At 46.2% G+C, this 144179-nt stretch overlaps 1 protein-coding gene and 1 non-coding gene across 2 annotated transcripts; one reads left to right on the top strand and one right to left on the bottom strand.

The window, feature by feature from the left end:
- Window positions 1-30250: 30250 nt before the first annotated feature.
- Fndc1 (fibronectin type III domain containing 1) lies at window positions 30251-112626 on the bottom strand. The gene is made up of 23 exons (XM_051164091.1): window positions 112320-112626; window positions 93144-93338; window positions 89586-89672; window positions 88893-88961; window positions 77419-77625; window positions 73836-73934; window positions 72808-72925; window positions 69977-70164; window positions 68970-69077; window positions 65960-66148; window positions 61435-63897; window positions 59398-59498; window positions 57168-57279; window positions 55392-55841; window positions 48477-48545; window positions 46171-46314; window positions 43393-43623; window positions 40968-41076; window positions 37008-37087; window positions 34479-34508; window positions 33207-33368; window positions 32195-32317; window positions 30251-30837 (listed from the first exon to the last, which is right to left on the bottom strand). Exons 1-23 carry the CDS (start codon window positions 112420-112422, stop codon window positions 30722-30724), a joined length of 5553 nt encoding a protein of 1850 aa, XP_051020048.1. The 5' UTR covers window positions 112423-112626; the 3' UTR covers window positions 30251-30721.
- Window positions 112627-125763: 13137 nt separating this feature from the next.
- On the top strand, window positions 125764-125870 carry LOC127205430 (U6 spliceosomal RNA). The gene has a single exon (XR_007832641.1). It is a non-coding gene; the product is annotated as a U6 spliceosomal RNA (small nuclear RNA).
- The last annotated feature ends 18309 nt before the right edge of the window (window positions 125871-144179 follow it).

Here is a 144179-nt window from a genome sequence, read left to right as displayed (position 1 = left end):
TTAGGACCTGGAAGAAGGAAGCTTTTGCTCCTTGCCTGTTTCCCCTCGCCTTGCTAGCAAGTCCATTCCGTCACAGGTGTCAGAGCCTACTTCTTTGGGATTCCAGTGTCTACTAAAGGCCAGCTGAGACATCCAGCCTTGTGAACTGAGCAGCTGCTAGATTTTAGGACTTTCCGTTCATAGCCAGCCATTATTGGATTAGCTCGACTGCAGCCTGTAGAGCATTCCAATAAACCTCGTATATATAACATCGTATGTAATATTTTATACAACATATTATATATTATTACTATATTATATACTATAGCATAAATGTAATGTTATATATGTTATTTGTATATTATATATGGAGAGACTCATTCTCTCAATTCTATTACTCTGGAAACTGACTAGTACACCAGGTGACTAGCTTACGTTAGGTTGACAAAATAACTAGCCATCACAACATGCTTGTTTGGAGAAGGCAGAGCTAGATCAGTTGATGCAGGAAGCTGGCATCAGATGGGGGCTCCTTGGTTTTGAGCCACACTAGAAATGTGGCCGCACAGAACAAGGCCTTGGCAAGGTGGCTGGAGCTGGGACATAGGCCTGTGCTGAGCCAAGCATGGCTGGGCCCTGGAGCTCACAGGAAGGCTGTGGTCACACTCATGTAAGGGACCCTGCCCGGATCCCAGAAAAAAGGGTTGAAAGAGAAGCTACACCAAGCCTGGAACTACTTGGCTGCCTTCAAAGTCAGAGGGCTTTCTCGCACAATACCCACAGCGCCAGGGGCAGCACCTGCCACCACGAACATGCTGAGCGCTTTAAGCCTGTCCTGTGCCGGGAAGCTATTCTAGCTTGCATTCTGAAATAAATGCCTTACCAATTTTTCCAGAGGAAGTCTAGACATGAGATGTTCAAAAGCCTCAGCCCCATTTACCCTAGCTCCTTTCCAAGGCCCATGCCTTTATGTGCCCGGGCTCAGAGTGCCTCTTCTGTGTTGGGGGAGAGCAGGGGACTGTGGTCTCACAATCCCTTTCAAGGGCATGTCTCCTGTGACTTCAACACCTCCCTCTAGGATACACCTCTTGAAGGGTCTGTCCTTCCAACCCTGTATGCCAACCTGTAACACATGGATGTGTGTGGTGGTGGTGGTGGGGCATTTATGGTAAAATCCAATCTAATAGGGGAAAGGGTGAAATCTGCATTGGCAACGTTGCCTATGTATAGTCTCCAGATAGGAAAAATAAAACACTGAGCCCGGTGGCTTTAGGAAGTATAAAACCTGAATTTCCTGCTGGTTTTCTTTCATCCCTGTTCAAGTAAAACTGTGTCCTGTAATTCTGTTCAGCCCCCAGAGGGTCAGCTTTGTGGCTGAAGAAGAGAGGGTAGTTTCTCTCTGCAACAAGCCCTGGGGGTATCAGGTAACAGATGACTGGAAAGGCCAGTGGGGAATATCTGTCAGGAGTGGTAGGCTACCATCAGGAAGACCAAGCATCCACCAGAGTCCAGGAAGTTGGAAATGAGGAGAGTCCACGCTGAGGGAGGTGACAAGAAGCAGGAAGATGAGGCTCTGAACTGTTGCCTGCCAATGGTGCGGACTTCCACCGTCACGCACTCCAATTTCCTTTGTTGTTGGAGTTAGACATGTAAACACACGGTCTCCAAGGCTAGCTCTACCACTTGGAACATTTGTTTGATTTAACACGGCACCAGGACCCAACCATATTCCAACTGGGCCTTCCACAGAGCATGACACACACACACCACCGACCTAGACCATTTCTCCAAAATCCTGACATTAAAGAGAAGATCAAACAGGGAGCTGGACCTCAGGGCAGTCCTTGCATGTGGACAGGAACATTCTCCCAGGAGGAAAACACTTTCTGTGACCCTGCTGTTTGACGATATCCAAGATAACTTCCCTTCTGTGTGTGTTTGTTTTGCTAAGAACACGGGCACTGCTATGACGGTGGCCTTGAAGGGGATGCCAATCCATCAACTGAGCCATTTCTACATACACAACGAGCTTGGGGTTCAGGAACAGATGTTCCTGGTTTTCAGAAAGAGAGGGAGCTGTGCTTTGGAAGTGTTTTTATGCTTTATCTTTAAGCATCAAAAGGAAGCATGTGAGTCCGAACACTAAGGTAGTCACAAAGCATTTTGTAAAAATTATCTGTGAACCGGTGAGATGGGTCAATGTGTAAAGGCACCTGTCACCAAGCCTGATGACCCAAGTTTAATCTCTGGGACCCACAGTACGGCAAGAGAGGACTGATCCCACCAAGTTGCACCCTGACCCCCCAAATGATGTAGCATGTGTGCCCCCACAGCAATAAATAAATGTAATAAACCATGGTAAGAAGAGTCTGCTTGGGATAAAGGTATTGGTTACTTTTCTGTTGCCGTGTTAAAAACCCGTGACCATGACACCTTGTAGAAGGAGGGATTTATTTGGACTTTCCATTCTGGAGGGACACAAGTCCATCTTGGCAGGGCAGAGGCACAGCAGTAGTTTGTGGGCATGGTAGCAAAAGCAGGAAGTTGAGAGCTCACATCTTGACCTCAAGCATGAAGCAGAGAGTGGAACTGGCAGGAGGCTTTAACCTCAAAGCGCACTCCCAGTACTCTCTCTAGCATGGCTGTGTCACTTAACCCTCCCCAAACAGAGACACTAACTGGTGACCAAGTGTTCAAATTCCTGAGACTATGTGGGACATTTCTCATTCAAACAAGCACAGGTAGCTTCTTTAAAATTGTACTGGACTTCTAGAAGAGTCCAGCTTGCAACACCTGGGCTATCTGTGGCTGTGGCTGTGTGTTTGGTGGTTCTTACTGGTGACTGTGGCTACACTGTGCTAGAATCTTCTCAAGCAATTTCAGTTACACTTTCTCATTGCTCAGCAATCACAATTACTCCTTCCATCCCACTTTAGCTCCTTAATATCTGCTAGTCAGACAAAATCTGAGAGAAACAATGAAATACAAAGGTAGCCTTGCTTTGGTTCTTGGCTCCAAGGGTTATGGCTCATGATAGGGTGGCTCATTTCTTCCTGTGCTCCATCAAGAGCATCACCTTGGTAGAAACTATGGCTAAGGTTGGCACCTCATAGTAGCCTGGAAACAGGATAGAATCCTTATGCTTGCAGCCTCCTCATCCATCCCTGTTGTCCTATTTGGGGGCCTCAGCCTATTGGATGGTACCACCCACATTCAAGTCTTTCTCCCTCCTTGATTGGCTCTCAGAATGACTTCAGATATTCCCCATAAGTGTGCTCTACTAAGCCAACAGATGTTACCCAATCCAATAAGTTGATGATCAAGGTTAACCTCAAACCCGTTGTGTATGTAGAAATGGCTCAATTGATGGATTGACATCCTCTTCAAGGCCACCATCATAGCAGTGCCAGTGTTCTTAGCAAAACAAACAAATAAAGAAACAAACAAAAACCAAACTTGGTACTGACCTAAAGCTTATCATAATTATCTCCCCTAATTCAACAAGCATAGATGGATATGCTATTAGGCAGAAGTACATTCTGAGATGACTCCTAACCTGTCCTTGCTACCAATTTGGTATTCATTCTTTTGAACACATTTGAGACAACTGTATGTGGGTGGGTGGCAGGAGAAAGTATAGATCAACATAAAACAAAAAGATCTGATATATCACCCCAAAGTCACCTTTGGAATGGAGCATGAACACATCAAGAATCTGTGTGCTTTCAAAGACAGTTGGACAAGGGTGACCCAGTTTGAGATTTGGTTTTCCATATATATATGGGAAAGAGCTATAAGAAAGACCCCCACATGTTTTAAAATGAGAACTAAAAAGAATGGGCAACTTGATTTAAAGATGTGAGGTGAAAGCTTTACTGTGATTCTACTGTGATTGTAGGGATGCACTACCCATGTGTCTACATTCCCCACAGTCTTGAGATCCATGGAGCAATTTCAACAGCAACACTATTGACTTGTGTCTTGCTCATTCCAACAGTGTGGTAGCAGTTAACCTTCTGATTGCCATGGCAAATAGCTTAGAAAACATCCTAAGGAAGGAAGAGCTTATTTTGGTTCACAGTTTGAAAGGATACAGCCCATTGTGGAGGGGAAGCTGTGGTGAGGAACTTGAGATGGTTGGTCACCCTGTATCTGCAGAGGGGAGAGGGAGAGGAAGGAGGAGGAGGAAGGGGGGGGGAGAATGTCTGTGTTTACCTCCCTGTATCCTTTTCATACAAACTAGCATCCAAGCCCAAAGAATGGTCCATGATTAGTGTACATCTTCCTACCTCAATTAATCCAATCTAGAACTTTCTTTACAGGTGTGTTCAGGGGTTCATTTCCATGATGATCCTAAATTTTATCAGGTTGACAGTATTAGGCGTCATAGGCATCTATGCACATTTTGGAAGTACTGTGTGCAGTATTATAGGCATCTATGCACATTTTGGAAGTACTGTGTGCAGTACTCATTGCCCGTGTGGATCTGCGGGCCCCTTTCTTGTTTTCAGTCAAAGAACCATTGCCCAGTGTTTGTAGGAACAGGACTACCATATATCATATCAGTGCTGTCACAAGTCAAGCCTGGGGTGAATTTACCTTTTCTAGAATTACTGGCCAACTTGGTTGAGTTGAAGCTTAAGAGAAAGACTCTGAAATGAAGGCTTTTACTTTTATTACGTCATCTTGGTTGGTGTTGATCTGGTAACACCCTACCCCAAATTCTCAGATATCAAGCAACAAGAAATCAGGTTTTCTTTGACTGCTAATAGCTAACAAGTAGGGTTTCAGAGCAAGTGAAAACATCAGTTGTGTTTCCAGGAGAAACTTATTTTCCCCCAATATTGTCCCTTTTACAGACCATGCCATTGATATAGACCATGTGAATTTCTACTATAATATGGCTTTGGTCAATTAAAAATATTTTTCAAAATTAAAACTTTTATGAATAAGGCAGCTATGAACATGGTTGAGCATATTTCCCTGTTGTGTGGTAGAGCATTTTCTGGGTATATTACAAGGAGTGGAATAGCTGGGTCTTGAGGAAGCCCTATTCCCATTTTTCGGAGAAAGTGCCAGATAGATTTCCAAAGTGGTTGTACTAGTTTGCATTCCCACCAGCAATGAAGGAGTGCTCCTCTCTCCCCACATCCTCGCCAGCATGTGGTGTCGCTTGAGTTTTTGATCTTAGCCATTCTGATGGGTGTAAGATGGAATCTCAGTGTCATTTTGATTTGCATTTCTCTGATGACTAACGATGCTGAGCATTTCTTTAAGTGTTTCTCAGCCATTTGATATTCCTCTATTGAGAATTGTCTGTTTAGTCCTGAGCCCCATTTCTCAATTGGGTTATTGGTTTGGTGGTCTTTAATTTCTTGAGTTCTTTATATATTTTGGATATTAGACCTTTGTCAGATGAAGGGTTGGTGAAGATCTTTTCCCAGTCTGTAGGCTGTTGCTTTCTTCTGTTGACAGTGTCTCCTGCCTTACAGAAGCTTCTCAGCCTCATTAGGTCCCATTTATTAATTGTTGACCTTAAGGTCTGGGCTGTTGGTGTTCTGTTCAGGAAGTTGTCTCCTGTGCCAATGTGTTCCACGCTCTTCCCCACTTTTTCCTCTAACCGATTTATAAAATCCTTCTTGTATTTCAGCACCATTCCAATACAAAAACATTTTGCAGGAATCTGAACATAGGAGTTTACAAAGACATAACAACACACCCATAATGGAGGGGTAATTGTATCATGCCCAGGGCTGAGGCTGATGGAAGCTTCTGGAAGCTTGCTCCTGAGAGTTTGACACAGTTTGGAAGAGCAGTAGCCTAGAGCACAGAATGATGATAAGCCATATGGCTGGATAAAGACACATATTCTAGAGGCCCGCTCTTCCACTAATGATCTGAGATGCCTTGTAAATCAGGTCCCTTCTGTGAGCCGTGAGTTCCTATTGTGTTTAGTTAGGACTGGCTATGTGGCCTTTAGCCTTTCCTATACACTATAACATTGTGTGTGAGTGGGATGATGCTGTGAAGTTAGCATTTAAAAAGATCCTAGCGTCTGGAATCTTCCCACAGTTTAGACATCACTCCCAAAGGCTCAGAGCTTCCATCCAGGTTCACGCTGTCTTCCAGAGACTTGAAGGGAACCCCCTCTCCTCTTCCCTCACTTTAGAGTACCTTTCCATGTGTTCTGAGTTCCAAGTCCTGGTTGTAAAGGAGACAGGAATTAGTGTGAGAGTCAAGAGTTGCTCCACTCAGCACTGAGCATGGGCAGAGCATGAAGTACAGGGTTCTGCCTGCTCTCTGCATCCTTAGCCCCTGCAGGACTCAAGGGCGGGTACCCTTTCTTTATGCCTCTGCTGAGGCTCCTTCCCAGGATTTGCTATGACTTGATCCTCAGTTGACTGTGACACAATGGCTATCAGCTGTGCCTGACTCCACCTAGACACCACAGCACATACCCACAAACAAACACCGGGACACCCAGTCACTCACGTGCACAAGGCTGACAGCAGGCAGGCATAGCCCCTTGATGACTCTTGACTCACCTGTCACACCAGTGACTTCTGTCCTCTCCCTGAATGCTCATTATGCATTTCAGACCATGTTGCCAGCACCTTCAGGGACCCAAGGATTCAAGAATTCCTGTAGGGATAGATCTCAGACAAGAGTCATCTTGGTTCATGCAGTGTCATCATGGAAATGACAAAAAAGTACCCGGTGTGCAGATTTGATTACAAGAGTGTTCTATCTATGTGGGAAAGCAAGGAAAATGTTTTCTGACAGTTTAACCCTAGAACCAGAACTCTGGAGCATTATGTGAGCCAGGTCCACAGGCACATCTTCCCAGGGCATCACCAGGCTGTGAGAGCAGCCCGAGACCCTCCTGTGCTGGCCCCCACCCCAGCTCTCTGGCTCTCTTTTTCTTCCCAGAACACGAGCAGTAGGCTAAACACTTTTAGCTAATTGTTAAGAATAGTTGGGCAACAGTTTAAAAGATAACAGGCCAGCGTTTCCTCATCATGGGACACAGCTTCCAGCCTTACATAAGCATCCTTTCATCTCAGGCTTATGGCCAGGCTCCAGGGGCAAGCACGTCACCACAGCAGGGGATAAGTGTTTCCTCTCTCAGGGAAGTCTCTAGGAGCACTCCTATGTAAACACTTTGAGCCCCGCCCCCTGTGGTCCTAAGTGGCTGGCTGATCCTGCCCTTAGATGGATTTGTTTTCTTCTCAACTGACCCGGGGCAGGAGTGGCCTCTGCTTGTCCTCTATTCTGTAGGTATATCCAGTGATGCGGGGCTGTCAAGGCCTGGCATGTCCCATGGTTGTCACAGCCCCTTCTCCAGTTCACCTTGCTGGCAGTCAGCAGAGAGGCAGCCTTCTGTTCTTGTTTTTTGCCATGCCACAGCCATCCAGCAGATCGCCAGAGAGTCCAGCAAGCCCAGTAATGGAAACTCAGCTGACGAGTGGAAGGCTTCCAATACAAATTTCCCTTTTCTCGCCACAATTTTATAGGACTTTGCAAAAGTGCGCATCAGCACTTCGGCAAAAGCGAGCTGTACTCTGACAAGAACCACCAGCCTTGTCGCAGGCTGTAAGTTCTCGTGTTGTTTCTAATGGTTTGATCATTTAACCAAGCACATTATGTCCTTGTAACCCTATCTCATGCCATAGAAGGAGGTTAGAACACCAGGGTTTCAGGAAAATCTGTTTGCCACATCAACCGAGTTTTAAGGAACTCTTGGTGCATTTTATCCTGTGTTCTCAAATACTGACCCTTGTTAACATCAAATCCCTGGCTGGCCGAGCTTCCTCTTAAGTGACAGGATTGGAGTAAGAAAATATTAGTGTCCAAGTGACAGGCCTGCATAAAATTAGGGCAAAGTGTTCTTCTGGATCCCCTGGGTGATTCATGGGCTCTCGGGCACCTCAGGCTTCTTTTGACAATGGCAGAATTTTAACCTCCCTGTACCGCTCAGGTCAAACCTCAGAGCTCTCAGGGGCGAACTGATTTTCTTCCCTTGGTCTTAAGCCTTCAAGGTGAGTCAGGCATGGTGAATCTAGAATGCACTTTAGAGTTGACACTGAGAATGACTCTAGTTGACATCTTCTCAAGTACATGCCCGGCAGGACCTTGACCAGAGAGACTGCCTTGATCTCAAGGTGTGACTGATCTTCTGCGATGGGGCCTCTTTGTGGGCAAGGCTGATATGTAATTATCTTTGTGGTTACCTCAAAGAGTGGGTTTTGTAACTGAGTAGAAGCACACACTAAAGACTATACAACCCCCCCCCCAAATTCCCAAAGGCCTCAGGGGCTGCAGCATTCCACGCCTTGGCCTTGGGCCACATAGCTGCCCCTCTTGGAAGGACACAGCCATTCCCACTGTGGCCTCAACTGCCAGAGCAATACCTTCTCTTCCTTCAAGCCTTCCCTGGGCTCCTTTCCTTCCCTGTGCCCTCTGGAAGTCCACCTCATCAGAACTGCTTGTCTGTGCCACAGAGGCACTAGGACATCTTGGGAAGTCTGACACCGGAACTCACAACATTTGATTGTACTTAGATGTTCACGTGTGGATTCCATTTCTCAGTCTCCAGAACTGCTGATATTCTGGGCTAGGGGTTTCCCTGCTGGGGACGTTGTCCTAGGCGTGCAAGGTAGTTAACAGCACTCCAGACCTCTGTTAGCTACATACCCTTTGCTTGTACTTCCCCAGAAATGACAGCTGGAGTGGCTGTCAGATGTTCCCAGGGGACAGGTTCGTCCTAGTAGAGAATCATTTCATGGTCTCAAAGCTCAAGGGGACAAATGGAAAGCTGTGTTTTTCCTTATGTTTGGGACACAGTCCCTGCTCTTCGGTGGGTATTCTGGAAGCAGTTCTTGAGCTGGAACCATTGAGTGGAATCAATGGTTACATGTCGAGTATCTTTTGGACAAATGCTAACTGTTCTCTTCCTGCTCTCTGGAATTCAGCCACGGGTAGTGATGGTGTCACTGATGGTGTAGCCCTGTAGATGTCTGTGGAGCAAAGCATGGCTGACTGTAAACTCAGGTTGACCTCTGGGATTGCTCATGCTCAGTGAAGCTTGTGAAAATTCTGGAGATGGGTTTGCTTCAGATCTGGTCACCTGACTCATGATCCTTCTTACTTGCCAACTTCACTTACTGGAGCTTGCTGTGTCTCAGCCCCCTGATCTCTCAGATAGTCTAAAAGAAACAAGGGCTCTTTTTCCGTCATACACCTCAACCACCAGGGCTGCTTGCTATGTCATTTCCATTGCTTCTTGATTACATTATCTGTGGACAGCATAGCAAAGAGGTGAGCTGAAAGGACCTGTTCTGACCAATGACTGAACCTAATGCTCAGGATAGGCTTAGTGAGTAGCACACCATCATGAGTGGTACTTAGTGGGCCATGGCCAACTTGTAAAATTGTTGTCACACCAAGGATTCTTTGGTAGGCATTATCTCCTTTGAGACCCACAGTACTATAAGAAACACATCTTGCATTTCAGATGGGTAATGTCCATCCTCAGTGACATCAGTGGCCCACTGGGGTTGGCAAAATGATTCCTGCTAAGGACAGTGAGCCTTGACAAAACTCTCGGTAGTCGACAGGCTCCTCCTGCACATTGCAAAGTCCGTTCCTGTTCCTCTGCCTCCTCCACTCCTTTCAATCACCATGGTGATGTGTATCCCATAGTATGATGGCTGATCCTGGCAGCCAGCTTGGGAAGAGGAGTTGAGGAGCTGCCTCTGTCAGATTGGCCTGTGGGCATGTAGAGTGACATTTTCTTGATTGCTGACTGATATGGGTGGTCCAGCACACTCTGGGTGGTGCCACCCCTGGGAAGGTGGTCTTGGGATATATATACAAGAAAGTCAGCTAAATGTGAGCCTGGGAACAAGACAGCAAGCAGCATCACCGCTATGGTCTGTGCTGCAGTTCTTCCCTCGAGGTTCCTACCTTGAAAGCCTGTACCAACTTCCCTCAGTGATAGACTGTGACCCTTAAGCCAAATAAATCCTTTCCTCCCCAAGTTGGTTTTGGTCACGGTGTTTATCACGGCAACAAGAAAGAAACCAGTACACACAATAAGGACTGTGCTGTTTGCTGCAAATAAGGACTGTCACCTTCAGTGGCCATGTTGACCACATATGTATCCATCCATTCACCTGTCTGTCCGTTCAGTCATTCAGCAGACACTACTCAATTCCGTCACGTTGATCATCTGTGCAAAGACCTGGCATCAGATGGCAAGTGAGAAAGCCACTGTCCCAGCTTGCAGCTTTGGTTTTAGCAGGGGCGGAGGGGGAGGGGAAGGAAGGAAGACAGATGAACAATCGTGGGAATAAATGAAATCAGTAAGTAGTTCACCCTATACCATCAAGGCAGGGACGGACTCACAGAGAAGCAGGGCTCACGTGAAACTTCAGGACAAGCAGGGCCCTGGGAGTAGGAGCAGGAAGGAACACATGCTGGTCTCCAGGACCCTCTTGGAGTCTCTCTAGTAGTCAGTCTCTGAGGTGGCTCAGGAAAGGATGTTTCTTATATGCAGGCTCTAAAAGTCTTCCATCGCACAAGACTCAGGGAGGGCACGCCCATGCCTGCCTAGTGGCTGGATATAGCCATTTAGGGCACAGGTCTATAAGCCAGGCAGATGTGAATGGTGACTGTGGAATCAGGCAAGAAAATGCAAATGCTTCGGGACTCCCCGTCCAGGACTCCCGCTCCAGAGCCCAGGGGTCTGTGCATTCTGGCTCTGGTTCACTTTTCCCATTTTAAAGACTGTTCCGCCATAAAGAAACTTTAGTACTTCTGTTCATCAGCTGTGGTGTGGGTTAAAGTTGCTGATAATGGCTTCCAGAGTTGCTGGATCTTGGCTAAGTCTATTTAGTTAGAAGAGCTTTTTGCTTCTTCCCAGTGAAGCCTAGATCACCCACAGCTGCTCCAGCATCTTCAACACTCTTGAGCTCAGAAAACTCATTATGAAAACTGATCACAGAATGGACTTTCCAGAGTCCCCTTTAGTTGCTCAGGAGTGAGCCATCCCAAAGCAGATATGTGCTAGGTGATTTCACCTGGCCTTTTACCTTTATATCGCACCCGCATGCCTGAACCCCTGAGCTGTCGGGTGAGGACGCAGCCCAGCACACGTGGCTCCAGACCCAATACGATGCCCAGCTTTTCTATGATTAAAAAAAAAAAAAAAAAACTGCCCCATCTTTATAGGCAGCAGCTTGAAATATGTGTTAGCTGAACGGTAAGCTTCATGAGCTGGATGCTTCACTGAACTACAGGTCCCTGGGAACCGGTCTCACGGCAGCACCAATAAACCCTGGCCTTGAAAAGCTTGTAATGTGTTACGGAGCTGGTGTCGGAAGAAACTGTCAAAACACTAAAAACAGACTGAAGTTAAAAATCTGGCCTCGGGACCCATCAGAAGTTTATCCATTCTTCATTGCATATACACAGAGGTGACCTCACACGGTCCCGTGCTCGTGAGAACAAAGTAATGGGAAAATGGTGACGCGGGCTGCCCAAGCGTTCCGAAACAAAGAGGGTGGGAAGGGAGCGGCCTTCGCTTCTGTCTTTGAAATTCCCTTGAGAGAAGTCATTTCCAGTATGTGTTGTCATTACTTTATTTGATTTCTGCTGCACTGGGCTTGGAACCCAGGGCTTCCTCCACACCAAGACCCAGCTCTGAGCTGCACCCTGCCCTAGGGTCTTGTCTTAGCAGAGCCCAGCACTGAGTTGGGAATGTGTGTTTGCTCAGCTGGGAGAGGTCAACAAGTCTCTCACCTTGGGAGTTTCCAGATTTGATCCTTTGGTCATAAATGATGTCTGGTAGGTACTCCAGCAGTTTCCACAAGACTGAGGTAGGCGTCCAGGGTGAGACTCCAACCATCAAACTCAAACAAAACCATTGTGTTTTCATCTGTTATTGATATCAGTGTGTTGATTTGGGGCATTGTGGGGAAAGTGTTATTAAAATGTTACTCTCCCTGTCCTCACGATGAAGTTCAAATTCCCAATGAAACTGGTGGTTGACCAAGACCACATCCTTAGTTAGTAGCAGAATAGTGAAATCTTGCTCTTCTGGGTCTCTTTATTTTACAGATTTATCTAAACTTCAGATTTCAGGACTTTCTGATTAAGCTCCCAGATGCTTTTTCACAGTACTACATGAATTCATGATAAGAGTTGACTGGGAAAAAAAAGATTCACTGAAAGTTCACGTGGCTTCAGTTCACTCTCAACTAAGAGATCTTGTAATTACCAAGCTACTTTAGTTTCCTAAGCCAAGGCCCACAGGCACAGACCCAAACAGAGTTCTTCAACTTGGAAGCCCTCTGAGAAGTTATGCAATCTAACCCAGAGGTGGATCTGAGGCTTAGTTAAGCATGGTGATCCTGATCGATTGGTAGTGACTGGGGAAAAAGATTCCAGGGCCACCCTGGCCACATAGATCATATAGAATTGGTTAGTAATGTCTGCCATGGTGTGGGAGGGGATTATGGTGTGGCAGCCTCACCCTCATCCCTGGCTTTTCTGAAATACTACATTTGGCTCACAAATTACCTTAGAATTGCTCTGGTTTTTTTCCCAATCAGGCTGCTAGTTTTCAAAGTTAGGGATCATGCCTGAAATTCCTAGCAGATTGCTATATACAAATCTAGGTTCTAACAACTATTAATGGTATAATAGCTTATAGCTGAGTTGAAGTAAACCAAATGAACGTAATTATGTTGACTTAAACAAGAACATTCAAGTAAATACTCAGCAGAGAATGCATGCCTGCTCAGAAGCCAAAATTATTTTCACCAATACTTTAAAATAAAAATTTATTCCAGATTGAATCTGAGACTATTTTCCAAAAGCTTACTCTTAGAATTAAGACACAGTTTCCAAAACAACTTTTTGTCTGTAGAATATGGAAGCATACAGCACAGAACTAAATTAAGTCTTAGAACAGATTAGATTTTACTCTTGTGCTGTTGGCAGCTACTGACTTATCAGACATCATGAAGAATGGGAGTAAAGATGGCGGGAAATCGGTGTTCCAATGTTTCTGGAAGGAGATTAGCAATGGGAATAAGCAGGGCATGGTGGCAAACAAGTGTAACCCCAGCATGTGGGAGGCAGAGGCAGGAGGATTGCTGTGAGTTCTAGGCCAGCCTGGTCTACAAAGTGAGTCCAGGACAGCAAAGGCTATGCAGAGAAAGCCTATCTCCAAAAACAAAAACAGGAGGGAGAGAGAGAGAGAGAGAGAGAGAGAGAGAGAGAGAGAGAGAGAGAGAGAGAAAGAAAGAGAGAGAGAGAGAGAGAGGAAGAAGAAGAAGAAGAAGAAGAAGAAGAAGAAGAAGAAGAAGGAGGAGGAGGAGGAGGAGGAGGAGGAGGAGGGGGAGGAGGGGGAGGAGAGGAAAGAAAAGGGAATGAATAGAATTACAGACAGGAAGCAGATCCATGGGTAAAACTGCTTCATAATGCTCTGTTTAATAGCTATACTTGTACTCGAGATTTATTGTTTCCATTTTAAGTGTGTGTGTGTGTGTGTGTGTGTGTGTGTGTGTGTGTGTGTGTGTGAAGTGCTGGGAGAAGCCAGAAGACCCTACCAGAAGACCTGACCCTACCAGCAGGTGTGAACCCCTCTTCTTGGGTGCTGGGAACTGAAGATCGGTCCTCTGCAAGAGCCGTGTGAGTTCTTGACTTCTGAGCCATGTCTCCAATCCCAGTTATGGTACATTTTTGGAAAAACTAGCTTTCCTATTTTTAGAATTTTTCTCATAGCCGTGCTTCTAGGTTCCTGTTCTCAGTACCAAGTGGAGAAGGCCAGAGGGGGCGTGGTGTGAGGGGAGGGCAGAGCCTGGCTGGCTGGCTGAAGAACCAGCCCTTTCCCAAATGCAGGAAGAGGGGATGAGGAGTTGGTTTTCCTCTTCTCCAACATGGATGTCAAGGAAAGATCTCGGGAAAGAATTATTTGTACGTAGTGCCTGTGACTCTCACTCATGAAGGAAACATGAAGGAAAACAGGCCTATCTTTTAACGTCATGCCTCTGCTCTGTGGTGGCACAAAGACAGCCTTGGATATTTAGATTCTTCCTCTGTCTCTGGACTCGTGGCAAGATTGTACCTGGCCGTCCACTGTCCCAGTGCACCGTGCTCGTGGGAGGGAGGCTGGGGAAACCTGACTCGGCGTGGTCTGTCCAGTGAATGTGTGCATGCTTTTTCTCTTCTCGCCCCATCGTGTCAGTCAGTATTGCTTCACCATGTGCGCTTTGACCTGAATTCAAAGACAGCATTCTGCAAACTAAGCTGTGCTTCTAAAACCATGAAGGAAGGCAGCATTCAACCTGCCTACTGAGGCAAAAACATAAAGTCATAGTTTGCTTCCTAACACTGTGGTGGACGCCTTAACCTGAACCAACTTCAGAGGCAAGGGGTCTGTTGAGTCTTCTACTTCCCGGGTTGCCATCCATCAATGAGGGAAGTCAGGGCAGGAACTAAAGCATGGAGCATGCTGTCCCCTGCCTTGCTCACCCTGGATTGTTTCTTATGCAACACCAAACCACCAGCATTGGGGTGTCACTGCCCACAGTGGCCTGGTCTCTCTCGAACATCAAGAAAATGTTCCCACAGAGTTGCCTACAGGTCAGTCTGATAAAGGTATCTCCTCAGTTGAGGTGCCCTCTTCTCAGATGACCCTAGCTTATATCAAGTTGGTCAAATAAACAGTAACAGCAACGAAAAACCCTAATCATCATATCTAGTAAAACTGGATGCCAAATCATCTGTGTAGTAAGTATAAGTGATTAGCGGGGTGACCCCTTGAGCGCCACCTTCCTCCCTGGGTAAATCAGAAAATTGGAATCTTCCACTTGTCCAGCCAACCAGTGCTAGTTCCCACTGAGTCTCAGACCCTGGCTGGGAACAGGAATTCAGGCTGACCATGGAGTGAGGCCTTCAGACACCAGGCAGATGAAATCTAATAGCAAAACACGCTGAGTACAATGAAAAAGCTCAAAGATTATGGGGAAGCCAAGGTTCTTTTTGATTCCCATGCGCTATGACTTTATAATGGTTTTGTCGCTGTCTCCCACTCTGAGGTCACGGAATCCTGACAGGATAGGGAGCTGTGGGCAGATATTGAGGGGCCCCGAGTTCTTCCTAGGTTCTACCAAGGTGTGTTTGTAAGCACCTTGCTCAGCTCCTTTCCTAAAGCCTTCCTGGAAACTAAGACTCTGCTGAACTTAAACGATTTTCCTTAGCAAGAACCCAGCTTTCTCACACACTCTTTGCCGTTAACTTCCTCCTCAGCGGCAGCAAAGCTTTCAAACTGCATCCTGAGCTCCCTGTCACCGTTGTCTCTCTACCTGTCAGCTGCTTGTTGTCACCACCTGCCCACGAGTTCCGCCCCCCACTTAGCCTATTGCTTGGCCTTCTCTTCTTCAGAGATGCTTCTGGTTCTGAGAAATGAACTTCAAGTGATAAACATTTAAACACAACAACAACAACAACAACAACCTTACAAGACCTCAAGTACCATGTAGGCTAGTTGTACTAGTATTTGTGTTAATATTCCTGTGATGTTTGCTGAACCTAAATGTAGTGGTTTGAATGAGAATGACCCCCATAGGCTCATGTATTTGAACACGTGATCTCCAATTAGCAGGAACTGTTTGGGAAGGATTAGGAGGTGTGGCCTTGGTGGAGGAGGTGTGTCACTGGGAGGTGGGCTTTATGCCATTCCTAGTTTCTCTCTCACTGCCTCCTACTTGTGGCTAAAGATTTGAGCTCTCAGCTATTGATCCAGCACCATGCCTGCCTGTCTGCTGCTGTGGTCCCTGCCATGATATTCATGGGCTCTCCCCCTCTAGACTGAAGCCCAGTAAACTCTGTTCTGTACATTGCCATGGTCATGGTGTTTTACCACAGCCATAGAGCAGTAACTGAGACAATACGTGCTCTGTGTTCAGGACTCCAAACAAACAGGAGACAGCAAGCACAGCCACAGTTCCTCCAGCTCCAGTGTTGAGCAGAGCCCCTCTAGCTAGCTCCATGCCAAGTTTCTGAGGTAATTAGTGCCTGCGTAAATCATTGTCAGCCTGCAGGACTACAAACTTTGGCCAGATTCTCCAAATCAGTCAAAGCAAACATGAAGAAACAAGCTCTGTTCTGCTCAGATTTTATTGTGAAATACAAGTCTCATGCTTTCTAAAAGGAGTTTCTGAAAAAAAACAAACAATTGTTTGTCATTTGGTTTGTTAAGAACAAAATTGAACTCAAGACTTGGACGTTTAGTCTCTTCTGAGTCACTTCCTAGGGGTGTTTCAGCGTTTCCCAAGTAATATTAATACTAGATGAAGCACAGTGTTGGTAGCCAGATTTGAGAAGTTCTCAAGTCAAAATAAAAGTTATAAGCGGAGGGAGTACGGTGAGTAGGAAGACAGTGTTCCGCTTCAAGCAGCCATGAACACTGGGCTCTACAAACACATACGGACTTTATAAATCCAGATATTCGTGTGGCCCGGGGACAGAACACTCAAGGACACAGCCTAAAAGCACTAAAACCCTCTGCCCACCAAGTCTGTCCCCTCAGCGTCCTGACCCTGATCCTTAGTCCACTGACCACTGGGTCCTAGTCGTCCAGGCCTCCTTCCTCAGTCAGCCCCCCCACCCCCACCTATGTCACCTCTCTTACAGAACTGTGGTAAGCAACGTCTAAGAGATGGGCAGTCATGTGAATTCTCTCACTGCTCATGTGTTCTCTAAGAGTTTTATCTGGAGTCTTTCGGGTTTAAGTTGCAGTCCACGGGACTTATACACAGCAGCTACTGGGAACTCAGCTAATCGCGGCGTTGTGGTGAGCTGTCTCAGGATAGGCTGGGCTCAGGGGCTCAGCTTCTGCTCCCTGGAGCCTGCTTCCCTTCACACAATGAGCTATGCTTTACTATGTGTAAACTTAGGTTTCTTCCAGTTACTGGGAGATGACTGAAAGGAGTATCAGGTGCATATCCTTCAGCTACACCTGGGTGGAGGGAGAGGCTCGGTGCTCACTGGCAGCCCTGCAATTATTGGCATCCTGAGTCCTAAATGGGCAGATTCTGTCATGTGCCAGGCTCTTTCCACACATCTGCTCCTGGATCCAAGTGAAGGATGCTGATGGTTCTCTTTGGAAAGCTCTGCCTAAACGAGAGAAGTGGATTCTGGATGAGCTTAAGCATCAGGCATCAGCCAAGATGAGCTAATGAGTTTGTGGTACCAAAGAACTGCTAAGCAACAGGAGAACCACAACAGAACATACACTTCTGCTCCAGACAGACACAGACACACACACCACACACATACACACACAAACATACCATACACACTACACACACACCACACACACCATACTCACCACACACACACACCACACACACACATACCACACACATCACACTCACCACACACATCTACAACACACACAACACACATACATACCACACACAACACACACACAACACTCACCACACACACACACCACACTCACCACACACACACACAACACACTCACCACACACATATACAACACACACACACACACCACACACCACACACAACACACAACCCTACACATATAACACACACAACACACTTCCCAAACATACACAATGCACTCACCACACACACCCCACACTCACCACACATACATCACACACACACACCACACACACCCCACAGCCCCCACACCACCACACCACACACACACCATACACACACCACACATACATACCACATATAATACACACACACACACACACACACACACACACACACACACACACCTGATAGCAGTTATGTTCTTTGAGGCTATCTAGAAGCCAGGACACTGCTGGACCTATGACAGCAGTTACCCAAAATCCCACAGCAGGAAAGGGGGGCGCTGGGTTCCCTCAGTGGACAGAAGCTGATAGCACACCTGACTTCTGATGACAGCGAATCAGAACATTGTGCATGTTACCACTGTGTCCACTCATTGATGGAGATGGTAGTGTTTGTCACAGAGGAGAGCTCTGGACACCATGGGCCTTCCTGCAAAGGTCACATGGGCCATCCCCACCCTGTGGGCAGATATATGTCATCATTTACAGCTGTAAACCCAACCTCAAGAGGATGACAGCATCTCAGAGACAAAGACTCCTGTTTTCCTCATCACCTGCAGCCTCCAACATCTAAAAAGAGTCTCACGGTTGTCAGATTTCAATTTTTCTTCCTTCCAAAAGAGAAAGACAGGAGCTGGTGGGAGTTTTGTCTCTCCTCACGATGCCTGGGTCTGGAAGGGCGGGCGTGCTGTCAGAGCTCCTGTTGATATGTCTTGGCACCTGATCAGCAGGGCAGGCATGCAGGATGATGTGGGGGCATTTTTGTAATTTGGTGTGTTTAATGAGTGTACCTCTCATCTCCTGGTAAATATTAAAAATGGACACTTCAATTACATTTTGAATTTGGTAACAGGTTTTGTTTCTTAATTAGCAGTAACCAGAGACTGACCTCTTTAAAATTCCTTTTTAAAACAGGCCTTTCCGCATTCTTGCCTACTGTTCAGACTACGCACAGTGGTACAGGAGTAATCATGGTGGCTCGGTCTACAAGTTCTTCAGCGACTTTTACAAATACCTGTAAGCAAGCACCACTGCTTGGACATGCCAAACACGGCAACCGTGGTGCTCTGACCTCACTGCGTGCTGCTTCATGTGCTAAAAGGTTGTGTAAGCAGTGCTCGCTCAGGAAGGGGTATGCCCTCGGAAGCCAAAGACAACCTATGGGGCTTTTCCACAGAGACGCCGAGAAAGGTTTGTCATTTCTATCTTAAATACATACATTTTATTTCAGAAAATAGGTCAAAATTTTAAGAAATTGTATAATGTGACAGAGTTTAAAGAGTTTGCATGAGTGACATCTGTCATATGCTTGGAAATCTTAGCCGGTATAGGTGGCCTTTCAGGGGAAATGGGTGGGTCGTATTTGTTTTTATAGGTTATCATAGCCAAAACTCGGGATTGAGAACTCTGTGTATGGATCGCTTGTAAGCAGAGGACCATTCTTGATGGCCAAAATGGCCAAATATTAGTGAGATTAGAATTTCTGACTGAATTCCTGTTATTCCCTCTTTCAAAAAAGTGTGACTTTGGTCATTCTGTTCTGTTAGGACAGAGCCTCTCTCTGAGTGACCGTAGTTGGCCTTGAAGTCACTACGTAGCTCCAGCTGGCCTCCAATTCATGGCAATTTTCCTGCCTCTGCTTCCCAAATGCTAGGATAATAAGCATGGGCAGTTATATCCATCCAGCCCTCCGCCCCGTCCCCGCCGCCAAGTACACACACCAAGAAATGGCTGCAATGACAGAACCTAAGTCAACTGACAGCAGATGGCTGTCACTGTAGTTTCAGATTTCCACTGACATATGGATGACATTCAACATGGAGGAACAGATGAGCACAAACACGCCGAGGTTTAGTGTATGCAAGCATGTGAGCAAAGCTTCTGTGTGATTAATGAGCCTGTAACAGTGTCAGGATGTCTGCTGCTGTGGTGCACGAGAGATGGGAGGCCAAATGTACTTGCAAGCAGATGTGTGAGTAGACTTCAGAGCCTAGAAATCCAAAAATCCGTTCATCAAACGGAAAATCTGCAGCTAGTGGGAATGCTTTCCACATACAAAACATCCTCCTAAAGGCTCTGTAGGGTTCCTCTTGAGCTGCCTGGTGCTCCTGGGGAGCCCTCATGGGTTCAACATATCATGGCAGAGCAGAGGTTTCAGTACGTTGCTCTGATCCCCTGGAGCTGGAGTTACAGATGCCCATGGGCTGCCATGTGGGTGCTAGACATCGAACCTTGGTCCTTTAGAAGACCATCTAGTGCTCTTAACCTCTGGGCCACCTGTCTGGTCCCACTAAGCCAGTGGTTCTCAACCTTCCTGGTGCTGCGACCCTTTAATATAATTCCTCACGTTTTATCAAGGTATTTTTTCACGCCAATTGCAATGAAACCAGGACTGACATTGGTGTCAAGGCAGTGGGGGCCACTGCTCTGATAATTCTGGCCTTTTGGATTTGGAATGTCGGGCTGGAAAAGCCACTGGGTGTTAGAAGCTGTTCTTGCAGGAGCTGGGAAGACAGCCACACAGCTGGGTTAAGGCTCTCTACCTATTGTCTCCACTGGCCACTTCTACCGTGCTCCGCTCCGCTCTGTTGTCATTCTCTCCGGAACTGTGTCGCCTAGCCTAGTTAGGCTAAGGTTGAGTCCTAGTCCTCCTTTGCCCACAGGCAATGGCTCGAATTTTATACCAGTTTCCCAAACCGTCGCTGTGCTGATTGGATTCTGTCTTGTGCAAGTAAAGCTTGGCAGTGAACCTGGAATTTTGTTGTATGACACGATTTCTAGGGAGATGTGAACAAGTCTACCACCCCAAACAGGGAACTGATGACAGACCAAAGTAATGACAACCATCAGAGTGCATCTTGGTCAACCAATGAGTTTATGCAGGCAAACACTCACACACATAAAATAAAAACAAACCATAAGTTTAAAAATATGAAACCTTATCCTCTGTCTGCTCATATGCATATTGGCCATCCAAATGTCATTAGTGAATGACATTTTTTTAAAAACATTTTAGGGCCCAGAGATATGTCTCAGTGGTACAAGGCACTGGCTGCTCTTCCAGAGGGCCTGGGTTCAATTCCCAGCACCCACAGGACAGCTCATAGCCTTCTCTAACTTCCGTCTTATGGGAGTCAGCACCACCTTTTGGCCTCATGGTCACTGCATGAATGTGGCATGCTAGGCAAAACAACACCCCCATACACACAAAAAATAGTTTGAAAATATTTTACCAGCCAGGCATGGTGGCTCATGCCTGTAATTCCAACACTGAGGGAGGCAGAAGGTGGCATATCTCTGTGAGGATTTATATATATATATATATATATATATATATATATATATGTATTACTCACTTACTTTAACTGGCTGTATGTTTTCTTATTGAGTTGAGCAAATGTTTAACATGGTATGAAAATACACTTTTTGGCTAGACATATAATTATCACATGTTTTCTCCCAGTACATGGCTTGGTTTTATTTTTTATTTTTTCTTAATGGCATCTTCTATACAGCAGGATCCTATGCATGGGTATTTATAGCAGTTTTATTCATAATTAAAAAGAGCAAATTCCTGGATTTTGGAACAACATGTAGAACGTGTCTGTATGATTTATCTCCTACAGTGTCACAAAAAACATGAATTATAGAAAATAGGTTGGTGGCTGGAGGCCAAGAAGTAGATAAAAGGAATTAGTTCGGGAGCCAGAGTCGCTTAGTTGTGAGTTGTGGTTACGTGACTTCATGCATTTGTCAAAACTTAGAGAAATGTGCACTAAAGAAGACGCATTTGTGGTGCATAAGTTTCCAAACAGTATATAAAAATATCTGTGCTTAGAGGGACTGTGGCACTTGGTAAGCACTCTTGCAGTGGACTGTTATTAATATATGGACAGATATATGAATAATATTCTCCTTGTCATTTTTCACCTGTGAACCAGGGCACAAACCGTTTTCAACTCAATTATAATCAAGCCCAGAAATAGCTCAACTGTAGATAAAGCAAAACCAAGAAAGCCCTCTAGACTGGCTAACAAGTTTTGTGCCTCTCAGACCACAACTTGTTTCCCATTAACTATAGCATTCCCAGTGGTTAAACAGCATTTTCTGGAAAGGAGCCAAGGAGCCACAGTCACCAAATAAATATTTCCTTCATGATAAGGCAGCGCCCAACACATTGTAAGCGGAATCCAGAGAGTGTCAAACAGCTGGGATTCCCACAGAATTAGAGCATGAGATTGTAGTTCACAAACAATATTTTAAATCTAACATTTCGTCCTCGTTTTCCATTCAGTTATGAAAAAAAAAAAAAAAAAAAAAAAGGAAGCTTTTCCAGCTGTAGTTCAGTTTGTCAAACAGAGTGACTGTGGACTGTGCTGGCTTGGGTGTGTTTATCACTGCAGCTCCCAGGACCCACGGCACTTCCAGTGTTTGCCGAGTTAAGGTAGGTTGGATGAATGCTAAACAAGATGGAGGCCTGACAAATTTTAGATTTCAAGGCATTGGTGGGTCAGTGTCACCTTACAGGTGACCTTAGGGCTAGGGAGACCTGTGCCCTGGGAAAGGGCTGTTGTTGTCACTGTACCCTAGAGACAGACACCCTCACCTTCATTCCCCAGTGAACGTCACGTGTCACACTCTGGACAACAGGGAAGGGCTTATGGGAAACTTAGGACATCCAGCCTTGGATCCCCTACCTGATCCCTCTAGATTTGAGCTCTCCCAAACTTCCCAGGAGTTGATAGTGGGTGGTCTTGTTAGGGTGGATGGGTGGAATGCAAGCCAGGCTTACCTAGGGCCAAGTAGGCGCCTGGGGTGGGTGACATGCTTTGGCATTCAGTCTGGGGCAAGGAGGAGTGGGAGGAGCCTGCAGGAGAAGTGGGAGGAGCCTGCAGGAGAAGTGGAAGGAGCCTGCAGAGAATGTGCACGCTGTTACCTTGCTCTCTCAGACCGGGGAGGAGCTGCAAAGGAAGTCTGAAGTTTATTCTTTGCTTCTGAGGGCTTGATCATTTTAGTTACTCAGATATACGAACAACAGGAAAAAGAAAATGCAGGTGTCATTATGTGCGAGTACAGGAGCCACATGCATTCATCCTGAGAGGGGGAGGGGACAATGGCTGAACCTTACTTACAGCTCAGAAGCGGGCCAGTTTCTGAGAAAGGGAGGCCACCCAGGAAGGGGAAGATGCAATCTTGAGGAGCAAGTGGTCTTCTAGGCAACAGCTACCGTGGCCACTTCTGTCTGGGCTGGCACCCTCCTGCGGCAGGCTGTGTCCTAGGTGGAAAGTAGAACATTGGGTGAACACGGCCTTCTTCTGCTGTTTAGTGAAGGGACAGCCTTTCAGGGCCCTCCCTGTGACTGTAGGACTCTGCCGCTTCAGTGAGTGACCAACTGTAAATGTGCAAAATGCAATTCTAACTCACATGGACATGGGTGTCTTTTCTCCTAAACTTGATTAAATTATTTAAGGGAAACAAACACACAGTTAGACATAAACTGAGTAGATAACGTAGGCTGAACAAATACTTGATAAATTTAACTAAATAAGAACTGGGTTCTGCAGGAAGTAAAAAAAAAAAAAGTCAAAATGACATTTTAATTCACATTATCTGTTAACCTCTTTAACTCATAGTATGCTTTATCCTTTATTCTGACCATGGGGTCCTGGGGGTGGGGTGGGAAGAAGATTCATTTCTGTCAAAGGTCAAAACAAAGAGCCATTTGCATGCAGAGGTGGTAAATGAGCTTTAACTTGGCCCCTGCTATTACCTAAGATAACTGCCCTAAAGTCAGGGTTGGTGATGAGGCTGAAGCCAAATGCAGATTCAGAGGGAGAACAGGATCGATTGATTAGTGATGCCTGTCCCAAGTCAGGGAAAGATGAGCAGAGGCCCATGTGCTGGTGCTAAGAATCTATCTCCGCCTAACCCATCAGTGCTTGATGGTAATCTATTCTATTCTATTCTATTCTCTCCTCTCCTCCCCTCCCTACCCCTCCACTCCCCTCTCTTCTCCTATTTGTTTGCCTAGTAACAGAATGTTGTTTCCTTCGGTGCCAGAAGTCTCTGTCTTGGGAGCATCTCAGATAGAGAAAGGCAGAACTTTGAATACATAGTGCACTAGCAGGAAGCTGACCTGTCATGCCATTAGGTATTTGGCAATGTGTCTCAACCTTCCTTCTCCGGCTCCTCTATGAAGTGGACCCATCAGAGCCCTTTAGAGAAGCCTGTGGTTCTTAACACATCCAAAGTCAAGACCTTTTACGATGAGAACCCTCACTACCTTATTTCATTTCTCATTCACTGCCAGAGTTGAATGTCCATCCCAGAGAGGCCAGACATTGTCTTCCGTGCCCTGGTCAGGCTGAGGCTGTTAGTTTATGCCAAGGGATGCCTAGTCAGAGCCTCATTCTGCACCTCAGAGCCTGGATCTGAGACACCTGGGCAGGCAACTAAGGACAGCTGAGTTTCCTGAGGTCTGACGGGCATGGCATCTAGGGAAGGCACAGTGTGCCCTAAGGGTGATTGGAAATGGTGGCCATTCAGGTAGTAGACACCCAAGAGAAGCTGGTTTCTAAGAGAAAACTGAGCATGCGTACATGGGACAGGAGTAGAAGTTATTTGTCATGCCTCGCCCAACCAGCAGGAAAGACGCAACCACCAAGTTCTTCTCCAAGCCATTTATTCTAAGCAACTACCCCGAACCGCCCCCGACACACACTTGTATATCATACTGGCATCCAATCAGCTCACGCCACGTCTTGCATCCTCATAGGCTCAAAAAGCGGAAGCTACTGCAGGCAGTGGGCTATGTCCAAATAAGGATTTGTTTGTTATCCACGGAGGCAGCTCTGGCGACTTGCCAGGCGCCATCCTAGGGTGCGGCCCTCAGGGGCTCTCCACAGTTATTCAAGCAGTAATCCCAGAACAGTCCCAGGAGACCCAGTAGCACACTGCACAGCAACTCCTGTGCTGAGACCGTGGCTCTCATGTGAGTCATTTACTCACCCTTGCTGACAATGAGTTCTGTTTTCCTACAGCACCCTAAGCTCAGCCTAATCTGAGACTGGGGCGTGATCTAGGATCTGAGTGAAATGTTTGGAAAAATACTTTAAGTAAATCATGCAGGCAAAGCCTTTGAAAATGCCCATTTTATTTATTTATGTGTATGGCTGTGTGCCTGTGTGAGTTTATGTGCATCAGACCTGTGCAGGTACCTGCAGCAGCCAGAAGAGGGCATCAGATCCTCTATAATTGAAGTTATGGGCAGTTCTGAAATGACAGATATGGGTGCTGAGAATAGAACCCAGTCTCCACAAAACAGTTACTTTTTGATGTTGTTTTGGTTTGGTTTTCTTGGTTTTTGGTTTCTCAGGACAGGGTTTTTCTGTGTAGCCTTGGTTGTCTTGGACTCACTTTGTAGACCAGGCTGGCCTTGAACTCACAGAGAGCTGCCTGCCTCTGCCTCCCAAGTGCTGGGATTAAAGGCGTGTGCCACCATGCCTGGCTATATACTATTTTTGTTTTTGTTTGTTTGTTTGTTTGTTTTTTGTTTTTCAAGGCAAGGTTTCTCTGTATAGCCTTGACTGTCCTGTACCCACTTTGTAGACCAGGCTGAGTCTGAATACATAATGATCTGCCTGCCTCTGCCTCCCAAGTGCTGGGATTAAAGGTGTGGGACATCACACCCAGCTTTGTTTTGTTTTGTTTTAAGACAGAGTTTCTCTGTGTAGCCCAGACTGTCCAGGAACTTGCTCTATAAAAGAATGGCCTCGAATTCACAGCTGTCTGCCTGCCTCTGCCTCCCAAGCGCTGGGATTAAAAGCATGTGCCGCCACCACCCAGGAACAGTTACATCTTAAGGAAATGGTTGGAGGCACTGTGGTACAAGTCTGGGAGCTAGAGAGTTACTTCCTGGTTAAACACACTGGCTGCCCTTGCAGAGGACCCAGGTTCAGTTCCTAGCACCCATATGGCAACTGACAACTATCTGTAATTCTAGTTCCAGAGGATCCCATGCCCTCCAAAGACACAGACCTATATTCAAGCAAAAATCCCATACACATAAAATGAACTAAATATAATAATGAAAATATGAGAGGGTCTTTTTTTTTTCATGCCTGAGGCTGACTGTCAGTGGGGTTGTTCTCCATGATGAGAGAGGCTAACCTACCCTCACTCCATTCTCTTCCCATTCTCAGATTCCCTGCCCTACCACCAGCTGACCCAGATATGTGGCTTGAATAGGTCAAAAGGGAAAAAATCAGTCAAAACTCATTTGGAAAATGCTGGAAACTATGTCTTAAGTAAATAGCTATGTGAAATGTGCATGAATCTGCCTAAAGGGCACAATAGTTCCCACCGTCACAGCACAACAGTTCCCACTGTCACAACACAACAGCTCCCACTGTCACAGCACAACAGTTCCCACCATCACAGCACAACAGTTCCCACCATCACAGCACAGCAGTTCCCACCATCACAGCACAGCAGTTCTGTCACAGCACAACAGTTCCCACCATCACAGCACAGCAGTTCCCACCATCACAGCACAGCAGTTCTGTCACAGCACAACAGTTCCCACCATCACAGCACAGCAGTTCTGTCACAGCACAACAGTTCCCACCATCACAGCACAGCAGTTCCCACCATCACAGCACAACAGTTCCCACCATCACAGCACAACAGTTCCCACCATCACAGCACAGCAGTTCCCACCATCACAACAGTTCCCACTGTCACAACACAACATAACCATCACAACACAAGCAAAAAGCCTTCCAAGCAGGAAGTACAGGAACCCAGGACCTAGCCACAAAACACAGAACCCAGGGCACAGGGAGATGGTAGGCAGAAAATAAACATGTTTTAAGACAAAAGACACAAATATATGAAATAATAAATGCTAGCGTATGTGTGTTAATATATATGTATATATGTATGTGTGTGTGTGTTGTTGTCGTTTTTGTTCTTATGTGGTTCTTGTTTGTGTGAGTTTTTAGTGTTTAAAATCTAGATGAGCATATGCCGCTTTTAAATTAGGATTTTAAACACTGAAAACTCATGACTATACAGACTTTTCCTCAAAGGGCCTCACACACATTTGTGGTCTATGTGCCAGGATATGGCTTTTGCTTTCCTCATTTGCACTGTTCATAGCGCTTTACTTGTGTGCACAGACCATTCTGGGTTTACAGGCCCCAAACAGCAGGAAGGGCCTCAAGCCCAGGGATCAGCTTGCTTTTTAAGTTTCACCATTTCACAAAGACATTCACTCATTCATGGTTGGGCTCTTCTAGAATTCGTTGTCACTCCGAGCCAGTTTTCTTTCTCTGTAACGCCCATCTACTCTGACTTCAGGAGTTGCTAAGCTTTCTTTACTCACGTGTGAGTTTCTGAGGAGGTGGAGCATCTGGTGGAAGTCATGACAATGTGGTCTCATGTTTTCATGTCTCCCTCCATCTTCAGTGTTACCTTGCTGTCAGTGGCCTTTCTAAAGTGTTGCATCCAGAATTTGTACTCCTAAAACTCCAAGATGACTGCCAGAGACTTGTTTGATGTGTTACGTAGTTGAATTCGAACGGACTGTTGCTGAGAGCCCTACCCATGGTGGTTTCGGTTTTGTTACCAACTTGACGGGAACAGGGAAGAGGAGCAGTGACACGCTAAGGCATAGTCTGCAGTGGGGCTCCTGTGGAAGCTGGCATGTCAGTCAGCGTGGAAGATTCCCCCCTCAGTGTGGGAGGGTGCCGTACAGTCAAGAAAAGCACAGAGGAAAGGCAGCATGTTTGGAGCTCTTGGAGCTGGGACATGCTCTTCAGCAAAGACAACTCTGGGCCATGAGCTCTGGATGCCATTGGCTCAGCCAGGCTCTCAGGCTGCTGGTCTTGCTCTGGGAATGACAGCCTTGATGTCTTTAGTTCTAGGCCCTTCCGCCCTAAACCCAGTTGAAATGCCAGCACACCAGGCTCTCCAGCTTTCATTTTTCATAGCCATGTGAGCCAGATAGACAGATAGACAAATAGACAGATGATAGATATCCATCTGTCTTATCTACCTACCTACCTTTTAAAAACGTGTGTGTGTATTTTTGTGTGTGTATGTTCATGTGTGTGCCAGTCTCCAAGGAGGCCAGAAAAGATGTCATATCCACTACTGGGTCTGGAGTTATAGGAGGTTGTGAGCCACCAGTTGTGGGTTTTGGGAACCAAACTTTGGTCCTCTGTAAGAGCAGCAAGTGCTCTTCACTGCTGAGCCATTTCTCCAGCCTGCCTGCCTGTCCATCTGTTGCCTGTCTCGTGGCTAGGTCACCCTGGAGATCACTCCTGACTGCCTCCACTGTACTTCTTGTCCAGTTGCTTTGGTTTTGGTCTTAGCTGCTTACCTTCTGAGGGCTGTGGTCACTGATGTCTAAAACTGCAAATGTTTGCTTTTAGTGAGCTTCATTTTCCTAGAACACAGTACCACCAAAGGATTTCAGAAAGGACTGGGGGCGGGGGGGGCGGGGAGTTGCCTGCGTGAAACTAAGTAAGTTTTACTGTTTCTATAAAGTGAGAATGAGCTCTCTGAGATCCCTGGGTCCTCTGACACATGCACAGTGTAACTCACATAGAAGAGGACGCTTATGCTGCTGATACTAAAGCCTGATTCCAAGCTCTTCTGAGGAAGGCCATTGCCAAGGGCTCTCCTCCTGGGTGTGTTGGTAGTGCCAAGGCAAAAAGAAAAGCTCAAACACAACAGGACACCAACAATAAGCACAAAGCGTGCTTCCCTGTCAGACACCACACACAGAGGCTCTCAATCCCTGCCAGATACCACACCAGATACCACACACAGAGGCTCTCAGTCCCTGTCTGGTTCTCAGCATCACGCCTTCTAGTGAGAACAGAGGAGCATGCCAGCTCCTCCATGGAGACAGCACTGCAGATTATATGCTCTCTGAAGATGTCTTCTGGGTTACCTCGGTCTGGTGTTGTAAAGTACATGTGGATGCTGACTTGTGTGGAAACCAAGGCATCTTCTCCAACAGTCTCCTTTTTATGTGGGACAGCCTTCCAAAACTACTCAAAGAGTCCTACCTAGTTTGCAAACTAAAAATTGGACAAACAATTTGTCTCTCTAAAGCAGGTGTGTACAGCCTTTTGGCATTATGGTGCGATTCTGTCGTCCACAAAGTTTACACTTTGAGAACTATACACCAGACCTACAAAATATCCCAAAACTTTCATGTTATATGCAACTGCACAATTTGGAGGGCATTTATACCTCCTTATCAACATGCATCCTACTGGCTACAGGCTGCTTTGAGGAGTTCTAGCACTTTCCTGGGCTGGTTTGGTTTGGTTTGTGTTTTTTGCTGTTGCCCCCGTGCAGAGGTCATGGTGGGATGTGAGAAAGGTACCTGATGTCACAGACTGGTCTTAAAGTTGTACAAAGACAGCTGTGCCCTTGTAAAGTTTTACCTTCAGAACTTCCAGACGCACAAAGTTTCACCTCAGCACAATGCGGGACTGAAAACCACCAGCCCTACACTCCTACACCGAGCTCCGCCCTTTGGTGGTTTGTGTCAGGAATGGCCCTCAGACCACATCATCTGTATCTCAGCGCCTCTGATACTGACACTTGCATGCAAGAAGACAAGCCCGCCATTCACAGGGCTGTCAGGGCCAGATAGGAGGACAGACCCTTTATAACAGTGGAAACACAGGGTCCCTCTTGTGTTATAGTCAGGGAGGAAGATGCTTCTATTTCAAGATGTTGAGACAGGGAAGAAAGGAAAAGTGAAAACATAAAGACATGACTTCAAAATCACTTTGAACCTAAAATATCCATTCATCTGGAAGCATGTTAGATACAGAGGCTGGTGAGAACTCAGTGCGGAAAGCACTTGCTGTAGAGGCATGGGACCTGACTTTGGTACCCAGAACTCACACAAGAGGCTGAGGCGGGTGGAACATCCTTGCAATCCCAGCACCGGGCGGGGGGGGGGGGGAAGGGGGAGGCAGAGACACAAAGACCCCTGGGGTCACTGGCCAGCCAGCCTGGACTGATCTGCAGACCCCAGATCTCAGTGAGAGACCTTGTCTCAAGCTCTTGTTTAAGGGGGATAGGTCCGGGAGGAGCTGCTCTCTACCTCTGCAGATATGTCTACATGCCCACACACACACAAGCATGTATACAATCCCCCCACTTCTCTCCCCACCCCCCATCTATCTGTCTGTCTGTCTGACTCTCTCCATGCTTCAACAAAGGTAATGAAGTCATCTCCATGAGAGAGAAGCCTGGAGGAAAGCATTTGATTTGCTGGTAATGCTGTTACTCACCAGTGTGTTCATCATGGCCTGAGGCCAGCAGCCTACCCTTTATAACTGAAGCTCTATTCTGCAGAGAACTATCCCCTGGTCATCTGAGAAAGATATTAACAAACAGAACCTTTGTGCACAAAGTCTTAGACACACTTCATCTAAAGAACAAATACACATTTAGCAGGTTTAATCAATATTCTTGATGGGTGTAGATATGTATATGCATATATACACACACACACACATATCAAAATTGAGAATTTACAAATAAGATTTGAGGCACTTAACCCAGGGGTGGCTAAGTCTTCAGGATAAATCTCAGAGTATGTTTTCTCTGGTACTTTTGGTGATTCAATTCTACTTCACACAAAGAGGGGTGAAGCTGAAACTCAGCTGATTTGAAGATGAGAAGAGCAGAAAGCATTCTGTGAAGCAAGCACAACACACCAGTGCTGCTCCCCAGAGATCCCGCAGAGTCCAAATTTTGTGCCGGAAGAGTCTGGAAATCACACTGGATGTGCTCCAGGGTTGCCGTCTCTGGAATGTGTGATTACGGATAAACAACACACAGAGAAGTGAAGTTCCAGCAAAACTGAATTGCACTTATAGTCCAGACCAAGAAATGTGGCCAATTTCTGACTGAAGAGGACCAGATGCCCTGCGTCCACCCTGTGGCCTCCTGATCCGCTGGGGCAGCGGGCTTGGAACACCGTCTCTCTTTTGCCCACAGTCCCTAGTGCAAGGTAGTCAAACAGGCTGGGATGGGGAACTCGCAGCAGGCCGGTCCTGTGGTCACCACTTTCCTGGGATGGAAACGCCACACTCGTACCAGCCCACATAGTAGTAGGGGGTTCCAAAACCAATGTGGCCAAAGCTGACAGGCTCCTGGCGGTACTGGCGATAGTAGCCTGGGAAGGCAGTGGGAAAGAGAAGGAAAGAAGATGGGTCAAAGTCACTGACAGGAAACCTCTCACCCTGCAGCCTACTTCCACACATTTCCGGCTGTAACTTGTCAGATGAGAAGCACCACACAAAAATCTTCCCTGTGGCTTAAATTTTGCTTCATCCATTGAGGGTTTGAACTCCCCACCTCCCCAGATTCTACAGCCATGGGAAGCAGTCCTCTATAATAAATCTAAATAGACAGATAAATACCATCGGTTCTTTATTCTAGATGAAAGGCTCTACATATGCTTATCTTGCTGCCTATGTTATTTTAATTCTTTGAAAATCGGTAAGTGGTTGTGTTAGGTTTCTGTCATCTTGAGACCAGCCAGGGTCATCTGAGAGGAGGAAACTTCAATTGAGAAAATGCCTCCATCAGACTGTAGGTGTAAGCCTGTGGGCATTTTCTTTATTAATGATTGATGTGTGAGGGCCCAGCTCATTGTAGGGGGTGCTACCCTGAGAAGGTGGTCCTGGGTATAGAATAAAGCAAACTGAGCAATAAGCAGAACTCCACAGCGGCCACTGTTTCCATTTGCGCCTCCTGGTTCCTGCCTCCAGGTTCCCACCCTCCTTAAGCTCCTGCTGTGGTTTTTCTCGATGATAGTCCATGGTGAGGAAGCATAAGCCTAATGAGCCCTTTCATCCCCACACTGCTTTTCAGCTGCTGTTGGTTTGCATGGAATTCTGGGATCATCAGTGACACACCACAGCTGCTCTGTTCCTGCCTCATGTTATCATCAAAGAGCTGGTGCCCTGGCCCTGAAGCCTCTCCTGGTGAGTTTCATGTTTACCCTTTGGTCAAGCTGGGCCCCCTGGAAGGATTCCGCTGTGCGCTGTTCATGTTCATCCACATCGTAAGACTCAACTCATAATGCCTGTCCCGACAACCTTCCTTAACAGCCTTGAGTGTCTGCTCCCCTTGAATTCATATGGTCACAGTGAACCCAATTCCTTGACAAGAGGACAGCCACGTGGTGTGTATGACCTGTTGTTATTTACATGTCATAGCTCCATGTTATTGACCTTTCACACAGTTGTTTTCTCTTTCTGGCGACAGAGCTTGTTTCTGAGAGTAGGGGCCAGGTCTTATATCCCCCTTGTATTTCCAGTTTCCCAAGACACACCCCAAGGCCAACAAGTGGTGGAAGTACTTTAATTCCTTGATTTCTTATTTTTCCACCCTATCTGATCCAAAGTCCTTTCAACATTGATATCTAACCTATAAGGCAAAGGCAGAACAACCATACATTTTCTCATTATAGCATTTTTTTTCTCCCATTCACCCCCAGTATAAAATAGCAGCTTTGTCCTTCTTACCTTGAATGGTGGGGAGGGCTTCTATGTAAGACTGAGGGCCTGTTCTCCCATCCAGGTGTGAATCCACAAACTGACAATGGTCTTCGCCCCTTCCCCAGCTGTCTCCAATGCTGTAGAATGTGTCTGCATGAGGAGGTATCACAGGTCAGTGACTACAAAAGGGTGGCACTGTAAGGCTGGCTTACGATCTAGAACAAGCTTTGGAGACTGTTTAAAATGGAAGCATTACTTAAATCATGTGTTCCGTTAGTTTCCATGCCCTAACGTATGTTTAGTAGCGGGACTTTGGGCAACACAGGCAGCTCTGATGTGTAAATGGTGGACCTTTTAATCCTCAGCTTTCGAGAGAGGATGAGGAAAAACACAACAGAGAAAAGATTAGAAGTCAGGCAGGTCTGTATAAATAAAAGAACCCATTTCCACACATAGCAGCAGGCACGTGGAGCTGTCCGTGGTGCTGAAGCTCAACTGGCAGATAGACAGCGCTGTGTTTCCTACACTGGGGTCCTAAAGATAATTGTGCAATCTCTCCTAGAGATTTTGAAGGGAGAGAAAATGGGTGGAGGAAACAGGAAGAGTTAGGTGGAAAGACATGAAGATGGAGAGAGGGAGGGAGGGAGGAGGAGGGAGGGAAGGAAGGAGAGAGGAAGAGAAGGAGAAGGAGGGAGGGAGGAAGAGAGGGAGAGGGAAGGGGGGAGGGAGAGAGAGACTAAGACTATCTAATGATGAGGTGAGGCAGGTAAATCTCCAGAGTTGGGGGAGAGTGTGAGGGAAGACTTGGCTTTGACAAATCCTTTTTTAAGCAAGAAAAAAAAAATAACTGTTCAGGTCAGCGGATCCTGGATTTCATCCTTAAAATGCAGGAGATACATATTACATATCTAGTAATCCTGGAGCAGTCTACAAAACTGGTCTGTGTTAAAACCCACACGGCTCCAGGCCTTAGTAGACACGTCCCGAGGCAACTGCCTCAGGCAGAAGTTTACCGCAGCAACCCACGTCTAAGACCTACCTTTGAGGTTGTCACTGAGGTAGATCTTATACCTTAGTGAATTACAAAGAACGACCCCCACGAATTTTTTGTACCACGTCCGCTTCACGTACTGCCGACCGTGGCAGTCGGTGTGGCCAGGGTCATGCTTGAAAGCAAATGGGATCCAGATGGGTTCGCCACCTTGACAACACAGAACACACACTCTATCAGGAAACGGGACATGTCCACAGGGTCTTCCTCCCTCACTGGGCTTCCCTGAGCAAATGCGCATGCATTTTGTATCCCGCTCCCCCCTTCTAATACTAGAATACAACTGGGGCACTATGGGTTGGATCTGAAAGTGTCCCTTAAAAGCTCGGTCTGCTTCTGATAGGCTGTGGAGAGAGTAATGAATCAGGATGGGCTGAACCCCATCATGGGTTAACCCAATGATAACCTCATCCCTGGATGAAGGAGGGGCCTCATGAAAGAAACAGATAACTGGAGAATGGCTTTGAAGAGGTCTCCCCTCCTCCCTTGCATCTGCCTGCCTGTCATGAAGAACAGCTTTGCTCCTCATGTCATTCACCCATAATGTTACACCTTACCTCAGACCCAGGATCAAGGGAGCCTCGTGACCACGCTCTTAAACCTCCAGATCCATAAACTAAACCATCCTCTCTTGGTTTCCTCAGACTTTTGTCATGGCAACTAAAAGCTAACTACCATATCTGAAAGGCTGGGTGCTTTTTACTTTAGAGGATTTAAGATCTTGCCATTTTAGCAAGGGATTCTTAAAGCTCATGAGCCATGGAAGCCTCAAGGAGCAGCAGCTGTATTGGTATCTTTGACCCCTGGGACACAGTGTCACAGTGCTTCAAGTCACCCAGCCTGCTCTTTTGGTCAATCCTAATTCCTGTCTTGAACTTGAAGCAAAGAGCTTGCTCAGTTGATTGGGGGTGGGGGAAGCAGGAGGTAAAATGTCTTTGTACACTTGCTGCATTTTGACATCTTCACTTTAAAATGCTCATGGGGACCGTGTAAACAAAGTACCTATTTTATAGGTATTAGCTCTTCTCAGCATACTATCTCAAGGAGGCCAACATCTGTCATCCTATTAAAGCATTTTCAAGTCATTCCCTTCCACAAAAGAGAATGGAGGGTGGGTGAATCAAAGTTGTCAGAAGGAAATACATATGTAAAGTGTGCCGCCATCTCTATTTGTGAGTTGTCATGGTTATCACAGACCTCACATTCCCATCTCATTCACGTTCACAGCCAGAGTCAGAACCCTCAGCATGAGAAACTCACCTGGTGGCCTCACAACAAGCAGAGGATTGTCTGTGGATGAAAAAGAAATCATTGAGTTTGTAAGATACATTGCAGTTGAATGCTGAAATTCTGACTGTAATTAAAAGAGCTAACCAAACTGGAATAGAGAAAAAAAATAAGGTTTATTTATCAGATATCAAAGCATTCCATAAGCTTCACTCTGTGAGCATTTTCTTTTGGAAATACTCTCTGGTCAACTTTGTCATTGTTGACACAGAAACTGTTAGTTTCTGGGAGTGATGTTTTGAAATTGTGTGCTACAAAAGCAATTCAATACTTAGGCTGGTGAGATGGCTCAGTGAGTGAGAACCTGTGTTTTGCCCCTCGGATCTGTGTGGTAAAAGCAGAGAACCAGCTTCTGACAGCTGACCTCTGACCTCCACATGCACACTGTGGCATATGTGCGTGCGCACACACATTCTCTCTCACACTCACGTTGTGGTATGCACATACACCCACATCCATAGAGATACTCTCTCACATGCACACACACATGGCACACACATACTCTCACATTCACATTGTGGCATACACACTCACACACACACAGTGGCAGGCACATACACATATTTTCATTCTCTCTCACACATATGCACATTCAAAATAAAATAAATCATGTAAAAACTTTATTTAAAAACCAATGCTCTTGTTTTTAAATTTCCTATTTGGGAAAGTCTGATGAAGTCTTAAACTGCTTGGCACAATATCACACATTTTCTCATTCTTTAGTGTTCACCCAAGAGAAGTTAAAATGCAAATCCAAACATCTGCATAAAGAAACTTACGCCATCTTTGTAATTACCAGACAGTAGAAAAAATTACAGTTGCGTGAGCAGATTGTGGCATAGCTGTACAAGGAAATACAGACCAGAGATTAAAGAGAAACGAAGGAGCCAGGCTTTGGTGGCACACACCTGTAACCCCAGCACTCAGAGAGGCAGAGGCAGGCAGATCGCTGTGAGTTCGAGGCCAGCCAGGTCTACAAAGTGGGTTTCAGGATAGCCGAGGCTACACAGAGAAGCCCTGCCTCAACAAAACAAAAACAAAATCTGATTATTTGGAGAGAAGCCAGCCAAAGGAGTATACACTCTAGGGCACTTATGTCAAATCCTAGATGAGAACTTGGTGGGAGAAAGCAGAGGGGTGTAGGACGGCAGGAGGCAGCTGCTGGAGGTGACGGACACACTGTCTGGACAGCTGCCAGGGCTAAATATGGCTCAAAGTCTATGGTGTTTCATATTTTAAAAATATTTATACTTTAACTGCAAAAATCACTTCAGAGGATATGACACTTGTTTTTAAAAGAAATTTTGCTTCAGAAAAATATTTTCCAGGTGGTGTTGGGGCTCAAAACCAGGCCCTCCGCTATGCTGGGCCAGCTCTCTGCCCACTGAGCTATTTCGCCAACACACTGACTTTCATAAATGCTGCTCGTGGACTAAATACCCAACACTTTTTCCTCTCTGCCACTCATCTTCTCCGTATCTTAATTTTTGCAGCACTGGGGAATAGTCACAGGGCTTCAGTTCGTGCTAGGCAAGCATGGCCATTGAGCTTTCTCAGCTCAGAAAGCTGCTTTTTCAGGGTGCACAACCTATTAAATTTTAACATATATAAAACCATGGAGCTTTCCCTCTGCATTTAGGATAGTCTATCACCCTGAATCTCTTGTGCTTTGTATAGATAGCTCATTCTGGCATTATCTGCTCTGTGTGATGTCAGTTTAAGAGGAAAAGCTAACGGTGTTCTGGAAAACTCCAGAGCAGGAAGGAAATGACCCTCTCACAGGGGCCACCCAAGACCGTGGGAAAACACATGTATTTGCATGACAATTCATAGTAGTAGCAAGGTTGCAGTTATAAAGTGGAGACAAACGGAATGTTACGGCTGGGGTCACCACAGCATGAGGAGCTGTATAAAGGGCCCCAAGCATGGTTAGGAAGGCTGAGACTGCTGCAGAGGACGTTAATCTTGAAGTACTTAGTGCAGGCATCTCTGCTTCTTCATAAAAGAAACCATAGATGGAGACTTGGCTACCTGGAGAAGCATCCGCCTCCCAGATCATGTAAAGTAGATGTTTTGGAATAAAAAATGTTGCTTTTAAACTTTAAAATTAAGATCAGGCACGGTTACTCATGCCTATAATCCCAGCATTCATCACCTGCGGCCACGCTGGGCTACTCTTACCTCAGTAAAACAAAAACCAACCATCCAACCAACAAGAAACAAAGAAAGCTTTGAAACTACCTTACGCTAACAAATCAACCCTGTTTTTGGATTGAAAATAAAGTTTGTTTTTCTTTTCATTAGAATTTGACTTCAGTTACTGCCTGACCTAGCAGGGGTGGGGAGAGGGTTGGTTTTATAAGGAGAATCCTGAACAGAAAAGACTCTTTTTTTTTTTTTTTTTTTTTTTTTGGCCTTAATCCCCACTTTGCCAGTAGCTGTCATTATGATCTTTATTTCATTTCTTTCAAAAAGGCAAAACAAAGATGAATGTGCTGGTACCTGATTCTGTAACAAATGAGACGGAAGAGCTGACTGGCCCATAGCCATGAGGGTTCTTGGCTTGCACTTTGAAGTAATATCTGAAGAGGAAAGAAAACATCGTTTAAAAGAGGCATTGATTTGACCTCTGAGTCATAAGACAGATTCATAGATTCACAACCATACAAGCATGTTTCTATAGTAAGCTTGGAGTTGTGTTTATCTTTTTACAAACACACAAGGGGGGGCAGGGTGGGGCGGGGAGAGGAGGAGAGGGAGGGAGCTGGCTAACATGTTTTTCCTGAATTTTCCTCTTTTTTGACGATTTCCTGAAATGGTGTAATCAATACAGCACAGGCACATGACTGATGGGAATGGAGTAGAAACAAGAGGCTGACAGCTGCTCAGAGTGCTTCTCCTGGGGCATCCAGGCAGGCACTGGGTGACCCTCCCAGCCCATCCTTTAAAAACCTGCTTAAGACTCAGATGCCAGTATAAGTTCCAGGAGAGAAGAGCTGGGACAACAAATCACACAGTAGAACTCAAATGCTAACTTAGTCAACATATTGGACTCCGTGGTGGATTCAATAAAAATGTGGCTTGTGACTGGCAGGAGAGGACGGCTGGAGACTAACTTTTTCAGTGGAACTCCTCACAAGATAGCCATGCCCTGAGCTGTGACACCTCCAGGAAAGAAAAGCATGTCCAGCAAGAGGAAGTATGGGGGGGGTGGACCTGAGGAGAGGGGCTTTGCTGCAGGGCCATACTGTGTCCAGGAAACAGAGAATGTTCTGGAAAGCATGGTGTTTGAGTCACTCTTTCATCAAGAAGAAAATGGAGTCTCCAAGCATTTTATTTTGTCAGCACTGATGCTCGGAGAAGAACTAGGACCAGCCCATCAGTTGGGACCACTGTTGTTAAATCTTGTGACCTCCTCATCCTGAGGCTCCATGTATCACAAGGCCCTTCCAGAACCCATGAACAGTGACTCTCTGAACCTTAAAAATAGCGTCTTCCTCTAGCTTTTGGCCAGAAGGGCTGCCTTGCTTAACTACTTCAAAATTCTTCATCTGCTTGAGTCAACTATAGATGCAAGTACTGCTTAAAAGTACTAATAGGTTTTAAAGAGGGGCTGTTCACATTCGGACGGTGGCCACAAGCCACAGGTAATGACCTCAGCTAGGCTACCTCTGGCCTGGCCTCACTGCATGCAGGAGGCATCCTCGTGGGGTCTTTAACACATAAAGAAGAAAAAAGCCACTTGGTAAAATCTGAAATCATCCACATAATATGACTACTGATCCTTTTCATTTCAATTACTTTAAACAAACAAAAGGATATGCACAATTAATGCATTTCCAAATCTGAGCTGGCCCAGCAGCGTGTATCTCTGGATTATTCATACTCTCACTTAATGGCTGTGAAGTAATTTAAGGCAAAAATCCCACAGGCAGTTCTGACAGGGGGGTTGATGCACACCAATGATTCTAGCTGAATTTTGCAAACTCTTTTTTTTTTTTTTTTTTAAAGAGAAGCCATGTAAAGATTCAGAGCACACAGGACACACGTGCTACGTAGTTCCCCACGTTCCTGGTGGAATGGGCCTGAGACTCCAATCTCAACCTTTTACTGTAAAATTAGATTTTAAAATATGCAGACCCCTAAGGAGTGATGGTGGGGCCTTTGTTTAGTGAATAAAGTAGAATATGCTTGTTTTAGTTAAAAAGAAAAACACAGGACATGTGACATAAGCCACCAAGATTTAGACTCTGGGACCTCTTTTAAGCAGAGCAATTTCTTTTCTCTCCTCAAAGACCCCCAGAGAGGCACGGCGGGTACTTGAACATTCACAGCAGCTCAGGAAGTCTCTCAATAGTCAAGAAGTGAAAAATAAATGAAGGGTTTCTGCTCATTGCATCCATATTTTTCTGGCTGTTTGTAGCTGCTGTTCCCATGGGTCCTGGGGAAATCTGACCAGAGAAGCCCCCATGCTACCTCCTTTCTGCATACTCCACCCAAAGAGCCAAAAGCCTATGTTTGACAGGAGGAGGCACAAGAGTCTGGATGCAGGGGCAGATGGAGCAGGGGGCAGCAGATGGAGCAGGGGGCAGCGGATGGAGCAGGGGGCAGCGCCTCCTCACCCTTGTTCTCCTTCTCTTCTGAGTCTTTCCATCTTTCCAGAACATTTCAAGCTTTGGGGCTTCCTCCTCCTGGAGCAATTTTGCCTCAACCCCCATGCCCCGACCTTGCCTACCTGTCCTCTGGTTTGACTGCTCCGTATGCCTTGCTCCTAACTTTCTCAGAGTCTAACCTGAGCAGCCCAGGCTTGTAATGACAAGACTCACCCCATTTTGTTCTCTCCCCAAACTTCCTCATGCAGTCTACATCTGCATTGCTTTCCCTTTTAGACACCTGCCTCCCTCACCACATCAGCACTGTACACTTTATGAGGGCTGCATCCAGCTCACCTCCATGCCCTAAACCCTGGCCCAAAATACACGGGAAGAATTGCCTGAATGAAGTCTGGACCCAGAGCCTTCGTTGTAGAACAAGTACACATCCACCTTTAACCACCACCGCCTAAGAGTCAAAAGGGCAGAAATCCAATATGGCAGCAGCAGTTGTGGAAACACTGGGCACAGACGGGCGGGGCAGGGAGAGGTCAGGAGACTAAGATTCAACTTTTGTTGCTCGTGGTTATGTGATGAGCCCACCGGAAGGCATCGTCCTGCTTTTTGGTACATTTGGGGGCTGCGCTGTGGAAGTAATTGCTGCACGTGGTGCAGAAAGATGTTGTTTCTTCTGATTCTGCTGCTTTTGTTTCCTCTATTCAGCTTTCATAGCTATTAGAAAGGAACTTTCCCCAGTCCCTGATTTATTGCTTCTTTTCCTTTGCCAAATCCTGCAATTCATAACAGTTTACGGAAGCTTGGTTCCAGTGAGCCTTAAATGGCACATTAAAATGTCACAGGGAGTACTCCCAGCTTTGGGGAAGTCTCCTGGTAGCCTGGCTCTGGCCAGATTTTTGTGCCTTCTAGCACATCTGTTTACTGAGTCATTTGTTCCAGCCTTTTCTGTGCTCCCCGGCCTGGGGAAGCCTCTTTAAGCTCTTCACCGCAAGAGCCGCTGGCTCCTTACAGAAGCATGGTGATATGGCTACCTGGACAACCTCAGGAGGCAGTTCTGAGCTATTCGTGGAGCCTACAGGCCCATTGACATTGTGAAACCAGCTATAGGGAAAGCACCTGAAGCACAGGCATTTAATATGCTACAAACCAGGGGTTCTCCCACCTGTATCCCACGCCCAGCTGCCCAGTCGTTTACCAGCACACCAATGCCTGGCCACTCAGTGCCTTACCCATGTTCATCCAGTGAGAGTCATACCTCCCAAACCAGGTAGTCGAACTGAAGAATGCACAGCCAGACACTCTCATGTGAACCCATGTGGCCAATTTCTCACTAAGTGCCATAAACTCAGGCTTCCGGAACAGGGCTCTCTCTCTCAGCCATCCATTCTTCATGTAAAGGTTACAATCATAACCTTTACAAATGCATGCAACACACCTTTCTAGAATGCTCCAAACATCTGCATCCCAAAGGTTAAGTGTCAGTGCATATGTTTGTCTTATATACTGTCCCATGTATGTCACATAGCAAGATTGTACTATTGAATGTCACTACATTAGTGACTAAAACTAACCAACCCTCTTCCAACAGGTAGAAAAACCTTCCTGCCCTTAACGGAAGGTACTGCTTAGGAAAAGAAGGAACAAGCATGATTGTCAAGTAACAACTGCAATTCACGCAGTAGCTTTTCTTAAGCAAGAGACATGGTGCATTGTAAGCCTTCATTGTATCCCATGAACTAAACCAAGAGTTTAAGGAAATGGTGGGAAGGTGGGAAGCCTTCACTCAATCCTTTGTTCTGACTCACAGCTCACAGGTCTGGCTCTTTGTTTGTAAGTGACCGCCATGTCATACCTTGTGTTTGGCTTCAGGTTCTCAATGGGCAAATGGGTCACTGACGACGTCTGAGTTGACCATTTATTCCTGATGAAGTCCTCATAAGAGGCGCTGTAGACCAAGTATCCTGGAAACAGGAAAGGGAAGAACCTGGTGAGCATCAAGGAACCTGACCTAGTCTGCTTTTTGGTTGCTTCAGTAAACACTGGGACCAAAAGCAGCTTAGGAGAGGAAAGGACTTGCTTCATCTTACACTTCTGGTCACAGTCCATCATTAAAGGAAGCCAGGGAAGAAACCCACGCAGGAACTTGAAGCAGAAACCATAGAAGAATGCTGCTTCCTGGCTTGCTCCTCTCACTTCCTGATAGGAACTGTACCACTCACAGTAGACTGGGCTCCTCCACATCAATTAGTAATCAGGAAAGCCTGATTCTATGGGCTGACTCTATGGGCCAATCAGATAGCAGCAATGCACCAGTTAAGACTCCCTCAGATAATTCTGGGCCGTGTCAAGATGACAGCTGAAGCTAACTAAGGAAAAACCAAATCAGGAAGAGCAGTGATCGGGAGGGGCGGTGTATGCGGACAGCCCCATGAGGTACAGCTCCAGAGAACCCCACGGAGAGCAAGCTCCGCTGTGAGATGGGGTGGCTCACGTCAGTATCTTCTGGTGAATCCAGGTGGGGACAGCACACTCAGTGAACTTCTGGTGTTCTGCTCGCTCCCTTCTTTCTCTACCACCCTCATCCCTGGCCTCACTTGGCTCATCAGGGCTATCTGCGTCTAATCTTGACTTCATGGAGAAGAAAGAAGTAGGAGGAAAACAAACATATTTAATGAGCCAGACTCAGACAAATGTTCTGTTTTCCTAGCATATGTGGAATATAGGTAGGTGGCAGATAGATGATAGACAGACAATAGATAGATGACTGATATGTGATAGATAAATGATGATAGATAGATGATAGGTAGATAGATCATATATATGACATGAAAGCAGAAGATGGAAAGGGAGAAGGGTGTGGGGTGAGTATGGTCAAAGTGCACAATACATTGGAATGAAATTGTGAGTTTGAAACCCATCACTTTGTACAATGAATACATAAATACGAATTTAAAAAATAGACAACGCCCACATTTCCTGGTAAAGATATAGAGTTGTAGGCATGGTGGCAAATGCCTTTAATCCCAGAACTCGAGAGGCAGGCGGATCTCTGAGATTTTGAGGCCCGCCTGGTCTACAAAGGGAGTTCAGGACAGCCAAGGCTACCACACAGAGAAACCGTGTCTCAAAACACAAACAAACAAACTTAAAAGAAAGATACACAGTTGTCCTTTACGTGAGGAATATTGGCTGGTGACTCCCAGACATGCAGATGTGACTGAAAGGCTCACAGTGACCCTCGCGCATTTATCAAGCGTCACCTATGACTGGCAGTTGCTGTCCTTGACTTAGTTGTTAAAGGGCAGCAGTTACATGACGGATCTGAAACCAAACAGCTTAAAATGAGATGTGTGCTATACTTTGTCCTCTGTGCTCACCTTTTTGCCTTTAAAACTTGTCAATTACAGCAATGGGGTGATGGCTCAGCGGGTAAGAGCACTTGTTGCACAAGTACCTGACGGCAATTTCTCAGACATACGCAAAGAGCCAAGTGCAGGCCTTCCTATAACCCTATTGCTGGGGCGGGGACACAGACAAAGAAGGCTGCTGGAATTTCTGGCCCCCAACCTAGCTTCATGTTCGGTTCTTGTGTCAAGGGAATAAGTGATAGAGCAGGACATTTGCTGTCCTCCTCTGGCTTTCCTGTGTGCATGGAGACATGAACCTACACACATATACACACACACCTCACACATGTACACACACACCTCACACATGTACACACACACCTCACACATGTACACACACACCTCACATAAGCATCACACACACACTGGGGGGGGGTGGAGGCCATTCATAAAGTCACATTTGAAGGAGAGAGAAACATGTTTTTTGTTTAGATAACAAGTGTGGGATGAGAAAAGACTTGTGAGAGAGCAGGTGATGTTTATCCCCTTAGAGACATAGTTAACAATTCAATAGAAACATTTTCACCATCCTCTCCCACAGGACTCATCTGACAAGCAGTTGCCTGGATGTTTGCAAGGTGAAATAGTAGATTGAGGATTTAATGATATTTATTTTTCACACGAGGAAACAAGTCCCAGCAAGGTGATGCATTATTAGCTCAAGGTCATACAAACCCATCTCGGATCATAATTCAAGACTCTGACTCCCATCCAGTGTTCTTTAACTACCCATAAGGCTCCTGAAGTTACCAATGATCCCCATGCCACAGAAAAAGATGTCCCCCTTATCCGTCTTTCCTGTTGCTTGTGGATCCACCTGTTTACCCTCTCACAGACCCATGGGAACTCTCAGCATTACCTAGGACCCACCTGTTACCACATCTCCGGGGATGGCTTTATTCCAGTCCACAATGACAAAAGAGTGGCAGCCTTCCATGGCAACCACAGTGATGTTTCGGGGAACGTGCTGAGGCGGCAGGTCATTCTTCGTCAGGTCGTTTGGAATGAGTTCATCCAGGCTTTCCACTTGGAAGTGATCCAGAGCGTCAGTCAGGGAGCACGGTGCCAATGGGTCTTTACTGAGGTATGTCACGTAAGGCGCTGGAAAACAGAGATGCCCAGTTGGACTATTTTTTTTTTTTTTTCTGTTTTGGAAGCAGAGTCATAGCATGTGCTCCTTGGGATCAGACCCACGATGTAGCCTCTTCCTGCCAAGACTCCAGAGATGCCTGATGCTGATGCAAGAGCTCATCACCGAGGCTGAGGAGATAGATCATGGGATAAAGTACACGCTACACCAGAGTAAGGACCTAATTTCAACCCCATCACCCATGTAACAGTGGAGCAGGCATGGCCACCACCCACAATCCCTATACTTGGTTGGATTCTTGTGGTAAGCTACCCGGCTAGACTAAAATAACTGGCAAGCTCGGGGCTCAACAGATGACCCTGCCTTAGCAAATAAAGAGAAGAGTGAGCAAGACAGACACCCAACACCAGTGTCTGGCCTCTACACACATGTGCCCACACACATGAAAGTATGCATACGTACACACGTGCACATGACACACACATACATAAGCAAAGGGGAAGAACACATCCCTGCCACACACTAATGGATCCAGGTGCATATAGTTTCCAATCTGATGGTTGCAAAAGGTCTCGTTGCCCCATCAGCGTTGATGACTATAACCCTCAAAGGGATTTAGAAAGGCCCTCTGACTACAGTTTGATGTAATACAAATCTCCAGCATTCTTCCATTCCTATGCCCTCAGATTTGGAAAACTGTGAGTCAGTTAGCTGGCATCCCTGCATCACATTTCATCCCCTCAGCCAGCTTGAGGTCAGAGAAACAGACAGCAGCCTCAAGCTTTTCCCATAAGTGACCTCCTGAAGAGCTTTGTCAACCTCACAATCCTCTCTGAAGTTTGGACCTGAAGTCAAGCGGCCCTCTGCAACAGTGTTGCTCAGTTTCTTACATTCATTTTCATGTAGAAGCCCTTCCTCCCTGCCCGTCCACCCCCCCCCCCCCCCACTGCACCCCTGGCCACGTGATTTCAGTGGCTACAAGAGGCTGGAAATATGCGAGTCCTGGTCTGGTTCCCGGTTACAGTTAGAATGTGTAGGCTCTCCGCTCCCAGCCTGCAGCTCCTTTGATCGCATTCCATTCTAAAAGAAGTTAGGAACACCAAGGAATTGAAATTAAGGCTTTACACACCCAAGCCCCTCAAGTCCTCTCAACTGAAATGGCTAGAGAGCTCTAAAGGCTTTAGAAGCAGTCTGTGGAAGGGCTAGTGAAACCAACTGAATGGTATCATTATGACATGAACGGCAGCAGCACTGGCACCAAGGGCCCCACACCTCTTTCCCTTTCTGTTGTGCAGCAGCCTGGAGGGATGTGAGAGTTTGGTGGACTCCCCCAGGCTGCTGAACACCACGGCAAACACTGGAGGGCCTTGCTCTTTAACTGGTATGGTGAGCCGCCCAGTCACTGCATCTTGGCTGGCAGGACGTCTTCTCTGCTCGTTGGCAAAGCCATTTGTTTTGGAAATAGAAAGTATGATGTTAATTTTAAGCCGCTGCTTGTCTGCACTTGGTGACATATCAATCTACCGCCTCACTAATGCAGTTCATCAAGGGTATGGGGAAAGATGTCTTGGGACAGGAGGAGGAGAACACAGGTCAAATCCGTGGAATTTTCTATTGAACTTGTTTTCACTGCTGAGAAAGAAGATGGGGTGGGGATGGGGGTGGGGAGACGAATTTCTAGATACCAATTCTTTGAGGCTAGTGGAGTTGGAGAAGCCGTACCAAAACAACAACAACAAAAAAATAAAAATAAAAAAATAAAAACAGCTTTGGTTCTGCGACACTGTCATGGCGAGCGACGGTATTCGCAAAGATGCACTGTTCATGAGCAATTTAAGCTCCACCCATCAAACTTGTCTTTAAAAAAAAAACTGGCCACAGGCCTGGGAAGATGGCTCAGTGGGTAAGAACATTAGCTCTACAAGCATGAGGACTTGAGTTCGGATCCCCAGCACCCACAAGAAAAGCTGCATAGCTGTGTACTGCAGTCCACGTATTGGAGGCTGGAGACCAACAGACCTTACGATCTCCCCAGCCAGGCAGCCTAACTGAAAACAGGGAGCTTCTGATTCAGTGAGAGATACCACCTCAAGGGAACAAAGTTCAAGAGATAGAAGAAGACACTGGCTGGCTAAGGCCTCTGGGTGCACACGTGTGGGCATGTGTACTGGCACACTCCTATGTACACATTGCTGAAGTCCCTAGTCTTCCTTTCGTCTGACTGTTGCAAATTAATACCTATCTAAGTAAAAGGACTCACTAAATAATTACCCCAAATGGAAATTTCACCCCAAGGAAGCGGTTTCTTTTCTTTTCTTTTTGTTTTTTTCAAGAGAGTTTCTCTGTGTAGTCTTGGCTGTTCTGGACTCACTTTGTAGACCAGGCTGGCCTCGAACTCACAGTGATCTGCCTGCCTCTGCCTCCGGGTGCTGGGATTAAAGGCGTGCCATGTGTGCAGTTTCTTAAGATGCACTGCCTTAGCCATGCTACGCTGAGTTACACTGTCTTTAAGGGACAAAGCTAACACCAGTTTCTCGGGCTGAGGAAGTGACATTTACCAACAAATCGTCTCTTCCCAGCCAGATCAAATTCCTCCTCTGGGAAGGAGCTGACCGTGCCTTGTTCTGGGATGACCTTCGGTGTGGCAGCAGTTGTCGAAGGCATTGTGCTGGTCAGTGGCCTCGTGGTCTCAAATCCATAATCTGAAAAGACAGGGAGTCTTTGTAATTGTGTACTACCAGGAGAGGCACTGGATTCTTAGGATTCAACTGCGCGCACACACACACACACACACACACACACACCACAGACCACAGACCCTACCACACACCGTACTACAATCTACATACGCACACATACCTATCACACACATGTACAAATACATATCACACATCACACTATATACACACACAGATACAAACACACACAATACATGCACACTTGCACACACAAACAAGACCTAACCCTATACCATACACCAATACACACACACACTTATATACACATCACACACCACACCACACATATAGCCATACCACACACATATATAGACACCACCACAACACACATAGACACTGCAACAACAACACACACATATTCACATACACAGATATACACATACCACATGCAAGTACACAGATGTCACAGGCATACACACAGCCAGACCACATACCACAACACACACAGAGACACACACTTTGGAACAACTGCTTTACACAGCTACATATTTAGAGAGAGAGAGAGAGAGGGAGGGAGAGAGAGAGAGAGAGAGAGAGAGAGAGAGAGAGAGAGAGAGAGAGAGAGAGAGGGAGGGAACAAAGAAACACATAACACCATAAACAGGACATTTTGGGAACAGAAAAGGGGAGACCTTCAGAACTTTCCAGACCGTGTTCGTGTCCAGTGCTAGTCCTCACCTGGATTTTTTTTTTCTTTTTAAAGCCATAAAAGATGACATCAGGCACAGAGATATGGCTCAGTGGTTAAGAGCAAATACAACTCGGGCAGAGGACCTGGATTCAGTTCCCAGCACCCACAGCAGGTGGCTCGCAACCTTCTGCCCCTCCAGTCTAGGGGACCTGACACCCTCTGACCTCCAGAGGCACCTGCACACATGTAGTACATATAAACTCACACAACATACATATATGAACAGATAAATAATGAATGGATAAGTATAATATAAATAAATCTTTAAAAATCTCATCAGAAAATAAATTTAAATTTTTTTAAAAGTTGGGGCTGGAGAGATGGCTTAACAGTTAAGAGCACTTGTGGCTCTTGCAGAGGTCTCAGGTTTAGTTCCCAGCGCCCACACTGGGCAGCTCAGAGGGCCTCTAACTCCAGGTCCAGGTGATCCAGCACCCTCTTTTGGCCTCCAGGGGCATTGCACACATGTGGTGTGTTCATACACACACTCAGATATAACACATACACACAGAATTTTAAAATGAATAAATCTCTTTAAAATATTCTAGGTACAGACTATTTCACAGAGGAGACTGGGATTAGTGCTCTAAAAGGAACTAATCTTTTATCAAAACAAAACTGATCCCCCCTTCAACTGCTCAAAGACAGTTAAAAAAAAAAAAAAAGACAGTGGGTGTTGCCAAGGTGATGAGAAATCTTTCCTGCTTTCTAACACCTGCTGTTTTTCTTTCAAATCAGTCCCTATTTGAACACTGCAGTGGGTTAAGCCACTGAGTCTAATTGAACAACGAACGAAGAAAGCATCAAAGGCAGCAGTGTTCAAGGGTTGTGGCTCCAGACACCGGACACCAGCAGATGAGAGGAAGCTGGTCCTGAGCTTGGGCTGCTGGCAGAGGTCCACACCAGGTGAGCAAGTCTCCAAGGGAAGCTGCTCACCTGCAGAAGTGATTACAGAAGAGACAACCCCGGGTCTTAAGGGTGGTGACCAGGAGCAGTTGCTGTTTTTAAAGAGACTGCTGTAGCTAGGTCAGAGCCATTTTGGAATCTTGAACTATTTGGAAAGGTTCCATGATAAGAAACCAACACACATGTATCAGTAGCTATATAATTTAATATAATTTAATGGGGGGGGGGGGAGAGCAAGAAAGAACATAGCCTAACTACCAAGAGGCTCCTCGCTGATTTAAACTGCACGGTTTTGCCGATGATGATGATGATGATGGGGAGGTCTAGGTTGTGGCTGTACATCTCCTCAAGCTTACTGATTTTCTTTAGATCAAATATGAATTTGAGAGTGACTCGAAAGAGGGGGCAGTTATCACCACTGTCACAATCTGAACCAGAGGAAAAATGCAATCGTGACCAAACACTTATAATTAAAACGAGATCCTGTGATCAGAAAGTGAAGTGTGTGCTTTGGGGGTGACCTCCGTACCGTCATCATAGACAACGTAGTCCTCTTCTATGGGGGGTGGCGTGTCAGTCTCCAGGCCAGAGAAGTCATCTAGGGAGAAAGAGGAAGGCAGATCACCTCAGGCCCACAACCCTTCCTAGTGTTCTTAGAATTCTGCCCCCAGAGAACAGCAACTCATCTGTCCTGCGTTGCTCCCCAGAAACCAGCCAGCAATACCAGTGTCTCCTCACTTTTCCAGAACAAAGACTGTTTAGGAGACGGTTGCCTGAGTCCCGCCATCGCAGGAACAACCCCTTCTTGTTGGCAGGGTCAAAACTGAGTTCTTGTTTCCAGAACCAGCACCTACGCTGCGTTTCTGGGGGTTTCATGTTCGTCTGTTGACCATCAAAGACTGTGATGACAGAAGTTGCCAATTATCTAAACTGAGGCACACAAACTGGAGATGTTTTTGCCTGTTGTGACTTAAATTTACTACGTGTAGCTTGCCGGATCCTTTGTTCCCTTATCATCCGGTATGCTGGGCCAAATGCTGTACAGCTTTAAAAATGCTATACAATTTCTCTTGGGGGGGGGGGTCACAGTTCAGATCCCAAGTCTGTTCTGTGGCCGTAATTGATCAGTAGTGGCCTGAGTACAGTAAGATTTTTGTCATCTGCTTAAATACTAAGATGAACATTCAAAGACACAGTCAGCTCCGGAGTCTGAGCTGCTGTCCCTGACTGGCTAGTTTTTGCTGATTAATCAGAATGAAGATCTTGCTTTGCTGGGCTCTTGTGAGTGCCTGGGTTGTTTCGGTTTTTCGGACCCCCAACAAGATCATCAGGACCACCAAAATGGAAGCCATGCCTCCTCTCAGAGAAGGGCAATCCAATACCCTTTACTCAGGAGCATAAACACCGCACCAGGCTCTGCGTTCCTAGAGCTCTCTGCCACCCTCCCAGTCACCTCCACCCTGGAGGGACAGCCTCCTGTGCTGCTCTCAGAAGCCTGGACACACAAGCTCGGCCAGGAGAGGGAGGCCCTGGATGGAGACAAAGATCCCTTCCCCCGGGGGCTTTCCCCTACCTCTCTCTTGCCGTCAGAATATTCTAGAACCAGGGTGGTTTCCTGCCTCTGCTTCCTTCTAGCTTTGCAGACTGCACTACTGGAGTTTCCCCATGCTTCTCTGTGTCAGCCAGGGCCATGTGCTGGTGTGAAGCTCTTCCATTTGGGTTGAAATGCTACAATTCCTGCAACTGTGGTGATTTGGTTCATAGAAGTGAAGGAACTTGCTTCTCCTTGCCTTAGGGGACCCTCATAATCGCTATGACAATGTCATTCGCCTGACATTAACTGACTCCATGGTAACCCCTAGCAGTGGTCAACTGTGAGCTGAAAATGGAAGTGTTTCTGCCTCCTTCCCTGCCACCCCTTTGTGCCCTAAAACTGCCTCCACTTGTAAGCAGATAGCAGGCTCGGGTTTTACAGAGAACCCTCTCTGCAGCCCCACCTCCCAATTAAAGGACCATATTGTCTTAAGCCGTTCTTTCCCTGATGACTTTTACTACCAACTCAGGAAACTGGTACCGATTAGATTCCGTGACTTGCATATGCACTTTGAAACTGATGTATATTCTATCCACACAGCTCAGAGGAATGCCTCCCTCCTTAAGACCTGAAGCCCACAGCCAAGGTACAGAGCTCCCCAGACACAATGCCTTCTTGAGAGGGCCTAAGGGGACGGATGACAGGAGGAAGGTGGATACCAGAAGCCCTCTGAACTCTGGGTGTCTCAGTGTCTGCTGTGTGAGTCAATTTTCACAACACACCTTTGGGATAATCATGTTTATCACACCCACAGCTCGGGCTCCACACTGAGGCCCTGAGAGGATTTATAGCATCCGGAAGGCACAACAGGTACTGAACACAGGACTGGAGCTTCAGGCTCTTCGGCCCAGAGCCTGTGTGTTTATACTCCAGCAAGCTGCCTTTGCTTTTTAGAGCTGAACTGTCTGGGAACCTCTGCTGTTTGACTGACCGTTTCACGGCGAAATGAAAGAGGAATGAACATGTACATTCCCATTTCCAGGAAACCAAATGTATCAATCTGGCATTAAAAACACAAAACAAAACTGTTTTTTAACAGTTTAAAAAAAATCACTGATCTAATTTACCTAGCAACGTTTGAGTTTAACAATCCTACCAGTTTCTTTGGAGCTTTCCGTTAGCATTACATGATGGGTGTTCCATGTCAGAGCGCCCTACAGCAGAGAGCAGGGCTGCTTCTTCTAAACATAGCATCTTCTAGTCATAGCAGCAGGATGCCCAGAGCTGCCCAAGATGGGCTCTAGCATCCTTAGGGCGCTAAGCTGTGCTTGAGGGGGAATGCTAATAAGGCCAATTCCAGATCACCCACCCAACCTGGGACAGGATGGTCACCTTGTGAAATTGTCCCAAGCATGGTTGTTATTATTATAATGTATTATGTCCTCAGGCCAGGGCAAGATCAGCATGCCTGTATCCAAGATACAGAATTACTTCTGAGTCGATTCAGGTCTGTTTTTGGGCTCATGGTGCCTGAAGTTTGGGGTTGTTTGTCATTTTTTTTCTACCTCTTTTCCCCTCTGTGAATTCAGCTTTTAGGAACATGGTGTGGTTTTCTTATTGATCATTTCTATTATGTCCTTAGGTTGAAAAGGGAACAGAATGTGCATTTTTAATATCCCAGGCCAAACAGAACAGGGAGTTGCAGAGCTTCCTTTGTGGATTCCCACACTCATGACAGCTTCTTGAGATGCTGAGGTCACTGGTACCTTGCAGGAGGCCACATGCTCTTTTTACCTGCCAACTTAGATCACATCTGTTGTGATGACCAACACAAGGCCTCTGGCACAAGTGAACATCCCACCGAGGAATTTAATACATTTCTAGAACCAAATAAAATCAGGTTTTTGTTTTGTTTTAAGTTACCACCATCTTCTCTCCAAGTAAATGTATCTTCTGTGAGTAATGACTGGACATCCACATCCGGTCAGAACAGATGACCACTTGACTCTGCCATACAAGACCATCAGGAACCATGTAACACTGGGTATCTGATAAGCCAACTTAGACCCCTGTCAAAACTTTGACCTTCATATAAGGTTTCCAGGCATCGACATGGAGGTGTAGCCAAGTCTTCCCAGTACCTCATGTTAAAAAAATGAATGCTTGATGTCTCCAAGGAAATAGGGCCTCAGCTCCAGAGACAGGCAAGTAGCTTTTAAAAAGTTTGTTGGGTCCACTGCAAGCACACTCTCATTATTCTCTTTGTATTTTTGGTCAGGAGGGTGAGCGTGGCAGGTTGGAACTGTTTTCCATGGTGCCAAATGTGTGTCTCTCCAACATCTAACAAGGTCATGTGACAAATTCTTGAGTGTTCAATTGGCTCAAAGCACTTCCGAATTACGTGCAGTCACTCAATCTACTGTAGAAGGAACCTGGAAAAGAAAGATCACTGGCTTTTACCTCCCAGGTAGACAACCCAGAGAGCCTGTATCCTAAGACAAGTACCTAAAAAAGATAACCTGCTACCCTGAGTGATCAGAGACATGAAAGAGCCTGTATCTCAGTTCCAGGGGTTTGTTACTGAGAGAAGTCAATTCTGTAAATAAATAAATAAATAAATAAATACCCATTGTCTCGCTGTGTGTGTGTGTGTGTGTGTGTGTGTGTGTGTGTGTAAAAAGGGAGGAATAAATGCAATCATGCACAGAAAACAAGCATGTAATGTGCATCGATGGCTGTGGGAAAGTACGGCATCCATAACAAATGAGGAAGTATCCATAAATAACGGAATTGCTGGCACGGCTGAACAGCCCAAGGTTATTCCTAGGACATTTCTTGAAAGCAACTTTCAAAGGAAAGGAGGAGGCATGATCTAACCAAGGGAGCCAAGACTTGGATGTTTAAAAAAAGATACTTTAAAGCTGGAGTGCTGAAACAAATACCAAGACTTTACCAATGGAAAGGAATGGCCTATGGTCTGCCGAAGCGGGGTGAGGGGAGAGGTCTGGGAAAAACCCCCTTATTGGTATTCTAAACTATCACCAGTGCGGCTTCCAAGTCACACTCATGGCAGCATGAACACTCAAGCTCCTAGGCTGGGGAGCGCCACAGCCAGGATGCTGTCTGGCTCATGTTAGCTGTGTCCAGAGGGAGCCACAGTGGGTGCGCAGTGAGTGCTTCTACTTGGCACAACAAAGGAGGTGATGGGAAGGCAGAGCTAGGGCATGGATGAGACCCAGGTGCTCCTGTGGGTTCTGTGGAGAAGGCCAGGAGCAGGCTTTCCTCCCCTGATGCTGGGTCTCTACTGGGACCATCTCTTCTCTAAGTGCCCTGACAGTGGTAAGAGAGCATTCTGCAACTGAGGACACTACAATGTGCTCAGTCGACAGAGAACGAGTGTGTAAAATAATTGTTGAACTGGCTTTTCTAGAGCAATCTGACTCTCCTACTTCCAGATCTCAAACCACCTTTGGGACTAAGTTTCTGCACATGTGTCTGGCCCATGGTCGTAAATGTTAAACCGGAAGAGAGTGGACAGAAAGCCATTGGAGCCCACTGTCAGAAACTCAGATAGCAGGACCATGTGTTAGGCCGGTGGACCAACTTGGTGACACAGAGAAAAAAAAGCAACTCTGAGATGCAAAATGGAGAGGAAAATAGAAAGAATAAACTAACAGTAGAAGGGAGGGGAACTTTGAGGGGTGATGGATGTGTCTTTGGTCCTGATGATTGGATGTGTTTACAGGTTTTCTCATCCCAAATCCCTCAGACCGTGCACGGCTCTTTCCACATCAACCACACCTCAGCGAAAGGGTTTTTAATTAAAGTATAAAACAACTACAACTAGAATAAAAGCAAGCAAGGAAGCATTTGAGTTTAGAAACAGCTGATATAAAATGCAGAGCCCACTCACTGAGGGATTTTTAAAAATAACACAGTCCATTAAAAATGGTAGGGAGATGGGCCACTCTTTTTTTTTTTTTTTTTTTTTCACAAGACTGTGTTTATTTGTACTTGGTTTCCAAATGCTGCCTAGAAGCCCATTAGTATTTGGGTTGGACTGAGGAGCCAGAAGAGGGGACACAAAAGGAATGAACACTGGGCATTGTGATTGGCACAGAAGAGCATTGACACAAATGCTAAGAAAATCTATTGGATTTCATGCCAAATTAAAGTCTGGAATAGAAGCACGTCAATGAAATAACATGCCATGGGGCCTTTAAAACACAGACAAAGTAAAAATGCAAAACAGCAGTGATGACAACCAAATCCTAAGCAATCATTCTTTGTTTACGAGCAATTATTAAGCAATTATCGGCTTTAGCTACAGTTCTACTTTCAGAAGCAAGCATACTAATGCACGCAGAAGGAAGAAGTCACTTCAGTACCATGAGAATCAAAGGAAAAGCCGGGGACCAGTGAGACAGCTCAGCCAGAGGAGGCACTTGCCACCAAGCCTGATGATCCAAGCTCCGTCCCTCAGACCCACATGGTAAAGAGTTGGCTCTCATAAGTTGTCCCCCAACTTCTATACACACCTTCTGCCATGTATGTACCCAACCTCCCTTCCCCCTAATAAGCAAACAAGTAAGGAGATGCTTGAAAGAAAGAAAGAAAGAAAAAAAGAAAGAAAGAAAAAAGAAAGAAAGAAAAGAAAGAAAGAAAATTCAGATTTGTACTCACTGAATGAACGTTCTAAGGATCCTGTCCCCGGTGGCTCACTCCTCCAGTCTGCATCTCTTTGCTCTTTGCCGTGGACCTTTAAGGGGTGCCAAGTTTTCCCATTAACTTTTCACCTTTCTGTGCAAACACTGCCTGGAGAGAGGATCTTCATTCTGAACAGTGTTCACATCAGATTCATCAGGCCTCATCCCAGGCGGCCCTGTTCTGCAAGGACTCCAGGCTTGTGAATACATCCTGAGAGGAGGGCTCTTCGGGCTGTATGAGACTAAAAGACTCGGGCTTTGCAGCCTCTCTGTGACTCGTTCCAACCCAAAGGAAAGGCGGGAGTCTGTGGCAGAGGCAAAGCTTTGTCCAACATAACCTGAACTGAAGCCCAAGAAGAGAGGATGGCATGCTGTTATGTCGTGACCTGGACCATCGTGGCTCTCATTTTCCGGTGGGAAGACAAGCAGATGTCAGGAGGGACCGCAGAGCCCAAATCAAGATGGCAAAGCAGGAGACATGATGTGTTTTTACCTGACGGAAACCTCATACTCTCCGGAGAAGCCTCATCACTTGAGACTGGCTTTCTCCAGAGGGAAAGGTGATCACAGAGAGCTTCGTTGCCCAACTCACTGATGGCTTTCCTGGAGCTCACAGAGGCACTGTTAACAATGGGCCTCCCAGACAGAACCCAGCAGACCTGTTACATCTCAGGATCACCCACCAATAGTGAATGCGCGCTCTCTGCACTCTCTCTCTCTCTCTCTCTCTCTCTCTCTCTCTCTCTCTCTCTCTCTCTCTCTCTCTCCAAACCAATAACACTAAACTCCAGTTAGAACAACAAGAGATCTGATTGGGGGGGACGGTTTGGGTTTTGGTTTCTGGTTTTTCGAGACAGGGTTTCTCTGTGTAGACCAGGCTGGCCTCAAACTCACAGTAATCCACCTGCCCCTTCCTCCCAAGTGCTGGGATTAAAGGCATACGCCACTACACCTGGCGACACCCTGAATTTTTAAATATGGCCTGTGTGTATAGGTATGTCTCACACCATATTTCCTAGTTACTGAATCTGATGACCCTGATTGCATCACAGTGTTGCCACACAAACACCCTGGGATTGAAGATGCCTCTGCCTGGCTGCCGTTCCGCCTCACACAGTACTCACCCCTTCCTGGCAGGCTCTGAGACCCACCTCTGCCTTGCAGTATATTAGTAAGTTATGTACATGAGGACAAAGCTGGTTACCTTCCTCGGGGAAGCACTGCGGGAATCCATTTGAGCCCATTATAAGGTTTCCGGCTTCATCCTGCTTTTCCAGGGTCCCAGGGGGACATGTGGGAGAAGGAGTGGTAGGTTCTGGAGTGGTGGTAGTGGTAGTTGTCCTCCGAGCTGCTCGGCTTGTAGTTGTCGGGCGCCTGGTAGTGGTGGTCCTGCGGGTGGTGGTCCGGCGGGTGGTGGTCCGGTGGGTGGTGGTGGTTGTGGGCTGAGGGGTTGTGGTTGTGGTGGTCGTTGTGGTTGGCCGCACGGTTGTGGTAGGAGGATGGGTGGTTGTTTTGATGACCTCCAAGCCCACTAAGGGCTTGCCTCCGAGACTTAAGATGGGCTTATCCGGGGCACTGGCCAGAGGTTTGCCATGTCTCCCCTGCCCAAAGAGGGGGAGGCCGTCGGGACTCACCATAGGGGTTCCTCCCAGATCTGAAGTGGAATCAAGCAAGAGATATGCAGCAAGGTGAAACAACGCCCAGGACAGAAAGCTCAATGACAACGTGTCTTCTCGAAGCTTAAGGAGGCCTATGCTTCAGCCAGCAGCAGGCGGAGGAGTAACTGGTCATGTGTGTGAGGTGGTCATGTGTGCGAGGTGGTCATGCGTGCGAGGTGGTCATGTGTGTACGGTGGTCATGTGTGTGAGGTGGTCATGTGTGTGAGGTGGTCATGTGTGCGAGGTGGTCATGTGTGTATGGTGGTCATGCGTGCGAGGTGGTCATGCGTGCGAGGTGGTCATGCGTGTGAGGTGGTCATGCGTGTGAGGTGGTCATGTGTGTGAGGTGGTCATGTGTGCAAGGTGGTCATGTGTGTGAGGTGGTCATGTGTGTGAGGTGGCCATGCGTGTACGGTGGCCATGCGTGTGAGGTGGTCATGCGTGTGAGGTGGTCATGTGTGTGAGGTGGTCATGTGTGTACGGTGGTCATGTGTGTGAAGTGGTCATGTATGTGAGGTGGTCATACGTGTGAGGTGGTCATGTAATACCTGGTGCTGCCCAGAATAGATGGGCTTAGGACATTGTCCCTCACTCCCCCTTACAGAACTATATGCACGCTTAAGTCAGAATGCTGTTACCAGAGAAAGCTCTGCCTCTGTTAAGGGACATAGCCCTCTGCTCCTCATTTCTAGAGAAAATATGTTAGGTTAGCCAGGGACAGCAAACGTTTTCCACAAAAGGCCAAAAGGTGAGTATGTTAAGTGCTGCAGGCCAGACAAGCTATTGAGCTCAGTCCGGGAAGAGCACAGCACACAGTAGACAACACGTGAACGCGCTAGAGGCCACCTAAGCAAACGTCACTGTGCCCCAACAAAGCTTTCGTGTATGGACAGTGAAGTGTGTATTTCATATAACCTCACCACACATCACATGACTTTCTTCTTTTGCAGTGGGGGAGGGAGGGAGGATCAGTTTTGAACTGTAAAAACAAGTCTGGGCTCAGAAGCCTTCCTCTGTACCATGCAGTACAGGAGCCAGTCTGTGGATTATGGCTTTCTGACCCGAGCTCTAAATGCCCAAGTTGAGGATCCAGCTACAGTACACATTTCTAGCAGGGGGTGGGGGCAAGGCTAAAGAAATAGGGTCACAAAACTGTGAGGAAAATGCCCTGTTCTGGGTCTCTTTGGCGGGGGAGAAACTTCCTCCCACATGGCTGAAAGTGACAGGACTGCTGGCAACCATTAGAAGCAAGGGGCGTGGTGAAGACACAAGCTATTCCACAGCTCACTCAGCATTTTTTCCCAGGAATCAGTCTCACTCACCCACGATGGTGCGACCATCTCCCCCGAGTCTCACCCGGAGAGGATTGCCATGCGAGTCTTGGAGGTATCTCCCTTCCGTGTTCAGCACCAAGCCACGATCCAGGTCCACAATCTAAACCAAAACAGCACATATGGAAGGATGTACTGTGGGCGGGGAGGGGAGTGGGAGTCCCCAAAATGTTCACATCTCCAACTATGTGTACAGACACGTGAGCACGCACAGAAAGAGGCTAGGAAACACTCGTGTCACTATCGCTTGCAAGGCTTGTGAAATTAGATGCGATTGTATCTCGTATTGATTTGCTTACATTGTAATCACAATTGCTTACCTGTATTATATGTAAACTGTTTTGCTCCCCGGATATGCAAAAGACATCCAAAGTGTTTTATTTTTTTACCATTTAGTACATCATATCTAATGTCGAAAACGGGAACCAATGTAAGGAGCCATCAATTTATAGTGGAGATCAAATAAATTATGGCTCATCAGCCGCCAATGGAAGGGTATTGGAATCACGCATATATTGATCTAAACTGATGCACACCCAGGTAACAGGACTTTTTTTTGCAAAAAAAAAAAATATATGTATTTTGTACATAAGCTTAAAAATGTCAAAGGCACACATTCTGAAAGGATATCCACCAGGTTGCCACCAAGGGGTCACCTCTGAGATGCATTTTGTCTCCTTTCCTTATGTTTCTTCTGAGCTACTTTAATGATTAGATGAACAGACACCACCAATGACTTAAAATTGTGAAATGTTTTCATTGTTATTTATGTTAAAAATAAATTAAAATTTGATTATTGACTTGATTTTTTAATTTCTACAATTAGTATAAAATATAGAGTGTCTGCAGAAATGTTCTACGAAATTGGAAAACTTGAAAATTTATTATTTTCCCTCCGAGGGAGAATCTTGTGTGTTCTCTGATAGCCCCTTATACGTGGTCCTGGACTAGCGGCCTCCTCATCTGTTAGTGACTTTACAGATACACAGTGGCCTGACACACTCACAGCGACCCCACACTGAGGAACAGCTGAAACCCCGTCTCTACATAACCACGATACAAAGGAATAAAACATTACAGATTATACTTTCAAAATCATCTCTGATCACCTCTCAGCCTTTTGGCTAAGAAGTATAGTTATCAAGACCATTTCAATCTAGAACCATTTATAGAGTAATTCTGTTTTGATTTGCATGGATCTCATATTTAGATCCTATATAATGAAAATTTTTATAAAACCTTGGTATTTTTTTAAACCTCTTCATTTTAAGTATTTTTTAATTCTTTCAAAGAATATTTTCAAGCCCTTAATATTGTTTCCTATTCACTACACTCAACCCACAACCCCCACTAAACATCTATCTTAGCCCCAGGCAGGAGTTTAGCATATTCTTTGTCTAAGCAAAAAATACTATGGTATATTTTCAATTTTAGTCAGACAGCAGTCAGATTCGAGAGATTATCTAACAAAATTATCTATTTGACTTAGTTTTTTGTTTGTTTTTACTATTTCTTTTACAAAGAATTTGAGACAGCTAACAGAAAAAATATATAATATCTAATTATACACTGAGCTAAAAATAAAAATTCAATACAGGAAGTAATGTAGGAAAAGCCATTCTGTAGGCTTCAGGTAATTTCTGCGGTGGCACCACACATTTATCTTATTTTCCTGCCAATCAGACAAATGGAAAACCTCACCGAGAGGTTTACCAAGCCTACATCTCACTGATCAGCTACTCAAGGAAGAAGCTAAGTTACTGGGGAGAACCAAAGACTTTTTCTAGACACTGGACACAACTATACTCAAGTACCTCATACATGGGTGGATAAAACTAAAGACAAAAGAAGAGAGAGGATGTTTCTACTGTGGAGTGGCCAGCACATTTGCTAAACATGAGAGAGCTCCTCCACTTACCAAGCAGAAGCATGTGCCTTTTCCTCTTTCTTAAAGCTGTCAAATTCTTAGTTGGACAGAGTGAGACACACATAGAACCCCAGCACCAGAGAGCCTGTGGGGCAGGAAGACCTCATATTTGGGGCCAGATGGGATACATTAAGAATTTATTGATAAGAGAAGGGGAAAAAACAGAGAGGGGAGAGGCGGAAAGGAAAGGAGAGGGGAGGAGCTGGCCACTGATTTATTGGCACACAGTGTCCATGCTTTTTCTCTCCCTACCAGCACAAGAACACGAAGAGCATGTAAAAAAGTTTACCCTACCCACTTTTTTCCTTGAGGGCCATTGATAATTCTTTGTCCCTTTGGTTTTCCAATACTACCAGGAGGTGAGGTCTCTTCTACATTTGATCTTCCGTTATTACCTACACAACAGGGAAAAGGAAAAAGAGAAGTTCCTGGTAAATTCAATCCTCCTGGACTATTGACTTCACCAAACTGTAAGTGCCAACCCCTCATTCCCAACAAACACAAAATAGAATTTTAACCAATTGCCTCCATGTGTCAGATAGCAAGCTCACATTGTGACGTCTACATGACCATAATATCTACAGATGGACGGTCAAGTGACAGCCTGACTGTGCTGAGGGACTGAGAACATGCCTCATAAGTACTTTAGTGCTTGAAATTTAGGGTTTTAGTAGCCCTAATTTGGTTCCCATTGGTTAGAAGCATAGGGACGCCTTGGAATAGTGGGAGCGCTCTCTAACATGATTTAAATGCCGCCAAACAGGACAGCTATTTCCAGGTGACTCCTGTCCCAGGCCTCAGCTGCTGGGTCCTCATGGGCTGTGCTCCTAGCCTGCTGGGCTCTGCGGTGCAGCTTGAGAAATATTTACTGAGTTGTTGCCTTTTGTTCTCCACTGAAAGTCTCTGTGGCCCAGCCTCACTTCAGGAGGACGTGTTGGGAGTCTCCAACATCACTGCTGGTCAGACTTAGTTCTCTCCTTCCCTCACAGAGCAAACGTGTATCACACGCAAGGTGTCACTAAACACTGCATCTATTAATGTGGTCGTCACATAAAACAGTTTTAGTGGGAAACCTGATCCAATGTGGGGCGATGCACTAAGCAAATCAGCGAATGCTGCCAGACACGGGGATTCATGCCACGGTCTCAGCATGCCAGGGACTAAAATAAGAGAATAGCTTTAAGTTTGAGGGCAACTTGAGCTCTACAGTAAATGCCAGGCCAGCCTGGGATAGAGTGAGGAACTGTCCTGAATGAATCAATCAATCAAAACCACCAGACCGCAATACATTTGTTGACGATGTTTAAGAAAGCCCAGTTAAATGCCAGAGAAGAGCAAGACTCGGCTAAATGGAAATCTATCATAAACACCTTAGACTCTGCTCTGGGGCTTCACATGGACCTTAGTTCATAGCTGCCTATGCTCTGTCCTCTGCTACAAAATTCAGGGCATATGTTAGCCTAACCCTACTTTATGACAACTGTCTTTATCATGTGCTTTCCGCAGGTTGTAGGCACCATTTGGTGAGTGAAACGTCTAAGCAATTCCTATAGAAGACATTTGAAATTGAGCCAGGGTGTATTTGGTTGAGTTTTATATGCAAAAGATAAGAATGAAATAAGCAAAACACAAGCTGGTGTGTGTGTGTGTGTGTGTGTGTGTGTGTGTGTGTGTGTGTGTGTGTGTGCGCTCGCGCGCGTGTGCTCACGTGCACGCATGCGCACGTACATACATATACATGTGTTATTATTACTGTTGGTTCCTTAAATATGTTCTGCTAAGTGAATAACCAATATATACATATCTATATTACATATGGAACAAGCATAAGACAATATGTATTCACACACACTACACATATATGGAATGTATATTCACACATATATACATTTGTTATTACTATCAGTTCCTTTAATACATTCTGCCAAGTGAATAACGGAAGCTAACATCTGGCTAGGACACATCTTCACAGGTGAAGGGACAGTTTGGAGGGTAATGGGATAGTGGCTTTCATGTTAGGACCTCAACAGCATCTCAGACATCTCCCAATGATGCGACCTAAAAGTCAGCAGCTCTGGTCTCTGAGGATCAAACCCATTTCGAAAGCAGAGGCCACAGTGCAAACCAACCCATAACCCTGGACACAACTGAATAAACAAACAAGTGGGAATGATGTCTGTGCCAGGTTACAGTAGATGCTTAGTAACACAAAATAAGCTAAAAACAAAACAAAAAACGACTTTTCAGAAACTATGACAAACACTAAGCACGTGCACATTTTTTAGAAAGAAATATAGAAGATTGGGCCGGCTTTAGGTGAGAGCAGATTACCTGAAGTAAGCATGGGCCTCGGGGGCTGGCGCGAGACTGGGGTCCGGAACCTGCGCTGCATCCGCTGGCGCAAGGAGAGCATAGGTGTCGTGGAGGAGTAGCTGGGAGGGGCGCGGGTGGTGTACCTTGGCCAGGACTGGGTGTTTGCGATTGGACTTGTGGTGGCAGGGTTTCGAGGCTGGTACCGGGTAGAGGGGTGAGAGGCTATTGGGGGGCTGCCTGCAGGTGGCCGCCTTCCAGCGATGGTGGTCTCTTCCTGCATAAGGCTTCCTCCCTGAGGAGCCAGCCCAGTAGCAGCCTTGTCTTCTTCAAGGTTCCTGTCTGCGTGCTTGTCCCTGGGGGGGAAGGAGGAGGAGGAGGAAGGCCACTTTGAAACTGAGGTAGACAGAGAGTCTTCCTTGCCTTTTAAAATCCCTTCATTGTCCTCTCTCTCCTCCTCCTCTTCAGTGAAGACTGACTGTTGAAATTCGGGTGGCAGGAGACTTTTGGAAGGTGAGCTCTTCTTCGCTGGGGTGTCCTGGACCCCAGCCCTTCCGGGAACCTGAGCCCGGGGATGGTTGTTGCCAGGCCGGCTGGGTTTCACAGAGGCCCCTGTGTGGCTGGGCTGAGGTTTGCTGTCACCATTCCCTGAGTGGGAGCCCACCTGCCGAGGTTTGAAAATGGATGGGGCGGCATCCTTGGTGCGGGCCGAGTGGGCGGGAGCCTGGGAATCTGGGCCCTCGATTTCAGTGCTGTTGTCCTCATAGCTGCTCTGGGAAGCCTCATTCTGATTCTGGGAAGCCGAGGGGAGCACCCCACGGGAGTTTGCCGTGTGTGGGCGGTCACGCCCTGTGTGAGCAGCGGACGGCTTGCGTTGGGCAAGTGACCGATCATGGTCCTTGCTCTGAGAACTAGAGGGCTCTGAACTGCGACCAGGTGCTGTTCTTCTGGGAACAGTGGACCCAGAGAAGAGCTGGGATCTTGATACTGGGGGCCGAGCAGGGGACGGCTGGCGGCTGGTAGCCTCTGGGGATGTTTGAGGACCATCCTTAGTGCTCTGTTGAAAGTCTTGTGCCTTAGAAGTCACGGGGGATTTGCCTCCAGGATGTACATCTGCTCCAGCAGCTTTGGAGTTTTCTGGGATGGGCTCTTTCCGGTACAAACTGGCCCCTCTTTGGGGGCCTCTTCTTAGGGTATCCCAGCGTCCAGAGTCCGGGTGCCTGGAGGAGGGCGGTGTATGATCACGGTCGTGGACCACAGTAGCCGGAAGTGGTTCTTCATCCTCGCCATCTCCATAAACATCAGAACCAGGCCTAGTGTGAGATGCTGGCTGCGAAGGAGCCCTGGTGAGGACTTTGGAAGCTGAGGTAGACTGAGGAGACCCAGAGGGCTGGGGCCTTAGTCCCCGGAATCGGGGAAGTCTGTTAGGATCCCTGTTGTGGGCAGTAATGGGCTTTCTCCGTATCAAACTGAAGTGTCTCAAGGCAGGCCGGGTCTGCTGCGTCTGAGCAGTGGCTTCAGCCCGCCCTCTGGTGTCTTCTTCGGCCCTATCACTACCTCCTCCAGCGTCAGTCATGTCCTCTTCCTCAGAGCCCTGTGTCAGCAAAGAGGGGTGAGAAGAGGCAGGGACATCATGGCGATCCTTCCCGCCGCTAGAAAGAGGGGATCTGGAGTGTGGATGGGAGGGCAGCAGAGGTCGAGAGGATCCTCTGTGCAGTGGGAAATGTCTGGAGGGTTGGACTGCAGTGCTGGCGTCTTCCTCACTGGTGGAAGAATGGGAGTGGCTGGCTGACGATGATGATGTTTTTGCACCCGGGTGCAAGCGGCTTTTGTCCCTGAGCACATTAGAAGCCGCATGGCGGGTAGAGACTGGGGTTGGCTGGGAGGCGCCTGGATTCTTGGGAGATGCCTGTGAAGAAACAGCCTTGAGGTTAGGGGAGCCTGCTTGATCATCCTTCTCTAGGTCCATAGAATCATTGTCCGTGGAGCTGAAACGGCCGTAGGCAGAAGAAGCTGCCACTGAAGGTTCAACCCCCGGACGAGGGTTGGTGGCCAGCGAGGAGCCACGCTTGTCAATCCCTTCCTTGCCAGGCAGCACTGACAGGCCTGGCCTTGCTGGAGTCCTCCCAGGAGCTGGAACCCAATGACCAGATCTACTTGGTACCCTCAGGGGTCGCCTCTGGTCTAGGGTCTCCAACCTTGATGAGCCAGGATCCTCAAGGGAATCCAGTTCCTCCTCACCAGTGACTTCTGTAGACTGAGGATCCGGCTCTTCCATTTTAGGGTGAAGCTGAGTTTTCCTGGGCACTGCACCATTAGCCAGGATTTTGTTCTTTAAGTCAGGGAGAGCATCCTTGGCATTTTTGGCTGGGGTCCTGTGTTCTGAGGAAGCTGCAGCTTTGGGAGCGGGGAAAGAAGGCTGAGGTTTCTCGGGTTTCCAACTGTCCCTCCCATTCGGCTGGGCACTGGCCTCAGTGGAACTGGCTGGAACAGATTTTAAAAGAGCAGATGTCAGAGGAGAGTTAAGAGTAACCACCGGCCAGTCGGAGGTGTTCCAAAGTGCTCACTATAATTGATCAGTTCTAACTCCTTAGAATAGCAAGCGTGCACATTCCCTTTTATAACATGTTTTTTCTGTAAGTTAGATTTTTCACTTTATTTTTTTCCCTCGGTTTTATTATTATTATTATCCACAAGACTGAGATTGTTTAAATGTCATAACTTATATGAAAATAAGCTACATTGAAATAAATTAAACACAACGGAGACATGCTTCCGACATGGCTCAGATAGGATATACACGCCCAGGAAATAAAGCCAGGCAAAGGCAAATGAACAGAGCAGATCCCCAGACTTGAGGGGGAGGGGGGGAGGGGTCTGCTCTGCGCTCAACTTAAAGAAGCCAGAACAGAAACAAAAAATAAGATTAAACCCCAGTGTTTAATCTGTGTCCCATTTACCTTTGGGAAAGAATGGAAAGGTGGTCTGAAGGCGACCGAGCACAGTGGTGGTTTTGTTTCATCTGGAATGTGTGAGCGGAGAGGTTTGGTCCTATTCCTTTCAAACTACTGCAGCAGGTTCGCTATTTTGAAGCCAACACCAGCAGCTGGAACAGGCCTGACCCTGAGGGCCCAGCCGGGGTGGACAGCACCGTGGAGAGGCCCTAACACCCAAGGGAACCCGGTGCAGACTCCACTGTTTAACGCAGAACTCAAAGGTACCTCCCAGATGTGGAGGCTTGTCTATTCACTTAGACAGGCTTAAAGGGGGCTACAGCCACACCAGAAGATACACTAAATATTTATTATACGACCCTGCTTTGTATATAGATATCTATATAGACTGGATTTTTTTTTTTTTTTTTTTTTTTTTACTTTAAATAACAGTTCTCGAACGTATTGTGCATTGAAGCAGGAGGTACCACAATAATCATTTGAAAGACCATCTGGAAAGAGTGCTGAGATACAGTCAGCCCTCTGCAGCCACAGATCCAGCCAATCTTGCCTGAAAAACGTTTGATGAGGGCAAAAAAAAGTGTCTGTATTGACCAAGTATAAGCTCATTTCCCCCTAAATAGCGCCGTGTTCACAGAGCATCTCCACTGTATCGCTGTGTAAGTAAGCTGGGGTGAGCTCAAGCACATGGAGGAACGTGTGTGCAGGTTCTGGGCAAACATTCCCGTTTCACAAAAAGGACTGCGGAGCTGCAGAGCTGGTATCCTTGGAGGTGTTGGAACTAACCCCAAAGTACTGAGGGCTGACTATGAGTCACTGGGTTTGTAAGTCAAAACCCTAAGTGGAGCTTTCTTAAACGGGTCAGCAGTACGTCACCAGTGTGCGTGGCCGTTCTCTACGCCGCATGACCTATACTCAAGGCTATATTGAAAGGGAATTTATACAGCAACAGGGCAGCGTCTTTTTTAGCGTCTTCCAATGTGAAACTGTGAGCTGTCACAGGAGACACGAAGGGCACAGTGAAGGAGACAGCCACGCATGTCCAGAAATGATGAAGAAGCGACAAAGGAATCATGGCCCACAAGCAGTCCACCCAGCTCCGGATCTTCATGAACTCGTTGGTTTTAATGCTGATCAGACAAACCCTGACAACTGAAAGCCTTCTGAGTAACATTGCATTCCAAAACAACAGAGGACAAAGTGAACGTGTTCCAATGCTTGCAGCGGAGGGCTGACAACTCAAATGTCCGATCAAGCTTACAAAAGTGTTCTTTCCCTCCCAATATAAGCCCCAAGTTAAACACTAATGCTAAAGTAATCATATAATTAATCTGTTGATAATACTGTAAATAATTATTAATATCAGTGGTAACATTTGAGTCTTTGGAAAGATTGGTTTCAAGGGGTCTAACAAAATATTTTGGAAACAGCTGTAACAACTGTGCAAGCTCAGCCCTGAGAAATCATCAACTGAGTGTTTCCAAACCCAGAAGCAGGAATCCAAGTAACACAGAACAAACCAGCAGGAATGAAGAGCGGGGTGGGATGGGGGGGTGGTGGGGGAAAGGCGAGAACGCACAATGAATGCTTACTTGTTGGTATAGCGACAATGAAGGCTTTGGAGTGCGGCCCGGGGCCTCTCCTGTTTGTGGCCCGGATTTTGAACAGATAGCGTTCCCCAGGCTGCAGACCATCCACCAAGGCGGAAGTAGTGTGTCCAGAGAAGGTGAGGGACTTTGCTCCGAATGGTTTGAGAGCCGGGGCGTATGAAAGAATGTATTCTGAAATGATTTGGCAGATGGTTGGAAGGACGAAAATGAAAACACACCTGTATCCAGCAGACAGACTGTGCAGGCAGGATGAATCGGAACACACATTGCTTGAAGCTAGTGCCCTGGCAATGCACACCTGGTCAACAGCTGCAGCAGAGGGATGGGGGTGCAAGGCGAGCTCACACTCACTAGGGCCCCTTCATTTTAATCAAATGAAGCACATGGGGTGGCTGGGGGATGCAGGGGCTGGGGGGGGGGTGAGGGAGTGGGGGGAGGGGTGGCTACCTTCATAAAACTGACCAAATGTATTTACACTAGCTTTTGTTTGACTTTGCATTTATGTAACAGCTTTGTGTGGTGGCTGTGACACACCCCAGCCTAAGAAACCAAGAGGCTCTGAACGCGCTGACTCCCAGGGACTGGTTCTGAATAAACCGCTCATATCAAGTTTCCTTTAAGAAGTGGAGTGACTTTTAGTACGTTAACTCAGAAAAGTGCCATGTGTTCCATATAACTTCACTCTTGTAAGAACTACAAAGGTTCTTATTCACTCTTTGCTGATGCGAATATTTCATAGAGTTTAAAACTGGGAGGAAAAGCCACTGATAGAGACGTGTGGTTCCCAGCGCTTCCATCTTCTGTCACTTTTTCTATAAGCGTTCAAAAACCATGGGCAGTCCAGGGGAAGGAGCTGTTTCTTTCATTACATGTAAATTATTATATTTATTCACATTTTAAATTTACTCTTATTTATAATTACATCATTTTCCTCTTTCCTTCCCCTTCCTTCTACGCCTCCCTGAAGTGGTCAGCCCTGAAATCATATACTGAGCAGGCAGTGTCTATATATTTAGAAATACATGCATATATATGGACATGCAAAAATAATTAAACACAAAGGCATATTTCACAGTGTGTTTTAACATTCAACAAAGAACTGTCCTTGCCTAGTCTCTCAATGAATTTAATCTTACCAAGTTAATATGAGAATGCCCTCAGAAAAATAATTTGAATCACAGAAAAACCAAGCCATTACCCGAGTATGGGAGACTGTCTCCTTTCTCTAAGGTCTAGGCTTTAAAAAGTACACTAAGTAAAGCAATCTTTCAGCCAGAAATGCCTTGGCATCATCTGCTGGGGAAGCACAGCATTCTCTTATCATAGAACTAGTCATTAGCGGTGACCAAAAGCAAGAAATGAGATCACGCCTGTGCTACAAAGCCGCCTTCTTATGGTTTCTTAATGGACTGAGGAATCTGGAGAAATGCTTAGCCATGTCGAAATGTGCACGCTCTTATGGTGCTTTATGTGTCTCTGATGTAGCAAATGCCCCCAGTTAATTATGAATTTTAACCTCACAGTTATACCCATATGGAAACTAAACAGGGTTAAAATATGTAAATCTTCCACCTATAAGAACTCAGGAATTATTTTTATTTCTGGCAATACTTAGCTGGTGACATGTGGTTCCTTCCGCATTTGCTGTGATATAAACTAAGACATAGGTCAGAAAAATGATGAGTCAGTAGCATGAAAATAAATTCACCAGAGGGACAGTAACTGCCATTTTCAAAAAACTGAAAAATCTAGTCAGCCAAAGAGGTATCTTTCGCCCCCTTTCAGAGGCCATTGCAGCCCTGCAGTCCTTAACACCCAGGGAGTTAGTGCTTATATTGGAAAAATCACAACTTTAAGGAGCCAGCTAAAAATATGCTTATTCATATAAACGTGTATATAGTTAGAGGCCATATATTCTCTTTACTTGTTTCTGATTTATTCCTATGGGGGAGGGGACAAGCTAGAAGAAGAATCCATTCTTTCTGAAATGTGAAAATATTAAGTACGGAAAATGCTTTGCCAATTACCTTCCTGAAGCTCCATTGACCTACTCACTGTACGTGAGCCAAGCTAAGCTACAATTGAATGCAAAAAACCAAACCACTCAATAGTTTCCATCAGGAAATTCTCAAAGGAGCCTGGCAGTGGCCTTCTGGGTTTCTCTAAGCCTACCCAAAGTGTTCATGGCTTTTGGGTGTACCAGACTTAAATTTTCCTTCTCCAAACCTAACGACAACAAAGATTCCTTTCTCTAAATAAAGGTTCCATGTTCCCTACCATGAGGGCACATTTGTGGGCAAAGCCAGGTAAAATCCAACATGAGTCTTTCAAACGTCCAGATTTCTGAAACTTTTAAAGGTGCTTTAACATCGAAATTGCGAGATTCCTGTGTTTATTTAGCAGTCCCAAAAGACTACTATCAAACTTTATTATTTGCACATATCTCTTTCTATTTTTATTCAAAGCTCCAGAATCTTTTTTTTTTCCTCACTAATTTTTCATTATTTCCTTGACCCAAATAAACCAATTTAGGGAACAAATCCACTTTCTGGAAATTATGACTTAAGGTTTTCAGCCCTGTTAAAAAGTATTTATGGTCTTATTAAAGATCTTTATAGTCCAAACAGACTTCTACTGACTTCTCTTTTCAGGATCTCTCAGACTTGATAGAAAGCTCTAGAATTAACACAGGGTATAAAGGTTATAATAGCACATGGTGCAGTTAAAAAAACATCTCCAGGGTGTCTATCCTGACGATCCCGCCTATATGAAAATGACAAGAATAACTGGCAGGTGACTACCTAGATGTCAAATAATGTCGATTTTCATGAGCCTTTGTGTCCCCGGGGCGAGCACCTCCCTATGCATTTCACTTGTCTAGTTTTCTTGTTTTGTTTGTTTGTTTGTTTGCTTGTTTGTTTGGTTTTGGTCAGAGTCACCAAAGAGGTATTTCTCAGAAAGGCCACCCAGAGAGCAGGGAGGAGATACCTACCTTTGACTTTCCCCTCGGACTCTGGCAGCGCATCCCAGGATACAGTGACAGCTGTGGCCTTGCCACTGACTGGCCTCACCCTCAGGTTCTCAGGCGCTGTGGTGGGAGCTACAGAATGACAGGGAATCAGACATTTCACAAGGCTCTCAGGGGCCTCCTGAATGGAAACAGAGACAGGCCCCTCACACACTACTTGCTGAAGAGACAGTGTGCTCATTTTGATGAACATGAGATGGCTCTACACCAGCTTTTCATGAAGTCACTCCCGCCAACCTCTACAGCAAGTTTAGACATATTTAGAAGCAGGCTTTTAAGAATTATAATTTTTTTCTTCCAGCTAAATATTGTAGTATTAGAAGTTCAAAATATGCAACATCCTTTTAGTATGACTTTTATTGTTGTTGTTTTTGACAGGGCCTTAACCCTGGCTGACCTAGAACTCAATATGTAGACCAGGCTAGCCTCGGACCCACGTCAATCCACCTGCCTCTGCATCCCAAGTTCTGAGATAAGAGTCACGCGCTGCCATGTCCAGTCTATACAACTTGTGAAAATGCAGCATTAACCGTTATTGAATGATAGCCTTGGCTACAGAAAACCTTTTCTCCAAACTCAAATATAACCCTAGCTTCCGGAAGACTGTACAATAAAAGCTAAGCCCTTAGAGACATCAATGGCTACAGTTTCAACTTATGTATGCTATACACTGGCACTTGAAGGGTTTGGCATGACTGAACAACACTTGGATCGAAAAGGGCTGTCAGAGTCCTAACATGGACCCAACACCCCTGCTCCTCAGCCTCCTATATATCTCGCTCTCCCTTTTAATGGTTATAAACCCAAGCTCCAACTCTAATTATACATACAAAGTCTACTAAGACTTATAGACAGTGAGACTTTAAGAGCTGCCCATGCTGCCATGTGTCACCACTGACTTCTTGAATGGCACCACATCTCAGTTAGGAGTGATCCTCAGTTGAAACCCCAAGGCCATTTCGGACACAAACCAGATTCCGGTGTTCTCTGGAAGATGGATGCACTCCACTTGCCGTCTCGTTCACCTTGTGAGATCCGGACTGCGAATTCATACACTGTGTCTGGGATCAGGCCATCCACCAGTACACGCCTGTTAGAGACTTGCTTGTAATCCCACCTGGCCGACTCCCCCTTCTCGCGGTAGCGCACTGTGTACTGTCTATGAGAAAACACAGCACAGCATCACCCTGTGGACCAGAGTCTTTGCAGCTGAGTCCCGGAGCCCTTGCTGTTTGTCTTTCCATGTAAGTGGTGATTTTTAAAAGTAAGCAGGAGAGAAAAATCTAAACTTTGGACTATATCATTGAGTCTAAGAATCTGTAGCAAGGGTCCCAGCCATGAAATATAGAGTGTGTTGCTGTCCAAGACTAAAAATGTCCCAGTGTTCCAAGGACCAAAGATGACAAAAGGATAAGAAGGGGAGGTGGGCAGAAATTTCCAGCTCCTAATTTCCTTGTGATGTATGTGCACATGGGCTGAAGAAATGACAGTAACTGGTACACACACACACACACACACACACACACACTCACACACACATATACACACACTCACACACACATGTACATACACACACACTCACACACACATATACACACACTCACACACACATGCACATACACACACATATACACACACTCACACACACATGCACATACACACACATATACACATACTCACACACATGCTCACATACACACACACTCACACACACATATACACACACTCACACACACACACACACACACTCACACACACATGCACATATACACACACATGCACATACACACATATACACACTCACACACACATGCACATACACACACATATACACACACTCACATACACATATACACACACACACACTCACACACATGCACATACACACACACACACACACATACACACACACACACACTCACACACACATATACACACACTCACACACACATATACACACACTCACACACACGCTCACATACACACACACTCACACACACTCACACACACATGCACATATACACACACACTCACACACACATGCACATACACACACATATACACACACTCACACACACATACACACACACTCACACACACATATACACACACTCACACACACATATACACACACATGCACACACACACTCATGTTAGGAGAAGACATCAGTTGAAGACATAACACAGTAAAATAATGAACAAAGCAGTTCTTCTGAGGAGAATCCAGCTTCCCCTGGTTTTTCCCAAGATGTTGGAAGCCAAAGCCCACAGGTAATCGGGGACGTGTCCCATTTGAGTTCCTCAGTAGAAACGGGCGTCATTCTACCTGCAGACTAGCACGGCCATCCTGCATCTACCACAGATCACAGTTTATATACATTATATTTCTTTTATTTTAAAGTGTGTCCCACTTTCCTGCTGTAGATAGGCTCGAAACGTAACACACAATAGCCAGGCCACCAAATCTTTGCTTCTTCTTAATTGTATAAACTATGAAGTCTTTGAACAATTTTTTAAATCTATATTCACCGGTTTCTATGCAATGTGGAAAAACATAAAGCTCACATAAAGATTATTCAGACCTGATAAGCTTGGGGTTGTCAGGGAGGGATTGGAGAGATGGCTCAGCTTTTAGGAGCACTGGCTGCTCTTCCAACAGACTCAGGCTCGATTCCCAGCACCCGGCGGTCTGTAACTCCAGTTCCAGGAGACCCAGCATCCTCTCTGGCCTCCATGCTCACCGTTCTTGTAGTTGATGCACAGACATGTGAGCAAGCGAGACACCCATACACACAAAAATTAAAATAAAAATAATATATTTTTAAAAGAGGGAATGCTGGTAGGATGGCTCAGAGGTTTACAGCATGGGCTGCTTTCCCAGAGGACCCTGGGTCAGCAGCCACATGGCGGCTCACAAATCACAGCTGTCTGTAATTGCAGTTCCCAGGCATCCAACACTCTCAGGCATACATGCAGGCAAAACACCAGTGCACATTTAAAAAAAAAAAAAAAAAAAAGGCGATTTTTTTTTTTTTTTTTAGTTTTTTTTTTTTTTTCTGTTGCTACAACAAATAGGTATTAAAGACAGACCAGGACAACATGATGAGCAAAGAGAAAAGAAGGTGTTGTTACTACACACACCAAACAGGACCTGGCACAGCAGAGAGCAGCTAATGTCTACTGAGAGGCTATGTGTGTGACATTAGACAAACATCTGCCACTCTCCATAAAAGTCCATTCTGCCTTGACTCTTCAATAAGACTCCTCCCACAGTGAACTCTTCACAGAGGGAAACTGTACATAAACGAGGCAGAGGAAAAACAAACAGGACATTTCCGCATGTAAGACAAAATGGAGCTGCTGAGGTGTGAGGTCCTGTCCTATGAACGATACTCCAAGGCCTATTTTATTTGCAGAAAACTGATGGCCACAGAGTACTGGACCATCAACAGCAAAAGAGGGGTCCACACCCATACAGAAAAATATAAAATAAAATCAGGCCAAAGAGATGGGTCAGTGGTTGAGAGCTGGGCTCTTCCACAGGACCCTGGCTTGGTTCCCAGCACCCATATAGTGGCTCACAACCATCTGTAATTCCAGTTCCAGAAGCTCCGATGCCTGCCTTTTGTCTCTGTGGGCACCAGTCATGCACACGGCACACACACATGCAAGCAAAAACATTCAAGCACAGAAAGTAAAATAACTAAGTCTTTGCAAAATTAGAAAACAAATCACTGGACTCATTCCAAGACCAGAGAAGCTGTATTTCTCACACATTCGGATAAGAAATGCGTGTGTGTACCTTGATGCAACAGCTCTCTTCTGTTTTTCCACAAGAGGATCCACCCAGGCCACGAGCACGGACTGAGATGACATAACCCTGACACTGATGTCTTCAGGCACATCCAGGCCATCCTCTTCTGCAATGACAGCGGGCACACAAAAGGGCGCTTCGTACCATAGGCTCCGCACTGACTTCCTCCCGCCAAAGCCCTGCCTAACTTTTAGTTGCTCGTGCTTGATTTTAGGGTAAGATGAGATGAGCAGAAAGTTAAGTGATCATTTTGTCTGTATAAAAGGGGGCAAATCTCCACTCTCGCTTTCCCCAACCATAGCCTGGGAGGCAAGCAGTTCGCTTTAAAAGCTGCCTGAGCCAACCAGCATGCAGAAGAGTGTCCAGGGGTCACTACACCTTGGTAGAAAGCACTGCACGAAACTCAGTGTTTGCTCATTACATGCTGTAAATTTCTCAGAAATAATAAGTACATGAGCAGATACATGTCAGGGGAAAGAAACGTTCACTCTGTTGTTCATCAGAGATTGTGGTGCTAAATAAAAATGCTGCTTTAAACAATGGTTATGAATCTCATGGGAGTCAGTGTTCTTCCCGTGTTAGTGTATGTGGTTGCATGGCAGGTTAGCTGTTACAGATACAAGATGGAGTTGGGTTTGCCAATTTCTTACTGAGAATTATTTTTGTCATCAAAGAGAAAAAAAATACAGCCCCAAAGCTCGCCATCTGACTTTGGTCTCTAATTAAGATTCACAAGGTGTCCTCAACTTTGCTTGTAAGTCTCTTTCTTTTGTTTTGTTTTTCAGATGGGCCATTTTTTCCCCCAAGAGAATATGGAATTTTACCTAAGTGGGGGAAGTTGGGACAGACTGTTAGAAAAGCCATCTGTTTTCTATGTTAGTAATGACTGTGTGATACAAATGAAATAGCCTCAGGAGGGATGCCAATCCCACCATCTCATTACAGCCAGCACCATGTGGAAAGACAGCATTCACACCAGACCATCGCTTTCACCAACTGCATCCTTGGAAACATACCTGATTTCTTGCGCTTTGTGAGGGCAGCCCTATAGACAGGCTGACTCTGCCCCTGGGAGTTCGTGGACTGTAGGGAGACCACATACACCGACTCAGAGGCTGTGGACCAAAGAGCAGGACATGGGACAGTGTCCTCCATCCCCAGGAACCTATGAACCCTATACAGCTGATAGCCCCTCCTCTGCCCCTGTCCCAACCACGCTAAGCATTTCACATGTCTTTATTCAGTCACTATGCCATGCAAAGGGGCCCCTATCACTGTCTTTGTTTCGTGGGTAAGGACAGGCTCAGAGGGATGAGATGACTGCCAAAGCTATAGAGTAATTGAGTCCTGTAACCAGCTCTACATCACTTCAAGGCCCAGGGCTCTTAACAACTTCAGCTGACGGAGGAGCCACCACGGAGACACAACAGACAGCACCCAGCCCCACATGCATATTCCTCTCTGGTTATTACTGACACCAGCATCACTGCCCAATGAGCCCAGGGCACCCTGCACACACCCCATCAGTGCAGTCCCTGGCTGGCCCCATTCCCAGCCTCGAGGATATGCCGCAGGATTTTGTGTTTCACTTCCCAGGGGCCCCCCATCTGGCATCTTGCTGTGAAGGTCTTCAGACTTGCTGGTCTTCCATCATTTGCCATCCCTTCCTGGAGTCTGAGCTTGTCATCTCTTGTAGTCCTGAGGCCCCTCCCACTTCAGCTACCACTTCCACATTGCTGCACATCCCAGAGATCCCACTGCCTCAGAGACCACCGATAATGTGATCAGTGATCAGCTAGGGGTGGGATTCATTACTGATGGATCTCAAGCCAATCCCTAAAGTTCCTCAGTGTGTGCCCACTTCCTGCGAGGCCCCAATGGCCAGTGGCATCTCTGTGGCAAACAGAGTTCAGGTCCTCTGCAGAACAAATCGCAAAGACAGGCTTCCAGGACACAGCAGACCCCACACCCTCATCCCATACCCTGTCCTGAGGCAAACTTCTATTCAGGCCTTCTCTTCCTAGGAGCCTACTGTGGGAAGGTTGACGAAATGACAATTCAAAAGATAACACATTGTAGAAGAAGCCCAAGAAGGGCCTGCCCTGTGTGGTCATACTGAGCCTAGAGTTCACGTGCACCTTAGGTCCAAGTTTGCTCAAGTTTAGGCAGCAAAGGAGCAAGATCATGCCATCTTAGGTGAGCAGGGGTGCACTGCCGAAGATGTGAGAAACTAGCAGGCCCAGGCACGAAGGGCAGGGGGATGCCCAATTCTGTTTTAGTGCACACTGTGAGGGAGACTTGTAAAGGAAACGTTCTGCCTGAACACCACTTTCCTGCAGTGTTGGAGAGGCAAAGGGTCTCCCTGCTCTTTGACTCAATAGCTGGGCAGAGATTGGTCCACATCATCAAAACGCTGAACAGCCTGCACGATGTGACCATCGGGTGGCGAAAGGGCAGCTCAAGAAAGAAGGACTGAAGAGATTCCAGATTATTCTGCTGTTTCACACCACCGAGTCTCTTTTCCCCACATCTGCTCTTCACAAGGCACACCCAGCCTGGATTCTCCCTCTGCTTCTTTGGCTCTCTTGACATTTCTCTGTCATTGGAGATGAAAGGCACTCGGTTTCTTCTTGCTGGACCCTGGGCTTTGATGGCTCAGAGGCCTTGTGTGGTTCAGAGGGGCTTATGCTGCCTTGTGGGGACCGTGGAGATACAAAGAATACTACACAGTTGTCTTGTGCTGGAAACACCCAATCAAGAGGCTTGACAGACACTCTGGGGGGAGGGGGCAGGGGGAGAGGGAAAAGGGAAGAGGGGAGGGGCATGGGGAGGTCCAACAAGTGGCTGAACACAGCATCTGACAAAACAGAGACTTCTAGGATACTTCAGAAAAAGGAATGTGGCTATCTGCCCAGAGTCTTCGCCAGTTCAAATCCAGCTGCTCACCCTACAGTGTGCTCCTGGGAGCCAGGACTGGGTGAGGGTCCTGGGGACTATAGGACTGTCTGCCTAGACTCCATAAGGATGTACTTATGCCCTTAGCCGATAAGCTCGCCCAGCAAACCAGCAATATTGACCACTAGGCTTTCTTCCCAGACCGCTGCTCTCACCCAGGGCTGCTCCCTGAGCTTGGTCAAATCACTGTGCCTCGCAGCCTGGCTGTGAGTCTCTTTTCCTTCAGCGTGCTGATACCACTCTCACTTCTTACTGTCTTCTGCATGCCCCTTACCTATCTTGGAGAAGAACTTAGCTTTTATGACAGACATACCAAACAAGAGGTACCATGTGTGTTTCCCTGTGTTACACTCTTAGACACTGCCACAGGCCTGTGGGGTGCCTCTTTTGCTCCTTCCCACCCCAGCTTCTGTCCCCAACAATGTCAATCTCCACTTCTGGCCTCCATGCCCCTGAGTGATGTGAGCCTCCACCTTAACTGTCTATACCATCGAGTTTGCAAGAACATGAGAGGCACTCTATTAGTGACGAGACCAGATATTTTACTAGACTCTTCTGAACAGGCCCAGTAAGCCATATCCTGTTCCTTGGTTGAGTCCTGACTCAACAGGATGACTCAACTGAAATAAAATCAGCATGAACCACAGGGACCCAAACACTTATCAATGGTAAAAGAGCAAGTGGCAGGGTACATACTCAGGGGTCTTCCAACTTGATTTGAGCACAAGACAGATGGGCTGCCAGAACCCTGGCACCCTGGACCCTGATTCTCTATAGCCTGACTCTCGTCTAGTTCATCAGGTAGATTAGGGGATGGGGCAAGGGTAAGAGCGATGTGACCATTGGCAGTTTCTCGGGGCCTAGCAGCACCTCCTCAGGACATGGTTTGCACCCCTGTCTAGCTTGCCAAGAAAGGCTGTGACCTATTAACATAGACCACACAGTCTCCCCTGATGCCAGCAAATGTGCCCATTGGCTTTCCATAGCTAATGCTACCTTTGCTATGAATACAGGACCATAAAGGGGGGATTGTTTTCCCTCCCCACCACACTTCACACCTGGAAAAGTGTCCTGGCTCAAAGCATCTGTGTATAGAAACAACTGACAAGACAGAGTGGTCCTGCCGCTGAACAAACGTTAATATGATGGAGACCACAACAGGACGGGACAAAGAGATATAGCCTGAGTAAAAAGCCTCCCCACAGGCTGATGCCTTTCTGCACTTGGCCCTAATCTGGTGGCACAGTGGAAGGTGGTAGACCCTTTACAGGATAAGGCTCGCTGAAGGAAGTGCATCACCAGAGGCAAGCCTTGGGAGGTTTAGAGGGGGCCCTACTTCCGGTTCACTCTGCTTCTTACTAGGCCAAGATTTGAGGAGTCGCGGGAGCACCTTCTGCAACCACAGAGCCTCCTGCCGCCATGCCTTGTGCTCTGTTGGGCCCCGTCCCCTCATCTGTGAGCCAAAACTGCCCCTTCCTGCCAAAAGTTGCCCTAATGGGGTATTTTGCCATAGGGAGGGGAAACGCAGCGAACTCAGGGCACAGCTGGGAAATGCACTGCTCAGCTGGACAGTGTTCTGTCTTGAACGAGGTTCCAAATACCAACGTGACGGAAGCATGCCACAGAAGGTCATTTCAAACTCACCGAGCTTTTTAATTTCATGTGATCTCTCATCTCTGGTCAAAGGGACATAATTCATCTTCCGGCCACTTTCCCCATAGCCCAGAAGAAAACCACGAGATCTGCGTGGACTCTTGGCTCCGGACAGGCGTGGCGCCCTCCATGCAACGGACAGTCTGTCGTCTGAGGCTCGGATGCGCATCCGCAAAGGCTTGTTGGGCACTTCCTTTTCTTAAAAGGGACGCGACACATAGAAATGATTAAAGGGTGTACCACATGGAGTTTATGGAGTTTACATTATGTATGCAAAACCTTGGCTCATATTGAGCCCTCATCAATTAATCATTGGGCTTAAAACGCTTTTTTTTTTTTTTTTTTTGTAACTTGTTCTGTTGAGTTCCAGGGTGGGTTATATCCACATGGGCTTGTGTTTCATGCCAAGAAGTCTTGTGAACTTAAAATGAAAACATTCCATGTGTAGGGCTGCCAGCCACAGATCTTGGAAGCTTTATAATGTCACTTTTCATCTACTTCCTTTCACCCTCTTTATGCTAGACGGGCTATATACTCTCTGGCAAGGGCTAAAGGTAACTATTAAAATACAGCGGAGTCATTAGGAGCTATTTTTAACTGGCCCCCAGAAGGCTTTTCCTCTGTGCTGTTGAAAAGATGGCTTTCCTTGCTTTAATGAGCCAAAGACTAACCTATTTCAACCTGCAGTCTCTATTCCCACCCCCATGTAAGTCCTGTTCCTCTGGCAAATTTTGGCTCTGCCCCACCATTGTCACTATTCTCAGGCTTTCTTACTGACCTGGAATGGTCCCATTCTCAAAGTAGTGTGTCCTGGAGACAGTAGCTAATGTTTAGAGTTTTGTTTTTGTTTTTTGCTTGTTGTTTGTTTGTTTGTTTGTTTTCAAGTAAGAACTGCTATGTTGAGGAACAAGGGTTTATGAATCATGTGACCACAACGTTTGCTCATTTCTAACAGCCCTCAGCTGAGGATGCTGCTGAGCAAAAGTGCATCTCTCTAACTGTATCAGGCAACTGCTCCCAAGCATCCCTTCCTTGCCATCTACATTAACTCCAGCACCAGTTCTGAATAATTCTATTAGACTAGAAATTCCAAGCTCAGAAGATATCTGAAAACGAATGCCATGAGTCGGCTTCACCAACATGCATGAATAGCCATTTCGGGCTCTGCAATGTCTTATCTCCAATGCTGTACATCTAAGCAAAGGACCATCCATTTGTGGGGTGCCCAGAGCTACTTAATGAGCCACTGGAAACCCTTCCTTGAAGGCATCTGAGAACAATATATAGGTTGTAACAAAAGTTTTCCCCAATATACAAAAGTTAAATTTTTTTGTAATCCAATGGAACAAGCTAGCAAAACCCAATGGGCATGGGTTCTCTGTGAGTCCAGGAGAGGCATTTGCTGCTGCATAGGACAGTGTTGGCTTGCACTTGTTTTCCATCCCTAAGTCCTCCCAGCCATGCAACTTGAAAGAGACCTGGTATTCCCTGGACTATTCTGTCCTTGAGGATAGCTGCTGGTTTCTACTTGGGACAGACAGAGCCTCATTTGGCAACTGCTGCACTCATTAGCAAAATGCTGAGTAGTGGTAAGCCCCTTGGAATTTTATGGCAATGGGGTCAACAGAGGAAAGAATGAAGTTCACAGGACAAGGAGCTTCGTCAAGACCATACAAGTCTGTTGGCTGTGCTGTATATCCTGCCTGGAGCTCCCATGCCCAGTAGTCCCATCAAATGTTAATCACACAAGCCTATGGCAGAGATGATAGCTGTCCCAGCTTACTGCGTCGTTCCTGCCACCAGCAGTAGCCAACATTCAATCTGGGGCTCTAGAATGGGTTCAGGAACCCAGAACAGCTGATAACCCAACACAATGACCTATGTTAGATAGAACTTTAAAGTTGGGGTTTGGAGGGGGGAGAGTGGGAAGACCTCCTCCCATCTCCCTCCTGGTTGTCCACATAAGAGTTAAGATATCCACAGGGACTTTATTCAGTGTCACCCAAGGATGGGGACCCACTCATTTTGATCAAATACTCTTCTCTGTCTAAACTCACTCCATACTCCCTCTCACCAGCTACCCAGTGTCCTCTGCTTATGAGTGTGAAACAAGACTTTGGGTCTAGCTAGGCTCCTTACAGAGTGGGCACACTGTAGCCCCCCCCCCCTTACTGCTGTCTCCTCATGCAGAAGAGAGGACTTTGGCCAGAGGCTATTCCCAGGACAATGGGAATGTGGGTAAAAGCCTCAAAGAGAGAGCCCATCCCTTCAAACACAGCCCACCCCCTGCCATCTCTCTAGGCTTTGATTTTCAAGCACCTTAAAACTTTCTTTTCTTTAATATTTTGGATTCTGTGCACTGTCAACTATCTTTGGCAGACTATCCAGGAAGCCTCCCTAAAGCTCATACACGCACCAGGAAAACAGTCCATATGGTTAGAATTCATCTGCAATTAAATTATTTAAGTATTTTCTCTAAGCTGTGTGCAACGGCCTCACAAAAGTGCTCTGAATTTTTCTAATAAATTCTGTAGATCTTTTATCTTGAAAACAGGAAGTCACAATTGCCAAGAGCAATCAGGCTCACACCCACCAGGGCAGGGTGTATTTATTTCAGAATTGGCAGGACATATTCTGCCACTCCAACCCTCTCCCACCTCTACACCACATCAGTCTCATCAAAACAGAGTCAGGTAAGTCATAGGTAGGGCTGGTGGGTCACAGAAAACCTGTGACAGTTATACACTGTCCCCACTGCCAGGCATAGAACAAAACAAGTGGTATCTGGCTGTAGACCAGAAAGCCAGGCAGGACTGGACTGTTCCTCTTGATTTGTAAGTGAGCACATTTCTGAAGTTGTATGGAATCAATCATTTTTTTTTTTACCATGAAAAAAAAAAAAAAAAGACAAAAATTCCATACAATGTTTTGCCCAGGTATAATTCTCTGCTAGTTAAATGTGATAGGTTTTTACATCAGGCTAACCCAGACTCTGGGCTCAGGGACTACATCTTCCTGGGTGACTCCAAGAGCACTCCTCGGCTACGTCATAGCCTTCTTCTCTGTGACTGTGTATAACAGCCAGGTACAGAGCTTATGTCTGTAACCCCAGCACTTGGAAAGGTATCCATGAACTGAAGGCTAGCCTAGACCATAGAACGAGCCCTGGGATAGCTTTGGCTACGACAGTTGCCTCACCAGCTTATATCCCATGAACCCATTCTTCCTGGGAAAATTCAGACATGGACCCCTGAACCATCTCTGAATGGATTCACCAAGCCCTTCATCATACACAGTATTTATGATACAATTGTGTGTTACTAACACAGAAACACACTCTGGGAAATGCGCTGTCAGGTGATTCCATTGTGTGCATGTTTTATGGCATGCTTATACACACTACAGTCACTACACAATCCTGAGGACCATGTTTATATACACCGCCCATTGTGATGCCAGTGTCCACACCAATAAATGACTTCAATACTTTCAGTTCTTTACTAAATGAGTATTGGGGTGGTACTTAAATAAGCCCAACTGCTTAGTAATAACAAAAATGTCCTTTAATTTCTTTATTTTGGAATGGATCTATCAGACTATCACTCACTAGGAATACATCCCTCTAATAAACACCGGTAGCAGACAAACACATTGAGACGCAAAGGTCACGGGGACACTTCAGAGCTGTATGGGCAACAGGCACTGAGCAGGAGTTAGATTCCGCTGTTGGATCTGTAGTGCTCGCTCACTGTGCCACAGCCATGACTAAGAAGCCCCTGGTGGCTGCACTGTGAACATCCCTGCAGCCACACTAGTTTAAATACTGCTTTAACGCTAGCATATTTAATTTATATACTAATTTGCACTGTATAACATCAGCATAACACTCGTTATACACTAGCATAAACACAGTGGGAAAAGACCACGGTGCCTCCTGATGCTTCAGGTAAAAGATCTGGTACAACAGGAGTCACACTCACCTCCTTATACTGTTGGTTGAGATCCCCAAGGTCTGGCTGCTCTTGGGGAAGTCAGCCAGTTACATTTGTCCCACTGAGGCCTACTCATTGCCCTGTCTCTTTCACGTTAGAGGAAAGTTCAATGCTCTAAGAAAGGACCATCAGATGAAGATCCAAGTCCCTGGACCACCATGTAATTGGGTGCATTGGCTGGCTTGGCCAAGGAATCACTCAGAACCCAAAGTACAGAAAGGCCACACACAGACATCCTGCCACCCTCAGAGACACCAGAACAGTGCCTCCTGGCCAGTGCCTGGAGTGAGGAAAGCATTTGGAGAAGGTGAAGGAGGAGAAGGTCTAAAAAGCACAGCAGTACTTTGAAAAGGGGGAAAGAAGAGAGGGGAACCCTGACATCCTCCAGGTTCACAGATACCAGGTGGAACATGACAGGTTACGGAAGCCAAAGAGCCTTCATGAGGGACAGAAAGCTAACTTCAAACACTCCCACAGGGCTCTTCTTCTGGCTCACTGGGCCTGTGGAGTATGTCAGAGACCCTCCTTCCTACTTCTAGGGTGTCCTCAAAGGAGGAAGCTACCAGAAGCCTGTCCATCAAGAGAACAGAAAGCAAGGTTGTAGTCAGAGGTGACCACACACACACACACACGACAGTGCCAAGCTTCCAGAATCTGAATCCTCGAATTGGCTCTTGACATCTAGTAAGCCGTCAGTCAGAGGCAAGGCAAACACCTTGCACTACCCTGGGGCCACTCAGGATGCAGCACTTGAGCACTTAAACAAATTTTCCTCAAGGTTTGCACAAGATGGCAAAGAAATTTACCTCAGTCGCCCCACAAAGCCGAGAGTACTGCTGTTTATGCACAACTGGTTTTATCTCAAAATTCTCAAGATCACATTTGAGTTTGTTGGTATTTGCTTTACAATTACAAATAAACATTATTGGTGCCTGATCAGAGAGAAGGGACTCCCACTAGAGGTGTCCATTTTTCTCATGCCTCTGCTGGTTCCTGGTCATGGCCTGTGGACTCAGGTTCCTGAGGGCCTCAGTTTGAGTGACTCCATAAACCACAATCAGGATGCAGTCTGTTAGTCAGTGGGTGGCTTTGTTACTGGCTCCACCAGAGTTGAACATCAGTGGCTCTATCAGTGCCAGCATCTATTTCACCATGTGGGACTGAGGTCCTGCTATGCTGCAAGATGCCAAGTCACCCACAAATTGCAATGCATTGACAGTAGAGGATTCTGCGCTGGTCAGTGAGGGAGCCCTTGATAGTATGGCAAGAAGCAAGAGGCTCTCCAACTGCCTGCGTGGATATGTCTGGGTTTTCATTAGCCACAGACCTTCCCTGGGATTCACACAGAGTAGACAATCCTGATATTTCTGTGCCCCTTTAGTGGCCGTTATCTATACATCCAAGAGACCAGTGCTGGACACTAATATCCATGTGATTCTGACAGCAACATCACTATTTCACTTGTAAAAAGAGATCAGGGTTAGCCCTTGCCAAGTCCAGCCTACTGGCTCCCTCCTGTTTCTGGGATCATGTGGCTTCTCAGGGTAGCCAACTGTGAAATCTCTCTATGCTCCTGATGGGTGACTCAGACCCCACAGCTGCCGTGGATTCGTCCAGTATCGTGTTAGTTTCCAGCCACACTTCCTGGCAACTCAGAAGGGCATCAAAGGCAAAGGGGCGGTAATCCTTCCCTGACTTTAATAGCTGAGGCTTCCGGGCCCCTCAAGACAGCGTGGGGACAGGATCATAGACTATGAAGGATAAGAGGGACTTGTGTGAAATATTCTAGGGAAAATCATATCCCCGTTCAAAGTTCTGTTTTTTCTCTGAGGTAGTTTTCACAGAAATATTCCTTCATTTGCTTCAATCTGGGTGTTGAATGAAAAACAAGGCATGTATTTTCTGAAAATAAGAGGCCTGACTTTGTTGAATGGGGGCTTGGTTCCTTCAGCTAGCTTCACCTAGTCCCCCATTTGTAGTAAAAATCCAGTTTATAAATGGTTTGATAGGCAGGAGGTGTTTTTCCCATACTGGCATCAGATTTCTCAGGGATCCTGGATAATATAGTCCAGGATGACAGTCCCAAACTTTTTTTTTTTTTTTTTCACTTTTAGACTTTGAAAGGAAAGTGTTTGGCAGACACAGGGTCAGAGAAAGACCAGGCCATGGTCCCACTTGTTGGCTTCCAAACAAGTGTTGGCTTTTATTAAACCATAGAGGTCCTTCTAGAACATTCATCAAGGCCGCATGAGCAAGCACAGAGCAGGCACTCTGGCCCTGGCCTAGAAGCAGCCACTCCCATGGCAAGAACCGTGAGCCAAAAGCAGACCTCTTTTCTTTATAATTTATCCAGCCTCAAACATTATGTTTTAACCACAAAATAAAAGCAATTAACCAGGTAAGTCAACAAGAAGAGGTTAAACTGGTTTTTCATAATTTCATAGTTAAGTTATTTCAGTGTCAAATTATTTGTATAAGAGTATGTGTCAACCTTTTGAACCAGGCATCAGGGAGGCTGCTGGAGGAAAGGCTCCAATGAGGAATCCAACCCCAAATTCTCCCTGGGGTCTCATTGTGGTTTAAAGACACTCTGTGAGTGAAGCTATCCTTCAAGAGAAGGAGTGACTCAGCTGTCCCCAAATCAGGGAGAAAGGGAGATGGAAGTCACCCAAGGAAGATGAGGTATGTCACCCCAGGAGAGCAAAATGCCTGGCAGAAAAGAGACAGCACAAGCCAGGAAGGAAGCTGGTGGAAGTGGCTACCTTTTATGGCAGCTTTCTTGGGAAAGACACAGCTAACTGTGTAGGGAGACAGATTCTGTGAACCAGCACTGAGGACCCAGACTGAGAAACAGTTGTGATGGTTGAGACAACACAGATCAGCTTAGCTCTTTATTTCTCTCCCCTAGTCCAGGTATGAGGGGCCAAAGAGGGAGCACCGAGCAGTGGGTGGTCGGGGTGAGACTGGTGAAGGCAGTTCAGAGAAGGGAGGTGCTCCAAGTGCATGTCTGGGTTAAAGGAGAAAAGAAACAAGGAGAAAGGCCCACAGAGGTAGGGCCTAACAAAGCCTGGAAGCAAGCTTGTGGTGTAAAAGACAGAAGAAACAAGACACTCTTCCAATAGACAGAGGAGTTCAGAACTCCAGGTTAAGCAGGGACCAACTTTAGCCTAACTGTAGATCTGTGGTAAGGTCTAGCAGTTAGAAAGTAGGAGGCAGGGCTAGCAAATGAGCCAATCATCATGACTGCCTGGTGTGTAAGACATACACCACTAGACCCTCTTCCTGGACTAAGGGAGCAGCTCAAAGGTCAACAGCTATAACCAAAGGGTTATAGCATCTGGAGTACAGTACTGATGGCAAAGGCCAGAGAGGAATGGTCCACACCGCACCCAACTTAGATCAAGCTATCATTGAACTACTGAAAGCATGAACAACCTTCATAACTAAAATATAACACAAAGATGACATGAAGCAAAAAAACTTAGTGTCAGTTCTGGGTTTACTTCAACTCCACAGCATGGGGGGAAAGCACACAGGACTGGGTTTGTAGGAAGCCATAGGAATTATTAAAATAGATATAAGCATGTTCTGCACTAAGATTGACTAGGCTCTAACGTGGTTTCCAATATACAATGTTGGCAAATACAGAATAATTGGCCCAGCTGCATCGGTGGGCTAATCACTATCAAAGCTGGGGCGTGGCACAGTCCTGACCCCAGAGGCCTGCCTCTATGTGACCTTGTTACTCCAGAGCCAAGTGCCAAAGAAGCTAAAACAGCAGTGAAGAATTCTGAGATAAACGATAAAAGCCAGTGTTCTAGCAAATGAACAGATGAAGACATCACTTCCCTGGGATCAGAAGAGGGCGATACCAGGTGGGGAGAGAGAAGTCAAGGCTGCTGCCCAAGAAGTATATTTTTACATAGTTATCACTTCTCAGTCTAAACCTTTCATATTTGGGTGAGTGACCAGACTCAGAGTCACTCGAAGTCCTGGCCAACCTTCTAGGACTTTCTAGAATGTTCCTTATCCTGCTTCTCATGTCACTTCACTATCTCAGCCTGATGGTGCAGTCTTATCACCAGGTTCCACCATCTGCTTTTTCAAAATTACTGTGCAGTTTTTTTCGCCCAAATAATTTGCATGTCATTGCATCCCTCAAAATTCATATGGTAATGTCTTAACTCCAGAACTTCAGAACAGAACTGTATTGTAGTGTTGGGCCCTTAAAGAAGTAATCAAGTTTAAATGAGGCTATCAGCATGTGCCTTCACTCAACCCAACTGGTGTCCTTTCCAAAGGAAGGAAGGGGTGTAGACCCACAGCTGTGTCTCTTTTCCTGTGAGATGAAGAGAAGTCTGGGTGAGGCTGTCGGCAAACACAGAGAATTCTCAGGGTTCAAACCGGCTCACACTTTGCTCTTAAGACCTTCCCACTGTAGAACCACTGGAAACACATTTTGCTGTGCAAGCTCTCCCAGCCCCCACTGGCAGCCCCCGCCAGCACCAGTCTGATGCCTTGAGGTTCACTTAGTGGCTTCCTGGTTTGGTTTTCTTTCCCATTAGTGTGTACCTTGTGTGCCAATGAGCCCTCACCCATCTTGCCTGCAAAACCACGGGCACTGTAGGAATTGATTAACAACTAAAGTTCTATAATCGGGCAAAGGATATTTGGATCTGATAGGTTTAAACCGGCAAAAGAAGGTCTTCTGGAATTTGAATTGAAATCCTTGTTGGTTTTTTTTTTTTTTTTTTCTTCAGCAGAATAAAGAACAGATTCTCCTCTGACTTCAAAAAGAGCCTGGTGGAGAACAGACACCAGCATCTAAGACCAGCCAGCGCCTGCAAGGCCTCACACTAGTGCCAGTGCTGACTCAGCATTATCTATCTGTGTTTTTAAAGGCAAATTCTTTCCTCTGAGTGAAAACCTGCACCATTCTGAATGCTTCTTTTGCTTGACCAAATTATCATCCACTTTAACCATTGCTCTGAATAAGAAATGCTGGGCTTTTTTTTTAAGTCTCAAAAGCAAAAGGTCTAGGTAACATGTCAATCAGTAATGAGTAATTTCCTACAAATTTTTATTATTTTCATTGATGATGAAATGTAGACTTTCTGAACCTGTGCTCTACAGATACCATAGGTTGTTTAGTTTGGTGTTTTGAGGTCTGGACTACATAACAGGCTGTAAGGTCATAGGGGGATCTCTCTTCTAGCATATTTTATTTGTTATATATGGCAAATGGAGAGCATGTATTCTAACAGAGAGCTTTGGCAGTCAGAGCTCCAAAAGCTCCTATAGGAAAACAAAAACAAAAACAAAAAAACAAATAATGTCATGGTATATAAACCATCAATGAGTTAGAACATGTTTTTGTTTTTTTGGTTTTTTTTTAATTCCTAAGCCCTAATCTGTAACACTCGGGAGGCCACAACCCACATGTAGAGACAGGTACACATAGACACTTTCAAACCTACTCATACACACCCATTAGGGGTAGCAGAAGAAAAAGATTGTCTGTAAAAAAGCAAGAAAATTCCTCGTTTAAAACTAATGTCAGATCAAGAGTATAAAATAAACACTTAAAATACAATTATGATATTCAAATACAAAGCACATATGTATACCCGTGAGTAAAATGTCTGTGTCTGATTGGTGTGTAATATACGTGTGTCTTCAGGAGTAAACATGTCTGAAATAAACGCTCGTCCCTAGGTTGCCCTTGTCTTAGATGTGTGGTCGTCCCCCTCTATCCAAAGTTTAACTTTCCTGGGTTCAATTACCTGTAATTGACCTGTATTCCCCCCAAATTAAGGGGGAAATTCCAGAAATAAACAATTCGTAATGAAAGTGCTCATTGTTCTGCAAAGTATAACGGACTCTGATGCTATCCCACCCCATCCTCCCCAAGATATGAATGATGCCTTCATCCAGTGTACCTGGTGTGCATATCCTGCCCACTTGTTCGTCACCCAGGAACTTTCTGAGTCATCAGATTGGCTCACTGAGGGTCCTTTTGTTCTAGTAACATCTCCTTACACATAGAGCCCTACTAACTGTACCACAATGGCTAATTTGTCTTATTGTGTCTAATCGCCGACATGTTATATTAGCTCGCATCACCCTGTGAGAAGAGGAGCAAATACGGTGCAGGTGGCTATTCTAAGAGGCAGGAGAGAGAAGTCACACTCACATTACTAGTATACTACTCCTACGTAATAAATAAAACTACTATTGTCATAATTTTTTGACTTATTATAGATAGTGTTAAAGTCTTAATGTGCCTAAGTATGAGTTCTAAATGGCCTTGGGTGTATAAATGGAGGGAAAACTTGATGTGTCTAGAACTTGGTACCATTTGGTTCTACTTGGCTCTTGAAACATGCTCCCTGCAGACAAAAAGACTTTCTATACTGCCCGTGTGTGGCTAGTTTGATCCTCAGTCACTTCTTTTCTCTCCCAATCCTCTTCCACCCCTCATACTCTCTATAATTCAATTCTCACTCTGTAGAATGGTTCCCCAAACCATCTCTAACTCCTTGTTCCCTCTTTCAGTTTCCAGCCCCTCATCTCTAACTCACTTACAAAACATTTCCATCACAATACCCAGTCACCTGGAGCCTTGAATACCTGAGGAAGAGCATGTTGCCCCCCCACCCACCCACTCCCCACCCAGTTTCTTTACCTTATTTTTTCCTTCCACCTCCTTTTCCTATATAAAAGACTTTGGCATCTGTCTGCCCCAGAAAAACTGATTTGAGAAACTTGTTTTGGTCATTGACCTCTGCATATACTCACCTTTCTCTGAATACCACCACCCAGTCAATGTGTTTCAATGTATGGTATGCAAAAATGAAGTGTAGCTCTCTGCCCAATTGCCTTTGAGCTACTGCCCAACCACATTCTGAAATAACTGCATTCTTATCCAATACTTTTTCTTACCATCAATTAAATGTCTTCAAGCAACAGCTCATAAGAAATAGCAACTCTTCTGTCAATAAGTAAAACAATATGACCAGACAACATCCATGTCCACATGGCAGCACACACAAAAGCAAACATGGAGCAGAGATGGAAGGCAGAGATCTGGCATTTCACAAAACATTCCAGAGTATTCCAAGAAAAGTACAAGACTCGAGGACACACAGTGGCCAATGAGGGCCATTGTTTTTAAGGATCCCAGTCAATTACAATTATAAAATTCCTCACTGGCCAGTCCTACCATCTCAGCCATCATATTTGCTTGTTAGCAGGTGACAATCTCCAGATGAAAACACAGATGCTGCCCACATGGGGACGGGGAGGAACAGGAAGCTATGAACAACACCAGCTACAGTCTGGGCCGCCAGCATGTGCATTAGTTTAGCGATGAGAACTAGATGAAGGTTTGTGAGCACATGTGTGTGACAGAACCACAGCCCTCTTGGGAGATGTGGCTTCAGTGAAGACATGGACTAAGTGAGCAAGAAGTACCTGTGACGGTCTCATTAAATGGTCCTGGACCCTTAATAGGAAAACCATCAGTCTTGATCCATTCACCTCCTAAATCAAGGAAATGCAACTGCATAGTTAGAAACGAGGTTCGTGGGATTCTCAGAAGTTCAGTGAGATCCCTGGTGACTGGTCAAATGGTCTCTGAGAAATATCACACCTAAGCTTTAGGGACAACACAATCAGTTGTATGGTCTGAACACGGCTAGTTGAGCTGTGTTGACAAACATCAAACAAAATGTTCATAAACTGCATCAAAACTACTCCCAATATGGGAAGGAAAAACACACACACACGTTAAAAACAAAAACAAAAAAACACCTCTTTCCTAATTTTCCATCTCTAGTCTTGCCATATAAGCCTACAACGTGAGAATCTTTTAATCATTCTAATTATAATTTTTAAGTTACATTTACTTATTAAGGGCGTGCACTCCACACTGTGCCGTGTGTGGCTCAGAGGGCAACTTCCAGAAATCTGTTCTCTCCTTCTACTGTATGCGCCACAGGGATTAAACTCAAGCTATTCGGCTTGGTAGCAAGCGGCCTTTACCCACAGATCCATCATCTCACCAATACAATAAATCTGTGTTTTTATTGGCATGAAGAAGCCAGGAGAGAGGGCCCCTCCCTCCCCAGGCTAATCATCGACACACAGCCTCCAGGTCAGACTTACCGGGTGGGCTCTCAGCTCTGTAAACGGGGCGGCTCACTCCGCTGGGGTTCTCTGCAGTGACCAGCACAAAGTATACCACCCCTGGCTCTGAAACACACGGTTCACATCAAACCAGCACCTCAAGCCTCTCAAAACGCACACTTCATTCATGAACCATCTCACTTACACCAGTTACAGCCAAATGTAAAGACCCAAATACAGTGGCGAGTCCAGCAGCAGCTTTCCCTTTGGTTTTACTAACCCTGCTAACAGTCTGCCCATGCGGCTGAAACATGGCTAACCTAAGGGTGCCGCTGTATTTAATACAAAGTGCAGGCCCGTGTAACAAACCTGGATCCCTAGGCCACTGGTACGAGAAGACTTTGAGTTTTGTAAGATGAACTCATCAGGGGAATTGGGGAACTCACTTTAGTGCCTGAACATTGTGTTACAAACTAACAGTGGATGTGGAAGCTCCAAAGGGAAAGACCCAGAAAAAAAAAAAAAAAATCAATGAAATCCATAAAACTCTTTATTGCTCTACATAAAGCTTCATGGAATTTTTCTTTTTCACAGTAAAATGTTCCTTCAGGCTATGTCTGCATGTGGTTTTTGGCTATTTCAACCAAAAAGAAAAAAAAAAAAAAAAAAGATAGAAAAATATTTCCTGGAATTCTGAAAATGCTAATCTTGAAATAATTAGGCTTTGCTTTGTGACTTTGGTCTCAGGGTCAAAGCAAGTAGCAGAGGTCGCCTTGGCTGGGCCCCTGAAACTGTTGGGATTCAAAAGGATCAGCCACAAAGAGGAGACACCCCAAACTGAAGAGTTTTCAAACCCAAAACGGAACAACTCCGATTTTCCTCAAAACGAATTGTCTTGGGACAGCTAAGCGGGAAGGTGGTGGTAGGGGTAGGGGTTCCTTAAAGAGATTAAAGCCTGTGGGTATGAGGGAGGACAAAGGGTTGGAGAGATAGGAGTTTGTCCTGTTGAAAATGCAAGTGATAATGGCATTTCTCAAAGTCAGAGACATTCTTTTAAACAAAGCCTTATTCAGTCCCCAAGCCAGAAAAAATATCTGGGGCACCTGCTATGCTCAAGCCTGATGTGGCTTTTGTCCCTCTGTGGCAGGAGCTGGTAGCATTTAGGGTCTGGCAGAACCTGCAGAGCTAGTGGGAAAATATTCCAGGTCCCAAAAGAACACAGAATTGTGCTTTGTCAGGCTTTCTTCACTCTGGGATCATTGAATTCCCCAGCAATGGAGGCCACATGTCTCCGACTCCAGCCAGTTAACTCATCATTTACTTGGGAGACACTGGCTAGTGGTGGTGGCAGGGGGCGGGGGGAGGGAGATACAGCTCTTCGCTGTGTGCTGCTCTTCTCTACAGCAATCACAACAAGCACAGCATTTGAGCAAATGTGGTCCTGCTCCCGCCTTTGGTCTGATAGCATTTACGGTTAACCTCACAGCTGGACTGGGAGAGGGAGCCACAGAGTTCAGAGGACTGCATGTTTAGCTGGAAGCGGAAGGGAAGCTGGCCGCCTCTGTGTCTGTTTTACACACTTTCTGTTCAGTTACCTGAAGAATACAGTGGTACCCAGCAGAGGGTAAAGAAGGAATAAGTCTGGAAAGTCAGCCCTTGATGCAGAGGGATGCACTAGGGGCTCATGCCACAACCAGAATGCTACCATGGCCTGGAGGGCGTCTGCTTTTCTCTAGCTGGCTCTATGGCTTCTCCATGCCTCATCTCAAGGTCGTAGCCTAACACGATGGCAGGAATTTTAGCAAAAGAAAAGAGGGTACGGAGGCACCAACTCAGAGCCAGAATCCATACCCGCTAGAGTTGTACCTTGAAAGACAGGGCGCACTGGGGCAAGACTTAAAATGTTCCCAATTTCCAGAATCAACTGAAAATAAAATTTCAGTAAGTGCAAAGGTCATGCTTGTCTTTCTAGGTGCCTTCACAGGAACACAGTAGAGATGACCTTGGGCAGCTCAGGAGTTTGGAGCCCCAAGCCCTGTGCAGCTGAAAATCTACAGATAACAACTTTGACCTTCCCAAAATCTTACCTGCCAAGAGTTTGCTGATGACTAGAAAGCCTGTGCATAACAGATAATGTCAAGTGACACTTATTTCCATATCACATGTATCTATCACATTGATAGCTGGAGTGACAAGATAGAGTTTTTTAATGAGATGTGTGATTTGCTGGGGAGATGAACTGCTCACAAATGCAGGAGGCTGACATCATTGGACTTAGTTTTCTGCAGTCATGATTTAATGCTGCAGTCTTTGTTCGTGTGTCCCTCAAAGACGAGGGGTGCATTTCTAGCATTGTTTCTGTTGCTATGATAAGACACTGACCCTAAGCAACCTACAGGATGAAAGGGTTTATCCAGGTCATATTCTGTCACTGAGAAAAATCAAGACGGGAAACTCAAACAAGAGCTTGAAGCAGAAACCATGGGAGAATGCCACTCGTCACTTCACTCTCTGGCTCAGTTTTGGGGGCTTGCTTGTGCTTACTTAGCTTCTTTACACATCCCACGATCAACTGCCTAGGGATGGTGCTGCCCACAGTGGGCTGGGGCCTCTCACATCAATTAATACTCAAGACAGTCTCCCGTAGGCATGCCCACAGGCCCACATGACCCTGGCAATGCCTTAGTTGAGGCTTCCCCTCTCAGATACCTTCAGGGTGTGTCATGCTGACAATTAAGGCTGGGCAGGGGTGGCGCACGCCTTTAATCCCAGCACTTGGGAGGCAGAGGCAAGTGGGTCGTTGTGAGTTTGAGGCCAGTATGATCACAAAGTGAGTGCAGCACAGTCAAAGCTACACAAAGAAACCCTATCTCAAAAAAAAAAAAAACAAAAAAAAACAAAAAAACAAAACAAACAACAACAACAAAAAAAGACTGACCGAGCTAGGTGTTGTGTGTGAATCCTAAGTGTTCACATGCATAAATGCTAGCTTTAAACAGATTTGTATAACACATTACAGTAACAGAGGATAATGTAGAAAGTTATTTACATATTTATGCATTTTTGACACATCCAACTTCATGATATCAGTAAGCTTTGCTGTTCTCAGCAAGCTCTTTTTTCTTAATTGTCACAAATTTCTCTCCCCAAAAAATTCACACATGAGCAGACTCACACAGTTCAAGCCAAAGTTGTTCAAGGATCAGCTGTACTTAATTATTAAATGGCCTATGACTGGAAAAAAAAAGTTCATATTAGACTATTAAACCATCTGATAGTTAAGTTTCTCTCTTTTTTTTTTTTAAGAATCAATATGTTCCCCAAAGCACATTCAACACATAAAACTTTGTATTTCATTTTGAGGCTGGGAATGCTTAAGTGGATGGGCAAAAACCCTGGCATGAAACCAAAGGCCTCATGGTGAGGCCTCTAAGAATAGCCTTAGAATGAGTCTCAGAACTTGACTTCCTGTTTCCTAAGACTCTCAGGTAGCCTGGGCCAGCCACGCTCTGCCTTGCAGACAGTTATCCTAAGAACTCAGCCACAAACGTTGATGCACAGTTAGTTACGAGTGGGGAAAGAGTGTGTCTCACTTACCCACATCCTCAATAAGGAAGGAGTGCGTCTCCGCATTCACCTTGATGTACTTAAGACTTTTCAGTGACTTCCCATAGGCAATGTTGTAATGCTCCACGGGTCTACTGGTAGCATCGTTGGGTGGGTCCCACGTGACCTTCAGGCCCATTTTAGTGGACAGCAGTTTCACATGCCTTGGCTTCAGTGGGTGGTCAACTATACAAACAGTGCAACTATGAACTTGACAGCAGGCTGGGAGGGTGATTTCGTGAATGTTCTCTGATATTGTTAGCAAGAATGTAAACGGCATTTGATCTGCCTGGTCCTAAAGGCCTGAGTTAAGTCATGTTTGCACAGCACCGCAGCGTGACAGCGAAACAAACGCACCAGGCCCACATGCAGTCCCGTATTTTGGATAACTGTGGGTGGTAAAGTTAAACCAAACGGGAAGAAAGTCAAAACAAACCCTTGGCATTCTGTGCCTTGATTAGGCAGACATGCCGGGGCAGGAAAAACAAATGAGTAAGTTCACATGTCCTCCAGAAGCATTTGCTCACTACCTACGTATGTTCTCAGTGTCCTGTGTGTTACGTCAAACAAGCTTTAAAGCCTCTATAAGAAGGCAGCATTATGATCAAGATTAGGAAGATCAAGATGAGGAGACAAAGAAAACAAACCAAGGCCATGTCACACTCTCGAAGGGGATGTAAAACTCTGACTTTATCTATATATACCTAACTTAAATTGTTCCATATTTTCAAAAAAAAATCGTTCACTAAGAAGGACCATTGTACGAATGATGGTACAGAATGCTGGCTCAGTGCTTACAAAAGCTGGCTGCTCTTGCAGAGGACCCATGTCGGTCCCCAGTGCCACATGGTGCACACTTAGCTGTAGCTCCAGTTCCAAAGGATCTGACACCCACTTCCGGCCTCCTTGGGGTTCACAGCACACGACCATGGTGCTCTTGCATAAATGCAAACAGAACATTTATACACATAAAAAATAACTTTTAAAGCGCCATTGCATCTTCAAGTATGAGGTCTTAAAATCCTCTTCATTTTCAAAATTGCCAAGCTAATATGTAACATTTTACCTGACAAAAACCACTGCATAGCTGGAGCTGTGATGGCAAGAGTGGCAACATGTGCTGGATATTCACATAGAAATGGCAACAGCCAAACAATATTTTCAGCTAATTCGGATAATAACATGACTACTCAGTAACATGAGGCACTTTCAGGGAGAAAAGACTAACCTAACGGGGCAGAGAGAAAAACTTTAACTTTAATAACATAAAGAAAAACAGACTTAGAGGGAAGGGAAGGCGACGTTTTCTTGAGGACACACGCATGGGTTAGCTTGTGAGTTTGAAACCAACGAAACATCTGAACAGGACACACACAAATGAACGTGACATTCAGCACTCATGAACACTGCCCCACAGCCTCTGGAGGAGAGCATGCTGGGAGAATCCACAACATGAGGAAAGAGGATGGGTTTGATGCTCTTTTAAGCACTAGAAGGAGGGGAGGGTGTCCAGTCTGGGGACAAAAACAAGATGGTAGATGGTGTGCACTGGCGACAATCCACATGTGAGCCTCCCAAAGTCCCATGAGGCAGAAGACACAGCAGTGAGCCATCTGCAAACCACAGGGAAGAATCTCAGCTGCTTCCTGGCTGTGAGAAATGAGCTATACTTGATCCTCCCAATCACTCCATTTCGTTGTCTAGAAAGAAGAGCCATCTACAATCACTCAACTTTACTTCCATACTGTTTGTCTCTGTTGGCCAACTACTTTTTTGTTTTGTTTTGTTTTTTGTTTTTGTTTGTTTGTTGATTTTTCGAGACAGGATTTTTCTGTGTAGCCTTCGCTGTCCTGGACTAACTTTGTAGACCAGGCTGGCCTTGAACTCACAGAGATCTGTCTGCCTCTGCCTCCCGAGTGCTGGGATTAAAGGCATGCACCACCACTGGCCAGCTGTTAGCCAACTTCTTGCTGCTTTTATATCTGAGTCAACTTAGAAACAGGGGGAGCTTTCTGTCGGCCATGGTTTTGGATGCTTCTGTCCATGACCGCTTGTCCCTGTTGCTCTTACATCCATGATGAGGCAGCCATGGTCCTGGACTCACATGAAATAGCAAGGCTGCACACCTCGTGATGGCCAGGAAGCATAAGAGGATGAGGGTGGATTCTAGCATCCCTTCAAGGACAAAACTCTAATGTCCTAAACTCTCCCATGAGGCCTTACCTCTTAAAGGCTCTACAGCCCCCCAACACGTCCATGAGCTAGAGAGCAAGCCTTTAACATGGCAACTCTGGGGCCTCATCTCCACCACAGCGGCCTTCTAAGTTAGACCTCATATAAGATTCCTTCTCCAAACCAAAGGTGGCCAAGGTCTCTTCCTGCTTTCTGGGACAAAAGCTGTAATCAACCTTCATCTCTTTCTTAGGGACATTAGCATTCATGTGACAAAAGCTATTTCTAAAAAAAAAAATAGCTTTAGGGGAACCCTAACTTCAGGTCTTAGAAGCAGTTCTAGAATCAATCTAAAATTAAGGTTCTTCAAAACTCATTAGGCCGACAGACCACCTCCTCTTCCTCCCAACACACACTCGTCCAGTGAAATGGAATCTTTGACCTGATTAAATGTTCTCGTTTTCTGGATTTCCATCAGCTTTGGTATTTACAACTGACACCATTCCCAGCACCTCCTAATGAACATCACCCATGGATAACTAAGACAAGAGGATCAGGACGGTGAACAAGAGCAACCTCGTGGACCATACTAGCCCTGCAACAATCCCCTCTTCCGTCAATGCCTGGGTACCAACCCTGTACGGAGCAAAGTCAGCTCTTCCAGCAAGTGCACATCATTATACAGATTCGGCTCACAGTAAGCTTGTGCCTGGGCTAGAAACATGATGACATGAAGACCTAGTGACTATAATCTCTAAGTGTGGAGCAAGGCCACACATTGAAAGTGGTTTCTGAGCCGGGTGGTGGTGACACACGCCTTTAATCCCAGAATTTGGGAGGCACAGGCAGGCAGATCTCTGTGAGTGTGAGACCAGCCTGGTCTACTCTACAAAGTGAGTCCAGGACAGGCAGGGCTCTCTTACACAAAGAAACTCTGTCTCAAAAAGCCGAAGGAAGGAAAGAAGGAAGGAAGGAAGGAAGGAAGGAAGGAAGGAAGAAAATGTGGTTTCTAGAACTGCAGTCTGGTTTCCAGGCTCTGAATGAGAAATGAGTGTTCTCAGCTGAATACAGAGGTCCTTATTTATTTATTTTCTTACGAATTTATTTGTGGCACCAGGGATCAAACACAGGGCTTTGCACTGCTAGGCAAGTGCTCTTCTTTCTTTCTTTCTTTCTTTCTTTTTTTTTTTTTTTTTTTTAAGGTTTCCAGACAGGTCCTTACTAAGCTGCCTGGGCTAGCTTTGAACTCATTCTATAGCTCAGGCAAGCCTTGCCCTTCCCACTCTCCTACCTCAGCCTCCCAACTAGCTGGGGTTATAGGCCTGAACTCCCAGGCCCAGACTCTTCTTGAGTGCCTGAGGAAAAGCTGAAGCACACAGTCTTTTTTTATTTTTATTTTTTAAATTAGTTTTCTATTCAGTTCTCATCAGGGAGGACCCTGGTGTAGCTCTGAGGGATGTCTGTCCCAGGAGCTCTGTCTGTTAGGACACAAACTCAAATGCCAATGCCTGTGGTATTATGATGGGTAGTGGGGGAGGGGCAGAGAGGTGGGACCCTGACAAGCAGCTTTTCGTCTCCAGGGGCATGCAAAATGAGAAGTGAGCTTAAGCTACAGATGAAGGAATTTAGGGTTAAAACTGGAAAAATTTCCTGTCTGCGACCTGCCCCACTCCCACCCCCCACCCCCTATCCCAGGCTGCCTTTGAATAAAAGACCTATGGGAAGGAAGGGGCTTCATCCTAAAGCTGCCAGTCAGCGCTAGTCAGCTGGGGCTCCAGCAATTCCATGCCATGGCATGATCGTGCCAGCAGCTCACACCAATAAACTTTTGTCTAGACTTGAGAATATTGTGCCAGGTACTAAATAGCAAGGTGTTGTTCTGGTGATCTTGCAGGTAGCCAGCCCTTGCCACACCGTGTGTGCCACATCGTGTGTCTCTGCTGCCACCAGATGTCTACTTGCTCGTTTAGGAATGATCCATCGTACTAAGACTGACTCCTTACTTTGATCTGGTCCCAAACCTCAAAGGCTTAACCGAAAGGACTCCGGGAGGGCTATGTGCTTCCAAAGTCAAAGGGCAGATCCCAGGAGTCCAAAGAATTGAGCCATCGCTAGCCAAGGTACCAAATTCTACATTCTGGCCCCTCTACAATGACTGCCCTTGGTGTGGAGAGTCTTCAGCTTCTGGGAACAGACCTTCAAAGATCTCCAGTGGTAATCCACAACCTTAAGCCCAAGTCAGAGCTAAGTCCTTAAAGCCAGCCTGGCCAAGGTCCTCAGTGCCCATTCCAGAGCAGGCAGCAGGGCCCAGCAGCTGGCTTGCTCCTTGCCTTCCTGCTCGGATACGCCTTGGCATTCAACATCAACTCCGCACTGGCAATGGGTGAAGGGAAGGGACTCTGAAGGCTTCTCCAACCCAAATGCCTACAAGGGCCAGGAAAGTGGAGCAAAGGATAGCCTAGGGGTTTGGGGTTGCAGGCTAGTTGACAAAACAGACTCCAGGAGGCTCCCCTCTGTCAGGTACTCACAGATCCTTTTCCTAAGAAGACAGAAGTCCTTTCAACCCATACTGCACTCTGTTTAAATCAGATAATGTTGTGGAGGAGATAGGCGCATACACACCATGGGACATTTGCTGAGGCCTGAGAACAATTTTCAGGAATCGGCTCGCTCCTCCAACCATGTGGGACTGAGCTCAGGTGATCAGGATTTGTGGTAGGTACCTGCACCCACTGAACCATCTTACCAGCTCCAAGACAGAACTCTTAGTGTTTGGTTATATATCTCAATGTTTATGCTAACTGGCAATTAACTCCACTTTTTAAAAACAGTATAGGAATGCATGCACATACACACAGTCAGTAGGCCAAGCCAGGTCCACTGTTGGCCAGTCATCAACCTCTATCTTGACCCCAGCAGAGATCCTGCAGTTGTTGACCCAGACAACCAACCAGTATCCTTCGGTCCTTTGCAGTACAGAGATGCTTCTGTGAGTAGGGCTCCATTTGGAAAGACTACAAGAGATGAGACTCCATGCTGGAAAGGCTTACAGGTAGAGAGGAAGGATGTAGGATGCTATCCAAGCTTAGCAACTAACAAAACTAATGACTTGCATATCTACGCATGCTCTAACCCTCTACACACACCACAGTTCTGCGCGAGCTGCAGGCTGGCCTCACTGTCTCACTGTTCAATGCCTAGGTCAGCAGTAGCTGCCTGGGGCAGGCCCTGAGATGGAGAACGATTGCATGAACAATGGAGACAGATGCTCAGAACCATCTCCAAATCCCAGGCTAGTCTACATTGGGTAGAAACATGGGTTTTTTGCTAATGAGAGTTGCCTCGTGGAGAGCCGTGTCTCAGAACACAAAAACGCAATGCCCAAAAGCAGAGTCAATAAAATGAACCAGTGAAGGCAGGACCCATGGAGTTGCCATACTTAGAAAAACCGATTCAAAGCTATAATTGAATCCTTCTAGGTTTTGTTTCTGTTTTTGTTTTAATGTAGTTGCTTCATCAGGTAAAGTGAGAAAGGAAGGTGTGAGTGGAGAAGCATCTGGAAGGATGGTAGGGGGAAAGGAAGAGGGTAGGGCCAGGGAGTGGTTTCCAGGGAAAACTAACCCAAAAAGAAACAAAGCAGAGATTTTCTCCTGTTCAGCCCACTTCCTTTAAATTGCTCCACTGTAATTTTGCTGTTGAATGATTTTAGCCAAAAGTGTTAAAGCACAGAAAAGTGCTGGCCCAGGCCAGCACCCAACTAGTATTAGATAAACGGGTGAATGTTTAAGCTTAGCTAACAGGCAGTTTGCCATCCAGAAAGAAAGGAATGCTACTTCAAAATCGTTCTCCATCCTAGGGCCTGCCCCAGACAGCTTCTGCTGACAGGATCATTTGAGATTCCAAAGTTAAAACCCAGAACTGTAGAGAAAAACCACTGAGAAAATACCGACGAGAAAGAACCAAATATTTTCTGAAACAATTAGCCATACACTAGTGATTTAAAAAGAAATACTCTCTAATTCTTTGATAGTCTCCCAAGTACTTACTAAAGAAATCGATGTAACAGAAAGTTCACTTAATTGGACTTAAACCAACCAACAAACAAAAACTACATTTGAATAGTAGATTTGACTGATTCATTTTTTCTCCAAAATCATGGTCATAACTGTGCTTTAGCAGTCATGCATTCATAGAACCACCACCTGCAAGTCTTCGATAGCAAACAGTATCTGTGTGCGAGCAACAGAAAAGAGCAGTGTGTTTCTACCGCATTAATAAGTAACAAACCAGGCATCAACTTTATTTTATCTGACTGGTATGTAAACTAGCTTCTCTCTGTATTTATTTCAAACATCTAAATTCAACAGCAAATGAAGAAAAATAGGTCATAAGTGAAAATACCAAGTTCACTGCTGATAACACTGAATCAGAGAATGTGGCCACCACTGTCCTCTTCCTGTCTCAAGTTCTGGAGCTTTAGACAAACCCAAAAGAGTTTCTGAGGGTGCCAAATCCCAGGAGGACAAGGGCCTGGACCATCCTAGGGAGCTGCTTCATGAAGCCGCAGGAGGAGGGGGGGATGGGGGGGGTTGAATGCAAGCTGCCACCTAAAGGCAGGTTCTGGAGCTTCAAAAGCCACTAGCCCTGACTAACAGAAAAAGTCAAGCAGTATAGTCCTCTCAGCGCTGTATGGAGGAGTATGAGATAGAATAGAAGCCGGTGTCACTTCAGCGACGCTCCCTAATAACAGAAGAGAACCAAGGATGACGTTCCCTAACAAATAGCCCTAGCTATGACAATTACTCTATGGCGAGGCTGCACTGACTCCTCCAGGTAAGGATCAAGATGACCTCACCCTACGTGCAGAAGACCCCTGCAATACCCACTGAGGCCCAGCCTGTGTCTTCCTAGGATGGGGAATGAAGATAGTGTTTCCTAGGCCCTGGTAGACTGTGAAATGAGCAAAGCCCAACTCCAAAAACCAAGGTGACCTCTAGGCTGAAAGTCCTCTCCCGTGAGCCTGTCCTACTCTGATCTCAGTGTGTGTGTGATGCCCAAAAGAGCTCAGCAGAGTGTAAGTAAGGAGATGGTGTGACATCCTGAAAATGCCCCGGTTAGGTGATACCGACAAGACAAACATGCTCCCATGCTCAGGTACATTCATCTTGTCACTAAAGTCCCCAGGACAGTTAAAGTGATGACATGAAGCATTCTTTGTCTTCTAGCTTAAAATCAAAAGAAACACATATCTAAACATCAAGACTTCTCTCCTCAGCTTCTTGCTCCATTTGGCTTCTGTTAGAGAAGGTTCATTCAAAGGCCCAGATGAGGGCAGGGTTCTCTCGGCAACAGCAACCTCTGCCGTCTCCCTTAAACTGGTACAGAACCTTCAGGACACCCTAAAGCTGCAGTTCTCAACCTATGGCTGGAGATCCCTTTGCACGTGTGTGTGTGTATGTGTGTGTGTGTGTGTGTGTGTTTGTGTGTGTGTCTCAGGGGGTGGGGGGGGAATGGAGCAAAGTCCAACAACCCTTCCACAGGGGTCACATATCAGCAGACATCCTGCATATCAGATCTTTATATTACAATTCATAACAGTATCAACATTAGTTATGAAGTAACAATGAAATAATTTTACAGTTGGGGGGACCACCACAACAGGAGGAGCTGTATTAAAGGGGCGCAGCATCAGGAAGGTTGAGAACCGCTGCCCTATAGTTAGAGTAACTGAATATAGAATCTGCCAGCGACTCATTCGGTTAGAGACCCTGAGGTCTCTGTAGGGCTGTGGGCTTAGGAGGAGCCGGACAATGGTCGCATCTTTCTTCTGTCTATCCAGTAAAAGCCTCCCTCAATTCTGTAACAGTCCTGTGACCCTCCCCTAATATGCCCTATTCTAGTCTCTGGACCTATTCTAACTGGGGACACCACCAAGAAGCCAGAGAGGGGGTTCTGAGACTTAAGGAAGCCCGATCTTGCTGTCAGACACTGAAGGAAATATAGATCCGAAATCATGAGCTGAGTAAACATCTTTTCTTTATACAGCGTCTAGCCTTGGACACTTAGTGGTAGCAATTAAAACAGACTAACTAAGAGCTCTGGGTGCAGCCGGGCACAGTAGCACTGTAATCCCAGCAGTCAGGGAGGCAGAAGCAGGAGGATCTCTGTGAGTTTGAGGCCAGCCTGGTCTACAAAGTGAGTCCAGGACAGCCAGTGCTATACAGAAAAGCCTTGCCTTGGAAAACAGAACAAAACAAAAAGCTCTGGGTGCTAAGGGTCCCTGAAGCCAATCCCTGGACTTCCCATGGTCTGACTCCAAGAAATAGTGAATTCCGAAATTTAAATGAGCCCAAAGTGGGATTCTGCCACTAGTGTTCAGGCACTGGTGGACTAGGGTACTGTTAATAAAGATCTTCTGTGAAAATCAAAAGCACCCTTTGAAGCTAACCTAGCAGCGAGTGCATTCGGACGCAAAAGCTGCCAGTGAGGAGCCACCCAAAGCAAAGAGGGCCACCAGCAGACAGAAGCTGCCACACTCAGAGAATACCCACTACAGACACACAGGGAGCAGGCGGGTCCAGGGAGCAGGTGAGGACAGGCTTGGTTACAAAGAAGGCCCCGGAGGAGGAATGTTCACGGCTTTTGAAATAGGTGAGCCACTTAAATCCCAAACACACTAGGCATTATAATTCTCCAACAGTGTGAAGTCTGGGTGTTGACAGAAAGCTCCCCGCTTTGTCTTTGAAAATCAAGTTCTACCATCCATTGGAAACACCTAAATGCTTCTGAGATTCTCTAGTGAAGAAAGCATTAATTTCAGTGCAACCACTAGACTGTGTGTGTGTGTTTGTGTGTGCATACATGTGTGTGATAAAGGACAACCTTGGGTGGTTACAAGCACTCAGTGCACAATCATGAGGACCCAAGTTCAGATCCCAGCATCCATGAAATGAGCCAGAGAAGCACCTGTCACTCCAGTTCCAAGGGAGACAAATGCACATGTCTGTGCACATACCCACATGCAGATATACACAAATAAAATGAGCCTTTGTTTGAAATAGTCCAGATCATCCTGAACTACATAGTTCAAGGAAAGCCTGGGATATCCTGTTTCAAAATTTAAAGTAACAACAACAATAAAGAAATCACTAAGGAATTCTTAGGGCAGGAGGACAGCAAGTGACAAAATTAAAATCAAACACCTAAGTCAATAAACTAATTTTGTGCCCAAGGATACTCTTAAAATAAACCAGTCTTAGGCAGATCTGGGCCCAGGGGTCCTGCTCAAACTATGGCACCAGCCAAGGACAATATGGGCAGTAAACTTTGAACCCCTACCCAGATCTAGCCAATGGACAGGACACTCTCCACCACTGAGTGGGGAGTGGGGTATGACTTTCACATGTACTCTGGTGCCTTATATTTGACCATGTCCCCTGGATGGGGAGGCCTGGTGGCACTCAGAGCAAGGATAGCAGGGCACCAAGAAGAGACTTGATATCCTATGAGCATATACAGGGGGAGGAAGTCCCCCTCAGTCACAGTCATAGGGGAGGGGAGTAAGGGGAAAATGGGAGGGAGGGAGGAATGGGAGGATGCAAGGGATGGGCTAACAATTGAGATGTAATATGAATAAATTAATGAAATATATTTTTAAAAATAAAATAAACTCAATCAGTCTTATCTCCCAAGATGTTTTCTGCTGGATTATCAGTCCTATTCAAGTTTCCTAAGTAATTTATAACAGCTTAGCAAACCTGATGGAATCTGAGACTGCCTTGATAAATGCTGCCTATGGACCGCTGCAAGGCCATTGCCCACTGCTCTGTCCCTTGCTTTCCCTTGCCAGAAAGCTAGAATGCCAAACATATGAATGCCCTGCCTTTCAGCTTCCCTTGCAGCTAGGATACACTTACACGTGAGCCTGGCCCATGACAGTGGTGAGGAAATATGCTGTCACTATGGAAACGCTACTTAAAGGGACTCTTATATGCTTGTGTCCTTTTTTTTTTTTTTTTTTCCTTTTCTTTTCTTTTTAGTTTCCTCTGTTCCACCTCCTGGGATGTCACACACAATCCCCAGCCAGGCATCAACCATCTAGCAACCATAGGTGACAAGTGGGAGAATGGAAACATGGGATGATCCCGGGCCCTGTCTACGTCACCAAACCCTAGAACCAGTCTAGGTCTCTCTGGTCCCAAGTTTACAACTGAAGAGATAAACAATCTCATTTGTTTATCCACTGATGTCACAAAGGATTTGGGGTTAGCCACACCGCTGCTTGTGGATTCGTGATGTCAAGTCCCTTCTGACTTTAAGTGAGAACTGCTTTCACTTGAACTTGCTCCTGTTGACTTTAGGGGTCCACTTGGGAAATGCCACTTGACAACATCAGCCCATTGACTTGAGTATGTACATCTGTCCCCAGAACACAGAAACCAGAAACAAGAGTGAACATAAGCAACAGCGCTGGCAAAATGCAATCACTAGGACCTAAAGCTCTTGGGTTTGTGTTTAGAAAATAACATAAATAAAAGCTACTGTTTCTGGGGGGTAAGGGGGTGGAGTAAGATCCATCTATGCCAATAGCTTCCCAGAATGGATTAGTAAGATAAATTGGAGGGATTTGGTGGATGTTGTCCTTGTAACAGCCATAAGAACATACGCCACTGTGAAGAGCAAATGCTGGGAGCTGTGGAGGGAGCACAGCGCTGTGCCTGCTGCTGACAGTGCCACAGACCCACGGCAAGTCAGTTTATGGGATCTTTTGTACATTCTTCAAATTCAGTTTGCAACCAAGAAATGATTTCTGAAAGAACTGCCATTGTTCGCTGGTCCGACTCAGACTCCGCCCACTACAAACTGCTTGACATGCCAGCCAAAACACACACACACACACACACACACACTTAAAAATGCATTTTTTTTCCCAAAATGTAAAATTCATTGTCTAACTATGTTAAACACTTGGACATTCCTGTGTCCTCAGTCACCACTCATGCAGCCCTGAGAGCTCCTGGGAAAACTCCCTTAGAAAATGTGCTGGACAGGGGCTTGGGATGAGGTCAGATGGTGAGTGCTCCCCTACTGTGCATGAAACCCTGAAGTCGATGCTCAGCACCAAGCCAGCCAAGGATGATGGTACATGCCTGCAGTCCCAGCACACGGAGGCAGAAGGACCAGAAAGACAAACCCATCTCTAGAAAGATGGCAAGTGAAAGGCCATCCTGGGGTACAAAGCAAAACACTAACGAGAGAGGCCACACAAGTGTTGTTTAAAAAAAAAAAAAAAGAGAAAGTGAGAAAGAAGCCAAAAAGATCCAGTGACAATTCAGATTTTTAGTGAATTGGGGGAGTGGGATGCAAACCATATAATAAACAAAAAGGTGTGTGTGTGTGCGTGTGCACACATGTGTGTATGTGTGTGAGTGTGTGAGTGTGTGTGTAAAGTCTCTAAAAGGAAAGAAAATGACCACTGGTTGACCAGACACATGCATCAGCCATGTTATTCATTCACGCAACAGACATTTTTTGAGCACTGAACAGTATCAAAGGCTAAGTAAGTCACTAGAGATCTGGAAGTGACTAGAGAGGCTTCGCCCGTGGTAGCTATTTTCTCTCCGATCCCTTTGCGCCCTCTCTTGTTTCTCACTCTCGTATTCCTCCAACTGATCATGCGTGAACTGAGAGCTCAGCGGGTAGGGGCCGATGATCAAGCCTGGACCTGGATGAAATCATAGGCACTGCTTGCTAAGTTTTTACAGGTAGAGAACGTGGGGTATGGAGTGCACACGTGTGTTGCCTGCGTGTGTGTGGTGTTAAGCCATGAAGGGGCTAAGGATGGGATTAGGTACACAAGGACAAATTTTGAACTGCTTGACCTGCTGATGAGGCAAGTTTAACAAGACCTAATATAGGAAAGACCTTGTTTATAACCATACCCCTTGCTAGCAATGACGCATTTCCATCCGCCTGCCCTCAGGGACCTAGCCTGTAGCAACTTTACCGCCTGCTGCTGCCTGGTGCGGGTGCTTAAAAGGCTCCAGCCACCACAGATCATGCTGTCGCGCTCAATGTCTGTTTGTCGCTCTCCCCCTCCCCCTTCCCATCCCCCTCTCTCCTCCCCTTCCCCCTCCTCCCCCCATCCCCTCTCTGAGATGGCCTTTCCAGTTCTCCCTTCGCCCATAAGCCTCTTGCCCTAAAACAGTCGCATGGCGTAATTGCACCTTGGCACACCCGCATCTCCCCCACCCAGACCCATCCACGGCTTTATCCTAACACCCCTGAGGCATTTTGTGATAGGCACCAGGTTCGAAACAACTGCGGCTTCCGGGAAGCCCCACTTGAGTTCCATCCGCCAGGGTGTGACCGACTCATTCCTCTGCAGCCAACCCCAGGAGGAGAGACCCAGAGAGGGCACGCTGTTCTAGTTCCATTTCTTCAGCTGACAGTTCCAGTTCACAGTCTGACTTGTAGGGAAAGCAAGGCGGCAGGAATTCAGGAGAGACGTCATATCCAGTCAAGAGTAGAGAGGAACGAATGCATGCACACCGTGTTTGTTTCCAGCTAGTTTTCTCCTTTCTTATACTGTGTAGGACTCACAGCGTAAGGAATAGTGCTGCCCACAGTGGGCTGGGTCTTCTTATATCAATTAACCAGAACGACCCCCCACAGACCTGCTCACAGCCCAATCCAATCTAAATAATTCCACATAGAACTCTGCTCCCGTTCTATATTGTATCTAGTAGAAGTTAAAACTATACAGGCCCTGGAGCAGAAATGCCTGCACTGGCATTTACATGTAGCCTAAGGGAGAAAATCAGGTTAGTTTCCAGACATGCAACCCGAGGTGCCCTCCAAGGGAGGACTGCAGGGTTTATAAGATTCGAGTCCAAATCTTAGGACAAGTATATGCTAGATTATGTCTTTGGGAGAACAGTTTACTTTAACAGCGTTAAACCTGGTTCCCACAGAAAGGAGACAAGAGTATCACCAAGTTCACATGGTATCCATGGAAACCAAGAGTAAGAACACACGTGGAAGAGCCCGTTATGAAAAGAAAAGGGAAACAAACAAACAAACAAAAAGTCTACCTACACCACGTCTACAGCTTGTATTTTATTGAGCGTTCTGATGCCACAGCAGAAAACTATAATGCTGTCTGTTTTTAACCAGTATTTACAGCTCTCCAGTTAAGTTCTGTCCCTTAAAGTGTAGCACAATATACGATATATTCTGATTATTATAATTAAAATAATTTGCAATACTCTCCCTAGGAACAAAAGTAAATCTTGTGTGTCGGGGGGTGGCAGTTACCAAGACTATGATCATGGGGGACAGGGATGTTTCTTGTCCCCCGCCCCCCACCCCCGTGGCCCAGCTGCTTTCATTTTGGCCTGGGCCTACAGAGGTACCAAGACTACCCCAACAGCTAAAAGGTTGTGAATCCCACCTTTAGACTTAGGTTTCAAATCCCTTTTTATTAATATTTAATTGGAAATTGTTAATGTGCTGCCATGTCAACCATGTCCTTTCCATCTTCATGTCTACAGGAAGCTCCAACAAGCAGCAAACTAAAAAACTTTACAAAGCACTGCACTAAGGGAAGAAAGCAGATAATTTGACGTTTGTGCTCAGTTTCTTCTCTCTTTAAGGTCCAGGCACCAATAAATAAATCCCTTTTAATGAAGCCCATGGAATATGAGACTGCCTCAGAAAGGCCGGGAGCGCCCTCTATGGGCCACAGAGCACAAGCGCTGCCAAGCACTGGGTCCAGGTGTTTTTTGTTTTTGTTTTTGTTTTTTTAAGATTTTATTTATTTATTACATATTCAGTATTCTGCCTACATGAGTGCCGAAGTCTTAAGCTCCTAGGAGGAAGGGGAAAGGGGTGCTGGTTTATGTAAATAACCAATGATTCCAAATACGCAAATACGCACTTTTTAACGCTGGTGAAGATGTGCAGGCAACAACAGCCACAGTTGCCTCCCTCCCCCACTACCTGCTCTCCCCAAGACACCAAAGTTCCCAATTTGCTCTGTATCTTAATAAATGAATTCCATGCGTTCACAAACAACTACACAGCAGGCCTGTTCTTTTCTCTTTCACTTTTATAGCTTTAAAGACCCACCCCTTGTGTTTTCTAATTAAAACAAAAGCTACTGATAACAACAGAAGTGTTATTACAAACCTAAGCCCTGAAATTTCATAGGGAACAAGACAGAGATCCAGTCCCCAGTCAGCCTCCGGGAGCATCTCCCGGAATGTTTGTGCCCAGGTTCCTTATTCACACCCGTTGAGGTTGGCGGAGAGATGGTTCCCAAAGAGCTCCTTAGTCCCCAGAGCCAAGGAAGGTGGGCACTCAGTAGCTGGAAAAGGAGGAACACTAATCACGCCCCAGGTCTCCCAAGGGAACACAGCCCTGGATTTTAGCCCCAAGAGACCCAATCTGGACTCCTGACCTCCAGTGCTTTGTGCTAATCATTTCTACCTACTGCTTTAATCCAGGAGGTGTGTGATGATTCCTCACAGCAACCATAGGGAAAGGCTACATGCCACACCCACATTCCTCCCATTGACAAGGGATGGGCCATTATGACTTCCACGCAGATAGGACACATTGGTGACAATAGGGAAGCCTCTAGTGATGGCTTTCTACGGACACGCATTGTCACTCTGTGATCCCACTATACCCTCTAATTTTACAATAATGCTTTCCATGCTCGTAAAAAAAAAATTTTTTTTTTTGAGTGAAATGGGTTGTCCATCGGCTAGCTAAAAGAAAAGGGGGTCACTTCCTTGTAAAGACAGGAGTGAAAAAAAAATCAACAAGTGAGCTGAATCAGGCGAGTCACAGGGAAGTCTTCAAGGCTTCGAAAGATGAAAGGATCTCACAGACCAAGTCTAACCACAATGGAGATTACTGAAGGCCAGCTGAGAGGTCACAATGCTGCTAACATCTGACCCAGGCATCTGGACTTTTACTTTGACTCAGCTGTGTATCCCAGGAACTGTAAAACTCTGTGGCCCCTGGATTCCGTTCTATCCTATAACTTACAAGGTGCCCATAAAAAATTATGCTTGAATGGGCTTTCATCTGTCCTTCCCTACTGCACCAGGAATGATAGCAATTTAAGAATTAATCAGTTTATAATGAGGGTATAACTCATGGATGGGGTTCGCCTAGTATGTATAAGGCCCTGTGTTTGGTCCACAGTTACAGAAAAAAATCATAAGATATGCACTTACGGATTTATTCTTAGAAAATAACCATGGAGCTGGAAGGATGATGGCTCAGCTATTAAGAGAGACCACTGCTCCTGCAGAGGACCATGGCTGGGCCCCCAGCACCCACATCACGGCTCACAACCATCTGCAACTCTAGTTCCAGCAGATCTGATGCTTTTCTTATTCTCCACAGGCACCGAGCACTCACATACATACGTGCAGGCAAACACTCAGACACATAGAAAATTTTAACTTAAGAAAATGTTTAAACAACTATATGAAACCCTTAATGTGTTGACACAAGGCAACGTTTTTGGGGAAAAAAAACAACCAACTGTTTTCCAAAATAAGAAAGCATCATAAAAGGAGTGGTGACTCTTGTTGCATTTTGACAAATCACCTTAACCGAAGGTAGCTGGAGCCCTAATCTGTTCACTCATTCAATCCACTGTGGTATGCGGTCTTCCTCCCACAGACGCAGAGCGCCGGGGTGTCTTCAGAGACTTTGTGGATAGCTTTGGGAAATATTTCACACTACACCCGACTCCTCATGGGGTTTCTCTAAAGGCTGCACTGCAGAATCTGAAACTACGTAAAGAGTTTTCACATTTCTGTACACCAAAACTGCATCGGTCTAGAGCAGGAGTCTATGTCAGCGGTCCAGCATTTACCTAGCAAGCACGAGGCCCTGTGTTCAGCTCTCAACACGATAACATGTTACGTGGGTAGAAGATTCACTCAAAATCCAAGATAGGCAATAGGTCACGTGTGCTTGTGTGTGTGTGTGTGTGTGTGTGTGTGTGTGTGTGTGCATTTGCACACGGAGGCCAGAAGATTGCCTCTGAAGTCTGCTCTCGCCTTCTTCCTTTTGGGGGGCAGAGCCTCTTGTTTCTCTTGCTGCACTGTGCACTCCAGGCCATCTGGTTCACAACAGTGAGTGATGTTCAGTGATTCTCCCATCTCCACCTCCCATCTTGCTACAGGAACCCTGGCTTTACATATGCATGCTGCCACATTGGGCCCCTGTGTAATATTTTGTACGATAGCCATGTGGACATACCGTGTTTCACCATGTGACGTTTAAAAATCACATTTTCATTCATATTGGTATTAAAATCCCATTTATCCATATTGCTATTAAAACCACATTCATTCATATCGCCACTGTCATAAGGAAAGTTTCCAATTTACAGAAGTGTCTGCGCCTGCCAGAGGAGAGACAGTTTAGCAGCATTCAAGTTTTAACTTTAAAAAAACCCAAGTTGCATCACTGACAAGAAATACTTACAATTACTTTACTAGAGGCAGCAGGCTCACTTTGTTTATTTTTGAAGGAAAAAAATGTGCCAGAGCTACTCAGCAACTACAGTTTGTCTGTAGCCCCCGCCCCTTTTTAAAGTAAATAGAACATTTCACTTAGAAAGCAAGTTGATCAGCTGCTGACTCCGAGCCACACAGGTGTTTCTCACTGGGGTTCAGCACTGTTAGCGTTTTCAGCATCCCTGCCTTGACTCATTGTCAGATGCCATTTACTACACCTGGCAAGCTGTGTGCCTTCCATGTAAACATCAACGCAGGAAAGAGGCAAAGGGTGTCCTCATATGACTTTAGGATGAAGTTTGGCCTCAAGGGTTTATTGAAAGGATCTTTAACTTTAAAAAAAGAAAATAAAGATCACCTCCTAGGCATCTCTGAGTGTCCACAGTGAATGCACCTGTGAGTCCAGTCCTACAGACTGGGGAGCACCCCCATTATTTTAGCGTTTGCACAGTAGCCTATTGTGGTAATGGTGGAGGAAGGGCATGTCTTGCTTGCTTGTTTTAATCTGTCCCAAGTTTCAGGGTTCACTGAGATCCTCGGTTGTGTGCATGCTGCAAGGAAAATGCCTGGTGCTCTGCAGGCTGCTACTGTCAGCACAGCTCTGAGTAATTTGCCTTAGAGAGATGCTGGACCCAACAGAGGAGGGATGAGGCTGACAGCCACCACACGCAGGAAGCATGAATTAGTCTGCCCCTGGCCTTGCCTGGTCAGACACAAATTCAAGCAGCTGCTGCAACAGTGGATGGCAAGACAGACAGCAAGGCTCCTCAAGGAGCCCATGGAATAAATTACATGCTGTTTCGTGATTTCTTCCCCGGCACAGGAATCATCTGCAGGCTGCTATGCCCGCCTCTTCCCTTCACTAATTGAACTTAAGTATGGTAAATAGGCACTTTGAAATGTGCTTGTCTTCTTTGTCCATTTCTAGTCTGGTCATCATTTTACTGCAAATCCCACGTCAACACAGTAGAGAGAAGTGCCAACAAGCCTTCCAGTTCCAGCATTCCACAGCACAGTGATTTGCAGAGCAGAGCGCAAAAGAAAGAGTGGCTGGCAGCGCTGTAGAAGCCTTGAGGATCACAAACAGCCCTGCCTTCCCATCCTGCAGGTGACTGTGGAATCGGAAAGGAAGGCGACTGGAACCACCTCAACGCTCACTAGTGCTTCCACTTTTAGATTGTTTTCTGTAAGAAAAACTCTTTCAGAGCTCTAAAAACTTTAGCTTAGCAAGAGAGAAGACATGGGGCTGTGGGTGGGCAAGTTGGAAGACTAGAATAGATTTATTCTGTCAGGCGGTTGTATAAAATGTGAAGTGAATTATTGCCTTAAGGTTATGAAGAGGAGCTAAAGGACGCCTACACTGCCTGTATGACCCTTTTAGGAGGAAGAAACTCGGTGCCAGTGTATGTAGCATTCAATACCACCAAACAATATGCATGATAGAGCTACCACCAAGGTCCCAGAGAAGTCTTTCCCTTTATCCTTGCAGGGAGAGCAATGCAGACACCAGCATACAAAGCTAGTAGCCCTTGTTGGAAAAGAAACTTAAAAAAAAACAAAAAAACTTTTTGCCACCCTGCTGGACTGCACAATACAGGAAAGAAAGAAAGAAAGAAAGAAAGAAAGAAAGAAGAAGAAAAAGAAAAAGAAAGAAAGAAAGAAAGAAAGAAAGAAAGAAAGAAAGAAAGTCCTGTCCTTAGGTTCCTACAAATTGATGTCATTAACTAAAAGCCACAGATGCCAACTGTGGAAATGCACGGGTGGAGGTGGAAATCAAGACACCAAGGACATGGGGATGAGAGCTTGTCTCTTTCTTTCTCTCTCCCTGGGTGAAACACACAAGAAAACTGACAGCCAGCCAAGCCTCCCGTGCTAAGCAAGCATCCGTCCATGCAGGCTGCAGCCTGAGAGGGTGAGGTTCTCAGGAACGCACTGACTGTCCGGTTTTCCTCCCTCCCTCCTCGAAAGACAAATGCCTTCTTCCAGCGGCAAAGTTCCCAAGCCTGGCGCTCAGAGCTTCAGCTGCCACTGGTCCTGAGTTACAAGCCTGCCTCTCTGTCTCCCTCTGAATGCTCCCCAGTGACAATATCCTACCTCAAGATAGATGAACGGGATGACAGAAAGAAAAAAAGTCCACACCCTCAGGAGAGTCTAGCCAAAGAAAGTGTCTCCTACCCCGATGCGATGCCCAAAGTCACTTCTTCTTCCTTTGCCTGCATCTCCAGGGTACTTAGACAAGTTCTATCCCCAGTTCTCTTATGCCATCCGTCCCCAAGGCCATCCCCCACACGCGGAGCTTCCACAGTGCCCACACCCAGCGCGCCCTGACTCCACTCACAAGGATGCACAGGTTAGTGACAAGACAGGCACGCAGGCAACACAGAGCCAAGTGACAAGCGGCGGGCAGAGAAGACAGCCGGACGGACCGCGGAGTCTGGCACGCTCGTACCTGGGGGCCCCTCCAAGGAAGCTACCGGGAGCAGCACCGCTAGCAGCAGCAGCGCCGCCCAGAGCAGCAGCGGGCGCGGGGACGCCCTGGCCTCGGGGACCATCGGGAGCCCGGGATGCGCGGGGACCGAGCGTGGGTGGCCCGCAGTGCGCTGGCTGGAGTGAGGGGAACGCAAAAGCAACGCCGTCTGGTGCCCGTTGCCCGGCGTTCAGTGTCCTGTGCGAGCCCTCGGCGATCGCTCCTGGCCACGCAGCGCCGGTGCCGCGCTCTACCACTGAGTCCACCCTCTGCTGCCCGCCGCGCCTTTTAGCCACGCTCCGGCGCCCCCTGCCGGCACGCTCGCGAAGGGGCCCCACAGGCGGGCGGGGCGCTGGGTGGGTGACCCGAGAATGCAGGAACCCCACTTGGTTTTGTGAAATTAAAAGCAAAAAATCGGTAGTCTCAGCACCAGGAAAACTCCTCCCTTTGTCTAATTCTTTAACACTTTCTGGCCCGGAAAGTGATCCATTGCAAACGGTGCCAAGACGGGGCGTGAACTTTGTCCCCTTAAGCCCCTAACCTCTTTGTGTGGTTTCAACTTCGGGGACCCGGCCATACAGTGGTCTGCGGGCTCTCGGTATCCTTCCCACGGAGCCAGGGCGCTTGGGAAAGGGTGATGAACTGTACTAGACGCCGCAGCCCCTGGCTGTCATTTAACTGGAGCGCGTGATTCCAGTTGAAACGGAAGCAGGCTTAAAGAACTCCGCAAAAACCCAGCCAGGAACTCGTTTGACCTCCCTTTCCGTAATTTAAACAGGCCCCGGGGTCCCGCTGTGCGGGATAACAGCCCGAGTTTTGATCCAAGCCAGCTGAGACTCAAGCGGAGTAGGAGCGCCCCTGGAGGCGACAAAGACGCGCGCTGGGGAAGCGGAATGCTCTCTCTGCAAACCAACCTGCTGTGACTGAAAAGCTACAGAATTATGGAATAGGCTCGCCGACGTGGCAAGCCCAAACTTGACCAGATTTGTTTAACTCTCCGGGAAGGAAGACACGTCAAACAGTGTGTGGAAGGATGGTAATAGAACACGGAATCTTTAAAATCTAAAACAAAATCACAAAACCAATCTGCAATGAAGTCTCCAGGCTCAAGGAGGACGCTCTTCCCTCATCCCTAAGGGCTCTAGATTTCCCACAGGTCAGTTAGTTGCACCCTGGCTTTGTCTCCCCAGCCTTTTTTTTTCCCCAGGAGGGTCAAGTTCCCTCCCGACTCTCTCTCTCTCAACTGTGACTTCCAAGCTCCCGAGGCTCTTGCTAGTCTCGGTCAGAATTGGGAATCTCTCTGGGTGGAACAGAAGAATCTTCTCTCCCTCTTTGGCCCATAGATGATGAAGGGCAGTGGCCATAGTTTGCTGAAACTCAGTCTTTAAAATGTATGGCTCTCCTCATCACCGGAGGCTGTGAGCACTAGGAACCCTACGTGGGGGTGGGGTGGGGGTGGGAGTGAGGGAACACAGGACGACTGTGATTGAATTGAGCATTCTCAGAACACGTGACCAAAGACTGTGGGCTATAACCACAAAAGGGAGGCAGTCATAGGCCAAAGGATGATACTAACAGCAGCCACCAGCAGCAGGAGATGCAAAGGACCACTCTCATGAGGGTCTGTGCAGGCCTGCCAGCCCTGGCTGTAAGTCCAGCAGGCCTCATTTTAGACCTGTGCCTTAAGAACCTAAACAGAGGAAACTTCCACCCAGTTTATGCTACCCAGTGTGTGATGCTCAGTTATGGTGGCCGGAGGAGCCTAATACAGTAGCCAAACTGTGGCTCTGGCCCCAAGGGATGCGGCCTAAGGGAAGAAGGCCTCCCACAGAAGCCCACCAAACAGGGAGAGTGCGCTCCCCTGCGCTCAGAGCTCTGAGCAGGAGAGAGACCAGAAATGGGCTCTCCTAACCCGGAGAAACCCAGAGCATGCAGCTGGGACATCCCGGGATCATCTGGAAAAGATGGCCAAGATGACTGCATAACTAACAGGCTGCGGAGGAGAGAGAATGACAGTGCACAAGTCATGCTGTCCTCGGCCTGCTCCCTGGGACTTTCATCATTTCAAGACCTCACTGCTCAGTTTAGACTCAATAAAATTATTCCATGACAATCTGCGGCAACTCAGCAGACAGTGGTCCCTTCTTTTAGCAACACACACACACACACACACACACACACACACACACACACACACACACACACCACACACACACACACACACACACACACACACACACACACACACACACACAACACACACACACCACACACACACACACACCACCCACACACCACACACACACACACACAAACACACACACACACACACACACACACACACACACACACACACCACACACACACACACACACACACACACACACACACACACACCACACACACACACACACACAACACACACACACACACACACACACAACACACACCACACACACACACACACACACACACACACACACACACACACACCACACACACCACACAACACACACACACACCACACACACACCACACACACACACACACACACACACACACCACACACACACACACACACACACACACACACCACACACACACACACACACACACACACACACACACACACACACACACACACACACACCACACACCACACACACACACACACACACACACACACACACACACACACACACACACCCCCATCCATCCATTTCCCACCCCAGAAGGCAGCTCGTTAGACTCTTCAGAGGGCACAGGGCAAATCAATTTCCAGGATTAGAGTTCTGACAATCAGAAGTCAGCTGAGGGCTGCTGAACACTCATTGAAGTAGCCAATGTTTACAAGTCCTGATTCAAATTAAATACAAACTTGACCCAGGTGTTGTAGGCTTAGATGTTTTAAACCTACTTTATTTAGGGTTCTTAAACACTTTAACCCCTCTTATAACCCACCAACCAGAGGAAGGGGAAAAAGAATATTAATAGGAAAAGGGGCTTGTGGACCTGTTTAGATGTAGTTCCTTGGGCCAATTCCACTCTGTGTTGCCAGAATACCAGCAGTCCAGTACAATATCCAACACCAAACAGCACAGGAACCCATAGAGGTGCCAGGATCCAGCAGAAACAGCAAGGTTCTCCTGAGTCATCGGCACGAGTTTGTGGAAGCAGCCATAACCAGCCAGAGTACCGTGAGAAGTTCTCTGGAATGTTTCTCTCTGTGAAGCAAAGACCAGCGAAGACAAGAGAAGACCAGCGAAGACCAGCGAAGACCAGCGAAGACCAGTGAAGACCAGCGAAGACCAGCAAAGACCAGCAAAGACCAGCGAAGACAAGAGAAGACCAGTGAAGACCAGTGAAGACCAGCAAAGACCAGTGAAGACCAGCGAAGACCAGCAAAGACCAGCAAAGACCAGCAAAGACCAGCAAAGACCAGCAAAGACCAGTGAAGACCAGCAAAGACCAGCAAAGTGTTACCTGATGTAGAAATGGCAAAAGCGTTGACTCGCTGTGGTTCTTCATGCTCCATCACACTGTCACGCACCTTCTCACGTGTGTCTGCCCCCAGCAAAACATCACATGCCCTCTCACAAGCCAGCTTTCAGCAAAATACCAGGTGACCCAATTGAGTCTTCAAAGAATCCAGAAACTTTTGCTTCCAGGGTGTGACGGCACAGGCCCTTCGTGTTAGCACCTGGAAGGCAGACGCAGGTGGATCACTGTGAGTTGGAGAACAGCTTAGTCGATGTAGTGAGATCCTGTCTCAGAAAAAAAAATTGGACGATGCATATTCAATTTTAAAGTCCTACATGAGATCTCTAAGGTATCATAACTTTAGGGAGGGGTGTGCGCGTATGTGTGTGTGTGTGTTTGTGTGTGTGTGTGTGTGTGTGTATGTGCGTGTGCGCGTAGGCCAGAGGTTGACAGCAGTATCTGTGGGAACAACTGTAAGCTTTGTCACAGGTGAAAGCAGTCTTGGCGGGCTTTGCCCTTCGACACACCATGGATACTCCCTGAGATAGACTGGATGGAGCCATCCTGGGCCTGAAATTCAGGAAACAGACCTGGGGACTCCACTTGGACTATTTTTCTAATCGACCCTCAATGGGAGAGGGAGACACCCTTCATACGTGAGACAGGCAAGCGGAGAGGAGAAAGAGGCAACAGGGTCAGACCAGGCTTAAATACACGTGAATCAAAAAGAAGATCAGCAAACAGGCCGGACCAACACACAGGCCAGAAACACCTAAAGACCCATCCCGTAGAACGGATACCAAAAGGTTCACTCTTTTTTCCCTTTAACCTTTTTTCCCTCTTGTATAAGCTAGTTGGGTTGTATAATAAAGTTTAATTGTTGAAAAAACAGAGCCAACAAGTATCTTCCTCAGTCACTCACTACCACCACATTTTGTTGAGACAGGGCCTCTTACTGAACCCCGATCTCACTAATTTATCTGGACTGGCTGGCCAGAGAGCCCCCAGGGCTTTCCCTGTTTCTGCCTCCCCAATGCTGGGCTTTCAGGGTTCTGTCAACACACCTGGCATTTTCATGGGTGCTGCAGATCTGAACTGGCCCTTGTACTTACATAGATGCACTTACCGACTGAGCCATCTCCCCACCCCAACTTTTAGGTTCAAAACAAACAAGAGGAGAAATCAAACTGGCTTAAGAGTTATTGCCATCTGTCCTGCAGGTGATCATCTTAGAAATATAGGCATGCTAACTTTTTCCAGGCTGGCTTCAAGCTCACCAGGTGATGAGGATGACCTTGAACTCTGCTTTTTCTGCCACTATCTTCCATGTGCTAGGATTACACATGTGTCATAGGTGTGTGTGTGTGTACCTTGTGTGTCGTATATATACCTTGTTCTAATTTGGCCCCCTCCATCATTGTCTGGTCCCCTCTAACTGGTCCCCTTCCCTTTTCCAGATAGTGTCCCATCTGCTTTAATTGTGAGTGTACTCAACTACCAATGCAACTACCTAACACAGTCTACTATCTTTTCACACATTTTCTTAACCTCTTGATTGTTGCTTTGATTTCAGTCATCAGAATAAAACCAAACCTGGGTTTAGTGTCACAGGACTAAGATTTCAACACTTGGGAGTTGGAGGCGAGAGGATCAAGAGTTCAAGGCCAGCCTTGGCTACATGAGATCCTGTTTCAAAAAAAATAGGAAGAAAGAAAGAAGAAAAGAAAGGAAGGAAGGAAGGCTCTTTCCCCATGGTCGTGTAGGCCATCAACTACAGAAATCTAACCCTCTGCCAGCCTGCCTCTACCTTCATTCTATTATTTGTTGCCAGCTTCATGCATCAGTGTGCTGTGTCCATATACACTGTCTCTGGTTCTAGTTCTGTTATAAATAACCACACATCAAAAGAGCTCAGCACTCTCCTCACACATTGTCATGGCGTTACTATGTGGCAGGGCGGGGATTAAAGTGCCATTCTCGTGCTTCCCGTGGGTAAATGGAACAAGCCTACATGGCTATGCAGAGCAGACTCAAGGGAACAAGTTCTGAAAGTGCACATCTTGTCCCTTTTGTCAGACATCTAGTCCTGTTCAGTCTTGGGTTTGGCTCTTTAGTTCCTCTGAAAACACTGTCTTTGCAGATGTATCTCATGGTGGCAATAGAAGATACTGTTCAATGCCCATTACACAATGGTGGTGCACACACAAGTCCTTAGAGGTTCCATACACATACACTCACACACACACACACACACACACACACACACACACACACACACACACAGAGAGAGAGAGAGAGAGAGAGAGAGAGAGAGAGAGAGAGAGAGAGAGAGAGAGAGAGAGAGAATGTGCCTAACATGCTCATGGTGAGTGGAGGGAAAACATACTTTCATCATGACAAATCAAGAAGGTGTGTTTCTCTGGGATTTAATAAAGAAACAGAAAAGACAAAAAAAATTGGTAATATAATAGACTCATCCATTCCTCTCAATTCTGTTGATATGGGGGTAAACATTGTTTCTATCTGTCAATAAGATAACATTGTGCAAAACTTTTTTAGAACTTCATTCATTCTGTCCTTGAAAGAGTTTCAGCATCATGTGGTGTTTACAGAGAGACCAAAGATCCAGGGAGACCAGCACATCTTGGGTCCTCTAACTAGTGGGCATGATGGCCCAGCCAAGTTTTGACTCCAAGATCAGGCCTCTCTCCACTACGCATGACAACTTGGAATGTGATCAGAGCAGAGAGCGCAGATAAAAGGCTATTTCACTTGCCCCAACACCACTATAGATTTGAGAGAAACACTCTTTTAGCATTCAAGCGGAGCTGGCCCTCTCTAGCCTGCAATCACACAAGCCCTGGGTGCTAAGTCATTTATCTTCTCAGAGCTTGGAAGGGTTGGGAAAGAAATGGTGTTTGGGGTGAGGGGATCTCTGTCCTGCAGCTCTGTCACTGCCCACAGTGAGTTCCTGACTTGCTCCCATGCGAGGTTGTGACAAGGCAACTATCCTCCTTAATACAAGTGTGATGGGGGTTGGTGAAAACGCAGGATTAGGATGTCAGGTTCCCAGTGGGTCTCTAGGACTCGCCAGCCATCCAGCCTAAAGTAATTTGCAAACCCCAGGCCAATGAGAGACTTTGTCTCCAATAGCATGGTAGACAACTCAGGAAGAGCATCAGCATTGATCTTTGGCTTCCAGGTACATATCACACACACACACACACACACACACACACACACACACACACTGACACTGGGAGCCCACACACAAACCAAAAGCCAGAGACTTGGGTTCTCCACTTCTGTTCAATGCCTCAGGCCAATGAGGCACACATGTTCCAAAAGAAAGTTGATAGTCCAGCTCTGCCATCTGCGCTCCTCAATGGGCCCTTGGTTTGGACTAAATAAAGAGGGATTGTACATCCATCACCTCCCATGCACACTTTCTACTGAGCATCTATTCTGGTTTCATGCAGGGTGCTAAGATCTGAGCATACGAATGTGGACAAGATGGATCGATCCCTCTTGACTCAAAAAGCTGCAGGCAAAACGCCAATCGATCAAAACCAAACTGCAGTCCAGTGCGATGAGTGCTGTCCTAGGCGATGAAGCTTAAAGGAAAGTTTACACATGTCGCCTCTCTTCCTTCACTCCGTCTTCCCCCAAGGAGGTGTTTGGCCCCAGCTGCACAACACCGTGCTTGCTTCCTTTAGGTCAGTAGTTCTCAACCCTCCTAACACTCACATTGTGGTGAGTTCCAACCATAGAATTAGTTTTGCTGCTACTTCATAACTGTAATTTTTCTAGTTATCAGTCGTAATGTAAACATTTTTGGAGATAGAAGTTTGCCAAAGGGGTCGAGACGCACAAGTTGAGCCACCGCTGTAGGTAGACACAGTCATATTTACTCTAATCCTAAGGAATTACAGGGAGCACAGTCTGAGTGGGAGACACGGCTGAGTCTGAGTAGAAGCAGAGCTCTACAGTCCTCAAGTTGTGGTCACAATTTAAAAAGTTGGCCCAGGCACCACACTAGAGAAACACATGTCTGGCTGCCTTCCCAGGCTGCACTTCACTGACTCCCAGCCCCCTGCTGAGAGCAGCCTACAGCCATGAAGAAAGGCCCCGTGATAGAGTCGTGTACACAATCCTAAGTTGCTGGGTCATCCAGAACATGCCCCCCCCCAAGCCCCATGTCCTGCTAGTCCTACATGCCTCAGACACCATGAGGACAGCCAGGCACTTGTTCTCAGAACAGGAAAACGAGTTATTGGTTCAGTGGTCCAGCTGTGTACCTGGCCCACAAGGAAAGCACAGGCCCATGGTCACCTATGAAATGACATCAGAACCAGCTGGCAGTTGACCAGAAATTGGCTGCCATCAGCCCAGTGAGCTGCCCTGTGGAAAGGGCAAGCAAGACCCTCAAGCAGCCCTGGCACAATGATCTTTCCCTTCACAAATGTTCGCCCAACATGATGAGAGGTAACCACCTCTTTCTGACTGAGTTGTGAGTGGCTGGGAAGCCTTCACACGTTCTCCTCTGTACGCATGAGGTGGTGCTTAGCAGTTCATGAGGTGTTCATGAACTGTCAAAGGAGACATTTTACAGAGATAGAAACAAAGGGTTTGTATCCAACTCATATTTATTCAGTCAGTGAGCCTACGGCCAGGGGAGGTTGACCAGATGTCCCATGGGCAAGCCTGGCAATCTTTGCATCATCCTGGAACTGAAAGAATGACTCTCCAATATGGCCTTAAGAGAAACAGAATGTTGGCTGGGAGGCATCAGGGCATGGCCCCTTTTATTTCTCATTAGTATTTCTAACCTCCAAAAAAATGCTATTTTCCACACCTGTGTGTTTTAGCAGTCCACTCAGCCAGCCATGGAGGCTGCCTTCCCTTACTGTTCTCTGTTATTTTTGAGACGGAGCCTCTCACTAAACCCAAAAGCTCAGCGATTAGCTAGACTTTGGGTCAGCAAGCCCCAGGGATCCTCTCTGCCACCCAGCACCGGAATTGCAGGCATGCTCTGCCATGCCCAGCTTTTACAAGGATGCTAAGGGCTTGACTCAGGTCTTCATGGCCTGTGTAGCAGGCACTTTACGCACAGAGGCATCTCATCAGCACCATTCTGTGGTTTTTGTGTCATCTGAATTAAAGCGCGTCTCTAACGGCTCACAGGTGATTCTTAGCTGTTGTTTACAGGATGCTCTGGGGGAAAGAAAGGGGGCACTTGAACTCCTTTCTAGTCTCTTCCACCAGAGGAGGACCTGTCTGTCTGCCTCTGCTTTAGTCATGACTTAATGACTCCCCCAGCACATTCAGCTGCAGGACGTTCCTTCCCTGCCCCCCCCCCCAAGCATCTACCCGGTCCAGCTTCTCTTCACACACACCCCAAATACTTTCCCCACCCCCACCCCTTTAGTCTAAGCCTTTTCCTGCCCCTCCCCCATGAACCCCACAAATATTCATCAGCAACCTGGCTACTCAGATGTGGTCACTTCATGGCTTGGCACTGGCCCTCTGGCACTTTTTTTTTTTTTTTTCCTTCAGCATCCACCAGAGTCACCCACAGACCTCTCTTGGTCAGGGAAATCTGCCTGTACCCACTCTATATACCAAACAATTCTCCTAATTCTCCTTCGTAGTTGATCTCATGGCTGAGGAATTACAGCTTTCGTTGAGGTTTGTCTTTGCCCCTCACTCCAGCTTGGCTACACACTTCATGAGAAGAGGTGCCATGTCTGGTGTGTTTATGTTGGGAGGGGCAGGGTGTTGGTTTTTTTCGAGACAGGGTGTGTCTGTGTAGCCTTGGCTGTCCTGGACTCGCTTTGTAAATCAAGCTGGCCTCGAACTCACAGAGATCCACCTGCCTCTGCCTCCTGAGTGCTGGGATTGCAGGCATGTGCCACTGCTCCAGGCTGCCATGTCTGGTTTTGCTCACAACCTGCATGATTGTCAGGGCTTCCTCACTCTAACAAATAGTTGGGGTGAGCAGCCCCTAAGGAGGAGAACATTGTTCGGCCCCCGTTGTTTTTGTTTTCGTTTTTTCCTGTAGCAAAAGAGCACTTGATGGTAGGAACTCACAGTGAATCCAAATCATTCATGGCATGGACAGGAAGCAAAAAAAGAGCAAAAAGAAAGGGCCAGGGCCTCACCATCCCCTTCCAGGGCATCTACCCAACGACCCCAGAAGCCCTCAACTTGGCCCTACCTCTCAAAGTTTCTACTACTTCCCAATAGTCCCAACCTGGGGACCAAACTTTAGCACATAGACTTTCAAGGGACGTTTTTCAATCCAAATTAAACACACAATACCCTACATCCTTAGGACCTAGCACAAGCCCTGCCTTGAAGCAAGTGCATGGAAAAGACTTGTGAGTTCATGTATGCACATTCTTTATTCAGCAGTACAGGCTTGGTAGACTGTCTCTCTCTGCAGGAAGGCGGTGTAATCTGGCCATTCCACCTCAGTTCACCTGCTAGCTGTGGTGAACACCTTACATGATCCTGTGAACCTGTAGACAGGTGATTTGGGGCAGAGACCCTGCAGCAATCACATTAGAAACACTCCGGGTGGTGGTGGTTATGGTTGTGGTTGTTGTTGTTGTTGTTGTTATTATTATTATTATTATTATTATTATTATTATCAACATCATCATCATCATCATCATCATCATCATCATCATCACCATACCAGTGCAGCACATCTAGGTGTGTACAAGAAACTGTTTGCTTATTTCCAAGCTGGGGGGTTGGGATGCAAGCACTCATTCATCAGATTTCTTTCTTTCTTTCTTTCTTTCTTTCTTTTTTCATAGTTGGTGACATCCTGTTCCCTGCTTCCTCCCTTCCATCACAGTTAGATGCCGATTACCTTGGGGTATGCCATGCAGACATGGCATCTTTGGACCTCAGGGCAGCTACGTCTTCAGTGTAGTTTGACGATGGAGGATTCCTGTGATGGAGGTTGATTTCCTGTGGTGCGATGTTGAGAACTGGTGAGAATTTTCAGAGGCAGCGCCTCGTGGGAGTCCTTCGGCTCCCAGGGATGGGACAAAAGTAGCTTTCATGGGACTCAGAGAGAACTGTAAAAGCCAGAGACAGACTTACCTGACAGCATGAACTATCATTTCCACATGTGTTTACCCCATGATGACATCCCATGAAATGGTTGAGAAGACAGAGCTGACACTGAATCCCTAAAAACTTTTTTATAATAACTTCATGGATTTTTCTTCTTTGAAAGAAGACATTCCCAGAAGACCTACTACATGCAGAACATTACAATAAACACCAAAGGTGCAAATGTGTGGAAGACATGGCCCTCTGAAGTGTGACTTAGGTGTCAAGTCAAGGTTGGGCTGCTGTGGCAAGGTGATCATTTTGCATATTGCAATGGTTAGTAAGCTCATAAACAAGGCAATTGGCCAAGCCAGATATTCTTTTCATTTTGCTGTTGGCATGGTCATAAAGCCTGACGTGAAGGTACCTCCTAAAGCAAAATGCCTTGTTAGAACGGTTGCCAAGAAAGAAAATATGCAACGTATCAAAAGCAACAAGAAACATGAGACTATTGAACCACTCATCAAATCAAGTAACTATCATGGGTTTCCTGAGAAGGGCTGGCTCACCAGGACAAACTCCATAAAGACCAGAGTCCTCCATCAAAGGAACCGGCCAGGGCCAGCCCCACACCCCATGGCTCATCTTCTCTCTGTGGATGCAGATACTCTGGGCTCTCATCCATTCAGGATGGTGTCTTTGGTTGCCTTGATTTTGTTTTCCTAATGCATGGAAACCACAGATCTTCAGAACTTGGCCCCTAACCACCCTCTAGATGCAGCATCCCTGTACACCCCCTGCTCCGTCGAGAAAGTCCTGCGGAGCCTTGGATGGATGAAACAGTTATAGGCAGTGCAGTGCTCTCCATCACATTTAGGATGCTATAAAAGCCTTTGTCTTCATGATGAAAATTACTAGAGATGGAGTTGGAATGAACAGAAGACTGGTTTACAAAGATGAAAGAGGATCTGACTTCAAAGGCAGCTTCAAAAAGAGAGGGGTGGGCAGGGCAAAAACAAAAGGAAGAAAGGAACATGATATTACTTTCTGAGACATAGACATCTGCACACACACACACACACACACACACCTGTGTGCACATGCACAGAGACACAGCTCAAAACCAAGGGGAGATGGAACAGGATCCATGCAGAAAGGCATCTTGGAGGAGTCATTATTTTTAATATAACATTCTAATAAGTCTTGAAGAATTTCACACACGCCCACCATGTATTTGGTCGCATTTGCCCTCTACCCTCCCAGCAACTTCTTCTAGGTGCACTCCCGCTCAACTTTACGTCCTCTTCTTGTTAGTTTGAATAGCCCAACTGAGTCAGACTTGAACTGCCCGTATATACTCAGGCCTGACCCATCTACATACTAGGGAGTAAATGCTTAATGAAAACTGACCCCCATGCCCCATACACACACACACACACACACACACACACACACACACACACCAGCCATCAACTGTCAATATCTCTCAGGGTGGAGCACGGGTACAAAAAAAGAGTAATCATTGAGTTAGGCCTTGAAGGAAACACAATTCTCTGGGAAGTGGTGCTGACAGCAGGGATCTGGAGGGGCCCAGGCAAAGACAAAAGCAGACTTACTTGAGCATGTGCTGGCCAGACAAAAGGCTGCATGCAAGCGACCTACAGGCACTGGTTGTTAAAGATACGTTAGAATTCATCACAGAAGCACTTGAAAGGAAGACTGAAGGCAAGAAGAAGCCACTGATCAGTCCTTGCAGAAGAGCAGGTAATGTAAGGGAGGCAGGATTTCAGAGAGGTGACAAGCTACGCAAACCAAAAGACTTCAGAACCATATTTAAAAATATTAGGTAGCTGGCTGGAGATCAGAGAGGTGGAAAAAAATAAAGGTATAGAGGGAGTTAGGAGAGGGGGGCGGGCTGGAGAGATGGCTCAATGGTTAAGAGCACTGACTGCTCTTCCAGAGGTCCTGAGTTCAATTCCCAGCAACCACCTATAATGTGGCTCACAACCATCTATAATGTGATCTGATGCCCTCTTCTGGCCTGCAAGGGTACAAACAAGCAGAGCACTGTATACATAATAAATCTTTGGAGGGAGTTGGGGAGGCATTAAAATACTTCAGGTCAGACATCATGAGGGCCTGAGTGAGGACGTCAGCAGAGAAACAAATCTCTAGGCAGCATCTGTGAAGGAAGGTTTAGCCAAATATCACATATGTGTCAAGTGGCTTAAAGGAATGTCATGATTAATATCTAGGCCAGTCATGGATAGAGGGTGATCTGACACCTTCTGACCTCTACATCAGTCTAAACCCTTGCGTGTCCTAGGTCAGATATTCTCCTAACAAACATAGAATTTCTTTGGAGTAAAACATCCCAACTTAGGCCCTCAGGACTTCCACTATTAGGGTCAACCAAACACGTCATCAGAGAACCCTTAAAGAAGCAAATATCATGAGAAGATGCCACAGAAACAAGGCAAGGCTTCTCCATGCTTCCTATATTAAAACTATTAAATTCAAAGTACAAATTAATGTTATACAATTGTAGAAATAAGAATAGAATAAAATGAATGATGACTTAAGCATGGCTAAACATAACATAAATAAAAACATTACTATGGATAAGACATTCTAAACAGTGGACTAGATATGGCAAAAGAGAAAATTAGGGAAATAAAGGACTCCTTAAGAAACAGCTGCCTGGCTGGGCGGTGGTGGCGCACACCTTTAATCCCAGTGCCCAGGAGGCAGAGGCAAGCAGATATCTGTGAGTTCGAGGCCAACCTGTTCTACAACATGAGTCCAGGACAGCCAGGGCTACACAGAGAAACCCTGTTTCAAAAAACCAAACAAACAAACAAAAAGAAACAGCTGCCAGGTGCTCGCTTCGGCAGCACATATACTAAAATTGGAATGATACAGAGAAAATTAGCATGGCCCCTGTGCAAGGATGACACACAAATTTGTGAAGTGTTCTGTATCTTTTTGGACCCAGGGATCTCTCTTTGTTCCTTTACCATCCTTTCTTAGGTTTGGAGATGGGGGATGAAAAGGGAGAAGGGGGAATGTGGAGGTGTATGGAGAAAATACGACAAAAAGTGGATTGAGTCGATCCCTCAGCTTAAGGCCGTAACTGTGCACACAAGGTTATTTTTAATTCACTGGTATAGAAACTTATATGCTGATACAAAATCAGTTTAATTTCAATACATTGGTTTAGAATTCAATTTTAAGATTATTCTTCACACACACACTATATATACTCTCTCTCCCTCCCTCTCTCTCTCTCTCTCTCTCTCTCTCTCTCTATATATATATATATATATATATATATATATATATATATATATATACTCTAATATGAGGAATTGTACCCATGCCACTCCAAGTAGAATATAAGGTTTATCTCCAATACTTTGAAAATGCTACTGCAGGCTATTTAGCATAATTAAGTTAGACAAGTTGATTGTCAATTGATCAAATCATGGTCATTTCAATTACTAGTCTATTTATGCTACAAGAATATACATCGTAGATGTAACAGATAGATGGGATTCTATAGATGGATAAGGTAAAATAGTTAAGGTCTTCAAAAACTTCAGAGTCCTACAGAATATGGCATTTAAAGATGTTTATGTTGTTCTAATGATTCTTTGACAAGACAGGTTAACTCCTGGCAACACCCAGCCTACCTCAAAGAAGATGATGAGCATCAAAGAACCTCCTTATGGAGATGGCTTCAAATGTGGCAAAACAGCCACTGCAAAAAAATGTCCTCATTTCTACCACAGACAGAATACTGCCAAAAAAAAAAAAAAAAAGGACAAGCTTGGATGCAGGCAGAGTCAATAGCCAAACTCTGCCAAGACAGGTAGGCAAGTCCTCAATGGTTCCTGCCTCACAAATATGTCTGTCAGATATACTGGGCCAGAAGGATGAAGATGATACTACAACATTTTAGAGAGCTATAGGTGACTGTTCAGGCAGCAAACTGTCTCTGTCATTTTTTTTATTATTATTAAACTAGGAAGCTGCTAACCTGTACTTCCTGTTTACTCAGGTAATTAATTTTACTCCTTCTCAAGTCTCTGGTGGGGTTGAAGACCAAATAGTTGAGTGTCACAATTGAGCCTAGTTGTTTGGGGATTGAGATGTCTTTAGGTCTAGATAGATGTTTTAAGTTGATAGAGATAAGATATGGTAGATATTCATAATTTTAGACTCACCAAGATAGGAAAAGGTTTTCTTCAAGGTTGCCAAATACAAACAGCTAAAACACTATGAATGTAACATGAATATAATTCCTGAATGTTCTGTGATTCTTTTGCTGTATGTAGTTTGTTTTATGTAGGTGTCTTAATATAGATATAAACTTTTTTAAAAAAATTTTTTAAGAAAGAAAGAAAGAAACAGCTTCCTGGAGCAGTGGCACATCCCTTTAATTCCAACACACTGGAGGCAGAGACAGGCAGATAGATCTCTGTGAGTTCAAGGCCAGCCTGGTCTACGTAGTAAGTTGGAGGATGGTCATGGCTATGTAGTATTGACAAAGGTGTTCAAATGAACTGGCTTTGTTCAGGAGGAGAGTTGGGAATAACTAGATTTTTGTTATTGTTGAACATGGCAAAAATTTAAGGGCAATAACTGAAAAATAAAGAGCATACAACTTCACAACCAAGAGGAGTGGCTTTCACTGTCTCTTTCTCCACTGTGGGTAGGTAAACTAGATGAAGTAGCAGCATCGTGGCAAACGTTAGCCACGCACCAGAAGCCTGACTGTGCAGTCCTGTCTACAAAGTGCAGCAGTCTCAAATACACGAGGCCCTTTTTAGAAAATATGACCATAAAGTGGGTCAACAAGAGCAGAGTAAATTTCACACAGTCACACACTTGGAATCATACAGACTATGTTCTCTTTTTATTTTGAGATGAAATAGAAATTCAAAATTAAAATTTTAAACAATTCTTTAAAAAATTAGGCAATGTCAAACAGAACCTTTTGATGCTAAAAAAAAAATTGAACGATAGTAAACTTTCTGTTTATAGCAGCTTCTAAGATGTTAAAAGTATAGTCACAAAGATGATGGCAGACAGAATATAGCTTTCATGTTTGAATATGAGAGAAATATACATCTTTAAAGTTTTGTATTTAAACATGTAAGAAACAAAAAAAAAAAGCTAGAGAAGCACAGATAAAGACTAATGGGACTTTAAAAGCAAACTTAACTATAAAGCGGTAGATACTAAAAAGAATAATTCTGGATTGTTGTGCTTATTTTATCTGATGAAAATTACTTCACCAAATATGTGGGCAAATTTGAAATATTGTGTAAAATTTTAAAATTCCCAAGCTGTGTATATTGGTGCACACCTGTAAAACTGGCACCCAGGAGTTGAGGCATGAGTATCAAGACCAGTCGGAGCTACAAAGCAAGAGCCTACATGGAAAAACCAATGGCTGGGGCTGTATGTGGCTTGGTGGCAGCTCAGTCACCTAGAGCTCACAAGGCCCTAGAGTCCATCCCTGACATTCATAATAATGAAAAAAAAATCCTAAAAATGATAGTCTCTAAATTTGACCCCAGAAGAAAAGAAGTCCCAAATGGTCCTATAGTCAAACTTGATAGCAAAACTAGATAAAAATGATATGATGGCAGGAAATTAAAGCAGGTTAACTTATGAGCTTTGGTAAAATACCATTTCAAAATTAACACATCAAACCCTGGCTAGTATTAAGAAAATGAAAACATGCCCAAATTCTCCCAGTTCTAGGAATTCAGAGGACACTTCACAGTAAGAGTAAATATAATTTACCACTTTCAGGGGAGTAACTATATGGTCTTCATTTGACTTAGAAAGCATTTGACAAAATTCCACATCTCCTCATGTTGAAAAAAAAAAAAAGAGAGAGAGAGATTTTTACTAAACTTACAACCCAAGGGAGACCTCACAGACCGATGCAGAGTTTCAACCAGGACGCTCCTGCAAGCTGCCCTGAGTTGTGAACCACAGGAAGCACAGCACACTCACGGCCATCAGTCCTCTCCACAGTGTACCAGAGGCTTCAGCTCACGATCCTTTATCTCTTCCAAGCACTTGGCAACTCTTCACGTTGTCAGTTGCGTGGCCCGGCACATGAGAGCCAGTCTTTCCACACGTCCTAGCAACAGAACAACACGGCTCTATTTACTTAAGCAATCTTCCTTACCGGGATCCTATAAAGCGCACACTGGCTGTTGATTTCATCCTGTCTGATGTGTTCATTCACATGATTAGGGTGGGTCTCAAAGTTTGTGAATGGCACTCTTGCTCTTAGGAGAAGTGAGGCCCCACGTCTAGATCTGACAATCCTTCTCTTCTGGGTATTTTCCACTGTCTTTAACAGTGTGGCCAAAAAGTAGGCAGGAGTAAGAAAATGGACACATGTCTCCTTTTCTGAAATAGTTTGAGGAGCTGATTGTGGGCATGACTTCATTTCCTCATGCTGGTCTCAGGACACATGGTTCTTAGTGATTCAGTCCCCACTACAGCCCACCCTTACATAGAACTCACTTTTTGCATAAGTCTCCTAGGAATTTCCCTTTACCTGACACAGGCAACCCTACATGCATGGTCTACAAATGTGCTGCTATTTCTGGCCCAGTTGTCGAGTCTGACTGTTTTCATGTACTGTCGATTCAAATCACAAATTGCTCTACTTTCACACTTGGGTTTTTTTTTTTTTGGTGTAACCAGTAAACATGTTAATTGAAGAAACTTCTAATATCATGTCAGGCCATCCTTTTTGCCAATATTTGTTGATTATGTCATTGTTTATGGTCTCTAAGGTGGTTGTGTAAGAGTGTTGTATCCAATCTTGTGTCTTAACATCCTTGTGAATCGCCCCACCTATCAGCAAAATTAATTCGACACTAGGTCATGTCATCAACGGGTGCCTCCTACAAGTTAATACAAACCAGTTGTACTCTGGCAGTAACAAATGAGTTATTTGTTGGCCAGTCCAGTGCCATAATCATTGTACTAAAAAAACAAACAACTGTGGAGAAGTCAAAGTAGTGGAGGGGGGCTGGGGAAATGGTTACATCCTTAAGAACACTTGCTGCTCTCAAAGAGGACCCGAGTTCTGTTCCCAGCACTCACATTGGGCAGTTCACAACCACCTGTAACTCCAACTGCAGGAGATCTGATGCCCTCTTCAGGCCTCCTCAGGGCACTTACACACGATGTTCCCAGACAACACATACACATGAATAAAAATAAATAAAAGTGATATTGTGTTAGGGAAACTGAGTTAGAGAAGACTCTCTGTAACACCACAGAACTGTTAACAGTAAATCAAAATAGAATAAAGATCAGATTTTTTCCAGCTGTTGCTGGAAGTGTCCATGCTACCTCAGATTTGGGGGAAAATGAGGGTATTTGTTGAAATAGTAAACAAACATGACATTTAATGTTGTTGGGAAAAAATCAAGAAATTAACCAAGCTTTTAAAGAGTGTTAGAATAAAGAAGTTACTTTTCAAAAAAAAATAAAGTCTAAATTATGCAGATTGGGAGAACAGGACCTAGGAAAGCCCTAGGGTGGAAATCTAGCCAGCTTCTCTCAGATTCTTGTTTTGGGACATACCACCTCCAATCATTTTTCCATTTTTCTATTAGATTCTTTTCCAATAGATTTTTCTGTTAGCTTATCCAAGATTCATGTTCCCAGGAAAGAGCATATGATTGGTTTGATTTGCTCTCACAACTCCTATCCCCACAAGAGTGTGATTGTAGAGCTCCCTTTCTTAGGGGAATGGGAGCAAGGTGCTGGCTAGTTTTATGTTAGCTTGACACAAGCTAGAGTCATCAAAGAGGAGGGAGACTCAATCTGAGAAAATGTCTCCATAAGATTGGGCTATAGGCAAGCCTATAGGGCATTTTCTTGTTGACTTATTGGGGGTGGGACAGCAGCTCATTGTGGGGGAGGGCGTCATCCCTGGGATGGTTGGTGGTCCTGGGTTCTATAAGAAATCAGGCTAAGCCAGATGTGGTGGTGTACGTTTTAATCCCAGCACGCCAGAGGCAGAGGCAGGTGGATCACTGTGAGTTCGAGGCCAGCCTGGTCTACAAAGGCGAGTCCAGGACAGCCAAGGCTACACAGAGGGACCCTGTCTCGAAAAATGAAGAAGAAGAAGAGGGAGGAGGAGGAGGAGGAGGAGAAGGAGAAGAAGAAGAAAAGGAAAAAAGGAAGGAAGGAGGGAGGGAGGGAAGAAATCAAGCTAAACAAGCCATCGGGAGCAAGCCTGTAAGCAGCACCCCTCCATGGCCTCCACATCAGCTCCTGCCTCCAGGTTCCTGCTCTGTTTGAGATCCTGTCCTGACCTCCTTAATTGATCAACAATGGCGTAGATGGGTAAGGCAAATAAACCCTTTCCTCCCCAACATGGTTTGGTCATGGTGTTTTATCACAGCCATAGAAACCCTAGTAGCCATAGTTTAAGAAGAGCAGTAAACCAAAGTCAGTGCTGCTTCATTATCAGCTCCCCTGGGAAAGAGAGATGTTGTGGTTGGAGGCCAAAGAGCTCCTACTCACGCCCATATTGAGAGCAGCCATCCAGGAAGCACCGCTGATGTGCAAAGTGGCACATAGTCCATCGGTGGGGAAGAAAGTTGTTTAGCTATCTACACTACAGATTCCTAGGCATTGTGAATATCGACAGACTGACTCAAGCTGCAGTGTGACTACTAACATGCAGCCTGACCCACTAACAGGCAGGCCCCAGACTCTACTTTGGAGACCATTTGAAAGGGGTTCTCTGAACAAGGAACACACTTAAGGTCAGTAAGACGCTGCTGCTCTTTTAAATATGTTCACTGGATAAAGTTCTGACTCAGAAAGAAACTCAGATAGGCAGAACTTCTGAGGCCACTAAACAGCGACCAAGTGAGTGAGTGACAGAGAGAGAGAGAGAGAGAGAGAGAGAGAGAGAGAGTCAGTCTCTGATCCTTTCAAGCCAAAAAACAGTGTTGATTCAGTAACTAAAAATGTCTCCTCCTTTATAGTGATAAAAATTCCAAATTTGACATAAAATTTTTTTCTTAGTCCTTGCTGCATCTTAGAACATGCAAACTATTGAAGGCTTTCTCCCATAAATGTTCCCAGTTTAGACCTACAACAGAGTAGGCTTGTGGAAAGATATAGGGGTGACTTCTATGCAAGACTTCTAGTAGCAGGGATCATGGAGACTAAAGAGGACACCCTCTAGCTAGACAAGACTCTCGTGGAGGGAGGGAAATACCAACCTACCCACAAAAACTTTACCCTGCCTACAAGACGTGCAGGGATAAAGATAGAGCAGAGATTGGGGGAATGTCTAACCAATGCCTGGCCTGACCTGAGACCCACCCCATGGGAGAGATCCAACCCCTGACACTATTAGTAATACTTTGCTATGCTTGCAGCTGGACACCTACCATAGCTATCCTCTGAGAGGATCCACCCAGCAGCTGGTCAAAACAGATGCTGAGACTCACAGCCAAACATTGGGCAAAGCATAAGGGAAAATGGGGGGAAGGATAGAAAGACTTGGAGGGGACAGGAGCTCCACAAGAAGATCAACAGAGCCAACTAACCAGGGCCCAGAGAGGCTTGAAGAGACTGAAGCACCTGCCAAGGACCATTCATGGACTGGTTCTAGGCCCCCTATACATATATAGCTGGGTCTTCATGTGGGCCCCTAGAAATGGGAGCAGGGCTGTCTCTGACATGGACTGTGTTGATCACTTCCCCCTGGCAGGACTGCCTCACCAGGCCACAGAGGAAGAGGGTGCACTCAGTCCTGATGGGACTTGATGTGCTGGGTTGGGTTAATGGGGAGGGGCATAGGGAGGGAAGATGGGGTCAGCACGTGATGTGAATGAATGAATAAGTAAATAATTTCTAAAAATGTTTCCTGCTCCACAGGAATAGTATAGGCTGAAGCCCCGCCCCCCAGAAAAATCCCACTTTGTGGAGGCCTCCTCAGAAAACCATTCACAGCATCTCACTTGATGTTGGCTAAGTGTTTTTTCGGTTTTGTTTTCCAGATGACCAATGATGATGACGTCCCTGCTGTTTCTCCAGGAGTTTCCCCAGTGTAGACATCCCATTAGAAATCAGATCCATCAGACTAGGTTTGGACCTCTGACTCCCAGATCGGCTGGGCAAAAAACCGAGTGTGGTCTTTGCAAACACACACCCTTGCACCATCCGATCCCCAGCATTTCTCTGGCTTCTGCCTCTGAGTTAAGGAGACTAGTGGATTGCATTCTGGCCAGTAAAAAGTGCAGAGTAAAATACTGGGCCATTGTCAACTCCTTGCCCCTAAAACATCCACGGGACTCCTCACGCCCTCTGGTGGTCAACTTGTAAAAAACCCAGCAGAGGATTCTTGGGCCTTTCAAATAGCTGAGCAGAAGGGTGAAAGGCCCCTGAGTCCCCAGATGGCTGTTGGCCTGGCTGCTTTACATACCTCTGTGATAGAAATAATAAGAAATGTACTTTATGATGTATAGAGAGTCACTGGACTCTTAGGGTTGTCGAATTTGTCAATTTGACAGTGTTTAGAGTCATCTAGGAGACACACCCGCGGGTGCCCTGCGGAGGTAGGGGGCGAGGTAACAGCCGAGGGATGTCCCACGCTCAAGGTGGGCAGCGCCATCCTATGGCTTGAAGTACTAGACTGGATAAAATGGGACAGAACACCAGCGTACAGCTACTTCCTGGCTGTGACAAGCAGCATGGAGTCCCTGCCCTCGTGCCTGTCCTGCCAGTGGACGATACCCTCAAACTGTGAGCCAAAAATAAGTCCTTCAATCCTAAAGTTACTTCTTACCGGTATTTTGTCACAGCAGTGAGACAAGAAGCTAACACAGACAAGTAGTGTGGAGCTACTAATGGCTAAGGCGATTCTGCTTACGCCGTAAGAAAATACATGAGGCAGAGCGACGGTTGAGCTTGACCCAGCAACTTTATGGCAGTGCATATCTAACTTTGCTTCCCAATGGCAAATATTTACAAGCTGATCTGCAACTGGACTCCAGAGCCTCAGGCTTTGGGGACTAAGCGGTTGCAAACAGTGCTTGCTGTTGCTCACCTCACGGTCTCAGGCAAGCACAATGGCCCCATTATCCCAATGCCACTTTCTGATCTACCCATTTCATCGCGCTTATTTATAACCTCTAAGTCAGTGCTCGCAGCACACAGGGGGTGGTTCCTGGACAGGCTGTCCCCGCCCCCACCCCCTACCCCTCCACACGTAGCATGTTCCAGTAGAAAAGCTAACAAAGCAGCTGCCAGCCTTCTTTTTTTTTTTTTTTCCTTCATCTAACACTTTATTTATTTATTTTATTTTTTTTTATTAATTTATTCTTGTTACATCAGAGACTAAGAGTATCTTGAGACCTCTTGATAAGAATGAAGATTTTGCATAAAACATGTAGCACTACAGTCTAGATGTAAAATATTCTTACAGAGTTGGAGTCTTGAAGAGAAGGTCTTTATTTTGACCCCAGAAGCAACCTGTCCTTAGCAGGACAAGAGCATAGACTACTGGAGTCAGCATTGCAGGTTACCATTGATGCACCTTGCCTAGACCATGGAGGCTCAAATCTCTGTGATCAAGTCCTTAATATTTTTTGTTTGTTTTTCGAGACAGAGTTTCTCTGTATAGCCTTGGCTGTCCTGGACTCACTCTGTAGACCAGGTTGGCCTCAAACTCCCAGAGATCCACCTGCCTCTGCCTCCCTGAGTGCTGGAATTACAGGCGTGTGCCACCACGCCCACTTAGTCCTCAATATTTGTGTGTGCATGTATGAGTGTATCTGCCTAAGATATCTATAAATAATTATAAGGTGAAGATAGATAAATGATAGATAGGTAAGTGGGTAGATGGATAGATAGATAAAGGATGATTATTGATCTAGATTATTGATAGATAAATAGGTAATTAGTAGACAGATAATTGATATATAGATAAATAAGGTAGATAGATGATTGATAAGCAGGCAATAAGCCAGTAAATAGATGATAGGTAGGTAGATAGATAGATAGATTGACTGATAGAAAGTAAATAGATACTTGATAGATATACATAAACATGATTGCTAAGTAAAAGATAAATAATAGACAAATGATAGGCAGATGATAGACAAATAGATAATTGATAAGTAGGTGACTAATATATAACATATAGATGGATGGTAGACCAATAGATAGAGAGATTACTTTCCCAGGGATTCGGCTTCTCCAGAATCACCACAGCCAGCATCCCTGTCAGTCCCGATGCTTCTGAAGCCATGCTCAGTCTGTGAGATAGTTCATCTCTCTTCTCTTGCTCCCGTGACTAGTGGAGAAACCTTCCCCAGCTACAGATAAGGAAATTAAGCAGGAATTCCCTAAGAAGCCAGGGTTGGCACACCCACCCTTGTTCTGAGAGTCCAACAGGGAGCAATCGTCTAGGAACCAAGCCCCCTGCCTGCCCTTGTTTACCCTTACAGAAGGTCAACTTGGAACCGACCAGGGGCTCTGTAAATATGACACAGATGTGTCCACAAAAACTAAATCCCTGCGTCTTTTGCTTCAGAACCTCTGGCCTGCCTCAGCTTTGTTTAGGAAGCTGCTCCAGGCAGGCCAGCTCTAACCAGCCTTGGGTTGGGGAGCGTAGGGCCTCTAGGCAAGCTTAAAGCAAAGTAAGCCAAACCAAAGCATAAAAGGAGGGTGTGCTTTTTTGCACAGGTTTTTGTTTTTTTTTTTGTTTTTTTTTTTTTAATTGGCTTAACTGACTCTTTAAGAAAAATTCCCTAAGGGCCTACAATATTAGGGTTTTTGTACAAGAATACACATGCATGCCGGCACCTTCCTGAACCCATACACGTTTAATATGACAGCTACCACAGGGTGCGTTCTTGTAGCCCTGTTTTCATATGTCCTGTGTGTCTGGGACAGGTATGGCAGTCCTCAAGTAAAGCTTGATTTTCTGAGTCTTGCTTAGTTTTCTGGTTTGATGCTATAGTCTAGCGGGAGGAGGATGGCACACTCCCACCGTTCCCATGGAGACATTTCTATGTTCGAGGAAGCCTAGATGGTGGAAGGGCTTTGGAGAAAGTGCTTTTTGGCTCTCATCTCTTCCCTTCCCTTCCCCTGAGTTCCCATGTCCCTGACTGGAGCATCTTCCATGTGTTCTGGGTCACATTTAAGAGCACAGGGCACATTTTATGAATTTAGCAGCCTACAGTAGTGCTAGGCTTGGAACCAGTCTGCTGCCTGCTTGAACAGTGCGGGCGGGGGAGGGGGGCTGGGGGGGGGGAGAGCAAACTGATTTGGAACAATGCCCCACCCTCTGTGGCTTCCAGCTTTCTCTCATCTGCGTTTTACAGCTTCCAGGCAAGGTCCTGACTTGTTCCTGGCTTACTGCCTGGCAGAGGACCCTCCAGGATCCTGGCATTGCTGGGAATAATCCCACATAGATTACACAGGTTCACATGTCACAGTTTTTGCCACACCCCACGGAAGCATATCCTACAATGAAAACGTGTGCTGAAGCAATTTATTGCTGTGAGGGTGGCACTCCCGGGAATGAACAGGAAGGGAGCAAAGAGGGAGCAGACTAGGCCGAGGTCAATCTCAGGGAAAGCCCTTGCAGGCAGCCCAGACTGAATCCCAAGGAGCCCTATGGGATACATGGCTTCCCTGGGTAACCCCCCTGCCCCGCCCCCCCCCATGTTCCCATGGCTGGCTCAGGGGATCTGGGCCATAGGCTGCTCCCACACCCTGAGGATGGCCCTTTAAGTGAAGAGGGGGAGGGGGAGGGGGAAGTTCCAGGGGCACCAAGCAGAGCCTGGCATTGACAAGTATATCCCAGCACTCTCCACCAGACTGGGCAGGTGATGCGGCAAGAACTCTGAGGCAGGAAGGGCAGGGCCTAGAATCAAAGGCTGGGGGTTGGGAGGCTGTGTGGGCACAACCAAAGCTCAGAGAAGAAAAGAGCTGCTACAAACTTCAAACAAGGTGTACACCCCTCTGGCTCACTGAGATTTTTAAAGATGTGACGTCAGGCGTGTTGTGGCTGGATGTGTGATGGCTTCAGGCCAAGACCTGATCAAAAGTAAAAACATTATGCAATGTGAAGAGCGATTGTGAACAAGGACAAACACCAGTTGTCACATACCAAGACTCAGGGAAGTGAAGGGATTTTAGCTGAAATTCAGTTTATAGGCGTTCGGTGGGTCTAATGTGAATTTCATGTTTATTCTAGTTTATGTATTGACTAATTTTAAAAAAAGAATCTCCTAAGAATTTGAGGCTGAGATGTTTTAGTGTAACCACAGGAACCTGAGTTCGCATCCCTAACTAACACCCACATAAAAAGCCAGGCCCTGTAGCAAGCCTCTGTAACTGAGCACTTTGGAGGAGGGACAGCAAAGACAGGCAGATACCCGGAACATGCTGGAAGGTCAGCCTAGCCTCTCCATAGGTTCCAGGTTCAATGAGAGAGCCTGTCTCAAAATAAGCGCCATGGCAAAAGAAGTCCAATGTTGATCTCTGGCTTTCACGCTCCAACGCGCGCGCGCGCACACACGCACGTGCACACACACACACACACACACACACACACACACACACACACACGCACACACGCACGAACACATACATACACATTTGGTTCTTCTTTCCCACCATTTTGTGTTTTAAAAGGAACCCTGATTTTCTAGACAAGCAGTCAAGGGAGCCGTGAGAGCCTTATTTCTGGAAGGAAGTGTGTCACTGAGTGGGGGAGGGGATTTGAAGTCTCAGAAGCTCAAGCCAGGCCTAGTGGCTCACCGCCTCTTCCTGCTGCCTGAAGATCCAGATGTGGGACTCTCGGCTACCTCTGCAGCACTATGTCTGCCTGTGTGCCAACATACTTCCTGCCATGATGATAAAGGAGGAAATCTCTGAATGCAAGCCAGCCCCAGTTAAATGTCTTCCTTTATAAGACCTGCCATGGGCATGGCATCTCTGCACAGCAATAGAACGCTGACTAAGACATCTTTGTTGTTGTTAATTCATCAGTATGACCTACTAATTGCCCCACGTTGAGCACCACTTGCTGTTAAATTACCAGTATTTCTAATAATGTTTATAATTAGGCCTATAATTATTATTACAGCAGTATTTTCTAACCTGCAGGGGATACCTGCCCCAATCCCACGCATCTGCTTCTAACTATTTCTATCAAGCTACCTCCCATCCATAATCCCAAATACTTGCTAATGTTCTTCATCTGGGCCAAATCCTCCATCCACACCAGCCATGTGCTTCTCCTCCACCTAACCCATGATGGTGCCACCTTCTTCTCCTCTGGTCTCTCTTCTTCCCAAGATTCTCTCCAAAACCAGAACCTTAGCCATGCCTACCTCATTTGTCCTGCCCAGGTGTGAGAGCTTTTCACTAATTAGTATCAAAATACATCAGACCAACCCCCAACACATCTTCATCACTCTCTTCCCCCTCCTCTTCCTGCCCCTCCCCCCAACATCTCTGAGGAAGAACCCTGCCTCAGCTTCCTTCCTGCTGACTTTGCCGAGCCCAGGGACAGACAGGGTTCTGCAAAAAGGAAATAAGGACAGACTTTGTTAAATAAGTAAATAAATAACTCTCTAGTTTCTATAAACTACACTTGCACTTTTCCTCCTCTCTTGAGGAAAGCTTGAGTCTGTCCCTGTGGGAAAGTCACCTGTGATCTTCCCTGTCTCCACTGAGCCTCAGGGCAGGTCTTATCTCCATCCTACCCAGAAGTTATGACCCGGATTTGAGGGAGGGCACACTTGGCCACTTCCTCTTTGGCAGCAATCTGGGCCCCAAAGTCACAAGCAGGGGAAAGCTCAGAGAAGAAGGGCTGGCTGCGGTGGCTCATGCCTGAGGTGCCAGGACTTGAGTGGTGGAGACCCCAGAATCACCTTGTGTTGAAGGCCTGCCTGGGCTACCCAGAAAGTTCCACTCTACCAGGGGTACATACACTCAGCGTGGGGGTGGGGGAGAATTAAGGGGGAGATTAATGCTTGAGTTGGAAGCAGGAAAGAGGGGTAGTTTTACAAGGACCGTGCCCTGTCCACCTCCACCTCACCTCACCTGGAGTGGGGATTATATTCAATACCCTTTCCAGAGACACTCACCAAACTGAGCTTCCAGAAATCCTCAGGCCTTTTCCGTTTCTTTGCAGCCTCAAACAAACTTTCATTCCTACTGCCGTGGCTGCAGGCCACAGTCAGTGTGTCGCCAGCAGTTTGCAGCTCCTGCTTCTGCACTCCTTGGGCCAAATCTTATCAGAAAAGCTGAACTAGCAACACTCTGAGCCACAAAGCCTTTTTTCCCTGTGACCATCTCATTTGGATGGTTTGGGGGAACTCCCAGGGAAATAGCAACATGTGTCTGAAATTGAAAAGGGATGAAATAAATAAATCAACCTGAGACTTGCGCTCCAAATTCAATCACATACTTTCCATTCCACTGTAGCGAGCGATGACAGTAATAAATACTGAGGAGAGAGGGAGAGAGGGAGGGAAGGGGAGAGGAGGGAAAGGGGAGGGGAGGGAGGGGAGGGAGGGGAGAGGAAAGGAGGGGAGAGAAGGGGAGAGGAGGGGAGAGGAAGGGGAGGGAGGGGAGGGAGGGCAGAGGAGAGGAGGGAAGGAGAGCAAAGGGAGGAGAGGGAGGGGAGGGAGGGGACGGAGGGGAGAGGAAAGGAGGGGAGAGGAGGAGAGGGAAGGAGAGAGAGGGGAGAGGAGGGGAGGGGAGGGAGGGGAGAGGAGGAGAGAGGAAAGGAGGGGAGAGGAGGGGAGGGAAGGGGAGCAAAGGGAGGAGAGGGAGGGGAGGGAGGGGGCGGGGCGGGGGAGAAAGAGAAAAGCCTCTGAAAAAAAGAAAAAGGAATAAAGAGATGGGGAGGAGAAGAAAGAGGGAAGGGGACAGAGAGGAGTAAGGAGGAGGCAAGAGCCTGGAGACAGGGAGAAGAAAAGAGATGACAGGGAAGTAAGGAGGGGGGGATATCTGAGAGCCCGGGGAGGGGAGGAGGGAGAGACAGTAAATTGGTTGGGGTTTGGGTTCAAAGGTGGCATCCTAGCCCCTCCCACACTCCACAGACCACAGCTGCTCTGTGCCTCCTTCACTTGCTCAATGGTGGGACTTTTGAATCATGTCTTCCCTGAACCTCTCAGTCTGAGATGGGTTGTCTTGGCCATCTAACGGGCCAACTGAGGGGTGACAACTCCAACACCGGGTCGTGGGAACTATTTCTTCTCTCTTGGCTTCCGGCTTTGGCTCTGAGTCCTGTGAGAGGGAACGAAGTCCTACCCTCTGCTGGGACTCAAAGCACACTCCCTTCACACACAAACCCGGCCCCCCACTCCACTTGGCCATATTGTACTGACTTGACACCAGCTGCTGGGAAGAGGTAAAGTGTCCTTCCCGTCTGCCCCACCCCACCCCCATCCCCCACACCACTGCGAAACTTGGTCCCAAATGGCTCCTTTAACTATGTCCAGCTTAGTCTGTTGCCTGCTGGGCGTGACCCATCCTCTGGTACCCACCTGGGTTCTGTTAGCTTGAACCAGGGTCCCCAGCTGCCATCTTTGCAGCTGGGAAAGGAAAGTGGCAGCTGGGGAGGGGGTCGTCGAAGGTTTTATAGGGCAAAAAGGGGAATTATAGGGGTGAAAGATTCCATCTGCAGATCTGTCCCCTGCAGCAGCAAAGTTGTAAATATCAGTGGAGGGTGGTATGTTGATCACCCCAGGAGCTGCCCCCGCTGCCTGGGGAGGATGCTTTCTGCTCGGCAGCTTTCCAGTCTGGAGCTTCTCAGCTCACCTGAGGCTTTTTAGCTCGTTACCGGTTCACATCTGCCTCTGTAGGCCCAGAGATTTGACTTCAAAGACCTCTCTCCAGATTCAGAACAGAACGCCCTGAGTTAGAACGCTCCGGAGGCCTATGTTTGGAGATGGGGCAGTGTTCAAACAGAGCCTATGTTAAGTATTGTTCAGGGTCTGAAAAACCCACACTGTACACAAAGCTGCCCCCGCCACATTGCACCCATGTGCATACGAGCACACTTGTGCACACTCGTACGCATGCCCAAGCAGGCACAGGCTTGTGTGGCAGAAGCACTGTTGGTGAGTGCAACCCCACCAGGGAGGGACCAGCACCCTGGCCAAGTATGATGGAAGCAGGCTCAGTGAGGCACTCTGGGCTGTACAAGTTCGTCCTTGGGGTCCTCACACACAAGACCCTTAGGCAGAGTGTTTAGAAGATCTCATCCTTCTGAGGCTCACTTGAAGAACAGCCAGGCCACTTCCGGAAGACAGGGGCCCCGCCCACAGCGGGGCAGATCCAGATCTAAAGACTGGAAATTGCTCCTGCCTTCCCTGCAGGACTCTGGAATACAAGAAAAGTGGTGACAAACGTTGGCACTCTATACTGTCGGGTCTGGTGCGTTGCCTTGACACACTATTCCTGGGGCGCAGGAAAAGACACCCCTGCAGTGACAGTTCTGGAGTTTTGGGTTCTTTAGAAAACACAGAAATAGTATGAGAATATGGTATTGTTTTAATCCCAGGTGTGGAAATATGGGGCTGCTTCAGGCTGTCCACAGCAGCCGACTAGGATCTGCCTCGTGCTGTAGCAGAGGTGTGGTTTTGCCAGCTGCAGACAGTTTCTGTGATTGTGTGATGTTTGCAATTCTGGGAAATGTGTGTGTGTGTGAGATAGGGCCCTGAGAGGTGTGTGTGGGGGGCAGCCTGAGAGGCGAGTAGTTGTTGGTTATTGGGGGGAGGGGGTTGTGGTTTGTTAGTAGTCATGCTCAAAGGAAAAAAACAAACGGGAAAAAATTAGTTTCAGGGATATTCTCTCTCTCTCTTTCTCTCTCTCTCTCTCTCTCTCTCTCTCTCTCTCTCTCTCTCATCCTTCTTTTTCTCCTATCTAGTGATAAGGCATGAAACTGGGGGCAGGGGAGAGGGTAGGAAAAAGAAGAACCCACAAAGTAGCACAGACCAACTGCACACCCCTATGTAGGATATGTTGACATTTTGAACTACATAATCATCCCCTAGCCATCACCCCTACTTCTGCACCATTGGGCTTGGAGGGCTCCCCTAAGGTGCCCCCCTCTTACCTAAAGACTTGTCCTTCGGAAGCTTAGCTCTTCAGAAGAAAACCAAAGATGACAACATCCCCTAACACCTAGGGGACCTCGCTCCCTCCAGTGCTGAGGAGCCCATTGTCAGCCCTAAAGTGATTTCCCCTCCTCTAGTTGGTGACATGGTCTCATTCTCCCCTAGGAAGGGGGTTCTCTTGGCTCTGGCTAGCTGAACCTTCCTGGGATTTCCTCACTTTGTGTGACGGCCCATGCACCTGAATGTTAATGTAATTGCCTACTTTCCCCCTTGTCTATTGTCGGTTTGTTTGACAAACTCAATTATCAAAGCTCCAAAGGGGAGGGAAGGTCCCCTTCCACATGCACTGTTAGCTACTGCTCTGTGCACTACAGCATTTACAAGGCCTAACATGTAATCATATGCTCTCCTTGGCCAAGGTCTCATCAGCCCTTTTATGCTGTTGAGAAAGTTGGTGTTGGACATGAGTTGACATGTTGGATCATCTCATTTTTACTCTAACAACACATAAGACACAGGTAAGAGCGGGAAAGGCAGCTTGGGGACTAGGACCACGTGTTACTCTTGCAGAGGACCCAGTTTTCATTCCTGGAACTCTAATGGCCACTCATGAACATCTGTAGCTCCAGCTCCCAGGTAGCCAACAGGTGCCATCTTGTGGCCTCCTTAGGCACTGCACACACTGTGTACTTAGAGGTAAACCACTCATGTGCATAAAATAAAAATAAATACATCTTTTTAAAAATACATAATTTGGGCTAGAGAGATGGCTCAGAAGTTAGGAGTACTTGATGCTCTTCCAGAGGACCTGAGTCCAATTCCCAGCATCCACATGGCAGCTCACAACTGTCTGCAACTCCAGTTCCAGAGAATGAAACACCTTCTTCTGGCTTCCACAGGTACCAGGCACACACACGCTGCACATACATACACACACACACACACACACACACACACACACACACACACACACATAATTGGGCTGGAGAGAGAGCTCCGTTGTTAAGAGGACTTGTTATTGCGGAGGGCTTAGGTTTCATGCCCAGCACCCACATGGGAGCTCACAGCTGTCCGCAGCTCCAGTTCCCAGGGGATCAGATGCCCTCATTGGTCACCAGGCACACACATGATGCACATACACACATATAGGCAAAACACCCATACACACATAAACCTAAGAAATTTTAATACACTCTTATAAATAAATGGTAAACAACTTAGGCTTATAGTGCACAAGGAGACGCAGCAGATCTCCCTTCTCTGAAGACTCAGTTGTCACCATATTTGTAATCCGAAACATTACTGTAAGACTGGAGGTGCAGCCTAGTCGGCAGAATGCCGCCCTAACACGCATAAGTCCCTGGGTTCTCTCCCGGGCACCATAAAGCCGGCATGGTGGTGGAGGCAGAAAGAGCAGAAATTTGAGCTCATGCTTGGCTGTACCATGAGTTCAAGGTCACCCTGAGACATGTGAGATCCTGTCTGTAAAAAAGATCAGCCAGGCGCGGTAGCTCGTGCTTATAATTAAACACTTGAGAGGATGAGGTAGTGGGGATTGCCACAGTTTGGGGATACCTTGGGCTACATAGTATGATCCAGGTTAGTCTGGGCCAAAGTGAAACCCTGTATCAAAAATAAGGAAAGAATAAAGGGAGGGAGGGAGGGAGGGAGGGAGGGAGGGAGGGACTGAGGTCTTCGAAGGACACCATGTCCCCATACATTTTATCCCAGCGTATCATTAGCTCTATCGTGTTTTACTATTTCTTATTGTTGTTCATCTCTTAGCCTGCCTAATTTATGAATGAAATCTTGCTACGCATGCATATGAGTCAAAGTAGCATACCATTCACAGGGCTGGGATTGCCGGAGACTTCAGGCACATGGGGCAGAGGAGTGGCTGGGCATCCCTCTGTGTGAGGTGCCTTCTGCATCACTGTCGCTAGAATTCAGTCAGCAAAACTAAAGCGAGGGTACTGGGATGTCTCTGGAACAATTGTCGCTGTCGAACACAACACAGGGCACACTTAACACTAAAAAGCCCTGTGTGCTGCTTCCAAACTGCCAGGCCCCTATTGGTACAGGAAGCTCCTGCTCCCCACTTTACTGAGCCCCCTAAGATTAAATTGTTGTGTTTAGC

Source organism: Acomys russatus, chromosome 21, assembly GCF_903995435.1.
Source record: "Acomys russatus chromosome 21, mAcoRus1.1, whole genome shotgun sequence".
In the NCBI taxonomy this organism is placed as follows: domain Eukaryota; kingdom Metazoa; phylum Chordata; class Mammalia; order Rodentia; family Muridae; genus Acomys; species Acomys russatus.
This window is presented reverse-complemented; position numbering and strand designations above follow the sequence as displayed.

Coding starts and splice junctions, on each gene's coding strand:
- Fndc1 (XM_051164091.1), bottom strand. CDS start 112,422: ATGGTCCCCGAGGCCAGGGCGTCCCCGCGCCCGCTGCTGCTCTGGGCG. Junction 89,673..93,143: donor CTTCCTTATTGAGGATGTGG/GTAAGTGAGACA, acceptor CGTGTGTTTCAG/AGCCAGGGGTGGTATACTTT. Junction 48,546..55,391: donor GCAGTGCTTCCCCGAGGAAG/GTAACCAGCTTT, acceptor CTTTCTCCCTAG/ATGACTTCTCTGGCCTGGAG.